The sequence below is a fragment of the Melozone crissalis genome, unplaced genomic scaffold (assembly GCF_028551555.1).
Source record: "Melozone crissalis strain CALT ecotype California unplaced genomic scaffold, PUWL_Pcris_2 ptg000105l_1, whole genome shotgun sequence".
Taxonomy (NCBI): domain Eukaryota; kingdom Metazoa; phylum Chordata; class Aves; order Passeriformes; family Passerellidae; genus Melozone; species Melozone crissalis.
Genome location: NW_026535882.1, coordinates 1,015,244 through 1,159,422, shown reverse-complemented (window position 1 = coordinate 1,159,422; position 144,179 = coordinate 1,015,244).

The following is a 144,179-nucleotide window of genomic DNA, read 5'->3' as shown; positions in this document are numbered from 1 at the left end:
AGCCCTGCCCCTCACACATGGAGCCGCGCCCATCACTGCCTAGAGCCCCGCCCCTAACTGACTGGATCCCAATCTCTACAGCCTGGAACCCCGCCCCTCACGCATGGAACCCCTTCCCCAACTCATGGGGCCCTGCTCCTCAAAATTGGAGCCCCGCCCCTCGAAAATGGAGCCCTGCTCCTATCTGCCGGGAGCCCAAACCCTAACACATGGAGCCCTGCCCATCACTGCCTGGAGCCCTGCCCCTCACACATGGAGCCCCCCCCATCACTGCCTAGAACCCCGCCCCTAACTGACTGGATCCCCACCTCTGACAGCCTGGAACTCCGCCCCTCACGCATGGAACCCCTTCCCTTACTCATGATGCCCTGCCCCTCACAATTGGAGCCACATCCCTCAAACATGGAGCCCTGCCCCTCACTGCATGGAGCCCGGCCCATCCCACAGCCTATCACTGGCTGGAGCCTTGCCCCACACACATGGAGCCACTTACCTCACACATGGAACCCGACCCCTTACACATGGAGCCCCGCCCATCACTTCCTAGAGCCCCGCCCCTCGCTGACTTATCCCCACCCCTGACAACCTGGAACCCCGCCCCTCACGCATGGAACCTCTTCCCTCACGCATGGGTCCCTGCCCCTCAAAAATGGAGCCCTGCCCCTTACTGCCGGGAGCCCGACCCCTAACACATGGAGCCTTGCCCATCACTGGCTAGAACCCTGCCCCTCACTTCCTGGATCCACGCCCCTCACACGTGGAGCCCCTTCCCTCACCCATGGAGCCCCGCCCCTAAATCATAGAGCACCGCCCATCACTGCGTGGAGCCCCGCCTCTCACACATGGAGCTCAGCCCTGTCTGCATTGTGCCCCACACCTCACTCATGGAGCCCCGCCTCTAACTTCCTGAAGCCCTGCCCCTCACACATGGAGCCCTGCCCATCACTGCCCAGAGCCCCATCCCTCACTGATTTGATCTCCACCACTGAAAGCCTGGAACCCCGCCCCTAACGCATGGGACCCCTTCCGGCACTCATTGGGCCCTGCCCCTCACAACTGGAGCCCCGCCTCTCAAGCACTGAGCCCTTCCCCTCACTGCATTAAGCCCTGCCCGTCCCACATGGAGCCCCGCCCATCACTGGCTGAAACCCTTCTCTACACACATGGAGCCCCTTCCCTCACACATGGAGCCCCGCCCCTCACTGCCTTGAGCCCTGCCCCTCACACATGCGGCCTCGCCCCTGACACAATGGAGCCCCTTCTCTCAAACATAGAGCCCCGCCCCTTACTGCCTTGAGCCCCGCCCCTCACTGACTGGGTCCTTACCCCTGAAAGTATGGAGCCCCTTCCCTCACTTATGGGGCCCTGCCTTTGACATATGGAGCCCCGCCCCCCTCAAACATGGAGCCCTTCCCCTTTCTGCATGGGGCCCTGCCCATCCCACATGGAGCCCCGCACATCACTGGCTGGAGCCCTGCCCCACACACATGGAGCCCCTTCCGTCACACCTGCCGCTCACTGCCGGGAGCCCGATCCCTAACACATAGTGCCCTGCCCATCACTTCTGGGAAACCTGCCCCTCACTGCCTGGATCCACGCCCCATAAACGTGGAGCCCCTTCCCTCTCACATGGAGCCCCGCCCCTAAAACAATGAGTCCCGCCCATCACTGCCTGGAGCCCTGCCTCACACACATGGAGCCCTGCCCTATCCACATGGAGCCCCGCCCCTAACACATGGAGCCGCGCCCTTCACTGACTGAAGCCCTGACCCGCACACATGGAGCCCCGCCCATCACTGCCTAGAGCACCGCCCCTCACTGACTGGATCCCCACCCCTGACAGACCGGAACCCCGCCCCTCACACATGGAGCCCCTTCCCTCACTCATGGATCCATGCCCCTCACAATTGGAGCTCTATCCACATGGAGCCCCGCCCTTCACACATGAAGCCCCGCCTCTCACTGCCTTAAGCCCTGCCCCTCATACACGCCACTTCGCCCCTCACATATTGAGCCCCGCCCCCCACACATAGAGCCCCGCCCCTCACTGCCTGGATCCCTTCCCCTAACACATGAAGCCCTGCCCATCACTTCCTAGAGCCTCGCCTCTCACTGACGGGATCCCTACCCCTGACAGCCTGGAACCCCGCCCCTCACGCAGGGAATCCCTTCCCGCACTCATGGGGCACTGCTCCTCACGATTGGAGCCCCGCCCCTAAAACATCGAGCCCCGCCCCATCCACATGGAGCCCTGCCCCTCACACATGGAGCCCCGCCTATCACTGCCTTGAGCCCCGCCCCTCACTGACAGGATCCCCACCCCTGAAAGCCTGGAACCCCACCCCTCACGCATGGAACCCCTTCCCTCACTCATGGGGCCCTGCCTCTCAAAATTGGGGCCACGTCACTTAAACATGGAGCCCTGTCCCTCAATGCCTGGAGCCTTTTCGCGCACACATGCGGCTTTACCCCTAACACATACAGCCCCGCCCCTAAAAGATAGAGCCCCGCCTCTCACTGACTGAAGCCCTGGCCCCAACTCATGGAGCCCTGCCCATCACGGCTTTGAGCCCCGCCCCTCACTGACTGAATCCCCACCCCTGACAGCCTGGAACCCCACCCCTCAGGCATGGAACCCCTTCCCTCACTCATGGGGCCCTGCCCCTCACAATTGGAGCCCCTCCTCTCAAACATGGAGCCCTGCCCCTCACTGGATGGAGCCCTGCCCATCCCACATGGAGCCCCCCCCATCACTGGCTGGAGCCCTGCCCCACACGCATGGAGCCCCTTCCGTAACACTTGGAGCCCTGCCCCTCACTTCCTGGGGCCCTGCCCCTCACACATGGAGCCCCGCCCATCACTGCCTGGAACCCTGCCTCTCACACATGGAGCCCAGCCCTATCCGCATGGTGCCCCACCCCTCACACATGGCGCCCCGCCTCTCACTGCCTGAAGCCCTGCCCCTCACACATGGAGCCCCGCCCCTCAATGACGGGACCCCAACCCCTGACAGCCTGGAACCCCGCCCCTCATGCATGGAACCCCTTCCTGCACTCATGGGGCCCTGCCCTTTACAATTGGAGCCCCACCCCTCAAACATGGAGCCCTCCTCCGCACTGCATGGAGCCCTGCCCATCCCACATGGAGCCTCGCCCATCACTGGCTGGAGCCCTGCCCCACACACATGGAGCCCCTTCCCACACATATGGAGCCCCGCCCCTTACTTCCGGGAGCCCGTCCCATTACGCATTGAGCCCCGCCCATTACTGCCTAGAGCCCCGCCCCTCACTTACTGGATCTCCACATCTGAAAGCCTGGAACCCCGCCCCTCACGCATGGGACCCCTTCCCGCACTCATTGGGCCCTGCCCCGCACAATTGGAGCCCCGCCTCTCAAGCATGGAGCCCTTCCCCTTACTGCACGGAGCCCTGCCCGTCCCACATGGTGCAACGCACATCGCTGCCTAGAACCCTGCCCCTCACTGCCTGGATCCACGTCCCTCACACGAGAAGCCTCTTTCCTCACACAGGGAGCCCCGCCCCTCAAACAGGGAGCCCCGCCCATCACTTCCTGGAGCCCTGTTTTTCAGACATGAAGCCTAGCCCTATCCACATGCAGCCCCGCCCCTCAAATATGAAGCCCCGCCCCTAACTGACTGGATCCCCACGTCTGACAGCCTGCAACCCCGCCCCTCACGCATGGAACCCCTTCCCAAACTAATGGGGCCCTGCTCCTCAAATTGGAGCCCCGCCCCTAAAAAATGGAGCCCTGCTCTTCACTGCCGGGAGCCTGACCCCTAAAACATGGAGCCCTTCCCGTCAATGCCTGGAGCCCTGCCCGTCCTACATGCGGCCTCGCCCCTCACACATGGAGCCCCGCCCATCACTGCCTAGAACCCTGCCCGTCACTGCCTGAGGCCGAGCCCCTCACTCATGCGGCCTCGTCCCTCACACATAGAGCCCCGCCCCTCACACATAGAGCTCCGCCCCTCACAGCCTGGATCCCTAGCCCTAACACATGGAGGCCTGCCCATAACAGCCTAGAGCCCCTCCCCTCACTGACTGGAGCCCTACCCCTGACAGCCTGGAACCCCGCCCCTCACGCATGGAACCCCTTCCCTCACTCATGGGGCCTTGCCCCTCATTATTAGAGCCCCGCCGAGCAAATATGGAGCCCTGCCCCTCACAGCATGGAGCCCTGCCCATTCAACATGGAGCCCCGCCCATCACTGGCTGGAGCCCTACCTCTCACACATGGAGCCCAGCCCTATCCACATGGTGCCCCGCCCCTCAAACATCGACCCCTGCCCATCACTGGCTGGAGCCCTGCCCCACACACCTGGAGCCCTGCCCCTTACTGCTGGGACCACGGCCCCTAACACATGCAGCCCCGCCAATAAACCCTAGAGCCCCGCCCCTCACTGACTGGATCCCCACCCCTGAAAACCTGGAACCCCGCCTCTCACGCATGGCACCCCTTCCCTCACTCATGGGGCCCTGCCCCTTACAATTGGCGCCCCTTCCCTCACACATGGAGCCCTGCCCCTTACTGCCAGGAGCCCCACCCCCAACAGATGGAGCCCTGCCCCTCACTGCCTGAAACCCGGCCTCTAACACATTAAGCCCCGCCTTTCACGGCTTAGAGCCCTGCCCCTCACTGCCTGGAGCCCTGCCCCTCACACAAAGAGCCCCGCCCATAACTGCCTAGAGCCCGGCGCCTCACTGACTGGATCCCCACCCCGGACAGCCTGGAACCCCGCCCCTCACGCATGGGACCCCTTCCCTAACTCATGGGGCCCTGCCTCTCGCAATTGGAGCCCCGCCCCGCAAATATGGAGCCCTGCCCCTCATTGCATGGAGCTCTGCCCATCCAACATGGAACCCTGCCCATCACTGCCTTGAGCCCTGCCCCTCACACATGGAGCGCCGCCCATCACTGCCTAGAGCCCCGCCCCTCACTTACTGGATCCCCACATCTGACAGACTGGAATCCCGCCCCGCACGCATGGAACCCCTTCCCTCACACATGGGGCCCTGCCCCTCAAAATTGGAGCCCCGCCCCTCAAACATGGAGCCCTGCTCCTTACTGCAGGGAGCCCGACCCCTAACACATGGAGCCCCGCCCATCACTGGCTAGAACCCTGCCTCTCACTTCCTGGATCCACGCCCCTTACACGTGCAGCCCCTTCCCTCACACATGGAGCCCCGCCGCTAAAACATTGAGCCCCGCCCATCACTGCCTGGAACCCTGCCTCTCACACATGGAGCCCTGCCCAATCCGCATGGTGCCCCACCCCTCACAAATGGAGCCCTGCCTTTCACTGCCTGAAGCCCTGCCCCTCACACATGGAGCCCCGCCCATGACTGCCTAGAGCCCCGCCCCTCACAGACTGGATCCTAACATCTGACAGCCTGGAACCCCACCCCTCACGCATCGAACCCCTTCCCACCCTCATGGGGCCCTGCCCTTTACAATTGGCGCCCCGCTCCTCAAACATGGAGCCCTCCCCCTCACTGCATGGAGCCCTGCCCATCCCACAAGGAGCCTCGCCCATCACTGGCTTGAGCCCTGGCCCACACACATGGAGCCCCTTCCCTCACACATGGCGCCCTGCCCCTTACTGCCAGGAGCCCGACCCCTAAATCATGGGGCCCCGCCCCTCACTGCCTGAAGCCCTGCCGCTCACACCTGGATCCCTGCCCATCACTGCCTAGAGCCCCGCCCCTCACTGACTGGATCCCCACCCCTGACAGCCTGAAACCACGCCTCTCACGCATGGAACCCCTTCCCTCACTCATGGGTCCCTGCTCCTAAAAATTGGAGCCCCGCCCCTCAAAAATGGAGCCCTGCCCCTATCTGCCGGGAGCCCGAACCCTAACACATGGAGCCCCGCCCATCACTTTCTAGAACCCTGCCCCTCCCTGCCTGGTTCCCCGCCCCATACATGTGGAGCCCCTTCCCTCTCACATGGAGCCCCGTCCCTAAAACATGGAGTCCCGCCCTTCATTAACTGGAGCCCTGCCTCACACACATGGAGCCCAGCCCTATTCACATGGAGCCCTGCCCCTTACTGCCAGGAGCCCGACCCCTAACTCATGGAGCCTTGCTCATCACTGCCTAGAGCCCCGCCCCTCACTGACTGGATCCCCACCCCTGACAGCCTGGAACCACGCCTCTCACGCATGGAACCCCTTCCCACACTCATGGGGCCCTGTCCCTCACAATTGGAACCGCACCCCTCAAACATGGAGCCCTGCCGCTTACTGCATGGAGCCCTTCCCATCCCACATGGAGCCCCGCCCATCACTGGCTGGAGCCCTGCCCCACACACATTGAGCCCGTTCCCACACACATGGAGCCCTGCCCCTTACTGCCGGGAGCCCCTTCCCTCACACATGGAGCCCTGCCCCTTACTGCCAGGAGCCCCACCCCTAACACATGGAGCCCTGCCCCTCGCTGCCTGAAACCCGGCCCCTAACACATTAAGCCCCGCCTTTCACGTCTTAGAGCCCTGCCCCTCACTTCCTGGAGCCCTGCCCCTCACACATGGAGCCCTGCCAATCACTGCCTAGAGCTCCGCCCCTAACTGACTAGATCCCCACCTCTGACAGCCTTGAACCCCGCCCCTCACGGATGGAACCCCTTCCCCGGCTCATGGGGCCCTGCTCCTCAAAATTGGTGCCCCGCCCCTCACACATGGAGCCCTGCCCCTTACTTCCCGGAGCCCGACCCCTAACACATGGAGCCCCGCCCCTCACTGACTGAAGCCCTGCCCCACACACCTGGAGCCCCGCCCATCACTGCCTAAAACCCCCCCCCTTACTGACTGGATCCCCACACCTGACAGCCTGGAACCCCACCTCTCATGCATGGAACCACTTTCCTCACTCATGGGGCCCTGCCCCTCACCATTGGAGCCCCGCCCCGCAAATATGGAGCCCTGCCAATCCCACATGGTGCCCCGCCCATCACTGGCTGGAGCCCTGCCCCACACACATGGAGCCCCTTCCCTCACACATGGAGCCCTGCCCCTTACTGCCGAGAGCCCGACCCCTAACACATGGAGCCCCGCTCATCACTGACGATAGCCCCGCCCCTCACTGACTGGATGCCCACCCCAGAGAGCCTGGAACCCCACCCCTCAAGCATGGAACCCCTTCCCTCACTCATGGGGCCCTGCCCCTAACAATAGGAGCCCCTCCTCTCAAACATGGAGCCCTGCCCCTCACTGGATGGAGCCTTGCCCATCCCACATGGAGCCCCGCTCATCACTGGCTGGAGCCCTGCCCCACACACGTGGAGCCCCTTCCGTCACACATGGAGCTTTGCCCCTTACTGCCAGGAGCCCGACCCCTAACACATGGAGCCCCGCCCATAACTGGCAAGAACCCTGCCCCTCACTTCCTTGATCCACGCCCCTCACACGTGGAGCCCCTTCCCTCCCACATGGAGCCCCGCCCCTAAAACATGGAGTCCCGCCCATCACTGCCTGGAGCCCTGCCTCTCACACGTGGAGCCCCGCCCATCACTGCCTAGAGCCCTGCCCCTAACTGACTGGATCCCAACCCCGTAAAGCCTGGTACCCCGCCCCTCACGCATGGAACCCTTTCCCTCACTCATGGGGCCCTGCCCTTTACAATTGGAGCCCCGTCCCTAAAACATGGAGTCCCGCCCTTCATTAACTGGAGCCCTGCCTCACACACATGGAGCCCAGCCCTATTCACATGGAGCCCTGCCCCTTACTGCCGGGAGCCCGACCCCTAACTCATGGAGCCCCGCTCATCACTGCCTAGAGCCCCGCCCCTCACTGACTGGATCCCCAGCCCTGAAAGCCTGGAACCCCACCCCTCACGCATGGAACCCCTTCCCGCACTCATGGGGCCCTGCAGCTCACAATTGGAGCCCCTCCCCTCAAACATGGAGCCCTGCTCCTTACTGCCGGGAGCCCGACCCCTAACACATGGGGCCCCGCCCATCACTTCTTAGAACCCTGCCCCTCACTGCCTGGATCCACGCCCCTCACACGTGGAGCCCCTTCCCTCACACATGGAGCACCGCCCTTCAAACATTGAGCCCCGCCCATAACTGTCTGGAGCCCTACCTCTCACACATGGAGCCCAGCACAATCCACATGGAGCCCCGCCCCTCAAACATGGAGCCCTGCTCCTTACTGCCGGGAGCCCGACCCCTAACACATGGGGCCCCGCCCATCACTTCCTTGAACCCTGCCCCTCACTGCCTGGATCCACGCCCCTCACACGTGGAGCCCCTTCCCTCACACATGGAGCACCGCCCCTCAAACATTGAGCCCCGCCCATAACTGTCTGGAGCCCTACCTCTCACACATGGAGCCCAGTACAATCCACATGGAGCCCCGCCCCTCAAACATAGAACCCTGCCCATCACTAGCTGGAGCCCTACCCCACACACCTGGAGCCCCTTCCCTCACACATGGAGCCCTGCCCCTTACTGCAGGGAGCCCGACCACTAACACATGGGGCCGCGCCCATCAACCCTAGAGCCCCGCCCCTCACTGAATGGATCCCCACACCTGACAGGCTGGAAGCCCGCCTCTCACGCATGGCACCCCTTCCCAAACTCATGGGGCCCTGCCCCTCACAATTGGAGCCCCGCCCCACAAACATGGAGCCCTGCCCCTCACTGCATGGAGTTTTTCCCATCCCACATGGAGCCCCACCCATCACTGGCTGGAGCCCTGCCCCACACACATGGAGCCCCTTCCCTCACACATGGAGCCCTTCCCCTTACTGCCAGGAGCCCCACCCCTAACACATGGAGCACTGCCCCTCACTGCCTTAAACCCGGCCCCTAACATATAAAGCACCGCCTTTCACGGCTTAGAGTCCTGCCCCTCACTGCCAGGAGCCCTGCCCCTCACACATGGAGCCGCGCCCATCACTGCCTAGAGCCCCGCCCCTAACTGACTGGATCCCAATCTCTGACAGCCTGGAACCCCGCCCCTCACGCATGGAACCCCTTCCCCAACTCATGGGGCCCTGCTCCTCAAAATTGGAGCCCCGCCCCTCAAAAATGGAGCCCTGCTCCTATCTGCCGGGAGCCCAAACCCTAACACATGGAGCCCTGCCCATCACTGCCTGGAGCCCTGCCCCTCACACATGGAGCCCCGCCCATCACTGCCTAGAGCCCCGCCCCTAACTGACTGGATCCCCACCTCTGACAGCCTGGAACCCCGCCCCTCACGCATGGAACCCCTTCCTTTACTCATGATACCCTGCCCCTCACAATTGGAGCCACATCTCTCAAACATGGAGCCCTGCCCCTCACTGCATGGAGCCCTGCCCATCCCACATGGAGCCCCGCCTATCACTGGCTGGAGCCTTGCCCCACACACATGGAGCCACTAACCTCACACATGGAACCCGACCCCTTACACATGGAGCCCCGCCCATCACTTCCTAGAGCCCCGCCCCTCGCTGACTTGATCTCCACCCCTGACAACCTGGAACCCCGCCCCTCACGCATGGAACCCCTTCCCTCACGCATGGGTCCCTGCCCCTCAAAAATGGAGCCCTGCCCCTTACTGCCGGGAGCCCGACCCCTAACACATGGAGCCTTGCCCATCACTTACTAGAACCCTGCCCCTCACTTCCTGGATCCACGCCCCTCACACGTGGAGCCCCTTCCCTCACCCATGGAGCCCCGCCCCTAAATCATAGAGCACTGCCCATCACTGCGTGGAGCCCCGCCTCTCACACATGGAGCTCAGCCCTGTCTGCATTGTGCCCCACAACTCACTCATGGAGCCCCGCCTCTCACTTCCTGAAGCCCTGCCCCTCACACATGGAGCCCTGCCCATCACTGCCCAGAGCCCCATCCCGCACTGATTTGATCTCCACCACTGAAAGCCTGGAACCCCGCCTCTCACGCATGGGACCCCTTCCCGCACTCATTGGGCCCTGCCCCTCACAACTGGAGCCCCGCCTCTCAAGCATGGAGCCCTTCCCCTCACTGCATAGAGCCCTGCCCGTCCCACATGGAGCCCCGCCCATCACTGGCTGAAACCCTTCTCTACACACATGGAGCCCCTTCCCTCACTCATGGGGCCCTGCCTTTCACATTTGGAGCCCCGCCCCCCTCAAACATGGAGCCTAGCCCCTCACTGCATGGGGCCCTGCCCATCCCCCATTGAGCCCCGCTCATCACTGGCTGGAGCCCTGCCCCACACACGTGGAGCCCCTTCCGTCACACATGGAGCTTTGCCCCTTACTGCCAGGAGCCCGACCCCTAACACATGGAGCCCCGCCCATAACTGGCAAGAACCCTGCCCCTCACTTCCTGGATCCACGCCCCTCACACGTGGAGCCCCTTCCCTCCCACATGGAGCCCCGCCCCTAAAACATGGAGTCCCGCCCATCACTGCCTGGAGCCCTGCCTCTCACACGTGGAGCCCCGCCCATCACTGCCTAGAGCCCTGCCCCTAACTGACTGGATCCCAACCCCGTAAAGCCTGGTACCCCGCCCCTCACGCATGGAACCCTTTCCCTCACTCATGGGGCCCTGCCCTTTACAATTGGAGCCCCGTCCCTAAAACATGGAGTCCCGCCCTTCATTAACTGGAGCCCTGCCTCACACACATGGAGCCCAGCCCTATTCACATGGAGCCCTGCCCCTTACTGCCGGGAGCCCGACCCCTAACTCATGGAGCCCCGCTCATCACTGCCTAGAGCCCCGCCCCTCACTGACTGGATCCCCAGCCCTGAAAGCCTGGAACCCCACCCCTCACGCATGGAACCCCTTCCCGCACTCATGGGGCCCTGCAGCTCACAATTGGAGCCCCTCCCCTCAAACATGGAGCCCTCCCCCTCACTGGTTGGAGCCCTGCCCATCCCACATGGCGCCCCGCCCATCACTGGCTGGAGCCCTGCCCCTCACACATGGAGCCCCGCCCATCACTTCCTAGAGCCCCGCCCCTAACTGACTGGATCCCAACATCTGAAAGCCTGGAACCCCGCCCCTCACGCATGGAACCACTTCCCTCACGCATGGGGCCCTGCCCCTCAAATTTGGAGCCTCGCCCCGCAAAAATGGAGCCCTGCCCCTTACTGCCGGGAGCCCGACCCCTAACACATGGAGCCTTGCCCATCACTGGCTAGAACCCTGCCCCTCACTTCCTCGATCCACGCCCCTCACACGTGGAGCCCCTTCCCTCACACATGGAGCCCCGCCATTAAAAAATAGAGCCCCGCCCATAACTGTCTGGAGCCCTGCCTCTCACACCTTTATCCCCGCCCATCACTGCCTTGAGCCCCGCCCCTCACTGACTTGATCCCCACCTCTGACAGCCTGGAACCCTGCCCCTCACGCATGGAACCCCTTCCCTCACTCATGGGGCCCTGCCCCTCACAATTGGAGCCCCGCCCCTCAAACATGGAGCCCTGCTCCTTACTGCCGGGAGCCCGACCCCTAACACATGGAGCCCCGCCCATCACTTCCTAGAACCCTGCCCCTCACTGCCTGGATCCACGCCCCTCACACGTGGAGCCCCTTCCCTCACACATGGAGCACCGCCCCTCAAACATTGAGCCCCGCCCATAACTGTCTGGAGCCCTACCTCTCACACATGGAGCCCAGCACAATCCACATGGAGCCCCGCCCCTCAAACATGGAGCCCTGCTCCTTACTGCCGGGAGCCCGACCCCTAACACATGGGGCCCCGCCCATCACTTCCTAGAACCCTGCCCCTCACTGCCTGGATCCACGCCCCTCACACGTGGAGCCCCTTCCCTCACACATGGAGCACCGCCCCTCAAACATTGAGCCCCGCCCATAACTGTCTGGAGCCCTACCTCTCACACATGGAGCCCAGTACAATCCACATGGAGCCCCGCCCCTCAAACATAGAACCCTGCCCATCACTAGCTGGAGCCCTACCCCACACACCTGGAGCCCCTTCCCTCACACATGGAGCCCTGCCCCTTAGTGCAGGGAGCCCGACCACTAACACATGGGGCCGCGCCCATCAACCCTAGAGCCCCGCCCCTCACTGAATGGATCCCCACACCTGACAGGCTGGAAGCCCGCCTCTCACGCATGGCACCCCTTCCCAAACTCATGGGGCCCTGCCCCTCACAATTGGAGCCCCGCCCCAAAAACATGGAGCCCTGCCCCTCACTGCATGGAGTTTTTCCCATCCCACATGGAGCCCCACCCATCACTGGCTGGAGCCCTGCCCCACACACATGGAGCCCCTTCCCTCACACATGGAGCCCTGCCCCTTACTGCCAGGAGCCCCACCCCTAACACATGGAGCCCTGCCCCTCACTGCCTGAAACCCGGCCCCTAACATATAAAGCACCGCCTTTCACGGCTTAGAGTCCTGCCCCTCACTGCCAGGAGCCCTGCCCCTCACACATGGAGCCGCGCCCATCACTGCCTAGAGCCCCGCCCCTAACTGACTGGATCCCAATCTCTGACAGCCTGGAACCCCGCCCCTCACGCATGGAACCCCTTCCCCAACTAATGGGGCCCTGCTCCTCAAAATTGGAGCCCCGCCCCTCAAAAATGGAGCCCTGCTCCTATCTGCCGGGAGCCCAAACCCTAACACATGGAGCCCTGCCCATCACTGCCTGGAGCCCTGCCCCTCACACATGGAGCCCCGTTCATCACTGCCTAGAGCCCCGCCCCTAACTGACTGGATCCCCACCTCTGACAGCCTGGAACCCCGCCCCTCACGCATGGAACCCCTTCCCTTACTCATGATGCCCTGCCCCTCACAATTGGAGCCACATCTCTCAAACATGGAGCCCTGCCCCTCACTGCATGGAGCCCTGCCCATCCCACATGGAGCCCCGCCTATCACTGGCTGGAGCCTTGCCCCACACACATGGAGCCACTAACCTCACACATGGAACCCGACCCCTTACACATGGAGCCCCGCCCATCACTTCCTAGAGCCCCGCCCCTCGCTGACTTGATCCCCACCCCTGACAACCTGGAACCCCGCCCCTCACGCATGGAACCCCTTCCCTCACGCATGGGTCCCTGCCCCTCAAAAATGGAGCCCTGCCCCTTACTGCCGGGAGCCCGACCCCTAACACATGGAGCCTTGCCCATCACTTGCTAGAACCCTGCCCCTCACTTCCTGGATCCACGCCCCTCACACGTGGAGCCCCTTCCCTCACCCATGGAGCCCCGCCCCTAAATCATAGAGCACTGCCCATCACTGCGTGGAGCCCCGCCTCTCACACATGGAGCTCAGCCCTGTCTGCATTGTGCCCCACACCTCACTCATGGAGCCCCGCCTCTCACTTCCTGAAGCCCTGCCCCTCACACATGGAGCCCTGCCCATCACTGCCCAGAGCCCCATCCCTCACTGATTTGATCTCCACCACTGAAAGCCTGGAACCCCGCCTCTCACGCATGGGACCCCTTCCCGCACTCATTGGGCCCTGCCCCTCACAACTGGAGCCCCGCCTCTCAAGCATGGAGCCCTTCCCCTCACTGCATGGAGCCCTGCCCGTCCCACATGGAGCCCCGCCCATCACTGGCTGAAACCCTTCTCTACACACATGGAGCCCCTTCCCTCACTCATGGGGCCCTGCCTTTAACATTTGGAGCCCCGCCCCCCTCAAACATGGAGCCTAGCCCCTCACTGCATGGGGCCCTGCCCATCCCCCATGGAGCGCTGCACATCACTTGCTGGAGCCCGGCCCCATACACATGGAGCCCCTTCCCTCACACATGGAGCCCTGGCCCTTACTGCCGGCAGCCCGATCCCTAACACATGGAGCCCCGCCCATCACTGCCTAGAGCCCCGCCCCTCACTGACTTTGTCCCCTCCCCTGACCGCCTGGTACTCCGCCCCACACGCATGGAACCCCTTCCCTAACTCAGGGGGCCCTGCCCCATACAATTGGAGCCCTGCCCCTCAACCATGGAGCCCTGCCCGTCAATGCCTGGAGCCCTGCCCGTCACACATGAGGCCTCGCCCATCACACATGGTGCAACGCCCATCGCTGCCTAGAACCCTGCCCCTCACTGCCTGGATCCACGTCCCTCACACGTGAAGCCTCTTTCCTCACACAGGGAGCCCCGCCCCTCAAACAGGGAGCCCCGCCCATCACTTTCTGGAGCCCTGTTTGTCAGACATGAAGCCCAGCCCTGTCCACATGGAGCCCCGCCCCTCACACATGAAGCCCTGCCCCTCACTGCCTGGATCCCTAGATCTAACACATGGAGGCCCGCCCATTACTTTCTTGAGCCCCGCCCCTCACTGACTGGATCCCTACCCCTGACCGCCTGGAACCCCGCCGCTCACGCATGGAACCCCTTTCCTCACTCATAGGGCCCTGCCCCTCATAATTGGGCCCCAGTGCCTCACACATGGAGCCCCGCCCCTCACTGCCTTGAGCCCTGCCCCTCACACATGCGGCCTCGCCCCTGACACAATGGAGCCCCTTCTCTCAAACATAGAGCCCCGCCCCTTACTGCCTTGAGCCCCGCCCCTCACTGACTGGATCCTTACCCCTGAAAGTATGGAGCCCCTTCCCTCACTTATGGGGCCCTGCCTTTGACATATGGAGCCCCGCCCCCCTCAAACATGGAGCCCTTCCCCTTTCTGCATGGGGCCCTGCCCATCCCACATGGAGCCCCGCACATCACGGGCTGGAGCCCTGCCCCACACACATGGAGCCCCTTCCGTCACACCTGCCGCTCACTGCCGGGAGCCCGATCCCTAACACATAGTGCCCTGCCCATCACTTCTGGGAAACCTGCCCCTCACTGCCTGGATCCACGCCCCATAAACGTGGAGCCCCTTCCCTCTCACATGGAGCCCCGCCCCTAAAACAATGAGTCCCACCCATCACTGCCTGGAGCCCTGCCTCACACACATGGAGCCTTGCCCCAAACACATGGAGCCCCGCCCCTAACACATGGAGCCGCGCCCTTCACTGACTGAAGCCCTGACCCGCACACATGGAGCCCCGCCCATCACTGCCTAGAGCACCGCCCCTCACTGACTGGATCCCCACCCCTGACAGACCGGAACCCCGCCCCTCACACATGGAGCCCCTTCCCTCACTCATGGATCCATGCCCCTCACAATTGGAGCCCAGCCCCTCAGACATGGAGCCCTGCCCTCACTACCTGGAGTCTTGCCCTCACTGCATGGAGCCCTGCCAATCCCACATGGTGCCCCGCCCCTTACTGGCGGGAGCTCGACCCCTAACACATGGAGCCCCGTAGATCTCTACCTAGAGCCCCGCCCCTCACTGACTGAGTCCCCACCCCTTAAAGCCTCGAACCCCGCCCCTAATGCATGGAACCCCTTCCCTCACTCATGGGGCCCTGCCCCTCCCAATCGGAGCCCTGCCCCTCAAACATGGAGCCCTGCCCCTAACTGCATGGAGCCCTGCCCATCCCACATGGAGCCCCGCCCATCACTGGCTGGAGCCCTGCCCCATACACATGGAGCCTATTCCCTCACACATGGAGCCCTGCCCCTTACTGCCGGGAGACCAACCCCTAACACATGGAGCGCCGCCCATCACTGCCTGGAGCCCTGCCCCATACACATGGAGCCTATTCCCTCACACATGGAGCCCTGCCCCTTACTGCCGGGAGACCGACCCCTAACACATGGAGCGCTGCCCATCACTGCCTGGAGCCCTGCCCGATACATATGGAGCCCCTTCCCTCACACATGGAGCCCTGCCCCTTACTGCCGGGAGCCCGACCCCTAACACATGGAGCCCCGCCCATCACTGCCTAGAGCCCCGCCCCTCGCTGACTTGGTCCCCTCCCCTGACCGCCTGGTACTCCGCCCCACACGCATGGAACCCCTTCCCTCACTCATGGGGCCCTGCCCCTCACAATTGGAGCCCCGCCCCTCAAACATGGAGCCCTGCCCGTCAATGCCTGGAGCCCTGCCCGTCACACATGCGGCCTCGCCCCTAACACATGGAGCCCCGCCCATCACTGCCTAGAACCCCGCCCCTCACTGCCTGGATCCCTTCCCCTAACACATGAAGCCCTGCCCATCACTTCCTAGAGCCTCGCCTCTCACTGACTGGATCCCTACCCCTGACAGCCTGGAACCCCGCCCCTCACGCAGGGAATCCCTTCCCGCACTCATGGGGCACTGCTCCTCACGATTGGAGCCCCGCCCCTAAAACATCGAGCCCCGCCCCATCCACATGGAGCCCTGCCCCTCACACATGGAGCCCCGCCTATCACTGCCTTGAGCCCCGCCCCTCACTGACAGGATCCCCACCCCTGAAAGCCTGGAACCCCACCCCTCACGCATGGAACCCCTTCCCTCACTCATGGGGCCCTGCCTCTACAAATTGGTGCCACGTCACTTAAACATGGAGCCCTGTCCCTCAATGCCTGGAGCCTTTTCGCGCACACATGCGGCCTCACCCCTAACACATACAGCCCCGCCCCTAAAAGATAGAGTCCCGCCTCTCACTGACTGAAGCCCTGGCCCCAACTCATGGAGCCCTGCCCATCACGGCTTTGAGCCCCGCCCCTCACTGACTGAATCCCCACCCCTGACAGCCTGGAACCCCACCCCTCAGGCATGGAACCCCTTCCCTCACTCATGGGGCCCTGCCCCTCACAATTGGAGCCCCTCCTCTCAAACATGGAGCCCTGCCCCTCACTGGATGGAGCCCTGCCCATCCCACATGGAGCCCCCCCCATCACTGGCTGGAGCCCTGCCCCACACGCATGGAGCCCCTTCCGTAACACTTGGAGCCCTGCCCCTCACTTCCTGGGGCCCTGCCCCTCACACATGGAGCCCCGCCCATCACTGCCTAGAGCCCTGCCCCTAACTGACTGGATCCCAACCTCTGACAGCCTAAAACCCCGCCCCTCATGCATGGAACCCCTTCCCCAACTCATGGGGCCCTGCTCCTCAAAATTGGAGCCCCGCCCCACAAAAATGTAACCCTGCCCCTTACTGTCGGGAGCCCGACCACTAACACATGGAGCCCCGCCCATCACTGGCAAGAACCCTGCCTCTCACTTCCTGGATCCATGCCCCTCACAAGTGGAGCCCCTTCCCTCACACATGGAGCCCCGACTCTAAAATATAGAGCCCCGCCCATCACTGCCTGGAACCCTGCCTCTCACACATGGAGCCCAGCCCTATCCGCATGGTGCCCCACCCCTCACACATGGCGCCCCGCCTCTCACTGCCTGAAGCCCTGCCCCTCACACATGGAGCCCCGCCCCTCAATGACGGGACCCCAACCCCTGACCGCCTGGAACCCCGCCCCTCATGCATGGAACCCCTTCCCGCACTCATGGGGCCCTGCCCTTTACAATTGGAGCCCCACCCCTCAAACATGGAGCCCTCCTCCGCACTGCATGGAGCCCTGCCCATCCCACATGGAGCCTCGCCCATCACTGGCTGGAGCCCTGCCCCACACACATGGAGCCCCTTCCCACACATATGGAGCCCCGCCCCTTACTTCCGGGAGCCCGTCCCATTACGCATTGAGCCCCGCCCATTACTGCCTAGAGCCCCGCCCCTCACTTACTGGATCTCCACCCCTGAAAGCCTGGAACCCCGCCCCTCACGCATGGGACCCCTTCCCGCACTCATTGGTCCCTGCCCCGCACAATTGGAGCCCCGCCTCTCAAGCATGGAGCCCTTCCCCTTACTGCACGGAGCCCTGCCCGTCCCACATGGTGCAACGCACATCGCTGCCTAGAACCCTGCCCCTCACTGCCTGGATCCACGTCCCTCACACGAGAAGCCTCTTTCCTCACACAGGGAGCCCCGCCCCTCAAACAGGGAGCCCCGCCCATCACTTCCTGGAGCCCTGTTTGTCAGATATGAAGCCTAGTCCTATCCACATGGAGCCCCGCCCCTCAAACATGAAGCCCCGCCCCTCACTGCCTGGATCCCTACCCCTGAAAGTCTGCAACCCCGCCCCTCACGCATGGAACCCCTTCCCAAACTAATGGGGCCCTGCTCCTCAAATTGGAGCCCCGCCCCTAAAAAATGGAGCCCTGCTCTTCACTGCCGGGAGCCTGACCCCTAAAACATGGAGCCCTTCCCGTCAATGCCTGGAGCCCTGCCCGTCCTACATGCGGCCTCGCCCCTCACACATGGAGCCCCGCCCATCACTGCCTAGAACCCTGCCCCTCACTGCCTGAGGCCGAGCCCCTCACTCATGCGGCCTCGTCCCTCACACATAGAGCCCCGCCCCTCACACATAGAGCTCCGCCCCTCACAGCCTGGATCCCTAGCCCTAACACATGGAGGCCCGCCCATTACTTTCTTAAGCCCCGCCCCTCACTGACTGGATCCCTACCCCTGACAGCCTGCAACCCCGCCGCTCAAGCATGGAACCCCTTTCCTCACTCATGGGGCCCTGCCCCTCATAATTGGGCCCCAGCGCCTCACATATGGCGCTCCGCCCCTCACTGCCTGGAGCCCTGCCCCTAACACATAGAGCGCCGCCCCTCACTGTCTGGATACCCACCCCAGACAGCTTGGAACATTGCCCCTCACGCATGGAACCCCTTTCCCTCACTCATGAGTCCCTGCCCTGCACAATTGGAGCCCCGCCCCTCAAACATGGAGCCCTGCCCCATACTGCATGGAACCCCTTCCCTCACACATGCAGCCCTGCCCCTTACTGCCGGGAGCCCGACCCCTAACACATGGAGCCCCGCCCACCACTGCCTAAAGCCCCGCCCCTCGCTGACTTGATCCCCTCCCCGGACCGCCTGGAACCCCGCCCCACACGCATGGAACCCCTTCCCTCACACATGGGGCCCTGCCCCTCAAAATTGGAGCCCCGCCCCTCAAACATGGAGCCCTGCACGTCAATGCCTGGAGCCCTGCCCGTCACTCATGCGGCCTCGCCCCTCACACATGGAGCCCCGCCAATCACTGCCTAGAGCCCCGCCCCTCGTTGACTTGATCCCCCCCCCGGACCGCCTGGAACCCCGCCCCACACGCATGGGACCCCTTCCCTCACTCATGGGGCCCTGCCCTTTACAATTGGAGCCCCGCCCCTAAAACATGGAGCACTGCCCGGCAATGCCTGGAGCCCTGCCCGTCACACATGCGGCCTCGCCCCTCACACATGGAGCCCCGCCCATCACGGCCTAGAGCCCCTCCCCTCACTGACTGGATCCCAACCTCTGACAGCCTGGAACCCTGCACCTCAGGCATGGAACCCCTTACCGCACTCATGGGGCCCTGCCCCTCCCAATTGGAGCTCCGCCCCTCAAACATGGAGCCCTGCCCCTCACTGCATGGAGCCCTGTCCATCACACATGGAGCCCGGCTCCATCAATGGCTAAAGCCCTGCCCCAAACACATGGAGCCCCTTCCGTCACACATGGAGCCCTGCCCCTCGCTGCCAGGTGCCCTGCCTCTCACACATGGAGTCCCGCCCATCACTGCCTAGGGCCCCGCCCTTTACTGACTGGATCTCCACCTCTGACAGCCTGGAACCCTGCACCTCAGGCATGGAACCCCTTCCCTCACTCCTGGGGCCCTGCCCCTCACAATTGGAGCCCCGCCCCTCAAACATGCAGCCCTGCCCCTCACTGCATAGAGCCCGGCCCATCCCACATGGAGCCCCGCCCATCACTGGCTGAAGCCCTGCCCCACACACATCGAGCCTCTTCCCTCATACATGGAGCCCTGCCCCTTACTGCCGGGAGACCAACCCCTAAAACATGGAGTCCCGCCTCTCACTGCCTGAAGCCCTGCCCCTCACAAATGGAGCCCCGCCCATCACTGCCTAGAACCCTGCCCCTCACTGCCTGGATCCACGCCCCTCACACGTGCAGCCCCTTCTCTCAAACATGGAGCCCCGCCCCTCAGACATAGAGCCCCGCCCATCACGGGCCGGAGCCCTGCCCCACACACATGGCGCCCCTTGCGTCACACATGGAGCCCTGCCCCACAACGCCTGGAGCCCTGCCCCTCACACATGGAGCCCCGCCCATCACTGCCAACAGCCCCGCCCCTCACTGACTTAATCCCCACCCCTGACAGTCTGGAACCTAGCCCCTCACGCATGGAACCCCTTCCCTCACTCATGGGGCCCTGCCCCTCACAATTGGAGCCTCGCCCCGCAAATTTGGAACCCTGCCCCTCACTGCATGGAGCCCTGCCCATCCCACATGGAGCCCCTCCCTTCACTGGCTTGAGCCCTGCCTCACACACATGGAGCCCCTTCCCTCACACATGGAGCCCTGCCCCTTACTGCCGGGAGCCCGACCCCTAACACATGGAGCCCCGCTCATCACTGCCTAGAGCCCTGCCCCTCGCTTACTGGATCCCCACCCCTGAAAGCCTGGACCTCACCCCTCACGCATGGAACCCCTTCCCTCACTCATGGGGCCCTGCCCCTCACTGGATGGAGCCCAGCCCATCCCACATGCAGCCCCGCCCATCACTGGCTGGAGCCCTGCCCCACACACATGGAGCCCCTTCCGTCACACATGGAGCTTTGCCCCTCACTGCCTGGAGCCCCGCCCCTCACACATGGAGCCCCGCCAATCACTGCCTAGAGCCCCGCCCCTATCTGACTGGATCCCCACGTCTGACAGCCCTTAATCCTGCCCCTCACGCATGGAACCCCTTCCCAAACTAATGGGGCCCTGCTTCTCAAATTGGAGCCCCGCCCCTAAAAAATGGAGCCCTGCTCTTCACTGCCGGGAGCCTGACCCCTAAAATATGGAGCCCTTCCCGCCAATGCCTGGAGCCCTGCCCGTCCTACATGCGGCCTCGCCCCTCACACATGGAGCCCCGCCCATCACTGCCTAGAACCCTGCCTTTCACTGCCTTCATCCACGGCCCTCATACGTGGAGCCTCTTCCCTCACACATGGAGCCCCGCCCCTCAAAAAGGGAGCCCTGCCCATCACTGCCTGGAGCCCTGCCTCTCAGACATGAAGCCCAGCCCAATCCACATGGAGCCCCGCCCCTCACACATGAAGCCCCGCCCCTCACTTCCTTAAGCCCTGCCCCTAACACACGCGGCTTCGCCCCTCACACATTGAGCCCCGCCCCACACACATAGAGCCCTGCCTCTCGCTGCCTGGATCCCTTCCCCTAACACATGGAGCCCTGCCCATCACTGCCTAGAGCCTCGCCTCTCACTGACTGGATCCCTCCCCCTGACAGCCTGGAACCCTGCCCCTCACGCATGGAATCCCTTCTCTCACTCATGGGGCCCTGCCCCTCACGATTGGAGCCCCGTCCCTCAAACATGGAGCCCAGCCCTATACACATGGAGCCCTGGCCCTAACACATGGAGCCCCGACCATCACTGCCTTTAGCCCCGCCCCTCACTGACTGGATCCCCACCCCTGAAAACCTGGAACCCCACCCCTCACGCGTGGAGCCCCTTCCCTCACTCATGGGGCCCTGCAGCTCACAATTGGAGCCCCGCCCCTTAAACATGGAGCCCTGTCCCTCAATGCCTGGAGCCTTTCCCCGCACACATGCGGCCGCACCCCTTACACATACAGCCCCGCCCTTAAAAAATAGAGCCCCGCCTCTCACTGCCTGGAGCCCTGCCCCTAACACTTGGAGCCCTGCCCATCACTGCTTTGAGCCCCGCCCCTCACTGACTGGATCCCCACCCGTGACAGCCTGGAACACCACCCCTCACGCGTGGAACCCCTTCCCTCACTCATGGGGCCCTGGCCCTCAAAATTGGAGCTCCGCCCCTCAAACATGAAACCCTGCCCCTCACTGCATGGAGCCCTTCCCATCCCACATGCAGCCTCGCTCAAAACTGCCTAGAACCCTTCCCCTCACTGCCTTCAGATAAGCCCCTCACACATAGATCCCGTTCCTTCACACATGGAGCCCCTTCCCTCACACATGGAGCCCCGCCCCTCACTGCCTGAAGCCCTGCCTCTCACATATGCGGCCTCGCCCCTAAAACATTGAACCCCGCCCCTTACTCATAGAGCCTCGTCCCGAACTTTCTTGAGCCCCGCCTCTAAACATGGTGCCCCGCCCATCACTGCCTCGAGCCCCGCCAATCACTGACTTGATCCCCACCTCTGAAAGCCTAGAACCCTGCCCCTCACTATTGGAACCCCTTCCCTCACTCATGGGGCCCTGCTCCTCACAATTGGAGCTCCGCCCCTCAAATATGGAGCCTTTATCTCACTGCATGGAGCTCTGCCCATTCCACATGGAGCCCCGCCCATCACTGGCTGGAGCCTTGCCCCACACACATGGAGCCCCTTCCCTCACACATGGAGCCCTGCCCCTTAATGCCGGGAGCCCCACCCCTAATGCATGGACCCCCGCCCATCACTGCCTAGAACCCTGCCCCTTACTTCCTGGATCCACGCTCTTCACACGTGGAGCCCCTTAACACACACATGGAACCCCGCCTCTCAAACATGGAGCCCCTCCCATCACTTCCTGGAGCCCTGCCCCTCAGACATGGAGCCCAGCCCTATCCACATGGAGCCCCTCCCCTCACACATGGAGCCCCGCCCCTGACTGCCTGAAGCCCTGCTCCTAACACATGCGGTTTCGCCCCTCACAAATGGAGCCCCGCCCCTCACACATAGAGCCCCGCCCTTCACTGTTATGAGCCCTGCACCGAAAACATGCGGCCTCACCCCTCAAACATGGGGCCCCGCCCCTCACACATAGAGCCCCGCCCATCAGTGCCTGGAGCCCTGCGTCTCACACAGTGAGCCAAGCCCAATCCACATGGAGCCCCGCCCCTCAAACAGGGAGCCCAGCCTCTCAAGGCCTGGAGCTCTGCCCCTCAAACATGCGGCTTCGCAACTCCGGCTCCCGGAGGCGAAGAAGCGGCTTCTTTTCACAAAGACGATTGCACCAGTCACAGCCCTCTCCGCAGCGCGGCTTCTGCCGAAAGACGGCTAGGAGCGGCTCTTAGCTCCGGAGAGCAACGTACGTTGGTCTTTAGCGTCTCTTGTCGTCTACATCTTAGCCAAAAGCTTTACCACTATGTCCGGCAAGGAGAAACTGTGCCAGCACAGAAAATATCTCCCATTGCTTTCTAGAAGGTGCATGGAAGTCTGCCAAGTGTTTTGCAAGAACACAAACAAAGTTGTCCAAAACAGCTTCCAATCGAATGCTCATGTGTTTGGAATAGTCATGAGAGTGCAAAGGTACTGCTTTCTATCAGTTGGCAAGCTGCGCGCAAAATCCCACTGTTGTTCAGCTTCCTTCTTCACCTTTTCAAAGCTGCCGCTCACTCCGGCTCCCGGAGGCGAAGATGCGGCCTCTTCACGCAAAGACGATTCTGACTGCCAGAGCGCTCTCCGGAGAGCAGCTTCTGCCGAAAGATGCCCGTGGATCAGCTCTTAGCTCGGGAGATCATCGTACCTTCTTCGTTAGCGTCTCTTGTCGTCTACATCTTTGCAAAAAGCTTTTCCACTATGTCTGGCAAGGAGAAACTATGCCAGCAAAGAAAACATCTCCCATCGTGTTCTAGAACTTTCACGGAGGCCTGCCAAATGTTTTGTAAGAAGACGAAGAGAGTTTCCTAAAACAGCTTCCGATCGAATGCTCATGTGTTCGGAAAAGGCAGGAGAGTGGTAAGGTACTGTTTTCTATCAGTTGGCAAGCTGTGCACACAATCCCAGTGTTATACAGCTTCCTTCTTCGCCTTTCTGAAGCTGCCGCTCTCTCCAGCTTATGGAGGCGAAGAAGTGGCTTCTACGCGCAAAGACGATGGTGCCAGTCACAGCGCTCTCCAGAGCGCGGCTTCTGCCAAAAGACGCCCGTGGGGCTGCTCTTCGCTCCAGAGAGCATCGTACCATCGTCTTTTGGGTCTCTTGTCGTCTACAATCTAGCCAAAAGCTTTTCCACCATGTCTGGCAAGGAGAAACTGTGCCAGCACAGAAAACATCTCCCATCGTTTTCTTAAAGTTGCACGGAGGTCTGCCGAGTGTTTTGCAAGAAGAGAAAGAAAGTTGTCCAGAAAAGCTTCCAGTCGAATGCTCATGTGTTTGGAAAAGGCAGGAAAGTGGTAAGATACTGTTTTCTACCGGTTGGCAAGCTGCGCACACAATCCCAGTGTTATGTAGCTTCTTTCTTCACCTTCCCGAAGCTGCCGCTCTCTCCGGCTCCCGGAGGCGAAGAAGCGGCTTCTTCGCGCAACGGCGAATGTGGCGGTCATAGTGCTCTCCTTAGCGCGGCTTCTGCCGAAAGACGCCCAGGAGCGGCTCTTAGCTCCGGAGATCATCGTACCTACATCTTTCGTGTCTCTTGTCGTCTACATCTTAGCCAAAAGCCTTTCCACTATGTCTGGAGACGGGAAACTGTGCCAGAACCGAAAAAATCACCCATCATTTTCTAGAGGTTGCATGGAGGTCGGCCGAGTGTTTTGCAAGAAGACGAAGAGAGTTGCCTTAAACAGCTTCCAATCGAATGCTCATGTGTTTGGAAAAGGCAAAAGAGTGCTAAGGTACAGTTTTTTATCAGTTGGAAAGCTGGGCACACAATCTCAGGGTTGTGCAGCTTCCTTCTTCACCTTTCCGAAGCTGCCGCTCTCTCCAGCTCCCGGAGGCGAAGAAGCGGCTTCTTCGTGCAAAGACCATTGTGGCGGTCACAGTGCTCTCCGCAGCCCGGCTTCTGCCGAAAGACGCCCGGGAGCGGCTCTTAACTCCGGAGAGAATCGTACCTTCGTCTTTGGCGTCTCTTGTCGTGTACATCTTAGCCAAAAGCTTTTCCACTATGTCTGGCAAGGAGAAACTGTGCCAGCACAGAAAACATCTCCCATCGTGCTCGAAAAGTTGCACGGAGGTCTGCCGAGTGTTTTGCAAGAAGACGAAGAGAGTTGCCGAAAACACCTTCCAATCGAATGCTCATGTGATTGGAATAGTCAGGAGAGTGCTAAATACTGTTTTCTATAAATTGGCAAGCTGCGCACACAATACCAGTGTTGCGCAGCTTCCTTCTTCACCTTTCCAAAGCTGCCGCTCCCTCCGGCTCCCGGAGGCGAAGAAGCGGCTCCTTGGCGCAAAGACGATTGTGGCGGTCATAGTGCTCTCCGCAGCGCGGCTTCTGCTGAAAGACACCCGGGAGCGGCTCTTAGCTCCGGAGAGCATTGTACCTTCGTCGTTAGTGTCTCTTGTCGTCTACATCTTAGCCAAAAGCTTTTCCACTATGTCTGGCAAGGTGAAACTGTGCCAGCACAGAAAACATCTCCCATTGTGTTCTAGAAGTTGCACGGAGGTCTGCCGAGTGTTTTGAAAGAAGACGAAGAGAGTTGCCTAAAAAAGCTTCCCATCGAATGCCCATGTGTTTGGAAAAGGTAGGAGAGTGCTAAGGTACTGTTTTCTATCAGTTGGCAAGCTGCGCTCACAATCCCAGTGTTGTGCAGCTTCCTTCTTCACCTTTCCGAAGCTGCCGCTCTCTCCGGTTCCCGGAGGCGAGGAAGCGGCTTCTTTGCGCAAAGACGACTGTGGCGGTCGCAGTGATATCCGCAGCGCGCCTTCTGCCGAAAGACGCCCGGGAGCCGGTCTTAGCTCCGGACAGCATCGTAACTTCGTCTTTAGCGTCTCTTGTCGTCTATATCTTTGCCAAAAGCTTTTCCACTATGTCTGGCAAGGAGAAACTGTGCCAGCACAGAAAACATCTCCCATCGTGTCCTAGAAGTTGCACGGAGGGCAGCCGAGTGTTTTGCAAGAAGACGAAGAGAGTTGCCTTAAACAGCTTCCAATCGAATCCTCATGTGTTTGGAAAAGGCAGGAGGGTGCTAAGGTACTGTTTTCTATTAGTTGGCAAGCTGCGCACACAATCCCAGTGTTGTGCAGCTTCCTTCTTCACCTTTCCGAAGCTGCCGCTCTCTCCGGCTCCCGGAGGTGAAGAAGCGGCTTCTTCGCGCAAAGATGACTGTGGCGGTCTCAGTGCTCTCCGCAGCGCGGCTTCTGCTGAAAGACGCCCGGGAGCGGCTCTTAGCTCCAGAGAGCATCATACCTTCGTCTTTAGACTCTCTTGTTCTCTACATCTCAGCAAAAACCTTTTCCACTATGTCTGGCAAGGAGAAACTGTGCCAGCACAGAAAACATCTCCCATCATGTTCTAGAAGTTTCACGGAGGTCTGCCAGGTGTTTTCCAGAAGACACACAGGGTTGCCTAAAACAGCTTCTGATCGACAGCTCATGTGATTTGAATAGACAGCAGAGTGCTAAGGTACTTTTTTCTATCAGTTGGCAAGCTGCATCCACAATCCCAGTTTTGTGCAGCTTCTTTCTTCACCTTTCCGAAGCTGCCGCTGTCTCCGGCTCCCGGAGGCAAAGAGGCGGCTTCTTCGCGCAAAGGCGATTGTGGCGTTCACAATGCTCGGCTTAGCTCGGCTTCTGCCAAAAAACGCCCGGGAGCGGCTCTTAGCTCCCCAGAGCATCGTACCTTCGTCTTTAGTGTCTCTTGCCGTCTACATTTTAGTCAAACGTTTTTCCACTATGTCTGGCAAGGAGAAACTGTGCCAGCACAGAAAACATCTCCCATCGTGTTCTAGAAGTTGCACGGAGGTCTGCCGAGTTTTTTGGAAGAAGACAAAGCGAGTTACCTGAAGAAGCTTCCAATCGAATGCTCATGTGTTTGGAAAAGGCAGGAGAGTGCTAAGGTACTGTTTTCTATCAATTGGAAAGTTGCGCTCGCAACCCCAGTGTTGTGCAGTTTCCTTCTTCACCTTTCTGAAGCTGCCGCTCACTCCGGCTCCCGGAGGCGAAGAAGCGGCTTCTTAGCCCAAAGACGATTGTGCCGGTCACAGTGGTCTCCGCAGTGCAGTTTCTGCCGAAAGACGCCCGGGAGCGGCTCTCAGCTCCGGAGAGCATCGTACCTTCGTCTTTAGCGTCTCTTGTTGTCGACATCTTAGCCAAAAGGTTTTCCACTATGTCTGGCAAGGAGAAACTGTGCCAGCACAGAAAACATCACCCATCGTGTTCTAAAAGTTGCACGGAGCTCTGCCAACTGTTTTGCAAGAAGACGAAGAGAGTTGCCTAAAACAGCTTCCAATCGAATCCTCATGTGTTTGGAAAAGGCAGGAGGGTGCTAAGGTACATTTTTCTATTAGTTGACAAGCTGCGCACACAATCCCAGTGTTGTGCAGCTTCCTTCTTCACCTTTCCGAAGCTGCCGCTCTCTCCGGCTCCCGGAGGCGAAGAAGCAGCTTCTTCGCGCAAAGATGACTGTGGCGGTCACAGTGCTCTCCGCAGCGAGGCTTCTGCCAAAAGACGCCCGGGAGCAGCTCTTAGGTCCGGAGAGCATCGTACCTTCATTTTTAGCGTCTCTTGTCATCTACATCTTAGCCAAAAGCTTTTCCACTTTGTCTGGAAAGGAGAAACAGTGCCAGCACAGAAGACATCTCCCATCGTTTTCTAGAAGTTGCACAGAGGTCTGCCGAATGTTTTGAAAGAAGACGAACAGGGTTGCCTAAAACAGCTTCTGATCGAATGCTCATGTGATTTGAATAGTCAGGAGAGTGCTAAGGTACTGTTTTCTATCAGTTGGCAAGCTGCGCACACAATCCCAGTGTTGTGCAGCTTCCTTCTTCACCTTTCCGAAGCTGCCGCTCTCTCCGGCTCCCAGAGGCGAAGAAGCGGCTTCTTCGCGCAAAGAAAATTGTGCCTGTCGCAGTGCTCTCCTCAGCGCGGCTTCTGACGAAAGGCGCCCGGGAGCGGCTCTTAGCTCCGGAGAGCATCGTACCTTCGTCTTTAGCGTCTCTTGTTGTCTACATTTCAGCCAATAGCTTTTCCACTTTGTCTGGCAAGGAGAAACTGTGCCAGCACAGAAAACATCTCCCATCGTGTTCGAAAAGTTGCACGGAGGTCTGCCGAGTGTTTTGCAAGAAGATGAAGAGAGTTGCCTAAAACAGCTTCCAATCGAATGCTCGTGTGTTTGGAATAGGCAGGAGAGTGCTAAGGTACTGTTTTTGACCAGTTGGCAAGCTGCGCACACAATCCCAGTGTTGTGCAGCTTCCTTCTTCACCTTTCCGAAGCTGCCGCTCTCTCCGGCTCCCAGAGGCGAAGGAGCGGCTTCTTCGCGCAAAGAAAATTGTGCCTGTCGTAGTGCTCTTCGCAGCGCCGCTTCTGCCGAAAGATGCCCGGGAGCGGCTCTTAGCTCCAGCGAGAATCGTACCTTCGTCTTTAGCGTCTTTTGTCGTTTACATCTTAGCCAAAAGCTTTTCCACTATGTCTGGCAAGGAGAAACTGTGCTAGCACAGAAAACATCTCCCATCGTGTCCTAGAAGTTGCACGGAGGTCTGCCGAGTGTTTTGAAAGAAGATGAAGAGAGTTGCCCAAAACAGCTTCCAATCGAATGCTCATGTGATTTGAATAGTCAGGAGAGTGCTAAGGTGCTCTTTTCTATCTGTAGGCAAGCTGCGCTCACAGTCCCAGTGTTGTGCAGCTTCCTCTTTCACCTTTCCGAAGCTGCCGCTCGCTCCGGCTCCCGGAGGCGAAGAAGCGGCTTCTTCGCGCAAAGACGATTGTGCCGGTCACAGTGCTCTCCGCAGCGCGACTTCTGCCAAAAGACGCCCGGGAGCAGCTCTTAGGTCCGGAGAGCATCGTACCTTCATTTTAGTGTCTCTTGTCATCTACATCTTAGCCGAAAGCTTTTCCACTTTGTCTGGCAAGGAGAAACTGTGCCAGCACAGAAAACATCTCCCATTGTGTTCTAGAAGTTGCACGGAGGTCGGCCGAGTGTTTTTTAAGAAGACGAACCGAGTTGCCAAAAAAAGCTTCCAATTGAATGCTCATGTTTTTGGAAAAGGCAGGAGAGTGCTAAGGTACTCTTTTCGATCAGTTGGCAAGCTGCGCACACAATCCCAGTGTTGTGCAGCTTCCTTTTCAGCTTTCCAAAGCTGCCGCTCTCTCCGGCTCCCGGAGGCGAAGAAGCAGCTTCTTCACACAAAGACGATTGTGCCGGTCACAGTGCTCTCCTTAGCGCGGCTTCTGCCGAAAGACGCCCGGGAGCGGCTCTCAGCTCCGGAGAGCATCGTACATTCGTCTTTAGCGTCTCTTGTTGTCTGCATCTTAGCCAAAAGCTTTTCCACTATGTCTGGCAAGGAGAAACTGTGCCAGCACAGAAAACATCTCCCATCGTGTTCTGGAAGTTGCACGGATGTCTGCCGAGTGTTTTGCAAGAAGGCAAACAGGGTTGCCTAAAACAGCTTGTGATCGAATGCTCATGTGATTTGAATAGTCAGGAGAGTGCTAAGGTGCTCTTTTCTATCTGTAGGCAAGCTGCGCTCACAGTCCCAGTGGTGTGCAGCTTCCTCTTTCACCTTTCCGAAGCTGCCGCTCTCTCCGGCTCCCGAAGGCGAAGAAGCGGCTTCTTCGCGCAAACACGATTGTGCCGGTCACAGTGCTCTCTGCAGCGCGGCTTCTGCCAAAAGACCCCCAGGCGCGGCTCTGAGCTCCGGAGAGCATAGTACCTTCATCTTTAGCGTCTCTTGACGTCTACATCTTAGCCAAAAGCTTTTCCACTATGTCTGGCAAGGAGAAACTGTGCCAGCACAGAAAACATCTCCCATCGTGTTCTAGAAGTTGCACGGAGGTCTGCCGAGTTTTTTGTAAGAAGACAAAGGAAGTTGCCTAAAACAGCTTCTGATCGAATGCTCATGTGATTTGAATAGTCAGGAGAGTTCTAAGGTGCTCTTTTCTATCTGTAGGCAAGCTGCGCTCACAGTCCCAGTGTTGTGCAGCTTCCTCTTTCACCTTTCCGAAGCTGCCGCTCTCTCCTGCTCCCGGAGGCGAAGAAGCGGCTGCTTCGCGCAAAGACGATTGTGGCGGTCACAGTGCTCTCCGCAGTGTGGCTTCTACCGAAAGATGCCCGGGGGCGGCTCTTAGCTCCGGAGAGCATCGTACCTTCATCTTTAGCGTCTCTTGTAATCTACATCTTAGCCAAAAGCTTTTCCACTATGTCTGGCAAGGAGAAATTTTGCCAGCGCAGAAACCATCTCCCATCGTGTTCTAGAAGTTGCACGGAGGTCTGCCAAGTGTTTTGAGAGAAGACGAAGAGAGTTGCCTGAAACAGCTTCCAATCGAATGCTCATGTGTTTGGAAAAGGCAGGAGAGTGCTAAGGTACTGTTGGAAAAGAAATGAAATTTAGCAAAATGTGTAATTATAGTTTAGTTATGAATTGTGTGTGAATTGGTTTGTTAAAAGCAGTTTTGCGGTTTTGCAGCCGTTGATAGTGTGTGTGTTTGGTTTGTGTGTAACTTAGCAGGTAGTCTTAGGAATTTAGTAAATAATTAAACTAGTGCAGGAGAGTAAGAATGCTAACCTGTCTGAAGGCAGCATACAATGCTCTTAGAATAAGATAAGCAGAAGATTTATGATCTTGCCTGTGAACTAAGGAATGTATCACAAGGGAACTGTTTCTTTGAGACTTTGTTGTGAATCGCATGTATAAGAGGGAAGCACCCATATGTGAAATCGGGGGGCTTGGGTTTTTGGGACGTGAGTCCCCCAGCACCCCGGGCCCGTAATAAAGCACCCACAAAACTTATCCGAGTTTTGTGTCATTTATCAATCGGGCAACAGTTTTTCTGGCGACCGCGGCAGGACTCCAAAGGCAGCTGGGGCGGTTCCGTGTCCCGATCCACTCCAAGCCGGCACCGAGCACTTCTCGGGGAGACATCGGTCGTGCCCGACCCCGCGCCTGTTGGACAACTGCCAGGGTAAGCCCGAAGGTGCTTTATATTGGAAAAAGGTGATAATTGGGTTTGGATTTGGTGGTTGGTAAAAAGCCTAGGCTCCGGCCATAAGACGTCTAAGGACGCAGGACCGGAACTCGCCTCCTGTTTTTGTTTGGGAAGGACGGCGAGAAGGTATATTGTTTTAAGGTGTATTGGTTTACTGGAACTAAAGGTGGAATTAAAGGCTGTAATATGATGTCTTTTAAAACTTTTAAAACCTTAGTGCAAGCCAATGGTAAAATACCTGGAAATACGCCATTAGGTTGTATATTGAAACGGTGGAAAAGTGAGGGGTATTATCAAGAATTGGATAAAAGTAAAATGATAGATTATTGTAATCATTGTTGGCCTTAATATGAGATTGGGCAAGCGGGATGGTCGGTGAATGGTACACTGGAATTGGAGATAATGTAATCTTTGATGCAATTTTTAAGGAGAAATGAGAAATGGGATGAAATACCATATTTGGATTTGTTTTTCATTTTGTACCGGAAAGATGAATGGCAAAAGGAGTGTGGTATTTTGGTTTTAGAAGTGAATGATGAAAGGGAGTGTGTGGGATGTAAAGAAAGAAAGGAGCGTAATTTGTATCCTTCAGTTGAGGAAGATTTGTCTTACTGTATAGCACTTCCGAGGGCTCCGGTTGCTCCTAATGTGCCCCCTGCTCCCCCTGCGGATATAGCTATAAAAACGGGATCTAGTGAGAGTGATAGTGATGGTGGTGATGGTGAAAGGAATGAGAGTGTTAAAAGAACTCCGTTAGCAGGGCGGACTCGCAAGGGGAGGAAGGGGCAGAAGGGGCCACAGTTAATTGCGCCGTTAAGGGAAGCTGTGGGACCACAGGGAGAAAGGATACTTATAAAGGTGCCTTTCTCCCCCGGGGATTTGGTAATATGGAAGCAATCAGCGGGGAGTTATCGGGAGGATCCTGAAAGGGTGGCAAGGGTGGTTAAAATGGTAATAAAGACTCAGAATTCGGACTGGAATGATTTACAGGTATTATTAGATACTATAATGGATTCCACAGAAAAGGAAATGGTTATTAAAGCCACTAGAGAAAAGGCTCGTGAGGAGATACGGTTGAGACAACTAAATGAAACAGTTGATGAATTGGTACCTAGTGAGGAACCAAGGTGGGACCCAAACTCTACGGGAGGAATAAGGGCTGTAAAACGATATCAGGAATTGTTGGTGGAAGGAATTAGGACAGGAATACCTAAGACTATGAACTGGTCTAAGCTGTATTCGGTCAAGCAGGACAAGAATGAGTCACCGTCTGCCTTTTTAGAACGATTAAAAGACATGGCTCGGAAGTTTACTAATTTAGATGTAGAGGATCAATCAGGAAAACTTCAATTGGCATTGTTGTTTATGGGGCAATCACAAGAGGATATTAGGAAAAAGTTACAAAAGTTGGAAGGAGAGGACACTCGAAGTTTGGATAAAATGTTGGAGGTAGCGTGGAAGGTATACAACAACAGGGAAAAAGAAACTGCAAAAAGACAACAAGCTGGTATTCTGGCTGTAATGCAACAGACAGGGGTAGGAGGAAGACCCATTAGGGGTCGAGGTGGGGGAGGAGCTAATCACGGACAAAGGGGGCTGGCAAGAGGTCGGGGAGGATTTGGGTTTGCACCTAACACGGGGAGGTTGGATCCAAACCAGTGTGCGTTTTGCCGACAGTTAGGACACTGGAAAAATGAATTCCCGGTTAGAGGAGGTATGGGCATGGGAAACATAGGATTAAGGACAGGTCCAATGGGGAATGCTCCTGTGGGAGGATTCACGGGAGGACCAGCAGAAGTCGCTCAAGCACTAGTTTTGGGAAACTATCAGAATCAAAGCTGACTAGAAAAGGATCTTAGGGTAGTTTTAGAGATAGATGGAAAGGATCAAGAATTTATGGTAGACACTGGAGCAACCTATTCTGTACTTAATAGACTATTGGGACCTTTGAGTGACACAACAGTACAGGTGGTGGGGGCAACAGGGAAGCTAGAGGAACAACCATTTTTACAACCTTTAAATCTTAGGTTTGGGGGGAAGGAATTAGATCACCAATTCTTGTATATGCCAAACTGCCCCACACCCCTTCTTGGCAGAGACCTGTTGTCCCGACTTAATGTGAAAATAATATTTGAAGGGGGAAGGGTGAAATTGGAAATACCTGAGGAACAAATAGCAGGCATTTTTGTGATCAAGGAAGTGGATACCTCTCCTATTCCAGAAGAAATTGAGCAGGCTGTAGTACCCTGGGTATGGGAGTCAGGGGTTCCCGGAAAATCTAAAGCTGCACAGCCAGTAAAGGTGGAACTAAAGGAAGGGGCCCAACCAGTGAGGGTAAAGCAATACCCCTTGAAGCTTGAGGCAAGGGGGGGAGTAGCCCCATTAATTAAACAATTTTTGGCTCAAGGAATATTACAGGAATGTGAATCGGAGTATAATACTCCAATTTTTCCAGTAAAGAAACCTAATGGTAAGTACCGTTTGGTACAGGACTTAAGGGCTATTAATGAAATAGTGAAAGACATACATCCAGTTGTTGCTAATCCTTATACCTTGTTAACATCTGTATCGGAGGAGTTTAAATGGTTCTCAGTGATTGACCTTAAAGATGCCTTCTTCTGCATCCCACTGGCAGTAGAGAGTAGGAAATATTTTGCCTTCGAGTGGGAGAGTCCTGATTCTGGGAGAAAGAAGCAGCTTACATGGACCAGAATCCCACAAGGATTTAAATGGTCCCCCACTATTTTTGGAAATCAACTGGCCAAGGAGCTGGAGGAATGGAAGATAACCCAGGTAACAATATCCCCATCCTTGTATGTAGTCCTGCAGTACGTGGACGACATCTTTCTGGCTACTAAGGAAAGGGAAATGTGTGTGGAATTAACAATTAAATTACTCAACATGCTGGGCCAAGCAGGGTATCGGGTTTCTAAGGAAAAAGCTCAACTGGTCAAAAATAGCGTTATTTATCTCGGTTGTGAGATCACACAAGGGCAGAGACATTTGGGAGTAAACCGAATAGAGGCAATATGTGCTATTCCTTTGCCTCGTAAACATCAGGAATTGAGATATTTTCTAGGAATGGTGGGATGGTGTCGACTGTGAATCATGAATTTCAGTCTCCTAGCCAAGCCACTGTATGAGGCCTTGAAGCAGCATCGGCTGGAGTGGACAACACAGCAAAAGAAGGCCTTCCAGGAATTGAAGCAGGCACTAAAGGAGGCCCCAGCCCTAGGACTCCCTGACCTGACCAAGGAATTCCAGTTGTACGTGAATGAGAGGCAAAAACTGGCATTGGGGGTCCTCACCCAGAAGGTGGGATCCTGGAAGAGGCCAGTGGGATACTTCTATAAACAACTGGATTCGGTAAGTTCCGGGTGGCCCTCGTGTTTACGAGCTGTGGCGGCAACAATAATTCTTATTCAAGAGGCCCGGAAATTGACTTTGGGGGCAAAAATGAAAGTGTTTGTTCCCCATATGGTCATGGCTGTTTTGGAGCAAAAGGGGGGTCACTGGTTATCATCCAGTCGAGTGTTGCAATACCAGGCTACCCTGAGAGAACAGGATGATATTGAAATAAAGACTACTAATCATGTTAATCCAGCAGAATTTTTACGCAGTGACCAGGAGGCTGGGGGACTGGTGCACGACTGCGTAGAGGTAATTGAACAAGTATATGCCAGCAGACCCGACTTAAAGGATGAACCATTGGAAGACCCTGAATGGGAACTATACACTGATGGATCCAGTTTTGTCGAGAATGGGACTCGCTATGCCGGGTATGCAGTGGTAACATTGGATCAGGTAATAGAGGCAAAGGCTTTGTTACCTGGAACTTCGGCCCAGAAGGCAGAGGTGATTGGACTCACCAGAGCCCTGTATTTGAGCAAGGACAAAAGGGTTAATATCTGGACAGATTCTAAATATGCCTTTGGTGTGGTTCATGTACATGGGGCGTTATGGAAGGAAAGGGGGCTATTGAACTCACAGGGAACCAACATCAAGCACCGGGAAGAAGTGCTACAGCTACTGGATGCAGTACATAGTCCCAAAGCAGTTGCAGTAATGCATGTTAGAGGACATCAGACTGCGGAAGGAGACGTTTACAGAGGAAACCGATTTGCTGATGTTACAGCACGGCAAGTGGCACGGGAAATATGGACTCAAATGGCATTGGTACCGGTAAGAACGAATCCGGCTACCCCATACCTGAATCAGGAGCCCAAATATTCAATAGAAGATGGAAAACTAATAAACTTGCTAGGGGCACAGAGGAATCAACTTGGGTGGTATGTTACACCAATGGGACAAATAGTGGTACCTACTCGCATAATGAAATTTATTTTGGAATCAGAACATAACAAATGTCATTGGGGGGCAGAAGTATTGGTAAAATTTTTGAAAAATGAGATAATCTCTAATTAGATGTTAACAATGGCAAAAAGAGTTAATGCAATGTGCCCGGTATGTTTGAAAAATAATCCAGTAGTTAGGAGACAAATACAAATGGGAAAGCTGCAAGTCGGGCCACAACCGGGAGATTACTGGCAAGTTGATTTTTCCGAATTGCCTAGGGCACAGGGATACAGATACTTGTTAGTGTACGTATGTACGTTTTCAGGGTGGCCAGAACTTTTCCATGTAGAACTAATCAGGCTAAGGAGGTGGTAAAAACCTTGTTAAAAGAAATAATACCAAGATTTGGAGTACCTTTAGGATTGTCATCAGATAGGGGTCCGCATTTTATAGCCGGGGTAGTGCAGGAATTAGCACGACTGTTAGATATAACATGGAATTTGCATACCCCCTGGAGACCTCAGTCTAGTGGGCAGGTGGAAAGGATGAATCAAACCCTGAAAGTACAAATCAAAAAGATTTGCCAGGAAGCTAAACTGCACTGGCCTCAAGCTTTGCCTTTGGCCCTACTCAGGATTCGAATTAAGCCAAGGGAAAAGGTAGGCATAAGTCCATATGAGATACTATATGGCAAACCATATCATGCAACTGTATTAAAAGGGGAGGTACATGTGAGTGGGGACCAGGCAATTGCAGAGTATGTTATGTCACTTAATAAGATCTTGAATTCTTTAAGAAATACTTTACAGTGGAATAGACCGCTCACGCTGGAGAATTCGGTCCACGACATTCAGCCTGGGGACCAGGTGTACGTTAAGAAGTGGATCACGGATCCGCTATGGGAATCATGGAGTGGACCCCACCAGGTGATGATGACGACCTACACGGCGGTGAAGGTCCAGGGGATGGATGCTTGGATCCATTACACCAGGGTAAAGAAGGCACCGTTCCAATGGGAAACCCAGATAGTGTCTCCAACCCGGATGATCTTCTGCGCAAAGCCGCCTTCTTAATTATATTACTGCTAGTGATCATGAGACTATTACCCGTTCAAGGGTCTACTCTAGTACAGGTTGAAGAAACAAAGGTTACAGTCATGGAAGGGATGGATGTTCAATTAACTTGTGTTATATTTGACAGCCAGAGAGTTGAGGCCGGTGAAGTTATTGCAATATGGCAACGGGGGGCTGAAAGAAGCCGAGGCAAGATCGGAGTCGGTTGGGATCAGGATAAACAACAAGGAAACACGGTACTGAATCTTACTAAGGTAACCACAAACGATACGGGAGAATATACATGTTTGGTCAAGATACGGGATAGTTTTGATTACAAAAGAGTGAGTATGAGGGTTTTGCCATGGACAGGGGATCGTGCTGAAAACATAAAGGTTGATCCAGTATCAATGGCAGCGGACATGTGGGATGGGTCACTCCTTAGAATAAATTGTTCCTTCCTAGTAAGATCAAGATATCAAAGGAACCTATGGGTCAAAAGGTGGAGGCAAAATAGGGAACTGACCTGGGACAGAATAGAGGACAGGACCAGTTGGTGGGAGAAGGAAGGCAAAGGTTGTGGGTGGTTGAATGTCACTAATCGTAGAATAGGAAATGCATGGTGGAGGCATGACAGAATGATGTTATCCTTACAGAGACACGGTAGAAGGGGTAGACGGGAGGCTAATGATACAATAGAACGGAATACTGAGCAGGAAAACTTAGTGGTAGGATTAATTAGAGATTTTGGGATCATGCAGAACGTGACTAAAATAACAGCTTGCCTACCATTACCACAGGCTGCAGGTGAACCAATTCCCTGGGGAATAATACGGGTAACCAAAATGCCTGAAACATTTAAGAATGTTTCATGGTCCTGCCAGTCAGTTCCCAAACCAGTGGATGTATGGAGGGATTTGTGTATGACCATTCGGGCTATGACTAGAGAGGAATGTGAAAAGAAACCCAATCATTATGGTTGGATTCAAAATACCAGGAGGTGTTTAATTGCAACCCCAATAGATGAGCCATGCAATACAGTACGAATAAGAACGAAATCCCACCGAAATGAGATGAGTTGTCAGAATGTCACACAGAATTTTGACACCTGGAATAGTTGGAAGACATTATGGGGACCTAGTGTTTTGGAACACTATAATTACCTTGGGGAAGTACAATGGTGCATCCAATGGTCAGGAGTAAAGAATCAGTCACATTATAGGGCCCTCATCACATCTACATCTTCCCGAGAGTTCAGACCGCAGAAAGAGGATTGGAATTGTACTGAGGTTTTTACATGTGATACACCGGAAGACCGAATTGGATTGGTACCGGTGAAAATGGCATTAAAGTGGGGATGCGAGTGTAGGGGATATGATCATACGGTTAGCAAAGAGTCCATGGAGGGACCTATAGATTGCAGATATACTACTGTGCATAGCCCTGGAAATCTAGTCTGGGTGTTGGGACACGGACAGTGGACCACACATTTACCTCTAGATGGATCAGTAACACAAATCACCCTAGGGGTTCCCACATTGGGTTCATACTGGAAACAGAATAGATTGATCCAAAGGAAAGGACTCAGAAAGAGGGAAGAATCCCTAGAGGAGCAGTGGCATGAACCTGGCTCAGGAGTACACTTTGGATGGATATTAGAATCATTGTTCCCTCCTGTAGCGACATATCGAAATAGGGAAATGCTCAACAACTTGTTAGGACAGACAGAAAGGTTGGCAGCAGCTACTAAGAAGGGATTTAAAGATCTAAATTTGCAATTGCAAGCTACATCAAGAATGACCCTACAAAACAGAATGGCATTGGATTTGCTACTGTTAAGAGAACATGGAGTTTGTGGTTACCTGAGTAGGAGAATAGATCATTGCTGTGTACACATTCCAAATGTTACACTTGAAGTTGAGAAAGATATTTCTCAACTGGCAGAAGTAGAAACAAAAACCAAGGAAATTGAAAAGGAAGCACAGCATAACTGGAAAGGAGCAGTATTTGATTCTTTGGGGCTTCACCCTTCTGGCTGGATTACACCAGCTATACAGTATGCACTAATGTTTTTAGTATTTTTAGTGATTATATGGATTGTATATAGATGCCTCTTAGGAGTGATCGAAAAGGAAAAGAAGCGATCTCTCCGGTTGCTGAAGGCGATGACCCGCGGGCGGCAGAATGAAGAACACTCCCCACCTCATTATGAAGATGTTATTGTCAAAACTGTTGATTGAGCATCCTTGCAGTAGGACTGAAGGATGCTCAAAAGGGGGGAAATGTTGGAAAAGAAATGAAATTTAGCAAAATGTGTAATTATAGTTTAGTTATGAGTTGTGTGTGAATTGGTTTGTTAAAAGCAGTTTTGCAGTTTTGCAGCCGTTGATAGTGTGTGTGTTTGGTTTGTGTGTAACTTAGCAGGTAGTCTTAGGAATTTAGTAAATAATTAAACTAGTGCAGGAGAGTAAGAATGCTAACCTGTCTGAAGGTAGCATACAATGCTCTTAGAATAAGATAAGCAGAAGATTTATGATCTTGCCTGTGAACTAAGGAATGTATCACAAGGGAACGGTTTCTTGGAGACTTTGTTGTGAATCGCATGTATAAGAGGGAACCACCCATATGCGAAATCGGGGGGCTTGGGTTTTTGGGACGTGAGTCCCCCAGCACCCCGGGCCCATAATAAAGCACCCACAAAACTTATCCGAGTTTTGTGTCATTTATCAATCGGGCAACAGTACTGTTTTCTATCAGTTGGCAAGCTGCGCACACAATCCCAGTGTTGTGCAGCTTCCTTCTTCACCTTTCCGAAGCTGCCGCTCTCTCCGGCTCCCAGAGGCGAAGAAGCGGCTTCTTCTCGCAAAGACGTTTGTGGCGGTCTCAGTGCTCTCCGCAGCGCGGCTTCTGCTGAAAGACGCCCGGGAGAGGCTCTTAGCTCCGGAGAGCATCGTACCTTTGTCTTTAGGTCTAGTGGTGGTTATTGAGAGCACTTGTCCTCCGGGAATCCAGTGGTGTTATCATGGTGTCCCAAGCCCTAGATTATATACAAACAGGAATGTTTGCTAACTCCCCCAGGGCGGGGCATTTCACAATAGGGTGATGTAATTCTATGAGTCATGCTCGGGAGTCCTTGATGGCCCATCAGTGGAGCTGGCCTCCTCAGGGTGGCTGCTGCTTCCTCAGGGGGAGTTGTCACAGTTGAGTCATACAGGAGATAAAAAAGACTGCTCCACCCATTTTAACAGCTCATATAGATGGTATTAGAATACATACTTTTGATTACACCTAACATTGTAATCCAAGACAAAAAATTACCCCCACCCTCTAAATTATTATAATTTTCAAATTATGGGGCTTTCAGGAAAAGATATGGGAAAAGAAATAACAGTTCTTTACTAGAATGTATATATAAAAGACAAACAAGAACAACAGAAACAACAACAAACCCCAGAAAACCCAATAACAGCCTTTTTCCCACCTGTCAAGCACTTTTGTTTTTTCGTGTTATTATGAACATAACAGAAAGAGGGTGCTGTTGGCTTGTGTGGAGGCAGAGAGGCTGCAGTGATTCCCCCACAGCTCTGGGGGTTGCTGCGATGCAAGCCCTCAGCCTCCCCAGAGGTTAATGGTGGCCCCAGGAAGAGAGACAAGGTGGAGGGGAAAGGGGGCTTGCTCAGCTTCCCCATGCTCTCACGTCTGGTGAAAATATCCTGGCAATGGCAGCTCTGGTGAGGTTCCAGTCAAGCAGCAGCAGGGAAAATGCTCTCTCTTTCAAGAGAGAGAAGGTGGGGGTGTCCCTTGGTGTGGGTGGGTGCTGCAGAGAAAGTCCAGTCCATCAGACAAATCACCATAAACAGTGAACTTACCAATAGGCAGTCAGGAGAAACTTCACAGCAATGCCAAACCCCCTGGGCTGGAGAAGTCCAGCAGCAAAAACCACCACCATCTCCCCTCCAAGCCAGGCCAAGACTGACTCACCCCTAGCTTAGAAACTGCTGAAATCACACTGCTTCTCCCCTCCCCTCTAGAAATATTTCAATGGAATTCCAAGATGCCCAGAAAAGTCTTTTGTCTCCTAAATACTGTCCATTCATCAACTCCTGGGCAACAAATGGGAAGAAAATTCTCTGAGAGAAAGAAAACAAAAATAGCCTACCCCCTAACAGATGTATACTGTGAGAAACGACTACTCACTTTTAAAATTTCAAAAGTTTAATAAATCTTAACAAAATATACAACAAAAGGACTAAATAAGGAAAAATTACAGTGCTGGGAGCATAGATTAAACCACCATGTGCTTGTCTACAAAATGGATGCTCCACCTTTTATACCTATAGCCCCTCCTAAAGTCTTGTCAGTTGACTCCTTCCTTGCCATCTAGTGGTGGAGATCACTTTCTGACATCTTGATTGGAGGTCAGGTATTACCATAGTAACAAGCCAACCCTCCCCAAATGCCCCAACTACCAAGGCTATTCCATGACAGCAATGCAAGGAGGAGGACATATTACAGTAACATAACTATACATCTACTAAACTTCTCTTTACATACGGTAGTGGTTTTGGTTCACCAATTTCAGATTTCCCCAATTTTAAAATTTCCAAACCAATGTGTTAATGAGTATGGTGGGCTTCAGTGCTGGCCAATTACCAGTGCACTTATTTCCTGCTGTGAGATAGGATTAGGAGAAAGGCAAAGCAGACTCAAAACCTTTAAACGGGTATAAATAAAATTTATTAATATTGACGAAAAGGGAAAAAAGTAGTGATAATCAAAACAAACCCTTCAGAACACTTCTCCTCCCCCCATACCCTTTTCTTTCCCATGGACAATGTAAAGAAACCAAACCTAAAATTTCCAGTCAGTTTACCACCTCTAAAATAGTATTTCTTCAGTTCACTTAGGGAGAGAAGTCCCTCTTGTTAAAGTTATGGAAACTTCTCCACAGGAGGAAAAAACCAGTTCTCCTGTGGTTCTCAATTTTGTCACAAATAACAGCTGCCTGGGGAACCCTGCCATAGTGAAGTCTTTCCCATTTCCTCAAGCCTTCTCACAGCTTGTCGATGGGCCATGTCTACTTATGGGGTATTGTTTTAAAGATGAGCTGTTCAAAGGCAAAAGTTCTCATTATCTATTTCTAAAATCATCTTCATCCCTGGGAACAGAGATCTCCCGGGGGCACGAGACTAGTCTTCTCTGTTCAAACTTCTCATGGGATCACAGCTACTTTAACATCTGCTTACTTTAACATGGAGGCCTTTACTTGATATCAATTTGAACACTTTACTCTCCCCATAGTTTCATGTGTTATAGGGAAAAAGAGTCTTTTCTTCATAGCTTACAAGAGGATTTCAGCTCCAAAATCAAGGCTTCTCCTTCATCCCTCCCATCTGGGACTTAACTTCTTCCTCACTGACCATGAAGTTTTCATGTTGTTCCTTTACATGTTATGAGTAGAAAAGTTGTCCATTTTTTTTTTAAAGGTTGCAGACTTAACAGGTTAAACCAATTGCTGCTAAGTTGGAGTTTTAACTATTTGTTGTTAATGATTTCATGTTGCAATCACCTGTTGTTAATAGTTTTTCTTTAATTACCTGTTGTTGATGGCTAGAAATCCCTCTTCGTTTAGTATCACCCTGCTGCTTCCTAGAAAGGGGCACCTGGGACTGTGAGGAGGAAGTGACATCAGGGCTGGTATGCAAATGTGGAAACATCTCACCAAAGCTAGCAGGAAAGACCCCTAAAACAATGACCCACCATGGAATTAAGAGATCTAAGTGATGTCTAGTGGTGAGGAACTGAATCCAGTGTCTGCTAAGATCCTTTTTACCTTTTACCCTAACCTAAAAGGATGTCGGCTAAAAAGAAGACCTCGAATGTCAAACTGAAAAACGGGAATCTCCTGGAGCTCTCATAAGGATGGAAGCCCCAGCTCTGCCTGCATACCAGCGGACACAGCTGCACTCTTCTTCCTTCTCCGTGCCACTCCTGGGAGCAGTGGCAGTGTGTGCCCGACCCGTCGGTTCTCCCCACCCAAGCTGATTTTTAATAAAGGCATTAAAAAGGAGAAAGATCTCATGGCCTATTTATTTCATACATGCTTGCATCTTGTTCCTTTCACTTGAGGGAGGATTGAAGCACTGAAAGGGTTAACATCCTGCCTGGAGCCCAGTCGGGCTGGGTGCTACAGACTGCGGGAGCTTATGGTTAGGGAAGCAGCTCAGATCGAATCAGCCAGGCCAGAACTCAGCAGCAGCACGCCGGGGGTGGGGGTGAGGGGAGTGGCTTATCCTTCCCCCTGCCTGATGGTTGCGGGTAGCTTCAACAGAGTAAAATCCTGGCACCGGCCTGGGAATGCTCCTGGGGCCCGGCAGGCTCGGCTGGGCTCCGGGCTGGGGCAGGGGGATTGTAGTAGGCAGTCAGATGCTAGCAAGGCCGACTCCATCTGGCCCCACGGCACGCCCCCCCCCCCCCTCCCTTACCCCTCTTCCTGCCCAGCAGCCATGTTGGAGGCCGACAGGCGGCCCGGGGAAGGGGGCTCAACCCCGCCTGGGCCGCCCGGCCCTGTGGCGGGAGCCGTGCTACCTCGCTCCTGACTGGAAGGGAGAGTTCCCGGCTTTCTCTCATCTTTAACATGTGGCTTTCACAGAGGCGTGTCCAGCTTCTCAGTGGTTCAATAGACTGTCAGTTACACAAAAAGCTTCTGCATCACTTCCCTAAATTTTCCTCCCATTCCAAACCATGACACATACACATAATGTTCACACCTTAATTGTGAGAGACAACCATCTCATTACTCATCTATGACATATACTAAAATTTGTACTTCCTTTTAGTTTTGGACATAAAAAAAAAAAAACAACTTGGTGAAGATATAAATGGTGTATGTCAGGATTAGGTAGGTCTGAGTGAGGGTGTGTCATGGTCCATTTGGATCTCTCAAATTTCTAGGACAATGTACTCTCCAAATTAAACTATATTTTGTTAGCTCATTAAGAAAGATAAACAAATATGGCAAACAAGGGCTCAATCCTCTTTGCACATATTAGTCTATCAAGTGAATTCACTTATTCACCACTTATAAATTGAGGTTTCATAACTTATAACCCACAGCTCCTAATTTATGCATCTAGGAGCAAAATTAGCTACCTAGTAAACAGTGAGAATTCTCATCCTTCCTCCTCTGACATGATGCAGGCATTCCCTGTATAACACCAGGAAGCATGAAAGCCTCAGCAATCCAGTTGCTGTTGGATCTACTTCAAAAGCTTTTTGGGTAAACTGATGTTTGCATACCCTTCACCTTGCAAGTTTGGTCTATATTATTTCCATGAGTTAGCAGATTCTGACTAAACTGTCTCCTGGAGACAGCAATCCACAGGTGATAATGGCTGCATAATGACCCTTTAGCTCTTTGTGGTCTCTGTCCTGCCTATGTGTTGCCCTCTCTCTAACCTAATGTTGCTGCTCCCAGTATACATCAGACCTTAGCATCAGTTTTGTTAGTGAAAATATGAGTATCCCAGTATCTTCTCAAAAGACCTTGGTTGTTACCCATCTGACAAAATTGGGAATTTGAAAAGTGATACAGAGATATCTTAATAAAACATTTGGGGAATTGTGGTAGTTAACCTTGACTGGCTGCCAGAAGTCCACCAAGTTGCACTCTTATTCCCCCTTCTCAACAGGAACGGGGGAAAAATAATATAAAAAAGCTTGTGATTTGAGATAAAGGCAGGGAGATCACTTGCCAATTATCATCACAGGGAAAACAGACTTTTCTTGGGGAAGATTAATATAATTTATTGTCAATAAAAACCAGGGTGGGATAAGTGAGGAACAAAGACAAATCTAAAAACACCTTCCGCCACTTTCTTTACAGGCTCAACTTAATTCGGTTCCTTACTACTCTGCCTCTTGCTTTCCCTACAACCCATTTCTGCCTCCAAGTGGTGCAGGGGCGCTGAAATATGGTGGGTAGCAGTCACTTCATCACACTTTAGACCTGCCGTTCCTTCTTCCTCATGCATTTCTCTGTTCCAGTAGGAGGTCCTTCCCATGGGATACAGTCCTCCATGAACCACTCCAGCATAGGTCCTTTTCACAGGATAGTCCTTCAGGAACAGACCTCTCCAGCATGTGTCCTCAATAAGCCACAGTTCCTGCAGGAAAACTTGCTCCTACATGGGCTCCTCTCCATCGGTCAACATTCCTGCCAGGACCTTGCTTTAGCATGGCCTCTACACAGACTTCAGCCTCCTTCAAGGCATATCCACCTGCTCCATCATGGGGTCTTCCATGGGCTGCAGAGGAACAACCTCCTTTGCCATGGTCTTCTTCACAGGCTGAAAGAGGCTCTCTACTCTGGTTCCTGGAGCATCTCATTCCCCTCCTCCTTCATTAACCTTGGTCTCTGCAGTGTTTTTTTTCTCACAATTTTTTTCTCACTCCTCTCACACCTGCTGCTCAATATCTTCAATATGTTTTCACAGAGGTACCACCACTGATTGTCTTAGCTTTGGCCAGTGGTCAGTCCATCTTGGAGTCATCTGAAAGTGGCTTTGTTGGACATAGGGACTGTCGCCGTTGAGTCAGGAATGTAAAGAAGACTCCAGTCTTAGAAGGTGATCAGAAGGCATTTAATGAAAATTAGCACATCTTTTTATAATGCAGCTCACTAAGGTGAGACTAGATTGGTCTCAAAGTAAAAACCTCTCACACTATTGGTGAACTATGAATACAACACTCTGGAGAATCATATCTATAAACAACAGTTACAGAAAGAGAGATAATAATTGTTTTAATTCTTTTCTCTAAGCTTCCCAGGCTTGGCCTGGGAGAAATTATCTCTGTTCTTTCTTCTACTGAACTGAGAATATCCACAATTCCCCCTTTTTGTTTTAAGGAGGAGGCGATGTTTGTAACCTCCTGCAGGGCCCCTTGCAGGAAAGAGAACAAACACAGCTCAAGAGGTTTATCAGCTGTCAATCAAAACCTCAATCAGACATTGGCTCAGAACAGTCGAAGAAATCTCTAACTTATACTTTAAATTCTCTACCATTACATTCCTTTTATAAACTTAACTATTAATTCTAAGAAATCAGTTACCAACTCTAGTATAGTAACAAAACATTGTTAGTCTGCTCGTAACACTGGCAGCCTAACTTGTCAACAATCTGTTTCTAGAAACAAAGAAAAGATAAAATGTTCATTCCCCACTCGTAGAGGGGCCAGCTGGTTGAAGGTTGGTGTCTTAATCGTCGTTCGAAGACTGTGATTGATGGTCGGCAGTTTGGTCACCATTTGAAGGTTGCCTGCCGGCCACATTCTGTTTCTGATGTTGCAAGTCAGGGCGAACGCACCTCGCAGGTATCCATCGTACCCCAGTACCTGTGGAGACACATGCATACCTGCAGCCCCAAGTGATAAGGTTGCAGGGGCCCTCCCACTTATTGGTGGCAAGGTCCCGTATCCAGACCTTTGCTCGAGGCAGGTGTGTCTCACCTGTCAAATGCAACGAAAGAAAATGATTCGAAATGACAGGAATCTCTAAATGCTGTGGCACTGTAAGATGATTAATTGTATATAAAGCTTTTTTCAATCAACTGTGTGGGGTCTCATCTGGCATTGCCCTTTTTTGTTTTTCCAGAACACGCTTTAAAGTGCCACGAGTGCGTTTAACAATAGCTTGACCGGTTGGCTAATGCAGAATACCAAGTTTGTGCGAGACTCCCCACAAGCGTAAAAACTGACATGTCTTCTATGAGACATAGGCAGGGCCATTGTCAGTTTTCACAGAAGAAGGTGTCCCCAGAACTGCAAAAGCCATGCTCCAATGGGCAATCACATTGCGGCCCTTTCCCCCTGTGTGAGCAGATGCCCACATGGCGGAAGAGAAGGTGTCAATAGACACATGCACATACTTGAGTCGACCAAACTCAGCAATATGAGTAACATCTGTTTGCCAAAGCTGCAAGGCCCTTAGGCCTCTGAGGTTCACCCCTGTCGGTAAAGGTGCAACAAGTCCATGACAGTCAGTGCAGGAATTGACAGTGTCACGAGCTTCAGTTGACGTTAACTGAAATTGCTTTTGCAGAGTATGCAACACTTTGACTTGTGCAATCTTGTCAGGCTGAGGAGATACCCACGCAGGGTTAGCTAACCTGTCAGCCCTGGCATTACCTTCCGTTATGAAACCTGGTAAAGTGGTGTGACTCAGAATGTGCAGGATGTAATATGAATGAACCCTGGTTTGAATTGCACACCACAAGGTTTTCAATAACTGAAAGAAAGCTGCATTATTGACCTCTTTCAGAAGTGAGCAATCCAAATGCTTGGTTATGTCTGTGACATAGGCAGAGTCAGTGACCAAATTCAGAGGCACCGGAGAAAATCTCTGGAATGCCATAGCAACAGCCTTTAGCTCAACCAATTGGGCTGAGCTGGACACGTGGGCTTCCAGCACTTGCCATCCAGACTCATCCTTACAGGTAACAATGGCCTTCCCTGTTTTTCCTGAGCTGTCAGTGAAGACAGTGGGTCCCTGCACTGGCACTTGACTATTTTTCGGCCATAAAGACAGACTGGTCATTTTTGCCAGCTGCAGTAACTTGTGACTGGGCAAATGATAAGCAATTTTCCCTGAAAAGTTTTGCAACATGCTTTGCAAAAGAGCACTGTTAAAAAAGCCCCATTCAAAGTTGTCCCGCTCCCCTGGAAGAATAATTTTCTCAGAATCAGCTGCCATCAATTGCAAGCACTGCTGATGGCATTTGATTATCAAATGGAAAAAGAAGTCAACCAGCAGGGATGCTGTCTTTTTAGGCTGATGGGGCAAGAAGACCCATTCAAAAATGTGCAAGGGATCAGGCCATTTGTCATTCCATTGGCCAATGACACCTGTAGGATGATTGTCTGGATAGGTAATGAAGACAAGGATATCAATGGAAGGATCTACCCAAAAAACCTGATGAGCAGAAAGAGCCTGTTGGACTTCCTCCAGTGCTTGTTGTGCCTCAGGAGTCAATTTCCAAGGTAAATTCAGATCCGGGTCCCCCTTTAAAAGGTTGAACAATGGGGACATCTGTACCACGGTCAGTTCCAGATAAGGACATAACCAACTGACGACCCCTAGCAATTTCTGGGCATCATTTAGGGTCGTAAGAGAATTTGCGAATTGCACCTCCAGATGCTGAATAGTTTGATCAAGAATCTTGACCCCCAAATACTTCCAAGGAGGATGGCATTGAACCTTCTCCAGAGCCATTTGCAGCCTATAAGAATGCAAGGCAGCAAACAGCTAAGGCTGTACCCTCAGCAATTCATCCTGAGTGGACGCTGCCACCAGGATGTCATCCATGTAGTGATAATAATACACATCAGGAAACTGCTCGCGGACTCCAGACAAGGCCTGGGCCACACACCATCGGCAAATAGTCGGGCGGTTTTTGCAGCCCTGCAGCAAAACTTTGCATTGATATCTCTGTACGGGTTCAGCATTGTTGACTGAAGGCACTGTGATAGCAAACTTTGGTTTGTCATCAGGATGCAAAGGAATTGTGAAAAAACAATCCTTCAAATCTATGATCAAGATTTCCCATCCCTCAGGGAGCATGATAAGTGAGTGTGGTATTTGTGAGGTCCCCAGGACAAAGGAGGAATTGATGATTTGAAGAAACTAACAAAACTCCACAACTTTTGTGAAAGTTGTATAGCCGGTATGTTTATTACAGCGCTGGACGCATGTGGGGATCGTTCCCCTTAAAATGACACGCGTACCTCTGGGAACTCCAGGTCCTTTTTTATCTCCCTCTCCAATACATATACATGCAATTTCACAATAGGTTCATACATATTCATTCTACTCTTTGGGCGTGGCATTTGCCGCTAATTTTTTTTAATCAGAAAAAATTCCTCGGTCATTCTGCCCTGTTTCCTGCAGCGGCCTCTCCATCTGTTTCAGAGCTCAAGGAGCCCTCCCATATCTCTGTCCTTCGGCTGAAGCAGTTTCTTCAAGCATAGGCTTTTTGTGAGAACAGGCAGTCAGACTAAACAGCTACGTTTGCAAGCTACAGACTTAACTCAAAGATGTCCATTTCACCTAAATCAAAATGGATTTGTACTCTGGAAAATTTTCACTCTGTCTCATTTCCCCCCTTTCCTAGAAAATAAGTAAATTCTTTTACTTAATGCAAATCCCTACGTCAATAAGTGTCTCTGAATGCTTTACCATGTATGTTTGATAAGGAGGTTAACACAGCTACTCGCTGTAGTATTCTCTAATTCCAAATTAGCAATATAAAGGATAACTCTAAATTACTTCAACTAATATTATTAAAACTAGAATGGGATGACACAACTTACTAAAGATCCCATTTGTAGTTGGTGACCACTCAAAGATCACATCCCACCAGTGATTATCTGCATTTTGTTCATTCTTTGCAGAATTCTGTTTATTTTTTTGTATTATGTTGGACAGTAAGTAGGGTTTTCTCTCCGTTTTCTTGGATTTCCTTCAAGATCTCCAGTAGGTCTTCGTGCTTAATTAATTGTTTTACCAATGTAAGGTCCATCCCAATAAGAGTAGTTGATAGTCTGTGATACACTGTGTAATTGGTTTTAATCAACTGGTGGGATGTCACTGGGGTCAAGTACGAAAAATCCCACCTGATAATCTTAAAAAAATTACAAATACAAAAATTAGAATGATTTCTACTAGACAGAATAACATTGTTGTTATCAATTTTTTCAATAGCACAAGCAGTTCCCAAGCACACACAACCTTTACCAGTATATATGAGCACAGTTTTCTGATCAGTGACTGGATGAATCTAGAAGTGGCAAATACTCTGTTCAGTGTTTAGACACACATCTTGGGCATTAATAGTATTGCTTTCACAAATGAATCTCAGCTGTTCTCTAGTAATGCAGGATTCTAAGTTTACTGTTTGCCACTTTTCATTCACCTTTCGTGCCTACACTCTGTGTTCTGAAGGGTAGAGCACTGTTTTTTCATGATTTAATCTTAGTGCAAAGATGGAGTAGATAACGTAAACAGTGGCATTACGTATGGCAAGCACAAAGGCAGTGGCCACATTAGAAGCAGGATCATAGATGAAACTTACCATAGTCCACCAGGATTGAAACTTCCTTTCAAAATCAATCACATTACCCCAGACAACTTTCCAAATTTCAGCTGGAAAATTACCTTCACCCCCTTCCCGTATGATCAGAGCTGCTGTTGCCTGCATCCATAACTGTGCTTGTATACAACTGAAAGCTAAAGGCACATTATGTTGAACTGCACCAAGCGCTTCTACTATTAACCTGTGGTCTTGGTCCCCGGCCTGTGACGGTGGTCACAGGGGTCTTTGGATGAGGGAAGAGAGGAGGATTTGACTCCATATTTCAGAAGGCTTGATTTATTATTTTATGATATATATTACATTAAAACTATACTAAAATAATAGAAGAAAAAGTTCTCATCAGAACACTAGGCTAAGAATAGAAAATAATGAATAACAAAGGTTTGTGGCTCGGACAGAGAGACAGCTGTGCCGTGATTGGCCATTAATTACAAACAAGCACATGAGACCAATCACAGATGCACCTGTTGCATTCCACAGCAGCAGATAACCATTATTTACATTTTGTCCCTGAGGCCTCACAGCTTCTCAGGAAGAAAAAATCCCAAGAAAAGGATTTTCATAAAAAGATGGCTGCGACACTGGCCTTTTCCCACTTCGGCAGTACTTTTGAAATCTGCCACTGGCTAGCTCCTAATGCCAATAGAGATGACTGTAAAGGCTGCTTCAATTTTGCTAGGCCACCTGCTGCAGTGGCCAGCTTATTCATCAGTATTTCTGAATCAATTCCATTTAAAACTCCCAATCCTATCCCTAATATCCTAGTTAGATCCTTTCTTATTCTGCTCCTGAGGTATACCTGTCTTTGTAACCACATTGTCCAGCCCTCAAAGGATGTTCTTAGGAAAGAGGAACAAGCTGGTTGGATTTTTGAGATGTTAATTTGCATTAGCAATTCAACACGTTTGAAAAACCATTCTGGATTGAACAACAGTTGTTGTTCACCCACATTCCTCACTACGTAGGGGCCTATTTCATTCACTTCAGGCTCAAGTTTGGGTTGGGTCTGAACTGCTTGAGTACTAGTGTGAGTTGTATAAGGTCCTGCTCTTGTAAAAAGTGTAGTATCTATTTTAAATTTAAATGAGAGCCTGATAGCAACATGAGCCCAGAGGCAAATCACTTCTACAGGCTGAATTAAGGTGAAATTAGACCAACAGTCTGATTCACTTGGGCTATCACAAACTTCCTGGTGTCTGTATACAGGAGAGGTTGAGACACTAATTGCATCTGGTCTCTCATAAGCCATCCCATTGACCACTCGGCACCCTACCTTGATTTCTTCTTCTCTGATCCCTTGAAGTGCCCACACTTCCCCTTCCTGCCACTCCTGCTCTTCATATACCCGATCCCTGTGGATTACTACAGTGAATAAGTTTAAATCTTTTATCTCAGAAGGTTCTCCCATGGATCCAGTATACTGATTAAAAGCCTGGGACCAAGCCCATTCAGCATGGCTTTGGATAGAGGTACTCTCTAATTCTAAGACTCCAGTTTGTGGTGATTTGACAGGAAACAGGTTTTCTGGGAGGTTGTAGTCAAACCAATGGGTGCTCAGATTTTTATATTGGCACCTGGTTTGACCACTGGGATTTGGATACGCCTCTGAGAACACACAGGGGTTAAAAGCAGAGCTGCTTCCCTGGGAAGCTCTATTGGGATTTCGGCAAGGGAAGCAGGTCTGACCTCCTCTGCCCAGCTGTCTGCTGCTGGGCGGGGGAGGGGAAAGCCACGCGGCTGGGGAGAGGTAGGCCGGGCCTGGGACAGAGATGGGACGTAGGCCTGGCCTGGCCCAAGGGTGGGAGAGAGAGAGAGAGAGAGAGAGAGAGAGAGAGAGAGAGACTGGGAGCCAGACACCGGGCAGCCCCCCCGCCCCCACCCTGCCCTCAGGAGACGGAGAGAGAGAGAGGGCCGATGCCTGGGACTGGACTGTTACCTTGAAATTTGATATCATGTGCTGCCAGCACAGCTCGGCCTGCGAGGAGTCCGGCTGCTTGTAGGAGCTTTTAACCCTTTGTGGACAATGAAAACTTTGCAGAGCATTGACCTTTCCTGGAGGGGAGATGGAGTGAAGGATGAAGAGGGCACTGAGCGAGTGTTGAAGGTCTGAGCAAGGGAGAGATGTGAAAAGAGCCTTGGGTGGAATAGATGATGGAGTGGACTTTTGGCTGGACTTTTCTTGTGTAGCCATGGACAGAACCATTTTTTCCCCTGTGACACAGAGATTGCATTTAGGGGGAGGCAATTGCTCGGAGCCAAGGGAGTGCAGTGATGTTATGTGTAAGAGTGCATGAACAGCGACAACAGGTGAGGAGGGTGGTTGGTGCCCTCGCTCTTCAGTGGAAGAGAAGATCTCTGTTTTTGAGACCCCCTCGGCCCCAGGGGGTGAAATTTGGGGGGGACAGGTGTCCCAAAAGTGAGAGACTGTGCTCTTTGCTGGAACTGGACAAAGCATCCTTAAAAGGGGAACCCTAGAGGCAGCTCTAGTCCATGCGCAGTGGTGAGAGCACTGGGCATGGAAGGAAGATGTCATGATGGCAAAGGATCTCCGGGCGGTGCCACGTGTTACAGGAAACACAAGAGGTCTCAATGGTGTTTCTGGGGGGAAGCCTATGGCACAGGAAGGACTCCCCTCCTCTTGATGAACTGAAGATTGAGTATTCTAAAGGGTGGTGCCGGACCGAGAGTTGGTGATTTGGGGAATGTATTGTATTGGAGATTTGGTGGGAGGAGGAGGTTATGTATTTGTAAGGTTTTCATTTTCCTTGTGTGTTTCTTTTTTTTTTTTTTCCCTTGTAGTTTAGTTAATAAAGTCTTCTTTATTTCTAAGTGAGAGCCTGCTTTGCTCATTCCTGGTCACATTTCACAGCAGACACCAGAGAGAGAGTATTTTCATGGGGGCACTGGCATTGTGCCAGTGTCAAACCATGACATAATTATACACAAAACAATTCTGTAAATGAAATTACAAACTACCCCTGGCCGCAATATACTACTTTTGCCCTAGCAAGTTTTAGTCTCAGTTCATTGTCTCCTGGTGTCACTCTCCAAGGGGCTTCTGGGGCCTTCTTCACTCGAGAGTGATGGATCCAGGCATTCTGCTCCTTGATCTTGATTGCAGTGAAGTTGGTGAGAAGTACCTGGAATGGTCCTTCCCACTGTGGTTCCAGAATCTTTTCTGTAAGAGACTTAACATATACATAATCCCCAGGCTGTATGTTATGTATTGGTCCATCTAGCTCCCTGCTCCAAGTTCCAACCACATGTTTCTCAATTTCTCTGAGCTGTTTGCTTAAAGCCACCATGTAGGTGGCTAATGTTACCTCCTCAATGTGAGTGGACATTCCCTTTTGTATTCCATATGGTCTTCCATAAAGCATTTCAAAGGGACTCAGCTTTTCTTTAGCCCGAGATTTAGTTCGAATTCACAACAGTGCCAGTGGAAGAGCTTGGGGCCAGGGTAGATTAACTTCCTGCCCCAGTCTTACAATCTGCTGCTTAATCAAATGATTAATTTTCTCTACTTGGCTGCTCGATTGGGGGCAGTATGGAGTGTGAAGTTCCCAATCTATGCCCAGGTGGCTACTAATCTGTTGCACTATTTTGGAAGTGAAATGTGATCCTCTGTCCGAGGATATTGTGGCTGCGTGGAGCCGGGGTGGGGCTGGGTGCCGCCCTGCCCGCCTGCTCCCCGATCCCCAAAATGCCACTGAGCACAGACAGCATCTTCACTTCCTGAAACCCCCAGTTCAGAGTCGCTCCCCCTCGCGGTTCTGCCCAGTAAGGCCTGGGAAACGCGTCTCCAGGTGCTAGCCAGTGCAGATGCGAGTGGGTCCCCCCTGAAAACCTCCTCCAAGAGGCAATCGCCCAATTCTTCCCATGTTCTTGGACTCAGTGCAGAGCCCACTTCCACTGGGAACCCGTGATCTCTGGCCCAGCCCTGCAGATCGCAGAGCACTTCATCCAAGATTGCATTTCCCATGGGAGGTATGACATTCTTCCACACGGTCAGAACTAGTTGTTCATCTGTAGAAAGTTGGTTCCCCATTTTTAAGGAAAACCCATCCCTCAGCAGGTCTCCACTTCAGGAGAAAGACAGTCTGCTGTGTTGGGAAAAGCTGTCCCCCACTCAGTTCTCAGCCTCCCAGGGCCGACGCCCATAGTCCCAACGGGACCAGTCTTCTCAGGAAGACACGGGGTAAAGACAGTGTTACCTCACTCAAGAGGGCAAACAGTATACGATCGCAAAGGGCCGCCGGGCCGATCCTCTCGGGACGCATCCCGGGTGTCCTGCGATTCCACGAGGCGTCACCAGATGTTGCTGTTGAGTGAGGAATGTAAAGAAGACTCCAGTCTTAAAAGGTGATCAGAAGGCATTTAATGAGAAGTAATACGTCTTTTTATAATGCGACTTGCTAAGGTGAGACTAGATTGGTCTCAAAGTAAAAACCTCTCACACTATTGGTGAACTATGAATACAACACTCTGGAGAATCCTATCTATAAACAACAGTTACAGAAAGAGAGATAATAATTGTTTTAATAATTTTCTCTATGTTTCCCAGGCTCAGTCTGGGAGAAATTATCTCTGTTCTTTCTTCTACTGAACTGAGAATATCCACAAGGAACGGCTCCTGATTTTTTCCCATAGAGGTCACCCCTTCAGCCTTTTATTACCAAAACTATGCCATGTAAACCCAATACAAGAATAGAAAGATGTTTGTACTTGAATTCCAAGGTAGCAGCATGACATTCAGGAGAAGATAATGAAAGCAGAATTGGAGAGAAAACACAAGAGATAGGAAGATTGTAAGATGTTTTTCAAAGGCAGTGGTCAAAATCCACTCCTAGGAATTGCAGCAGGAACAGAAGAATGATAATGAGAGTAATAAAGTTCTAGATTAGAGGTGTGACCATGAAAGAAAGGAGAAGGGGCAGACATGAAAATACAAGACTTTGTTATAGATGAGTAATGAGATGGTTGTCTCTCACAATTAAGGGGTGAACATTATATGTGTGTTAAGAGAAGCTTTATAAATGTATAGTTATGTTACTGCAATGTGTTCCCCCCCAGTATTTTTTATCACAGGATGATCTTGGTAATCTGGGCATTTGGGAAGGTTGGTTTGTTACTATGGTAACACCTGGTTTCCAATCAGAATGTAAGAAAGTGACCTCCACCACTGGACGGCAAGGAAGGAGTTGACTGTCAGTTCTAGGAGGGGCTAGAGATATAAAAGGTGAAGCATCCATCTTGAAGATGTGCCATGTGGCTGGTAGCCACGGGGGGGCTCCCAGTGCTGCAATTTTTCCTTATTTAGTCTTTCTGTTGTAATTTTTGTTATGGTTTAATAAAACTTTAAAATTTTAAAGAGTGAGCAGTCATTTCTCAGAACTTATTACAGATAGTGAAGATACAGGAGAAAACCATTCAGCACTAGGTAGGAAAGACATAGGGAAAAATAAGGAGATCATAATGCTGGAGGTTAGAGTAGGAGGAAAATATATTTTGAAATATATTTTGATGGCAACAAATATAACTTGATGGCAGCACAGACCTCTGGCATATCAGCCACTACCATTCATATAGCCTATCAGTGAGCCCATTCTTGTTTCCACTTCCATATGCAAAGGCAGACAGCACTTCAAGGAAATAGGCAGTTGATGAAACTACTTGATCATTATCCATTTCCTAGAAGAGTTGATATAGCATTACTTGCCTTGATAATTATTTGCCAAGTCTTGAGATGGTTCACCCTACCAAAATAAAGATAAAAGCCCCCTTCATTTTCATTTTCTTAAAAGTAAAATTATAAAGTCACCAGAAAAAGCTTAAAAATATGATTCATGTTGTCGCCATTTAGGAATGGTATTCCCCAATTTAGAACTCTCATTAAGAATACCATGAGTCACTCCCCTCCCACCCTGAATGGGAGGCACAAAAATCAGTGATCACAGGTTGAGATAACAATTTACTGGAAACATCAATGAGATAAGAAACAGAACAGTGACAGCAACAATATTAATAACAAAAGGTATAAGAAAAAAACCTATTTCCACATAAAACAATACTGGACCATTCTGCCCACCATGCTTTCCACTGGAAAGAATGCCCTTCTTGGAAGCTAGAGACAGTCCCTCTCCTCAGTCCCTGCCAAAGACATGAGGTGGTATCAAATGACACTAGGATCTTGGCCACACCTCCTCACCCTGATCTGGGCTGAAACCAGGACAAATGCACATCAGAAAAGTAAAAAATCATCATACACCAAAAAAGGAGGCAAAATATATTAAGTTAACATTATCTAAAAATAAGTTCATTACTATGTGGGGTACAACTAAAACTGTGGATGCTTGTTATTGTCATTCTGGCTTTTCAGATCTACAAATTCATTTGAAACAAACTATACTGATGCGTGTTTTGCTGGTCCTAAAATCATGAGCCAGACACAGGGTGATAAAAAAGGGGTTACCTTGATAAGGATACTTAGGTGCTCAGTTCACCAGGTAGAAAACACCAAAGATGCGTGCATAGCATAACACATATACAATATTTATAGGTTTTGCAAATTAGCATATCTGACAAAATTCCCTAATTAGAAGCATAATTGGTGAGGTAATCCTTCCCAGTTAAACTCTTCCAAATTCCCCCTCCTCTAGATAGGGACTGAACTCTGCTTATAAAAAATATGTCTCAAAGTTCTGATCTCAACCTTGGTTGCCAGGAAGAACCAAGACAGGATAGGAGCCTCAAACCCCCAGCTTGGAGCCTTTGGAATATGTTTTGTCTTTCTGCCTGTCAGGTAGGGTAAGGAATAATATTGGAGCTAGGCTACAAATACAATAATAGAGCTACAAATACATGTATAAAGAATACAGAGAATATATAAAAGAAAAAAAGGCAAAAATCAATTTAGCATCAATATGGTTGTAAGAAACGACCCTCACTTTTATAATTTTAAAAGGTTTATTAAACTTTATCAAAAATACAACAAAAGACTGAATAAGGAAAAATTGCAGCCCTGGGAATCTCTGTGACTATCAGCCATGTGCTCATCTACAAAATGGATGCCCTGTCTTTTATACCCTTAGCCCCTCCCAAAGTTTTGTCAGTCAACTCCTTCTCTGGCATCCATTGGTAGAGATTACTTTCTTACATCTTGATTGCAGGTCAGGTGTTGTTATAGGCCTCTAGGTAATAAGCCAGCCCTCTCCAAATGCCCTGACTAATGAGGCAAGTAGGGGAGGGGGAAAGAGAACTATGGGAGGACATATTAGAATAACATCACTATACATTTTAACATCCACATAATATCTATCTTACATTGCTCATCTATAACAAACCCCCCTTTTCCTTTTCTAGAAATCATTTGGCTTGAACAATTAGTTCTTAATTTTTATTCTGATAATCTACTCTTGCTTCTCAAAAAAATAAATAAAATAAAAATTAATTTTTATTAGTATCTGTTGGTGTGGGTGAGGACACCGGGAACAGGAAAAAAATCTTAGTTTGTTTTTTTTTTTTTTGACACACTTATTTGGAATGGACAAAATGGGATCACAAAGCTCTGGTATGGCTTTTTTACTCTCATCTACTGTGCCTATGGGGTTGCTACTCATAGCAGGTGTATCATAGTGGTGAGTACAGAGGCCAACTTGGTCTTGCTCTTAAGTCTCTGTTGTATTAAGAGACAACTGAGGAATGACAGAGGTCCAGTATGGCTTTCTTGTTCCCAACTTACCATGCCTACGGGATTCCTTGCCCGCAGCAGGGCTATAATCTTCTTGGTGGTGAACACAGGGGCCAACCTGGTCTTGACCTCTATTTCTTGTTTTACTTTACTTGTTGATTCTTAGGAAACTGCCTCAAAACCTCTTACACTTCCCTGTGTACCTCCCCTCAACAAATGCTTGTAATTGTTATCTATTAAAATAGGACAATTACATCAATAAATGGTTCAGTCCAAACTCCCCACCCAAAGTGTTAGTTAAAACAATCTTCAAGCTGGCTGGTGGAAGCTTGACTTTACTTTTTGGACGTCTTCAATTTTCTTTGGTTATCTCTTACCCAGTCTGGATGTTACAGTTTATTCTTTGGGTTCTTTTACCAGGCCTTTAATTTTGTTGACATGAGTCCACTCTTGCTCTGTGATTCATACAGACAGTTCAGTGGTTAGTTGTTCCTGAAAGGGACTTCTCTATTGAGGGGTTAAACTGAAGATAATGTACATAACACTGTTTCATATGTTTAATTGAGTTTTAAAGTAGTTACTTGCTACTGCTGACACAAGGGAACTGCACAGTGTAGGAAGCATTACAATTACAGAGAGGTTTAGCACTTGGCCTAGCATCCCATATGACAGCAGCAGTTTTTAGGGAATGTGGGCAAGAACAGCAGTGGATCACAGTGGTTGTAGATATTATTGTTTATAGGGATTTAATGGAAATTTAACACTATTAAATCTGATGCAAATCACTGTATACAGCTTTACAAAAACTTTTGGAAAACTTATACGTAGAAGTAAATTCTTCTCCTTACAAGAACAGAGCGTACACAGAGAGCTAGGTAATCATACACACACACACACACAAATATATATATATATATATATATATATACGTACACATGTCTGCTTTTTCCAGGTGGGACAGCAGTTGGATGGATGGAACTGTGTATCTAGAGCTATGTCTCTGGACGTGCCCAGCCCATGTGTGCACACAGGGACATGTGCAGATCTAGTACACATACATACAGGTACCTGCTCACTTGCACAGAGTTCTTGTGTACTATGGTACATGCTAGCAGCACACACTTATGTACACTCAACCTGCTACACCAGCACACGTGTTACACAGACACTAATGTACAGTCCTTTACTACTGTACACGTGCCTACAAGCACAAGACTTGCTTGCATGTAGAACTTGAGCCCAACCAATGTGTGCAGTGTCATGCACACTAATATACACATCTCATACAGAGCTATGCTCACACTTGTAGAACCTGTGCACACAGTCATGGATGACCTAAGAAATACTGTACTTGGTTAGATCCACCCCTCGATCTCATGCTCACTTACAGGGAGCATCTCTGCCCGGATGCCCTGAGGCATCATGGGCCCAACAAGCTAGGAACAACTGCCCCTTATGTTGCCAGTCTAAGACTATCTTTGACACCTCTATATTTGCAGTCTGATCTACCTGCTCATTGTTTTGATGTTCCTCATTAGCTCGACTGTTGGGGACATGGGCCTCTACGTGACAGACTTTCACATGTAGCTTCTCTGTCTGAGGGGCAATGTCTTTCCACTCATCAGCAGCCCAGATTGGTTTTCCTCTATGCTGTCAGTTGGCCTTTTTCCACATTTCCAGCCAGCCCCACAGAGCATTGGCAACCATCCACAAATCAGTATAAAGGCATAGCTTTGGCCACTTCTCTTTCTCAGCAATGTCCAGGGCCAGCTGAACGGCCTTGAGTTCAGCAAGTTGGCTTGATCCACCTTCTCCTTTGGTAGCTTGTGCAACCTGTCATGTGGGGCTCCATACAGCTGCTTTCCACTTTTGTTTCATCCCTACAATGCGACAGGAACTGTCACTGAAAAGAGTGTATTGTGTTTCCTTTACTGGTAGTTCGTTGTACAGTGGAGCTTCTTCAGCCCATGTCACTGGTTCTTGTTCCTTTTTGTCAGTGAGACCAAAGTTTTAATCTTCCAGCCAGTTTGTAATTATTTCCAAAATCCCAAGGCAATTCAGGTTTCCAATATGGGCATGCTGTGTGATAAGAACAATCCACTTGCTCCATGTGGCATCAGTGGCGTGGTGGGTAGTGGGAACCTTGCCTTTGAACATCCACCCCAACACCGGTAGTCGGGTGCCAGGAGGAGTTGTGCTTCCATGCCAATCACCTCCGAGGTGGCTTGGACTCCTTCATAGGTGGCCAAGATTTCCTTCTCTGTCAGAGTGTAGTTGGCTTCAGATCCTCTGTAATTTTGACTCCAGAATCCCAGTGGTCGGCCTCTAGTCTCACCAGGCACCTTCTGCCAAAGGCTCCAGGACAAGCCATGGTTCTCGGCTGCAGAGTAGAGCACATTCTTCACCTCTGGTCCCATCCTGACTGGGCCAAGGGCAACCACATGCACGATCTCCTGCTTAATCTGGGCAAAAGCTTGTTGCTGTTCAGGGCCCCAGTGGAACTCGTTCTTCTTGGGGGTGACCAGGTAAAGAGGGCTCACGATCTAACTGTAGTTGGGAATGTGCATTCTCCAAAAACCTATGATGCCTAGGAAAGCTTGTGTTTCCTTCTTGCTTGTTGGTGGAGACATGGCAGTGATCTTGTTGATGACCTCAGTGGGAATGTGATGCCATCTGTCTTGCCACTTTACTCCCAGGAACTGGATGTCTTGGGCAGGTCCCTTGACTTTGCTCTTCTTGATGGCGAAGTCAGCTTCTAGCAGAATCTAGATGATCATCTCTCTTTTCTCAAATGCTTCCATTGCCGTGTACCCCCCCACAATGATGTCATTGATTTACTGCAGGTGTTCTGGAGCCTCACCCTTTTCCAGTGCAGCCTGGATCAGTCCATGGCAGATGGTGGGGCTGTGCTTCCACCCCTGGGGCAGTCGGTTCCAGATGTACTGCACACCCTTCCAGATGAAAGCAAACTGAGGCCTGCATTCTGCTGCCAGGGGAATGGAGAAAAATGCAATAGCCATGTCAATAGTAGCATACCACTTTGTTGCCTTGGACTCCAGCTCATACTGGAGTTCCAGCATGTCCAGCACAGCAGCACTCAGTGGTGGAGTCACTTCATTCAAGCCACAATAGTCCACAGTCAATCTCCATTCTCGGTGAGACTTGCTGTCATGATCCGTCCTTACGAACGGGTTTCGTGATGGTTCGTGGATTGATCTCAGGGTGCAAAAGAACCGACACGGTCCAAGGGGTTTTGCAGTGATAATCAAAACAAATGCACCTTTATTGAAATAACCACAGCAAAAAATGTGTTGGAGAGGAACCAGGGAAAATGGGAGAAAATAAGGGAAAAGAGGGAAGAAAAAGAATGGGTATATAGCCACCAAACGTAGTACACCGAAGTCCTTCGGTGTCCAGGCGATGGAGTTCACCAGGCCACGTCTGGAGAGATCTCAGACGCGCAGTTCATCTGGACCCCAATTATACTCTTTTTCGATGGGGGAAGGGGGAATGGATTTTGCAACTGAATCAAAGGTAGTTTATTGTATCTTCGGGGGGAAAGAACAGTGTTTGGAAAAGGGGTACACACAGTCCATGTTTGGCAGTGGGTGAGAGCCATTGTTTTTGTGGTCCACTGCCTGCACCTGCAACATACATCTTGCTTTTGGCAGCTTTCCTTCCCCCCCCCCCCCCGTACACCTCCCCCGGATTGGGGGTTTCAGTCCAAGTCCCTTGAAGAAGGTGAGAGGGGGCCTTCTCACATAGGGATTTCATGTCTCGGTCTCTTGATGAAGAGGCTTCTTACATCTCAGCTTGTTTGTCACAGTGGTTACAAATGAGTGAGAGGGGTCTTCTTTGGGGGACACCACCCTAAAGCCTAGGAGAAGTTCAGCTAGGCTGAGAACTGGGGAGAATTCCAGAGCTATTGTGCAAAAGGGCAAAATCCCCTTTGAGCTCAGTGTAGCATATAGCAAATGCACCTGTGAAAACAATAACTTAGCAATGCTCTCAGGTCTCAGACATATGACTTTCCCCTACAGGATCAGCAGACAGGAGGGGTCTGGTTTCCAGTGGTCCCCCCAATGACGATCGTGAGGCAAATGAGGGATATTTTGGATAGACTCTCACACTTGCGCATAGGCCAGATGGGACTGTTGATGGGTGGGTGGGTTTTGCTGACCACCCCTTGGCTCTCCAGCTCACAGATCATTTTGTGGATGGGGATCACGGCATCTCAATTCATCCAATACTGCCCGCGGTGCACTGTCGAGGTAGCAATTGGCACTTGTTGCTCTTCCACCTTCAGAAGTCCTACTGCAGATGGGTTTTCTGATAGTCCAGGCAAAGTGTTCAACTGCCTCATGTTCTCTGCCTCTACAACAGCTATGACAAAAGCCCATCTGAGTGCCTTTGGGTCTTTGTAATAGCCATTCCGGAGGAAGTCTATGCCTAGAATACACAGGGCCTCTGGACTGGTCACAATAGTATGTTTCTTCCACTCTTTCCCAGTTAGGCTCACCTCGGCTTCCAACAGGGTCAATTGCTGTGATCATCCCAGCGCTCCGGCAATGGAAACAGGTTCCACTCCCATATGTCCCGATGTTATCAGGGTACACTGCACACCAGTGTTACCTAAGGCAACGTATTTTTGTGGTTCTGATGTGCCAAGCCATCGGATCCACACCATCCAGAAGATCCGGTTTTCCCATGCCTCTCCCTGGCTAGAGACAGGGCCCCTCTAGACATGGTTATTATTTCTTTCCTGGACATACATGGTAGAGGTACTTTCAAGGGGATCTGACAGATCATACTCGGCAGCTTGGTTATGGGAGGTTAAGGCTACATTCACTTTACTGGAACTCCCTCAGTTAGTGTTTCCTTCCTTGAGTTGACACACCCATGCTGCCAGGACAGAAGTGAGTTCCCCATCCCACCTTCCCATGTCATTTCCATGGTCACACAGAAACAACCATAGGTCAGCCCGTGGGGTGTGCCCTCTCTCTCTAGCTGGGGAACGTTGGGCTCTGACTTTGGGGCCTGTGACTCGCACTGGTGCGATGTCTCCTCACCTCCTCCCTCACCATCTCCCTCATCTCCTCTTTGAGGTCCTTAATCACAGCAGAGACATGAGCCTGCATTGTGCCATTGATCATACTCTCATAATTTCTAAGCTTGTTAGCAACAGAACCCACTGTCTCTCAGTTGGTATCGGCATTAATTGTTGCAATGAAGGTGGTGTATTGAGATGGCCCTAGATTTGCCAGATTCCACAACATTTGCCCTGTGCACCTGGCCTTGTCAGGGTCATTATCATGTTGTCCAGACCTTCCAAAGAGTACCTCCAATACTGCCACTTCTCTCAGCTGTTGGATCCCTTCCTCAAGGGTCTTCCAGCTCATTCTATGGTGGTGCTCCTGCATTCTCTCCCTGTGGACAAATCTCTTTCTGACACTCATTAAAAGTCGGTCCCAGAGGGAAAGGGACCCTGGCTCTCCTACAAAAATCTGATTCATACTTGAGTCCTGGGTGAAGGGTCCCAAATTCCTTGCCTCATCACCATCCAGCTGGACACCTGTACCCATAAGGTCTCAGACCCAAAGTAGCATGGTTGTAGAAGCCTCATGTCCCCGTCGTACAATGTCTTTGTGCAGATTACGGAAACTTTCATACGTCAGGGACTCGGTGATGATTGCAATCTCTGGCTCCCATGTGGGTTGTGAGGGCCCTCCCCTACATGGGTGCTCTGATTTCATCTTAGATCTCCTTGTTTTTACCGGGGCAACTGCAACTGGCTGTGACTGCCTTTGCAGTTCAGCTGGAACCTGGACAGTTGTAACATCTGTGGGTTCCACTGCTGCACTATTAGACTCTCCCTCTTCGAGGCAGGGGGAGGGCTGCTAACAAGCTGGGGAAATGTACTCCTTCAGCATCTCATGCATCTCCTTCACCAAACACCCCACCTAATCTGGTAGTTCATATCTGAGGAGAGCTGTGGGGCAGGGTCAGGCTCTGGGGCAGCAGCATCCCTAGGCTCTGGTGCCATGTCATGTTCTGGGGTAACATCCCTAGTCTCTGGGGTAGGTGTCAGGGTAATAATCCAGGTTACTCTTCCCTTCTCTCTAAATGCTAAATAGAACAGGCCTATCAGCAATACCAGCCACTGTATGATATCATTAGTATTGAGAGTGGATCTGAACCCTTTGAAAACTGGTGGGGCAGACCCAAAGAGATGGTTAAAGGGTTGGGAGAAAATTTCCCCCAGTGTCATTTCCTTACAGCAGGTGCCATTAATAAACTAACCCCAAAAACATACAGTTAGTGTGCGATAGCTGTGCATCCATGGGCCTGCTTTCTAGAGGAAGTTAAAGATCCATGAATTCTTCACCTTATTCACCCATAAAATAAACTGGATAACAGCCACGGTAGCCTAAGTTATAGGACCCATGTTTAGATAAGGGCCTGCAAATGGGAGAAATATAGCCACAATTACATGCCACCCAAACTAGGGTAAGCTGGACCACATGGTGTCGCCTAATGAGGTTTCTATAGCAGCACACAAAAATTAGATTACTTAAGAACTGTTATTCCCTTTTTGTTTCTATGCCCTTGAGCCCTACATTGGGGGCCAAAATCTGTCTTGGTTTGGAAAGAAAGGTGTCTGCTAAGGAAGGCAGGAGCCTCCCCTGAAATGGAAAAATATGAACCCCCTCCCTCCAAATTGATATAAATTTAGAAATTAAGGGGGGTTCTCAGGCAAAAATATAAGAGCAGGAATAACAGTTCCTTATTAGGGAAGAAAATAAAAAGATAAAATAAACAATGCAGTAAGCTAAAACAACACTGACAGAGTCAGAATACAACCTGACACCCTGTTGGTCAGGGTGTTGGTAGCAGTCCAATTGGAATTGTGCCTGCAGTCCTCCTGGAGTGTCAGGTGTGGTTCTGTTGGAGCAGGGATCCTGTAGAAAGGTGTAGTCTTCCTCTGAAGATCCAGGGGAAGAGGCAGCTGTTCTTCTTGGAAATCCAGTGGAGAAAGCCATGCTGGCGTTCCAGAATCTCAAAATTATATCTGGGTAGGAATGCTTGACTCCTCCCTCTGGGTGGAGCATCTCACTGTGGGATGCTATAGTTCTTATCAGTCATGCAGTGACACTCAATAGCCTATTATCAGCAGATGTCTCTCCAGAGGGAGGGTTGGTTTGTGGAAGAGATAAGGACAACTGCCCACTTAACAGAAGACAACTGCCATGCAGATGTCAAAGAAAATACAATTTGATAGGCAATCCAGGACACAGGTGCAGGCTGACAGGCTGATTCACACAGATACTTGTCAGACTAGCTATTAGCTATGTTTAGCCGAAGTAACAAGGCCTGAACCATGATTTTACAAGGCCTTTCTTTTGTAAGGTTTTACCTATATGTGACAAACATTCAGGAAGAAAATTCTCTGAAGAAACCGAACTCCCTACACAAACACAGCACTTTTTTTTTTTCCTTTTCCTACCCCATATTTTCTGAGAGAATCTAATATTTTAGCTGTGGTGAGACATTCAAATAATTTCTTCTCACTTCTCCATTCCACAAAGGAAGCCACCTGGGACAAACACCTTGTAGCTGTCCACCATGGCTACATGTGAGGCCAGCCAAACACCTGAGCTAACTCTTCCTCACTATCCTTCCTAAGAAGGACAATTATTGTCACATAAAATGGCCCAATAACCAAGTGGTAGAAAGTGTGGAAATACAATGTCTCTATACTTTCAGGGATTATTTTGTGAAGTAATTTGTTGTAGAGGAAATAAAAAAAAAAAAGGTGTTGTTAATTTAATCTGCTAAATACAAGACACTGATATAAAATTGAATTAGTGCTGAGAATTAACCAATGGCAATTGCAGTATAACAGTATGGGGAATAAGACAGAGAGTACAATGGAACTCATAAAGGAGCCCGATATCTTAGGCCTTGTTGCCCGATTGATAAATGACACAAAACTCGGATAAGTTTTGTGGGTGCTTTATTAAGGGCCTGGGTGCCGGTAAACTAACGTCCCAAGTCCGAGCCCCCAATTTCACGTATGGGTGCTTCCCTTTTTATACATGCGATTCATAACAAGGTCTCCAAGAAACAGTTCCCCTTGCCTAGCCACAGACCCCTTGTGATACATTCCTTAGTTCACAAACAAGATCATAAATCTTCTGCTTATCTTATTCTAAGAGCATTGTATGCTACCTCCAGACAGGTTAGCATTCTTACTTTCCTGCACTAGTTTAAATATTTATTAAATTCCTAAGACTACCTGCTAGGTTACACACAAAACCCAACACACACACTATCAACGGCTACAAAACTGCTTTTAACAAACCAATTCACATACAACTCATAACTAAACTGTAATTAAACATTTTGCTAAATTTCATTTCTTTTCCAACAGCCTGATAAGGCAAAAACCTTGGGAGAGACAAACACAGATAAATTCTCCCTGGGGTAGAAGTGACCAAGAGACATGTTGTGAAACTTTGTGATAATCTAATGATTACCAGGTAACTGATGTCATTAAGAATGTGTAACCAATGGGAAATTGTTACCAAAAATAGAACCCTATATAAGTATCATACCCATAAAACCATATAAAAGGCCTTGTATTCTCAATAAAATTGGCTTCTGACCCAAGTTCAGATGTCCACATCTCTCTATCGCCAATATAATGGGATTCTACATTCTGCAGGATGAAAAAATATATTCTTCCTAATTTCAGTACATGATCTATAGTAGGTATGGTCAAAAGACTAGTATTAAAAGAGCTGAAACTTAAAAAGTAGCAAATCACCAAGGACAGAGAGAATACATGTGTCTTCTTAGGAACAAAATAATTCTGAGAGATAAAAAGAGTAATAAGACGTTTATTTTGCTTGAAAACTACTTAAAAAGAATGAAAATATTAATGAAAGAATTAAAAGATCATGGTGCATAACGAGCATGGCTTCTGCAGAATAAGTAGCCGTAAAATAACAAGTTAAAAGTATTATATTTCTAAAAGCATTGGAGTGACTCCTTCATCCTGCCACAAAATAAAGTAAAGCATGGTCTTGAGGGAATAAAGACCTTATAATCTGTTAAATTGCTACCAAAAATGCTTATTAATAATGAATATATTGTGGATACTTCATCACACAAGCCCTGTTCTAGGCCCACTACCACTTCTGGTTGATAATTAATGGGGAAAAGCAGTACTCCTTTCCAGGTGACTATCATTGACTCTTGCTCGGCAAGTTATTGCATGAAGCTGGTTAACTCAAATCAGATAGCATCAAATCATTCTGTTTTGAGCAAGATATTGGAGAATGATCTTCGTGCCAAACTTCAAAATATCTGAATGTCCTAGTACTCCTTGATCTAGGACTATTTTGGTTTGAAGGCTATATAGAAAGATGTCAGTGACCTTTTTCTGGCATATAATGATTGAATGTCCATGGAATTATTGCTATGTCTGTCACATGCATTCAGTCCTTGAGACTCTGTAACCCATTTACAGATACTTTCAAGAAACAGTTGAACTTTATGTAGATTTTTAGGGTGTGAAAATAGTTGTTATTGCTCTTTTTCCTGAAGAGGTCTAAAGTTTGAGGTCCCATTATATGTCATACTCTTATTGTTATTCTTCAATATGTGCATGAAATCTGTTAGGTCATTACTAGTAAGATATTTGATGTTGGTAATGGTCTTTGAAAGACATATGATCATGTGTCATTTGCTTGTCTTTGCTTCTTATAGGTTGATGTTTCAACTAATGTTGACTTGAGATGGAGACTGGATTTTAAAAAAGGGCCTGGCTTCAACCTGAATCATATGTTTATGCATGTTTCTCTGAAATCACATTTGAGGGTTGTGGAAGAAGAGAGATGTTGAACACATTTCAGCTTGTGATATGAGCTATGTGTCAGCAGTATGCCCAGTGTGGCAGGACCTTTCACCCCCTAATGCAGAAAAAGCTTATCTCCCCATTACGTATGGCTAAGTCAGGCTGGAATGGTTTCTCATGTGATGAATTACCTTGGCTGAAAACCTCCTTAGCCAGCAATAAACATCCTGTCTTAAATCATGAGAAAGGATAAACCAAAAATAAGTGACTGACAGACAAGCAGTTTTTACCACTATAAAAGGCCACTATGATTTTCATGAAAACAGAAATCTCTCATACATTCTCTGCGTGTGTGCGGAGTTCTCTATGAACGAGATGTTGGTGTCGAGTTACTTTCCCAGGGATTGAGAGGAATTAGGAGATTCTCTGCACACCACTATCATTTGTTGGTGACATTGACTCCTAATCTATACTATTTCTTCCCTAGCTGTAACGTGTTGCTATAGAGCCCGACTCGGCGCAAAGCACCAAGACTCCATCAGAAGGTTGTATAAGAGAGATTTATTATAGCAACATGTTGCCTGTACAGTTTTTCAAGATATTTACATTTACTTAACAGACACATACACCACCCATTGGTCATAAGAAAGAAACAAAGTTCTCAATAGGTGAACAAGGAGCCACGTCATTCTGTGAGCCAACTAAAGTCCATATCTTTTAACTTTCTCTCCTTCATCACGCTGTCATGGTGATAGCCTTGGTGTCTTCCTCAAGAGAGATACAGGGCTATCCTTATCTTCAGGAAGCCTTCACTGGCTCACAAGAACAGCACAAAATGTCTTTCCTACAGTAACATAGGTACCTTTATTATCGTGCACTGTATTTTATCTACTAGTAATTCTTTTTGTGTTATCCTGTGTAGCAAATAGTCTGTTTAAAGTCTTATGTCCATTTTCCTTGTGTCTATTCATTAAATAATTCATGTTGTAGTAGGCCTGATTGGTGGTTATTAAGAACTTGCAAGCAAGAGTGGATTTTGGGGTGCTGGTTGCCTCAAAAAAGCTGCTGTCTACTGCCAGAAACCTGTCAAAGGCAGGGACTTGTCTAAGCTCTCCCTTCTCATTCCTAAAACCCAGGTGGCCAAGAGATCCAATGGCATCCTGACCTGCATCATAAATACTGTGGCCAGCAGGACCAGGGAACTGATTGTCCCCCTTAACTCGGCATTAGTGAGGCCATACTGAGACAGAGTAAAAATCCATTTTGAATTAGGTAAAATGTCTAGGAGAGGTGAAAAGTCTGTGAGGCCAAAGCTGAAGGGAAAAACTGCAGGGCAGAGATAGTGAGGAGACAGAAAAAAAAAAACAGAAACGACCACAAGGTCGATCTGCCCTGACCTAGGAATTCTTTTGATAGAGAAGTACTGGCGATAAATGTCCCGCGGAATGAATATGTATGAACCTATTGTGAAACTGTATGTATATGTATTTGGAAGGGGAGATAAAAGGAGACCTGAAATCCTCAGAGGTACACATGCCTTTTGAGGAGAGTTTTCTCTGCATGTGTCCGGGCGCCATAATAAACATACTGAGCTTTACAACTTTTATAAAGTTGTGAGGTTTCTTCTTTTCTCCGCAAAACAATACCTTGAGTCCTGTGTTCAGTTTTGGGCCCCTCACTGCAAGAAAGACATTGAGGTGCTGGTGATGCCTTAAGAACCTCGAAATGAAACAACACACTTTTGAGATAATATCAGAATAGGAGGTAATATAAAGGTTGATCGTTATTGGAGGTCTGCAGAGGAAGATATGGAAAATGCCCACAAAAGCCTGCTCCCCAAGGGGTAAATACAGATTTATAAGTCCAGTAAATTAGCATATTTGACATAAAGCACCAGTAGGATACATAGGAGGCAATGCAATTTTGCCCCGGTTCAAGCCCCTTCTGAATCCTCCCCCCTCAGATGGGAACTGAACTTTGTTTATGAAAATGTGTCTTAAAGACCTGTTTTTTGGCCTTGCTTCCCAGAAAAAACCAAGATAGGATAGGGGCTTTGGAATATGTTTTGTCTTTCTGCCTATCAGGGCAGGGAAAAGTACTGGGAAAACTAGCTGCAAATGCAATAATAGGCTACAGACCTCCAAATAAATGTGTAAAGAATACAGAGAATATATAAAAGAAAAAAGGTTAAAATCATTAGGCATCACTGGAACATGTCCAAAGAAGGGCAACAGATCTGGGGAAGGGTCTGGAGCAAGTCTTATGAGAAGCATCTGAGGGTACTGGGGTTGTTTATCCTGGGGAAAAGACTCAGGGGTCACCTCACTGGTCTCTACAACTGCTGAAGAAGGATGTGACAAGGTGAGTGTTGGCCTTTTCTCCCAGGCAACTAGTGATAGGACAAGCGGAAATAGCCTCAAGGCATGCTAGGTGACGTTCAGGTTGGATATTAGGAAAAATTTCTTTACTGAAAGAGTGGTTTAGCATTGGAACAGGGTCCCCAGGGAAGTGGAGGAGTCACCATCCCTGGAACTGTTCAAAAAGTGAGTAGGCATGGGACTTCACAATATGATTTAGTGGGCATGGTGGTGCCACCAAATGGGATGAAAGAAACTTATCTAACAGCAATTTGATGTGAATAAGCAGACACTTCTTTATTCAGGTGCTGGGAACATGGGGGAATATCTCCTCTGAAAACGGTTTCCACTTAACAAACTAAACCCACCCATTTTATATGCTTTTTTTGCTGAATCATAGTTACATAAGTTCTTTTACATACTCTGTATACTATGCTCACTCTTAAATTTAACCTTTACATTGATTGGTTCCAATAGTTAATAACTTCATCAATATTCTTTTCCTAAAACAAGCATTGGTCATCTCTAATGAGGTCTACTGATTGGAATCTTTAATATTAAAATCAAGATAGGAAGGGTAGTGGGTTTCCAAGCAGCCTAGCTGGTGAGCATGATAGTCTCCATAGCTTCTTGACTGAAACATAAAGGTCCAGCAACTTCTTGGTGAGGTTTCTATGGTTACACATTCCAAACACATCACTCCTGATATTTCTATACCTCATACTTCACAATTTTCTACCTATAATCATAGCTAACCTTTTTATATGAATTAATTGATTATTTGATCAAAATATTCATAACAGTGGTGTTTGGATGAAGGTTGGACTTTGATCTTGAAGGTCTTTTCCAACCGTAATGACTCTACAATTATATAACATAAAGCAACTAGAAAAATTACACTTGTAGCAAGCATCCATTCTCCTGATGAATATGCTTGTCAGATTGTCTGTGATTGTCATGAGTGCCCCTTGGTCTATGGATGAGTTTAAGGTGCTGACTATGACCTAATGAAAGTAATAAATAACTTGGATCTGGCCTACTGGTGAACTACCTTTCTGTCTCTGAGTTGTAATTGCCTTAGTATGGCTGGGGAAGGATAAGGCGGATCCTTCTAACAAAAAATGGAAACAGATGATATGATTTTGCCTGTATAGCCTCTAATTATTTCAAGACTCGTTTGTCCCTTTTGTCAATAATAGTGTTCCATAAAGTTTGTCCTGTACAAACTGCAAACAATAGCTCCTAATAAGATATTTTGAACAGGACTGAAAACGTAAATTAAGTTCTCATATGGTACAGCAAAAACAAGTTTTAATAATGTGATGTGTCTGATTTTTTTTTAAAGCAATTGCCTTTCTGATGCATAGATTTTAATGCTTCATTAAAAGGTCTGTCATTTACCAGGTGTCTGAGACCCCACTCATTCCAGTTGATGACACCACAGGCCAAGGGCTCCTATATCCCTGATTTGACTTCAGTAGCGGGCTCCAAATCCAGTCACACCTGTCTTCATAGTAGCTTGCATCTAACCCTTGCAGCCTTTATCCACACCCACCCTGGTCTCCCCCAGTAGCTGGTTTTTGGGGGATACACCATTCCCATCCCAGTAGCTGGTGGCAGAGACCCCCACTCCAGCTGCTGGTACCACAGGCCAGGGGACCTTACACCCCTAGTCTGACTCTAATTTATTTGCCCAGTATTTACTTTCACAGATCTCACCAGTAGCTGACACTAGAGACGTAGATCCCTTACCACTTATCATCACAGGGAAAAAAGACTCCACTGAGGGAAAATTAATTTTATTTATTGCAAATTTTAATAGAGTTGGATGGTGAGAAACAAAGACAAATTAAAACAACTTCATCCTTTTTCTTAGGCTCAACTTTTCTCCTTCATTCTTGACTCTTCTACCTCCTTCACCTCCCCTGAGCAGCACAATGGGGATGGAGAATACAGGGTTACAGTCAGTCCATAATAGTTTGTCTGTCAGCCCTTCTTCCTCACATTTTTCCCCTGCTCCAGCATGGGTCTTCTCTATGGGCTTCGGTCCCTGGGAAAAAAATCTGCTCCAGCATGGGCACCTACCACAGTTCCTGTCAGGATAAACCTGCTCCTGTCTGGGCTCCTCCACAGGTTGCAGTTCCTTTCAAAAAAATCTACTCCAGCATGGTCACTTGCACAGGCTGCAGTGTGAATATCTGTTCTACATGGTCTCTTCCACTTATTGCTGGGGAAATATAGCTGCTTCTGCACTTGAAGCACCTCCTTCCCCTCCTTTCTCCTCTGACTTTGGTGCTTGCAGGTTTGTTTCTCACTGCCCCTCCCCCCTGTACCACTCCATTCCTTTCTGCCTTTGTGGCCTTTTGCCCTTTCTTAATTGTTTTCACAGAGGTGCCACCAACTTATCTGATGGGCACAGCTTTAGCCTGCGGTGGGTTTGCTGTCCACAAAAATTGGATTCGTTACCTAGTGTGAAACAAGCCAATAATTACACACTCCAGAGAGACACTGATTATTTCCAAGTTGTGCAAGCCTGAGTGCCTAGTTGAATTCCACAAATCAAGCACACCAACTATTAAAGCGTTTCACTATTTATACATTTTAGCAAACAAAGGAATCTGTGTTCATTGGATACAAGCTACAGAGTTCTCTTATTAATTAGTATTCTCTCTTCTATTGGTTAATGATTCTTTTGCTTCTCATGATAATTAGTGTGCATGCCCAGTCTTTCTCTTCTTTTGGATCAGTGGATTTCTTGGGTTGGTCATCTGTGGGTCGGTGGTCATGGTCTCCCCCTGCTAGAATTGCCTTTTATCCAGTTAGAGCTGATTTTAGCACAGTTGCTGAGTTGGCTTTATTAATTTCTTCCTTATCTTGTGAATTCTGCCAGATGTCTTATAAACTCTGCATTCCTTGTGTCCATGTACTAGTTTAAAAACAAATCAGTGAGAGATTACAAGTTAGAACTGCAATTTAATAGGATTTTTTTTAAAAAGGCAATAGTACAGAAACACTGGCTTAAACTGACAGAGCCAGAATTCGACATGACAACCTGTTGGTGCAGCAGTTCGATTAAATGGTGGCTGCAGTCCCATTGGAGTGATGGATGGGGTTTTGTCAAAGCGGTGAGCCTGTAGAAAGATCGGGTCTTTCCCTTGAGGTCCAGTAGTGGGTATCGAACTCTTGTCCTCTGGGAATCCAGTGGTAGTGTGTCCTAGGGTGACGTTATGATGCTTGTATCCCCATTCATGTGTTCTGTTTATGTTGGATATTATGTTCTGTGTCTTTAAGACTGGCTCTGAACAGTGAAAGTTTTGTTTGGGTTTTTCTTATCAGCCTGGTGGGACACAGAGGGCTGCTTTTGCTTTTTTTTCCTTTTGCTTTTCGCTTGCTCTTGCTTCTGCTTCTGCTTCGCTTGGCTTCTGCTTGCTTTTTGCTTCTGCTCTTTAGGTAGTTTAGCTAAACAGTCCAAATTTTTCCTGGACTGTTTCTTCTCTCCTTTTCTCAACCATCTCGAACCTGCTCTGGACTGGGACCTGGAAACATCGAGAGTTTGCACCTTATGGTCTGCAGCAGCTGCCCCAGCGCCAGAGAGACTGAGAACAGAGCAACCACCCTCAAGAGAGACTTTCTGAATTTGTCATCTTTTTCCAGAGTGGTGTCATCTGGTATTGTTCATTTTGTGTGCTGGGGGGTGCTGTGCCTGGTAAATAAACAGGTTCTTTCCACTTCTCTCTGAGGAATTCTTCCCAAACCGGTTGGGGAGAGGGGCCCTGTGGGTTTGCTTTCTGGAGGGGCCCTCCTTTGGAAACTCTCTACCAAATTTGCCCTAAACCAGGATATAGTGCTAACGTGGTGTTCCAACCTCCCATTATATACAGGTAGGAATGTTTGGTTCCTCCTCCAGGGCAGGGCATTTCACAATAGGATGATGCAATTTTATGAGTCATGCTGTGAGACCTTGATGGCCCATTAGTGGAGATAGTCCCCACAGGGAGTTATCAGGGCTGACTCATGGAGAAGATAAAGAACACTGCCCCATCTATTTTAACAACCTATGAAGATGGTAATAGAATACATACTTTTAGTTACATCTTACATTGTAATCTAAGACAGTCCATTATCAGTGGGTATACTTCTTCTCAAGTTTTGTTAACTTCCCCTTAGGCATGAGATCATTGAAGCACATTGTCCTGGGGTGACCATATGCTCCAGTATCCCCATCATCTGTTTTTTCCTGCTCAGAAATGGGTCCTGTAGCTTTAAGCTAGGCCCAGAGAGAGACAGAGAGAGGCGGGAAGGGGGGGGGGGGGGGGGGGGGGAGGGAAGAAGAAGAAGACACATGTCCAGTCCTAAACTTGAACAAGGCAATTCTATCAACAAGTAATTTTTTTCTAACACATGGGCATCACTTAGAGCTTATTAGCAGCTCTTTGTTTCATGGATTAAATCTCCCTTCTTGTTGATTAGGCTTGAAAGGTTGATTAGGCTTGAAAGTACACAAAGATCAAACATCAAAGGACATCCTTTCTTAAGAAAATATTTACATATTTGTTGTGGGTTGATGCTGGCTGGATGCCAGGCACCCACCAAAGCCATTCTCTCACTCCCCTCCACAGCTGGACAGGGGACAGAAAATATAATGAATGGTTCATGAGTGAAGTACCAGGAATGATACAGAAATTGGCCAGATTAAAACTTTCTAACAAAATTTGAAGCATTAGAAAGCAGGCATTCTTTATGTGCACAGGATACATGGAGGATCTCATTCTGTGTGTATGATGAAACTTTACAAGAGGGTTTTTATCCATCATAAGCATGCATATTAATGAAAACATGTTTCTTATCTAATACATAAACATCACTTTGCTAGAACCAATTTGCATGCATTAGCCTCCTATCAGAAGTCCATTTATGGTCCTGCAGAGTCATAAAAGAGGTCTCTAGTGATCATATTCACTGAATACTTTGACATTAAAGGTGACCTTTCCTTGAAATTTTTCCTTGGGAATGTACTGTTGCTTCTTTTTACATAACTTGCCAAAAAAACACTATAGGCTTCTTTATCCGTTTCTCCACTGGTTTCAGCTACGTTTATTGTCCTGTGTGCATAGCTTTATATCCTTTTATCTTTTTTGCCCATTGGTTGTTAAACTCTATTCAGCAACTTCAGGGGAGTTGAAAATTTTTATTCTCTATGTTATTTATCAGGAGAGATCACTCATCAAATAACATCACAGGCAAAATGGGCTCAAATTCACAGAATCACAGAATTAACTTGGTTGGAAAGGACCTTTAAAATCATTGAGTCCAACCTGTGACCTAAAACTACCTTGCCAACTAGACCATGGCACTAAGTGCCACATTCAGTCTTTTCTTAAACACCCCCAGGGACAGTGCCTCCACCATTTCCTTTGGCAGCCCATTCCAATGCCCAATCACTCTTTCTGTGAAGAATTTTTTCCTAATTTCCAGCCTAAACTTCCGCCGGCACAGCTTAAGACTGTGTTCTCTTGTCCTGTCACTGGTTGCCTGGGGGAAAAGACTGCCCCCCACCTGGCTAAAACTTCTTTTCAGGGAGTTGAAGAGAGTCATAAGGCCTCCCCAGAGCTTACTCTTCTCCAGGCTAAACACCCCAAGCTCCCTCAGCCTCTCCTCATACAGCTTGTGTTCTAGACCCTTCACCAGCCTTGTTGCCCTTCTCTGGACATCTTCAAGCATCTCAACAACATTCTTATATTGAGGGGCCCAAAACTGAACGCAGTACTCAAGATGAAGCCTATCCAGTGCCGAGTACAGGGGAAGAATAATTTCCCTAATCCTGTTGGCCACACTATTCCTAATCCAAGCCAGGATTCAAATGGCCTTGGTCACATGAGCACACTGCTGGTTCATGTTCAGTTGCCATCAACCAGCACCCCCAGCTCCCTTTCTGCTTGGCTGCTGTCCAGTCACTCTGTACCCAGCTTGTAGTCATACATGGGGTTCTTGTGGCCAAAGTGCAGGACCCGGCACTCGTTAAACCTCATATAATTTGATTTAGTCTATCTATCCAGCCTGTCCCGGTCCCTCTGAAGAGCCCTCCTACCCTCGAGCAGATTGACACTCTCACCCAATTAGAGATATTAATTGAATTTATTGCGAACAAAATCAGAGCAGGATAATGACAAATAATGCAAAACGTTTAAAAACAACTGCCCTCTGTGATAGATGAGTAATGTGATGATTGACTCTCACAATTAACAGACAAATATCATGTATATAGGTTAAGAAAAGTTTTATAGATGTCCTGGGTGAACTGTATGATGCTTTTATCCCCAATCGTCTGTTCTGCTTATGCTGAATAATAAATTTTGCACCTTTAAGATTTGTTCCAGAGAGTGAAGGAAGGAGAGAAGAAGCACACAGTTTATTTTCAGACACTGCACTCACTCCTCCACATTCCTCCTTCTGGACTGTTGTTGTCTGCAGATGAATATATAGCGGAACAGAGCTCTCCTTTGTTTTAGTTAGTTTTAGCTAGCTGAGGCAAAAAAGTTCCTTGGACTGTGGGGGTTTTTTTTACTTTTCTTTGGACCTGTTTAAATCTGTGTGAGAGTCTGTCTGAATTTTCCCTCATCTGCCTCACGATCGTCATTGGGGGACCACTGAAGAGAAGACCCCCCCCCCCCCCCCCCCGTCTAGAATCTCTGGCTCTGAAGGAGAGTCACAGGCCAAAGAGGCCCTGAGACCTGAAAGCACAGTGTAATTTGTTTTCACAGGTGTGTTTGCTGTATGCTAAGAAGGGGGAACTGTGCCCCGTTTGCAACAATAGCAGCTCTGGAAGCTGTCCCAGCTCTCGGCCTGGCTGGACTTCTCCTGAGTTTCAGGTGGTCTCCCACAGAAGACCCTCATCTGTTTTACAACCACCGTGACAGACAGACTGAGATGTAAGAAGATTCTTCATCAAGGACTGAGACATGAAACTCCTACAAGGCCCCTCTGCTCCTTCCAAGGACTGGGACTGAAATCCCCAGCCCGGGGGAGGTGTGTGGGGGAGGCAAGCTGGCCAAAGCGAGATGTTTGCCTGCTGGTTGTGACTACTGGACCAAGAACACAATGGTTCTTGCCTGCTGCCTAGCTTGGACTCTGTGTACCCCCCTTTCTATCCTTTGTTTCAGTTGTGAAGTTTATTCTCCCTTCCCCCAAACAAAAAGAGTATAATTGGGGTGCAAATGAACTGTGCCTTTGAGATCTCCCCAGTGTAACAGGCGGACCCTCGACTGGACTGGACCAAAGGACTTCGTCTCTGCGTTGGTAGCTATATCCCCCCCCCCTCTCTCTCCCTCTCTCTTTCTCTTTTTCTTTCCCTTAATCCCTCTATTGCACTTTTGCTGTGGTTATTTCAATAAAACTGCATTTGTTTTGATTATCACTGCAACCCCCCTTGTACCGTGTTGGTTTTTTGCACTCTGAGATCACTCCTATGAACCATCAGGTCATCCGTTCACTAGGACGGATCCTGACAATCTGCTCTGGACTGAACACCCAGAAGAGCACCGGCAGCTCGCACCTGTGGCCCACCGGGCCAGGCCTGGGCCAGGACATTTCCAGTGCAGGAAGGACTGATAAGAGACTGAGAGAGCCAAGCTGCAACCCAGAGAGGGGACTTTTCTGAGTTTGTCATCTCTTTTGGAGCAGCAAGAGGTTTTATTGCTTAATATTGTTAAGGTTTTAATGTTTAATAAACATTTTTTTCCACTTTTCTCCAAGGAGGTATTTTTTCCCAAACCGGTTGGGGGGAGGGCCCAATTGAATCTGCTTTTCTAGAGGAACCCCTTTGGGGGTTCTCTCCCAGGACAATAGATTTATAGTTATGTTTTACCCCCTACATTGTTATCAAGGGACAGCTGGGGTTGGGACATTTGGGAGGGTCGGCTTGTCACTATGGCAACATGTGACCTCCAATCAGGATTTGAGGAAGTAAATTTCACCACTGGACAGTGAAGAAGGAGTCGATGGACAGAATTTGGGGAGGGCCTAAAGGATTAAAAGGCGAAACCTCCATTGTATGGGTGAGCACATGGTGGGGAAAATCCTTTGTTCCCAGTGCCCTAACATTTTCCCTATTCAGTCTTTTGTTGTATTTTTGTTAAGGTTTAATAAACCTTTCTGAATTTATGAAAAGTAAGTAGCCATTTCTCACACCTCCACCCCTCCTTCCTTCCCAGCTCTACCTCCTTCCCCAGAGGCTGTTATGATCTGGTTTAATCACAGAGCAGTAAAGAGAACTAACTCTCTGTGAATAAAATGGAAAGAACTTGGAAGGTTCAGAATATTCCCAAAAAACAAGATAAAAATCAAATGAGAATAAATGTTGATACAAAAAAAAGTGATATATTTTTATTTAATAGTAAAAGAGGCAAGTAGAAAAAAAGAGAAAAGTAGAGGAAAAAATTGAGAAAAATTAGAAAATCCTACCTGTTATAAACAAAAATCTGCCAATTTTTTGTGAGAAAAAGGTTACCACTGTTGCTGCTGGAGTGCTGCTTGTGTGTTATGGTAATTACGGGTCGTTGTCGTTAATAGTTGTTTTTGTATCAGTAAAAGCCCTAGCTGGGGCCGAGTTAATGGCTCTTCTCTGGGACAGTAAAGGGTGGGGACGTCCCCGAACAGTGAGGAGAAGAGACTTAGGAGGGGGGGGAGACATGCAAAATAACTCCTGGACCAGCATGCCATGAGAAGCTACTTCTTCTAGCTTGCTAAAAAAAAAGACCCCCAAACAATGAGCCAACTAAGAGTTGAGAGATCGGAGTGATGTCTGGACTTGAAGAATGGAGTGCTAAGACTGCAGAGATGCTGAACACCTTCGTAGTCCCTCTCACCCTGAGCACCGGAGTCATCCTGAAACCGGGAGTGGACGGGGCGAAGCGGCATCTGGACAGCAGATCAGCAGATCTGGAACAGCAACATCGGGAGGGGTCACCATGCCCTAAAGGCTCCCATGAGGACTGGACCCCCCCAGCTCTGCCCCTAGTGGACAAAGCTGCGCATATCCTCCTCCTCCTCCTCGTCGCCCTGGGAGAGACGACGGGAGACTGCAGACCTGTCGAGCTGCCCAATCCTGAGCTGATCACTTTTAATAAAGGCATTAAAATGAGAAAAAGTCTTCCTGCCCTGTTTATTTCACTAACGATACTTTAAAAAGCATAGAATATGTTATGAACAAAAATTCAGTTGATTTTTTTCTGTGAGAAAAAAGTTACCACTACTGCTGGGCTGCTGCCTGTGTTGTGGTAATTACGGGTCGTTGTCGTTAATGGTTGTTTTTGTATTAGTAAAAGCCCTGGCTGGGGCGAGGTAATGGCCCTTCTCTGACACAGTGAAGGGTGGGAACCTTCCCGAACAGTAGAAGAGACCTGAGAAGGTGGGGGGGGGTTATGCAAAGTGACTCCAAGACCACAATGCAGCATGGGTCCCCCGCTGTAGGGAGAAACCCCAAAAACAACGAGCCACCTAAGAGTTGAGAGACTGGAATGATGTCTGGACGTGAGGAGCCGAGTGCTGAGCCTGCAGAGACGCGGAACACCTTCGGAGCCTCTCGCCCTGACATGAGAGACGACCCCGGCGGTGAGACCAGGCCGACTGAGTGGGAGGGGCACCATCTGACGGGGATCAGCAGGCCCTAAAGGCTCCCACGAGGATCTGATCCCCAGCTCTGCCCCTTGTGGACAGAGCTGTACATATCCTCCTCCTCTGAGTCCCCCTGGGAGAGACGACAGATGCTGCAGACCCGTCGAGCCGCCCAATCCTGAGCTGATCACTTTTAATAAAGGCATTAAAAAGGAGAAGAAGTCTCCTGGCCCTGTTTATTTCAGCTGGGGGCTCTTGTCCGGAATAGCCACGCCGCAAGAGGACGCAGGACTGGCCATCTTGGATCTTCAGAGGACAGCTGGCTACCAGGACCAAGAGGGATTGGCTCAGGACAGCGACGCAGAGGAGCACCGGAGCACCGGACTGGTGAGAAACCCGGTGGCGGGAGTGGGAAACGTGTGCATGTGTGTGTGAGTGAGACGAGGGCCGGCAGCCGGACCTTCGAAGCGAGAGGGACCCCTCAGTACCACGTTTCCTGACTCCTGCGAAGGGGCAGGCCGGAAACAGGGGAAAGCGAGTGGAATTAGCGTGAGTGAAATCGTCTCCCAAGGGGGAATAAAGGGCCCCCCCACTCCGGGCGTGCGGAGTGAATTACTGTGTATGAGTGGTACGCACTCAAAGTAAGTCCTGACAAAGGGAGGCCAGGCACTTTTGTAAATCTAGAGAAGGATTCGAGTAAGGTTTGTCAGTCCCGAGAAGGATTCGGGTGTTTCACAAGCCCTGCAGGCAAAGTAAGTCCTGACAGAGGGAGTCAGGCACAAACCCCAGCGAAGGAGGCTGTGGTTTGCTTTTAAGTCCTGATACGGTGAAGCCTAAAAATTGGCGAGTTTTGCAAACTAAAAATCAGGCAGTTGTTTCTCCTGACTGAGGGAGTCAGGCACGACCCGGATTCTTGGCCGAGGCTTCGTGTGTTCAAGTCCCGATAGATGTAAGACCTGACGCTGGCAAGTTGGGCAATCAAGAGATTGGGCAGTTGTTTCAGTATAAAGTCCTGAGCATCAGGCAGAAATTTGAAGCTCAGTGGAGGAGGCTGAAGCTCCTCAAACAAGGTTTTTTGAAATTCCCGGTCAGTAGAGGCACCTTTGGGACTTTTTTATTGAAACCTGAAAAATGGGATATTGTAGTAGTAAAAAGACCGGCATGAAACTGAGGTATATACATCCCAATAGTCCCTTAGGAGAACTGTTAGTAAAATGGGATTCTATAGAGGCCACGGAGGGATTAGATAAAGTGAATATGATCCATTATTGTATGGAAGTGTGGCCAGAATTTGAGGTGCAAGGAGGATGGCCTTGGTGTGGGACAAAGGATAAGTGGATGTGCCAACAATTAAATAATTATCTGACAGCTCGAAGAGATACTGATCCTGAGCAATTACTGTATATATCTTGCTGGGTAAAGAGCGCTATTGGGGATGAAGGGGTGCGAATTTGTAAGGTACAGAGACAGAAAGAGGGGAATGAAGGAGGGGATGATAGAACTAGTAAAAGATGGGACCCCCTGGATTATTTGCCTCCTTCTGCCCCTCCACCTTATAATCCTCTTCTTCGGGCACCTCAAATGGCAGGTCCGGTTCTTCCCCCGGCTGCCATCTCATTACCACCGGCTCAAACTCCACCTTCTACCTCTTCAGCTTCTGCTATGATAAACCCAGTATCTCCTCCAGTTCCTTCTGCATCACCACAAGCGCCTATTCCACCTGCTGCATTCTCCACCCCTTCTCCAGCTCCGCTGAATATTCACTCAGGCTCTTCTCCCCCTCCTATTGCTGTCCCTTTAGCCCCTCCTAGTTGGGGCACACATGCCTCCTTGCCCGATGAACAGCTATCAGCAAATACACCTGCTGATGGACAGAAAATTCAGGGTAACCCTGATATACCTCAAAGTAGTTTGGCATCTGAAGATGGGCCGTACTGTAGCACCAGATCCAAGACCTCCAAGGCAGAGAGACTCTTTCCCCTCAGAGAGGTTCCTATGGGAGGAGTAGCGGGAGGTGTTGGCTTTGTGAATGCTCCCCTAACTGCTTCTGAGGTGAGAGGATTCAAGAAAGAGTTGGGGCATTTAGTTGAGGACCCAGTGGGCATAGCCAACCAAGTGGATCAATTTCTAGGTCCAAATATCTACACTTGGGGGGAGATGAATTCCATCCTGAGTATATTATTTTCCCCAGAAGAGGTCCAGATGATAAGGGCGGCTGGCATAAGAATATGGGAGAAAGATAACAGTCCAGGACCCCAGGTGCCAACAGGTGAACAGAAATTGCCACTAACGGATCCCAGCTGGAGCCCTAACCAGGAGGAGGGGAGGAAGGCCATGAGGGAATATAGGTCTTTGATAATACGGGGGATCAAAGAGTCAGTTCCCAAAGGAACTAATACCCAATTGGCATTTGAGGGTGCACAAGAGAAGGATGAAGCTCCTGCTGCCTGGCTTAATCGCCTAAGGCGGAACTTCCAGTTGTACTCTAGAATAGACCCAGACATCCTAGAAGGTCAAATGCTGCTAAAAGTCCAATTTGTTACCAAATCTTGGCCTGATATAAGGAGAAAATTGGAAAAGATGGAAGATTGGCAAGAGAAGGACATTAATGAGTTATTAAAAGAGGCATTGAAGGTGTATTTAAGGAGGGAGGAGGAGAAAGCAAAGGCCAAGGCTAAGGTCATGGTTGCTGTAGCTAGAGAAAGTGCAGGGTGGGCGGGTCCACCACCAGGAGGAGGCAAGGATAGGTCAGTACTGTCAGGTGCAAGAGGGATGGAGACACCTCAAGGCCCTTTAAAAGAGCGGCATTGCTATTACTGTGGAGAGCCAGGACACATGAGGAGGTTTTGTAGAAAGCTTAGTCTCGATGCGGCAATAGCCAGGGAACAAGATAATTTAGGGAAGATCCTTAGAGGTGACGATAAGAGGGTCAGGGGCTTTACACTATAGGGGACCCGATGCGACATCTAGAAGAGCCCTTGGTAAACTTTGAAATGGGACCCCTAAATGAAGAATTTGAATTTTTGAATAGATGCAGGAGCAGATAAGTCCTGTCTCAACAAAGTACTAAGAAGTATAGTATAGTGAAAAAAACATCTGAAGTTAGACAAAAAAGCAGCTAGGTAGAAAGGATATCCAGTAGCACCAAAACTGGCCAGTAATACTTAACTTGTAATAAGTGATGTGAAAGTAAAAGGTACCTTATTGTTGTCTTGTTGTGTGTGTGAGAGTGAGTCACAAGCAAAGTCAGCCTCAACTTCCTGGGCAGGTGGGAAGGGGACAGTGGAAGTGTGTGTGTGACCTGCAAACCAGGCCTGTGTCCCCCGGGCAGGTGGGGGCTGTGGCTGAAGTGTGTGTATGTGTGACCTGCAAACCAGACTAGTGCTCCTCAGGTGTGTGAGGGAGCCGTAGCTGTAAGAGCGTGAGTGACATGCAGACGGCCTCAGAGGTGAATGTGCACCAGAGGCAACCAGAGTCAGGGCCCTTCCAAGAGGCCCAGAGATACTGAGACCTGTGGGCCAACCCCAGGGTGAGGGGGGGGCTACAGGGACCCGTGATTTTCTAGCAATAAGGATCCAGTTTGTGTCTTGAGGGTGTGAAGGAATGTGTGAGAGTGAATATAGACAAATTAGAATAGAGGTAATGTAGATTGTGCATTATAAGTTTTACCACATTTCCTTAGTGGGAAGTGTATTGTGTAGAAGAATGGTGTAAGAAAAAAACCCCAAAAATTTAAGTGTAAGGGGTTGAAAGAAATATTTAGGCTCTAAGTGAAAGTAAGAAACAGAAGCAAGAGATAAATAAGATCTTGAAAATAGAACAGAAAACCAGTGAATTAAATACACAGAGATATAAGAGAATAAAAGCACTCTGGGAGTTAAGTTAGCTAACAGAAATACAACTCCTTGCAAAATACAGAGTATGTAGAAGTTTATGAGAGAAACATGCAAGCTATGGAAAAAGAGAAGTTAACCAATAACTCTAAACAGAGAAACTGAGTTTTGATAAAATCATTAAATAGCAGACCATTAATGCCTGTGTTTGAGAGCCTGTTTCAGGTACTCTTCATTACTAATTCGACTGTGCAGACCAAAAAGGAAAAGGTTGGACTCACATCACTCTCACCCCCTGGCACTGGACCAGGATTCAACACCAGGTTTTTTTTTCCCTCTGGCATTCTGGCATTGGACCGGACTGCACCCCATTCTCCCCCTGGCATTGGACCAGGATTCAAAATCAGTTTTTTTTCCCTCTGGCATTCTGGCATTGGACCGGACTGCACCCCATTCTCCCTCTGGCATTGGGCCAGAGTCCACACCACTCTCACCTCCGGGCACTGGATAAGGATTCATCTGCTTCACAAGCTAAATCACCTGAGTATACTGTGATTTAAAGTTGACTCTCAGAAGGAAGAGTCAAAAAGACTGAACTGTGTGAGAAAAAAAAAATTGGTATCAAGAGTTCTAATATTGTTTAAAATGTTTCAAAACTGTTAAGTGTAAACTATGTTGGGAAAAAGTTTAAGACTGTAAATAAGTAATTCTGGTTAAGTTCCTTAATTTAATTCTAAAGACTCCAGGTTAATCCTCTACAGAGTACTCCTCGCGGAGGGGAAACCAAAATTGGTAGGGAACAGACCAAGAGAGGTTTAACCAGAGAAGCGGATAGAAGGGACTCTAAAGAGCTTGGAAGCTTTTCCTCAGTAAAATTCCCCAAGAGGCAAGGCCGGGTGGGCAGACTGTGCAAGATGACCCATACCGGACTCTTGGGAAGAGTAGTACTGATGGCTCTGATTGCTGGTGGTGCTCAGGGGAGCCCAGCTGAGGGGCACAGTGAATGCTACCAATCCCTCTATGAGGAGGAAGTGAGCTCCTTGTCTAGAGTCCACATCAGTTCTGACCCTGATCATGTTAACCCCTCCCAATTGGTCCTTTATCAGAAAAATAAGAGAGTGTATTGGAGAGCATACAATACTGCCACTTTTAGGCAGCCACTCCTAGAAGAGTGTACTATAGGGGAAGCCTGGTTGTGCTTTGAATGTGATGCTGCTGAAACAAGCTCAGCAGATCTAGTAAAAAGTAAAGAAATGGTGAAAATGGTAAGAAAAATTGTTTGTTACAAGTATTTATATGAGTGTACTGGAAAAGAGATGAACCCCTTTTGGAACACATTTCAGGGGAGCCCAAAACCCCTAGGTTTGATCTCATCTAGCAGCTGCATTGCTAGAGTGATAAAACCAATTTTCTTATTACCCAAAGAAACTGGATCAAGTTTGGGAGTTCCTATATATAATGATTTGGGAGAAAATAAACAGAACCGGGAAAGTGAAATAGAAATTGAGAAAATCCAAAATTGTAAAAGCCAAATTCGAATCCCAATTTCTATGTTAAATAAAGTAATCCGCCTCCAGGCAGTATTAAGAATAAAGAATTAAATTATTAGGAACATTTCAAACGAAATAAAAAGATTAGCATGTGTAAATAATGAAGAACAAACTCCTACACTTGATCCCAGTGGGTGGGAGAACCTGGAGATTTTCAAAAAGGATGTATGGGAAAAGGTAGTTTTTCTCACTGTGTGTGTACTTGGAAGATTGGTTTTTTACTATGCTTATTTATCTGTTTTAGTAGAATAGTACTTGCCGTGCAGACCAACCTGAAGAAACCAAGGAAAGTAACAAGGTTAAGTAACCATGATTACCAAAGTGCACAAGAGATTTATAGTAGATTCAAAACAAAAATTGTGAGCTGATGCGAGCTTAGAATTTAAGCTCGATCAAAGAAAAAGAGGGGGGACTGTTATGAACAAAAATTCAGTTGATTTTTTTCTGTGAGAAAAAAGTTACCACTACTGCTGGGCTGCTGCCTGTGTTGTGGTAATTACGGGTCGTTGTCATTAATGGTTGTTTTTGTATTAGTAAAAGCCCTGGCTGGGGCGAGGTAATGGCCCTTCTCTGACACAGTGAAGGGTGGGAACCTTCCCGAACAGTAGAAGAGACCTGAGAAGGTGAGGGGGGGTTATGCAAAGTGACTCCAAGACCACAATGCAGCATGGGTCCCCCGCTGTAGGGAGAAACCCCAAAAACAACGAGCCACCTAAGAGTTGAGAGACTGGAATGATGTCTGGACGTGAGGAGCCGAGTGCTGAGCCTGCAGAGACGCAGAACACCTTCGGACCCTCTCGCCCTGACCATGAGAGATGACCCCGGCGGTGAGACCAGGCCGACTGAGTGGGAGGGGCACCATCTGACGGGGATCAGCAGGCCCTAAAGGCTCCCACGAGGATCTGATCCCCAGCTCTGCCCCTTGTGGACAGAGCTGTACATATCCTCCTCCTCTGAGTCCCCCTGGGAGAGACGACAGATGCTGCAGACCCGTCGAGCCGCCCAATCCTGAGCTGATCACTTTTAATAAAGGCATTAAAAAGGAGAAGTCTCCTGGCCCTGTTTATTTCAGAATATGTCACCACCACACTGTGCTACCTTTGTTGCTGCTGGAGAGAGGGGAGCGAAGGAGTTTGTGCCTTTTTTTTTCTGTTGTTTGATGTGTCTTATCTTGGGAGCAGTTTGGCTGGAATGCGGCAGCCTGTCCTCTGAAAGCAGGCGTGGTGCCCAATGGCTGCAGCTGAACCTTGGTCCGTTAGTGGTGTTCTCACCAGGGAACTCAGGACAGGGGTAGGGGGTTCCACAATTCACTGGTCACTTCAGTCCAAGGTTGTAGGATCTGGGGGGGGAGGGATTCTCCTCAAGTGGCCATCAATGGCTCCAGGCGGCCTCAGGGTGAAATAAACAGGGCCAGGAGACTTCTTCTCCTTTTTCAATGCCTTTATTAAAAGTGATCAGCTCAGGATTGGGTGGCTCGACGGGTCTGCAGTCTCCGTCGTCTTCTCGGGCGACTCAGAGAAGGAGGATATGCACAGCTCTGTCCGCAAGGGGCAGAGCTGGGGATCAAGTCCTCGTGGGAGCCTTTAGGGCCTGCTGATCCCGTCAGATGGTACCTTTGCCGGCTCAGTCAGCCTGGTCTCACCGCCGGGGTCGTCTCTCTTGGTCAGGGCGAGAGGCTCTGAAGGTGTTTTGCATCTCTGCAGGTTCAGCATTCGGCTCTTCACGTCTAGACATCACTCTAGTCTCTCAACTCTTAGGTGGCTCGTTGTTTTGGGGTTTTCTCCGTACACCGGGGGACCCATGCTGCATTGTGGTCTTGGAGTCACTTTGCATAGCCCCCCCCACCTTCTACTGTTCGGGAAGGTTCCCACCCTTCTGGGAAAGGTACAACTTAGCCTCGGGCGAGGCTCTGCTGATACAAAAGGAGCGATTAGCCACAACGACTCGTGATTACAATAACAAAACACGAAGAACTTCAGCAGCTACCCGTGGTCTGGCTGCTTTTTGTAACTTTTTCTCACAAAAAAAATATTACCCGAATTTTGTTCATAACAGTCCCCCCTCTTTTTCTTTGATCGAGCTTAAATTCCAAGCTCGCATCAACTCACAATTTTTTTGTTTTGAATCTACTATAAATCTCTTGTGCACTTTGGTAATCATGGTTACTAAACCTTGTTACTTTCTTTGGTTTCTTCAGGTTGGTCTGCACGGCAAGTACTATTCTACTAAAACAGATAAATAAGCATAGTAAAAAAAGCAATCTTCCAAGTACACACACAGTGAGAAAAACTACCTTTTCCCATACATCCTTTTTGAAAATCTCCAGGTTCTCCCACCCACTGGGATCAAGTGTAGGAGTTTGATCTTGATTATTTACACATGCTAATCTTTTTATTTCATTTGAAATGTTCCTAATAATTGAATTCTTTATTTTTAATACTGCCTGGAGCCGGATTAATTTGTTTAACATAGATATTGAGATCTCAATTTGGCTTTTACAATTTTGGATTTTCTCAATTTCTATTTCACTTTCCCGGTTCTGTTTATTTTCTCCCAAATCATTATATATAGGAACTCCCAAACTTGATCCAGTTTCTTTGGGTAATAAGAGAATTGGTTTTATCGCTCTAGCAATGCAGTTGCCAGATGAGATCAAACTTAGGGATTTTGGGCTCTCCTGAAATGTGTTCCAAAAGGGGTTGATCTCCTTTCCAGTACACTTATATAAATACTTGTAACAAACAATTTTTCTTACCATTTTCACCATTTCTTTGCTTTTTACTAGATCTGCTGAGCTTGTTTCAGCAGCATCACATTCAAAGCACAACCAGGCTTCTCCTACAGTACACTCTCCTAGGAGTGGCTGCCCAAAAGTGGCAGTATTGTATGCTATCCAATACATTCTCTTATTTTTCTGATAAAGGACCAATTGGGAGGGGTTAACACGATCAGGGTCAGAACTGATGTGGACTCTTGACAAGGAGCTCACTTCCTCCGCACAGAGAAGTTGGTAGCATTCACTGCACCGCTCAGCTGGGCTTCCCAGAGCACCACTAGCAATCAGAGCCATCAGTACTACCCTTCCCAAGAGTCCGGTATGGGTCATCTTGCACAGTCTGCCCACCCGGCCTTGCCTCTTGGGGAATTTTACTGAGGAGAAGCTTCCAAGCTCTTTAGAGTCCCTTCTACCCGCTTCTCTGGTTAAACCCCTCTTGGTCTGTTCCCTACCAATTTTGGTTTCCCCTCCCAGGGGAGTGCTCTGTAGAGGATTAACCTGGAGTCTTTAGAATTAACTTAAGGAGCTTAACCAGAATTTCTTATTTACAGTCTTAAACTTTTTACCAACATAGTTTACACAGAACAGTTTTGAAACATTTTAAGCAATATTAGAACTCTGATACCATTTTTTTTTTTTTTCCCACACAGTTCAGTCTTTTTGACTCTTCCTTCTGACAGTCAACTTTAAATCCTTTGGTCCTTTTACCACAGTATACTCAGGTGATTTAACTTGTGAAGCAGATGAATCCTTATCCAGTGCCCGGGGGTGAGTGGTGGACTCTGGCCCAATGCCAGAGGAAAAAAAAACTCTGATGTTGAATCCTGGTCCAATGCCAGGAGGTGAGAGTGATGTGAGTCCAACCTTTTTCCTTTTGGTCTGCACAGTCGAATTAGTAATGAAGAGTACCTGAAACAGGCTTTCAAACACAGGCATTAATAGTCTGCTATTTAATGATTTTATCAAAACTCAGTTTCTCTGTCTAATGTTATTGGTTAATTTCTTTTTCCATAGCTTGCATGTTTCTCTCATCAACTTCTGCATACTCTGTATTTTGCAAGGAGTTGTATTTCTCAGCTAACTTTACTCCCAAAGTATTTTTATTCTCTTATATCTCTGTGTATTTAATTCACTGGTTTTCTGTTCTATTTTCAAGATCTTATTTATCTCTTGCTTCTGTTTCTTACTTTTACTTAGAGCTTAAATATTTCTTTCAACTCCTTACACTTAAATTTTTGGGGTTTTTTTCTTACACCATTCTTCTACACAATACACTTCTCTCTAAGGAAATGTGGTAAAACTTATAATGCACAATCTACATTACCTCTATTCTAATTTGTCTATATTCACTCTCACACATTCCTTCACACCTTCAAGACACAAACTGGATCATTATTGCTAGAGAATCACGGGTCCCTGTAGCCCCCCTTCACCCTGGGGTTGGCCCACAGGTCTCAGTATCCCTGGGCCTCTTGGAAGGGCCCTGACTCTGGTTGCCTCTGGTGCACATTCACTTGTGAGGCTGTCTGTGTGTCACTCACGCTCTTACAGCTACGGCTCCCTCACACACCTGAGGAGCACTAGTCTGGTTTGCAGGTCACACACACTCTTTGGCCACAGCCCCCACCCGCCCGGGGGACACAAGTCTGGTTTGCAGGTCACACATACACACACTTCCACTGCCCCCTTCCCACCTGCCCGGGAAGTTGAGGCTGACTTCGTGACTCACTCTCACACACACAACAAGACAACAAAAAGGTACCTTTTACTTTCACATAATTTATTACACGTTAAGTATTACTGGCCAGTTTTGGTGCTATTGGATATCCTTTCTACCTAGCTGTTTTTTTGTCTAACTTCAGATGTTTTTCACTATTCTATACTATACTTCTTAGTACTTTGTTGAGACAGGACTTATCTGCTCCTGTATCTACTCAAAAATTCAAATTCTTCATTTAGGGGGCCCACTTCAAAGTTTACCAAGGGCTCTTCTAGATGTTGCATCGGGTCCCCTATAGTGTAAAGCCCCTGACCCTCTAATCGTCACCTCTAAGGATCTTCCCTAAATTATCTTGTTCCCTGGCTATTGCCGCATCGAGACTGAGCTTTCTACAAAACCTCCTGATGTGTCCTGGCTCTCCACAGTAATAGCAATGTCGCTCTCTCAAAGGGCCTTGAGGTGTCTCCATCCCTCTTGCACCTGACAGTACTGACCTATCCTTGCCTCCTCCTGGTGGTGGACCCGCCCACCCTGCACTTTCTCTAGCTACAGCAACTATTACCTTAGCCTTGGCCTTTGCTTTTTCTTCCTCCCTCCTTAAATACACCTTCAATGCCTCTTTTAACAATTCATTTATGTCTTTCTCTTGCCAATCCTCCATCTTTTCCAGTTTTCTCCTTATATCAGGCCAAGATTTGGTAACAAATTGGACTTTTAACAGCATTTGACCTTCTGGGGTGTCTGGGTCTATTCTAGAGTACAACTGGAAGTTCCGCCTTAGGCGATTAAGCCAGGCAGCAGGAGCTTCATCCTTCTCCTGTGTACCCTCAAACGCCAATTGGGTGTTAGTTCCTTTGGGAACTGACTCTTTGATCCCCCGTATTATCAAAGATCTATATTCCCTCATGGCCTTCCTCCCCTCCTCCTGGTTAGGGTTCCAGCTGGGCTCCGTTAGTGGCAATTTCTGTTCACCTGTTGGCACCTGGGGTCCTGGACTGTTATCTTTCTCCCATATTCTTATGCCAGCCGCCCTTATCATCTGGACCTCTTCTGGGGAAAATAATATACTCAGGATGGAATTCATCTCCCCCCAAGTGTAGATATTTGGACTTAGAAATTGATCCACTTGGTTGGCTATGCCCACTGGGTCCTCCACTAAATGCCCTAACTCTTTCTTGAATCTTCTCACCTCAGAAGCAGTTAGGGGAGCATTCACAAAGCCAACACCCCCCGCTATTCCTCCCATAGGAACCTCTCTGAGGGGAAAGAGTCTCTCCGCCTTGGAGGTCTTGGATCTGGTGCTACAGTACGGCCCATCTTCAAATGCCAAACTACTTTGAGGAATATCTGGGTTACCCTGAACTTTCTGCCCATCAGCAAGTGTATTTGCTGATAGCTGTTCATCGGGCAAGGAGGCATTTGTGTCCCAACTAGGAGGAGGTAAAGGGACAGCAATAGGAGGGGGAGAAGAGCCTGGGTGGATATTAAGTGGAGCTGGAGAAGGGGTGGAGAATACAGCAGGTGGAGTAGGCGCTTGTGGTGATGCAGAAGGAACTGGAGGAGCTGAAGGGGGTGGTGAGGGAGTGGTTGGAGGAGATACTGGGTTTATCATAGCAGAAGCTGAAGAGGTAGAAGGAGGAATTTGAGCAGGTGGTAGTGGGATGGCAGCCGGGGGAGGAACCGGACCTGCCATTTGAGGCGCTTGCAGAAGAGGATTATAAGGTGGAGGGGCAGAAGGAGGCAAATAATCCAGGGGGTCCCATCTTTTACTAGTTCTATCATCCCCTCCTTCGTTCCCTTCTTTCTTCCTCTGTACCTTACAAATTCGCACCCCTTCATCCCCAATAGCACTCTTTACCCAGCAAGATATATACAGTAATTGCTCAGGATCAGTATCTCCTCGAGCTGTCAGATAATTATTTAATTGTTGGCACATCCACTTATCCTTTGTCCCACACCAAGGCCATCCTCCTTGCACCTCTAATTCTGGCCAGACTTCTATACAATAATGGATCATTTTCACTTTATCTAATCCCTCCGTGGCCTCTATAGAATCCCATTTTTCTAACAGTTCTCCTAAGGGACTATTGGGATGTACATACCTCAGTCTCTTGCCGGTCTTTTTACTACTACAACATCCCATTTTTCAGGTCTCAATAACAAAGTCTCAAAGGTGCCTCAACTGACCGCTAATTTCAAAAAAAACCTTGTTTGAGGAGCTTCAGCCTCCTCCACTGAACTTCAAATTTCTGCCTGATGCTCAGGACTTTATACTGAAACAACTGCCCAATCTCTTATATCTATCGGGACTTGAACACACGATGCCTCGGCCAAGAATCCGGGTCGTGCCTGACTCCCTCAGTCAGGAAAAACAACTGCCTGATTTTTAGTTTGCCTAACTCGCCAATTTTTAGGCTTCACCGTATCAGGACTTAAAAGCAAACCACAGCCTCTTTCGCTGGGGTTTGTGCCTGACTCCCTTTGTCAGGACTTACTTTGCCTGCAGGGCTTGCGAAAACACCCGAATCTTTCTCGGGACTGACAAATCTTACGCGAATCTTTCTCGAGACTTACAAAAGTGCCTGACCTCCCTTTGTCAGGACTTTGGGGTGCGTGCCACTCATACACAGTAATTCACTCCGCACGCCCGGAGTGGGGGGCCCTTTATTCCCCCTTGGGAGACGACTTCACTCACGCTAATTCTACTCGCTTTCCCCTGTTTCCGGCCTGCCCCTTCGCAGGAGTCAGGAAACGCGGTACTGAGGGGTCCCACTCACTTCGAAGGTCCGGCTGCCGGCCCTCGTCTCACTCACACACTTGCGCACGTCTCCCACTCCCGCCACCGGGTTTCTCACCAGTCCGGTGCTCCGGTGCTCCTCTGCGTCGCTGTCCTGAGCCGATCTCTCTGGTCCTGGTAGCCAGCTGTCCCCAAGATGGCCAGTCCTGAGTCTTCTTGCGGCGTGGCTATCCCGGACGAGCCCCCAGCTGAAATAAACAGGGCCAGGAGACTTCTTCTCCTTTTTCAATGCCTTTATTAAAAGTGATCAGCTCAGGATTGGGTGGCTCGACGGGTCTGCAGTCTCCGTCGTCTTCTCGGGCGACTCAGAGAAGGAGGATATGCACAGCTCTGTCCGCAAGGGGCAGAGCTGGGGATCAAGTCCTCGTGGGAGCCTTTAGGGCCTGCTGATCCCGTCAGATGGTACCTTTGCCGGCTCAGTCAGCCTGGTCTCACCGCCGGGGTCGTCTCTCTTGGTCAGGGCGAGAGGCTCTGAAGGTGTTTTGCATCTCTGCAGGTTCAGCATTCGGCTCTTCACGTCTAGACATCACTCCAGTCTCTCAACTCTTAGGTGGCTCGTTGTTTTGGGGTTTTCTCCGTACACCGGGGGACCCATGCTGCATTGTGGTCTTAGAGTCACTTTGCATAGCCCCCCCCACCTTCTACTGTTCGGGAAGGTTCCCACCCTTCTGGGAAAGGTACAACTTAGCCTCGGGCGAGGCTCTGCTGATACAAAAGGAGCGATTAGCCACAACGACTCGTGATTACAATAACAAAACACGAAGAACTTCAGCAGCTACCCGTGGTCTGGCTGCTTTTTGTAACTTTTTCTCACAAAAAAAATATTACCCGAATTTTGTTCATAACAAGGGTGTCTCACAGCAGGCCATGGAGGTCGGGTGGGACGGGAAGGTCAGGGACTCTGCCCCTCGCTTTTCCCTCCACATTTTGCACCAGTTTCTCTTTCCTTCTTATGGGTCTCAAGGCGGACTACTCACAGTCCAGCCCGCACATAGTTTTAACATGTTCAAGAATGATTATGATAAGCAGACATAATGACAAAGCACTTTTTGAAGCCTTTCTCTTGCCTTTCTCTTATTATCAGGCTTTTACATTGGCACACGGAGACAGGGAATGGGGTTATGGTCAGTTCAGTACCCATTGTTTCTCCTGCTGCTCAGGGAAAGAAGCTTTTTCCCTGCTCTACTGTGGTGTCCTTGCCCATGACAAGACCTTTCACCCTCTGACACAGCAGAAGACTTATCTACTTCCCCTATGGCTATGTCAGGCTGGAATGGTCTGTCTTGTGATGAATTATCTTGGCTGAAAACACCCTTAGCTAGCAATAAACATACTGCCTTGAATGGTGGGAAAGGATAACCCAAAATTAGTGACTGACAGACACAAGCATTTTTACAAGCTTTAAAAGACCACTATGATTTTCATAAAATCTTATACACCGAGTGTGTGAAGAGTTCTTGAAAGTGAAGACATTCACCTTGGGTTACTTCCCTGAGTATTGAGAGAAATTAGGATACTTCTGCACACCACTATAATTTGTTGGTAAATGACACTGGCTCCTAATCTATATTATTTCTTCGCTAGCTGTAACATAACTACCTTTATTATCATGCATTGCTTTATGAACTTACTAGCAGTGTTTCTTTTGTTTATCCTGTATAGTAAGTAAGCCTGTTAAAGTCTCATGTCTGTCTTTTCTATGAGTCTATTCAAAAAATAATTCATGTTGCATTTTGCTTGATTGGTGATTATTAAGAACTTGGAAGCGAGAGTGGGTTTTGGAGTGTTGGCTGCCTCAATAAAGCTGCTGTCTACTGCCAGAAACCTGTCAAAGGCAGGGACTTGTCTAAGCTCTCCCCTCTCATTCGTAACACTCCCACTGCAGACAGTTCTTCATGAACTTCACCACAAGCCCATCTCACAAGCAACAGCTCTCTGTGAACTGCTGCAATGTAAGTCTATCCCATGGGCAACAGTACCCCTCAAACTGCTGCTGCATGGGTCACTCTTCCACAAGGTGCAATCCTTCAAGGACAGGCTGCTCCAGCATGAGCTCCTCTCCCCATGGGCCTCCCACAGGGTCACAGACTCCTCTCAGTCATCCGCCTGCTCTGGCATGGGTCTCTTTCTAGGGCTGTGGGTGGATGTCTGCATTCCCATGTACCTCTGTAGGCTGCAAAGTAATGACTTGCTTCACCATGGTCTCCACCACAGGCTGCAGAGGAATCTCAGTTCGGGTGCCTGGAGCACCTTTTCCCCCTCCTTCTTCACTGACCTTGGGGTCTGCAGAGTTGTTCCTCTCACATATTTTTACTCCACTCTTCTCTGGCTGCAATTACATCTGTACAATAACTTTTTATTCTTTCTTCTTAAATATGTTGTCACAGAGGCGTTACCACCATTTCTAATCGGCCCAGCCTTGACCAGCAGCACATCCGTGCGGCAGGACATCCCCTTACCACAGAACAGCCTGGCCAAGCAGATGTCTGGTACTGAGTTTTCTCTAGTGCCAGGGATGTGTGATCCCCAGCTTACAATAAACATCTTGTCTTGAGAGCAAGATGTAGGGAGATAAGCTGGAAATTCCTGCCTGAGAGACACTGTACTAACTATAAAAGCCACACAGATTTTCACGGAGGCAGAAACCTCCTAAACACACCCTGGAAAAATGCAGGGGACTTCTCCCACAAGTTTGGATGCAAATTCCATGGTTACTTTCCCAGGGAATTGAGAGGAAGGGTCGAATGTGTTATGAATGGATGTGGGGGGTTAGATAAGTCCTTACCTTTTGCCCAGGCTTCTGGCAGCAGGCAATAGCTTTATTGAGGTGATTCTTTAATAATGGGTGATTTGGTCTATTATAAAATTAGTTATTTATTTAATAGACAAAAAACTAACATACATAAGACCTAAAACCAACTAATATTACACAGGAATAAAGACAAAAAGAGACTACTAATAGGTATATATAGTGTGGGGTTAAAGGTACCTATTAATTTTGCAGCAAGTGAAGAAATAATATAACTTAGGATTCAATGTATCTTACCTGTGAAAAATGCATATTATATTATTGGCTCTTTGCAAATATTAAAATGAATACTATATGTGTTGTGTTGGAAAGTTGTGCTGTATTAATCTCTTTTAAGTAGTGTGGTAAATATAGTTTTTAGGCTATAGCATAATATTAAAATAGAAACTATGTGATGTAAGATACTTTTTGTAACTAACTTAAGGAATGTAAAAGATAATAAAGAAATTCTTTGCAGAGATAACAGCAGCAAGACACCCAGATCCCAAAAGAAGAATTATTGTCTCCTTATCAGGATAGCCCAGACTTCAAGGGACCTAGACAAGTGATTTACAAGATGAGGGGGGGAAGCTGACATTAAGCAGAAACACCCTTAGTTTGAAATAAATGTTTGAATCATGTATGAAATATATGAATATGCAATAGGCTATTGCTTTTAAGGGTTAATCCTTTGTTAGCAAAACATGCTTTGTGACAGAGCAAAGCACTCAGACATCCGTCATTCTTTGCTCTTTATTGTCTTTTATTGTCCTAACTGTGATTGTCAAAATTCTTATTGTCCCAATTGTTATTACTATTAAACTTCTAAAATTTTAACACAAGTGAATGGTGTTTTTCACATTACCATTCAATTGTTGGTGGGGCACTGTAGTGCTTTTGGTTCACCAATCTGAGTCATGGCACCAATTAATGTGGTGGGTCGAGCGCTGGACAAAAGCCAGTGCACTCACTAAAATTATTTACTCAATTTCTGCTGTGAGATAAGGATTAGGAGAAGGGTAAAAGCAGGCTCAAAGCTTTAAAAGGTGCAAAGAAAGCCTTATTAACAGAGCTAAAAGAAAATTAAGAAATCAGAAAAAAACTTCAGAACACTTCTCCTCCCCGCAACTTCTCTTTCTTTTCCCACTGACAACGTAAAGAGACAAAATTTGGTATTTTCAGTCAGTTTACCACCTCTAAAATAATCTTTCTTCAGTTCACTTAGGGAGAGGAGTTTCTCCTGCCATGCTGTCCTGGTTTAGGGCAAAATTGGGAGAGACCCTCTGAAGGGGTTCCTCTAGATAGCAGATTCAAGTGGCCCCTCCCCTAACCAGTTCAGGAAAATATTTCCTTTGAGAAAAGTGGAGAAAACCTGCTTATTTAGCAGGCAAAGTAGCACAAAAAAAAAAAAAGAAAAGAACAATATTAATAAAACCTCTTGCCACTCCAAAAGAGATGACAAACTCAGAAAGTACTTCATGGGCTGTAGCTCAGCTCACTCACTCTCTTATCAGTCCCTGTGGTGCTGGAAATGCCGTGGCCCAGGCCTGGCCCGGTGGACAACAGGTGCGAGCTTCCAGTGCTCTTCTGGGTGTTCAGTCCAGAACAGGTTTCAAGAGGTCCAAAGAAAAAGAAAAACCACAGTCCAGTGAACTTCTCTGCCTCAGCTAGCTAAAAACTTACTAAAAGCAAAGGAGAGCTCTGTCCCGCCATCTGTCCATCCACAGACAGCACAGTCCAGGAACTGGAATGTGAAGGAGTGAGTGCAGTTTCTGAAAACAAACTGTGTGCTTCTTCTTCCCCCCCCCCCACACTCTCAGAACCAGTCTTAAAAGTGCAAACATTTCTGGGCTAAACAGACAAATGGGCATACAAGCATCATAAAGTCACCCCAGGATACATGCCATGGAGATTTTTCCACAGGAAACAGTTCTCTCGTAGCTTCAGTGTCACAGCCAAGCAGCCGCCTGGGAGAATGGAGTTCTGATTGCTATGTGAAAGTCCCTCCCCTTGACTTACAGCTTTCCCCTCAACTGTTTTTGAGAGCTCAATCTTTAGCTAATGGGGTGAACTTTAAAGGATGAGCTGTTCAGAAGCAAAGGTTCTCTTCATCTATCTCTGAGATCATCTTCATCTCTGGGAACAAAGGTTCTTTTTCTTCTTTTTTTTCTTCCTCTTCTTCTCTGGGGACAAAAGTCTTCACTCTTATCTCTCTCTCTTCAAACTTCTCATTGGATGACAGCTACTTCAACATCTGCTTGCTTCAGCACGAGTGCATTTGCTCATGTCTACAGTTTGAACACTCCATCCCCCCATGCTTTTCATGAATTACAAGGATATTTTAGTATAACATAGTCCATCACCATGGCCTTACAAAAGAATTTCAGTCCAAGACTAAGGCATCTCCTCATTCTCCTCCTATCTGGGATTTAATTCCTTCTTCACTGACCTCAGTGTCTACATGTTTTGTTCTTTACGTGTCTTCACCCTTTCCTTTTCTCTTACTCAAGAGAGGATTAATGTTTCATCTGTGCACTGAAAGAGTTAACATCTCGCCCAGGCCTGTGACTGGTCATATGATTTCTGCTGGGTTGCTGCAGCTGTGGAGCTGCTCATGGCGTTGATTTCGGCTCCTGCCGCGCTGGGCAGGTCTGTGCTGAGATCTCAGGGGCTGGGCCAGATTGTCAGCGGCCATTTTGGCTGCATGGCTACTTTCTGGCCCCTGCTGGGTTCAATTCCAGCTGTGGGCCTGCAGAGCTGCCTCTGGGTTTAGCCGCATGATTGCCCATGGCAAATGCAGGATGGCTTGGCAGCTCGCGGCTGGAGTGGGGCCTGGAGGGGGCTTGGCCCAGTGCCACTCTGGGGCTGCGCTGGGCTCAGTGGCAGCAGGATTTTCCGGCGGTAGCACCGCAGCCCAGCCTGGGCCAGCTTAGTGGAGCCAGCCTGGCCTGGCCCAGAGTGCAGTGAAGCTGGCCCAGGTTTCTCTTCCCCGCCTCTCCCCATCCCAGCAGCCAGGCTGTGTGAGCCCTGGCCCGACCTCCCACCGGTAGGATGGGGGGGCTCCCTCACCTCAAAAAACAGGAAGTAAAAGAGATTTTTTCTTGGTTTTCTTCTCTCTTATATATGGTTTATAGACTGTGAGTAACGACACTCACTTTTAGATTTTAAAAAGTTTATTAAACCTTAACAAAAAATACAACAAAGTAAAATAAACAGGGCCAGGAGACTTTTTCACCTTTTAATGCGTTTATTAAAAGTGATCAGCTCAGGACTGGGCAGCTCGGACGGGTCTGCAGTCTCCCATTGTGTCTCCCAGTGCAACGAGGAGGAGGAGGAGGATATGCGCAGCTTTGTCCACTAGGGGCAGAGCTGGGGGTCTGGGCCTCGTGGGAGCCTTTAGGGCGTGGTGACCCCTTCCTCTGTTGAATTGGTCCCAATCTCGCCCCCTCCGAGACCCGGCCCGGGGGCTCTCGAACACAGGGTGAGGAACAATGAAGGTTTTCAGCATCTCTGCAGGCCCAGCACTCCGCTCCTCACGTCCAGACATCACTCCAATCTCTCAACTCTTAAGTGGCTTGTTGTTTTTGGGGTTTTCTCAGTACGTTTGGAGCAATAGTCCCCCACAGCATGCTGGTCCTTAGACTTATTTTGCATATCCCTCCCCTCAAGTCTCTTCTCCTCACTGTTCGGGAGGTCTCCACCCTTCACTGTCTCAGAGAAGGGCCATTAACTCGCCCCAGCTAGGGCTTTTAGTGATACAAAAAAAACTATTAACAACAACGACCCGTAATTACCATAACACAAGCAGCACCCCAGCAGCAACAGTGGTAACCTTTTTCTCACAGAAAAAAATTGGCAGAATTTTTGTTCATAACAGGTACTAGATCAATATCCATATTTCTTTCAAAAAATCAAGTGTTCAGATAAGTCCTATAATATAGTATATTCACCCCACTTCTATTTCTATAAACTATGCAGTACATACTTAAACTTATAGATTTTGTTATACTGACAAACAGCTAAATAAAGGTATACATTGTATTATATCTGAATACTTATGATCAATGCAAAACCTAATATATATAAAAGCGTAACCCAATATCATATTGCAGTCCTCTTTTTTAACATCTGCATAACTATAGCAGAGGAGAATGAATAAATGATTTTCATAGGTGCACTGGCATTTGGCCAGTGTCAACATATCACAGAAGAAAGGCTTGCTTTACAAACCCCCAAGGGGCAGCCGATCCTGGTGCCCTAGCAGGACTCTCGGAAGCAGCAAGCTGGAATGGCAGGAATAAGCAGAAATCCCAGGTTGGGAGACGAGATGCATCAAACTCCAGAGCTGTAGCGGAAACTACAGGACATCTCAGCAGGCAGGGTGTTATAGATGGATAATGAGATGATTTGCTCTTGAAATTAAGGGATAACTATTGTGTGAATATTAAGAAAAGCTTTAATGATGTATAGTTATGTTATTGTAGTTTTGATATCCTCTGTTCTCCCCATAGTTCCCTTTCTCCCCCTGTATTGTTGCCATCAGACAGCCAGGGTTGTCTAGAACAGGTAAAAAGAAGGTGTGCACGTGTCCCTTACCTGGGGCAGTTGGGAATGGAAAAGCTTGTTGCTTAGGGGGTGCGGCATGGCAACACGTGACCTCCAGTCAAGTTACAAGAAAGCAGTCTCCACCGATAAATGGCAAAGAAGAGCTGACTGACAGACTTTGGAAGGGGCCAGGGCTGGCTGATGCAACCCCCAGGGGTTTAAAAGACTTAGCATCCATCTTGAAGATGAACCAGCCACATGGTATCCACAAGAGCAGTTCTCAGCGCTGCAAATTTTTCCTTTATACAGTCCTTTTGTTGTATTTTTGTTAAGGTTTAATAAACCTTTTTAAATTTTCAAAGTGAGCAGTTGTTTCGCACAAGGGGATGCAGGCCTACAGTGTAGTGAAGACTCGGAGTAGTGGAAAAGACGCAGCAGGGGGGGAGGCATCAGCAGCCCAACTCCAAGCAGGGCAGGAAAAGGTGGGTTCAGGATTCCGGGGCTTTTACCCTGAGGCACCTGAGCAGATAGTGAAAAGTCTCTTTTTTTTTAGTGAGGTACATGTGAAAAATGTTTTTGCGATTCATGTCAATTGCCAATGGAATCAGCAAATACTTGTATCTGCTGTGTCCAAAGTGGACATCTTCCCTGGGATAACTACAAAGAACAGTTTTGAAACTTTCTGACCGAATAGCCAAATAAAGCATCATAAAGCATCAAAACCAAAGAAGTATAGTAGAGTAAAGAGATGAGGTAGCAAGATGACTGATGCTTAGAATAAAATAGAGGAAGTTGTGGTAAAGCTAAAGGGATATTGCAACAAAGCGACTAAATGCTTATGTATTATAAAAAGCTTGATGCACTTGACAAAAATCATGTAGCAGACACCGGTAAGGCCTCCCTCCAGATGAGCACAAGAAGGACAGGAAGTCAACGACCACCTGGAAAGATTATGAAATTGCTGATCCCAGCTTATTGATATTTGCTGATTTGGACTAACACAAGCATACTAGAAAATGCTTTGTAGGCTTAAAAACAGTATATTTACTCTGATGCACTTGTAGTGGTGTGTGCCATGAGTGGAGCGGTGACTCCCCAGCCACCCAGTGCTGCTTGCTTGCTTTCTTTAAAACAAAAGATATAGAAATAAAATTAAATTGAGCTATAGAAATTTTATATCAGCATGGAGCATACACGCGTGGACGGATGTATGCGTGAAAAAGCACAGGTGTGGTGAGCTGTCTGGACTTTGGTTGTGAGAGGTAAAATATTGGGGACAAATACAGTGCAAATCCCCACTGAGAATTGTAGCAGGCTCCGAGCTTGCTAAGGCCCCATGGAGAGCTGAGAGTTAAAGACAGGAAATGTTATCGGTTGCGGTGGGAAATCAATCACCGACTAGTGAGTCCAAATGAAATGCAATTTATTAATTGATAGAGCAAGCGATAATAGGCAAAGTCAGCGCTGGATGAAACCAACAAAAGGCTTGCACCCACCCGGGAGCGCTGGGTGTGGCCGCGGAGTCACCGCTACACCAACGGCCCACACCCCTTCTGGTGTTTCGCGGGGTTTATATACAGTCCTGTTTTTGGTTGACCTGTCTTCAAGGTAGTACTCTGCGTATGCTCCTCCTGTTGCTAGGTGGTCGTAGTCCGCCTCCCGGTGGTCTGAAGATGAAGGCCAGTATTTTTTCCTTATTTGGTAGGTTTGTCTGATTCCTGGAATTTTAGGCTCAATCTACTGAGTTCCTGGAATCTTAAGTTTACTGAGCGGACAAGCTAATACTGTGCTATCAATCATAGCAAGCCCACCACCCATGTCAACAGTTTACTAAGCAGATAAACAAATGTTGTGAAACCCATTGTCTTTGGTTTCACCTTCCTTATCTTTTTAAGTCTGGAAATTTACTAGGCAAACAAATGGATGTGGTGCAACAGTCTTACTGGAATAACTTTGTCAGCTTTGATGAACAAACTTAAAGTTTTAACCCATTACAGGAAATGCTGAATCATGGTGAAATAGCAAATGTTATAAACAAAAATCTGCCATTTTTTTTTTGTGAGAAAAAGGTTACAAAAACTAATCAGACCACTGTTGCTGCTGGGGTGCTGCTTTTTTGTTACGGTAATTATGGGTCACGTTCTCGGTAATACTTGTTTTTGTATCGGTTAAAGCTCTGTCTGGGGCTGAGTTAATGGCTCTCCTCCCCAGACGTGAAGAGAATGGACTGAGATGTGGGAGGGGGTGCATGCAAACTAACTTTGGGACCAGCATGCCATGAGAAGCTACTATTCCAAACACACTGAAAAGAACCCCAAAACAACGAGCCAGTATAGAGTTTAAAAATTGGAGTGATGTCTAAACGTGAGGAACTGAGTGCTGAGCCTGCAGAAATGCTGAACACCTTCGTGGTCGCTCACCCTGAGCACGGGGGTCCTCCTGAGACCAGGACCCAGAGAAGAAAGAGGCAGTCATCAACATCTGGGTCACGCCCAAAAGGCTTCCACGAGGACTGGACCCCCAGCTCTGCCCCTAGCGGACAAAGCTGTGCCTATCCTCCTCCTCCTCATCACCCTGGGAGAGACGATGGAGACTGCAGACCCATCGAGCTGCCCAATCCTGAGCTGATCACTTTTAATAAACGCATTAAAAGGAGAAAAAGTCTCCTGTCTTGTTTATTTCAGCAAAGAAGCCCCTGTCTTCCGTCTTTCGGACCCCTGCTTATCTCTCTGTAACCCCATAGGTCACTTTCCCTTAACCCCTGCTATTGGACAAGTTTGGATCCCCATATACCCCAGATAATGGGCTGGTTTAGCCCTTTCTGGTCAGAAGAGCCATCGCTGGAACCCTTCACAGACCCCTCAATAAAACCATCACTGTGGAACGCCAGGACGAGTCCTCTCCTCTCTCACATCTGCCTTCTCAGCCTGCATCGGCGCCTTAGCAAGCAAAGAGCTGAAATCATAAGAGAGCTGATAAATAACTAAAGAGCCGATAACCCTTAAGCTTGCTAAGGTTGCCTGCGGCTATGAGCGGCCTGGGTACTCGGACACTCTGTCCTGGAAGGAGGATTGAGCTATCTGGCCCGTGCTGCCTGCCCAGGAGCAAATCAGCCCAGCAGCAAATCAGCCCAGCAGGAAACCAAGATACGTGGCACACCGAACAGAGAGAGAACACCTTAGGAGAGCAGTGTTTTCTTCGGAGAACTGTACCTGCCTTTCGGAACGCCGCGGCCCTTTTGGACAGAGCATCTTCGTTTTAGCAGACCTCCTATGCAGGGGATGTCAGTTTTGTTATGAACAAAATTCGGGTAATATTTTTTTTGTGAGAAAAAGTTGCAAAAAGGCAGCCAGACCACTGTAGCTGCCTTTAGTTCTTCGTGTTTTGTTATTGTAATCACGAGTCGTTGAGGCTAATCGCTCCTTTTGTATTAGCAGAGCCTTGCCCGAGGCTAAGGTGTACTTTTCCCAGAAGGGTGAAGAGACCTGAGAAGGTGGGGGGGTTATGCAAAGTGACTCCAAGACCACAATGCAGCATGGGTCCCCCGCTGTACGGAGAAACCCCTAAAACAACGAGCTAAATAAGAGTTGAGAGACTGGAGTGATGTCTGGACGTGAGGAGCCGAGTGCTGGGCCTGCAGAGATGCGGAACACCTTTGGAGCCTCTTGCCCTGACCACGGGAGTAGCCCCCAGGGATGAGGGCCTGCTAAGACAGCCGGCAGAGGTCGAAACACCTGGCGGGGAATACCACGCCCTAAAGGCTCCCACGAGGACTGGATTCCCCCAGCTCTGCCCCTAGTGGACAGAGCTGTGCATATCCTCCTCCTCTGAGTCGCCTTGGGAGAGACGACGGATGCTGCAGACCCGTCGAGCCGCCCAATCCTGAGCTGATCACTTTTAATAAAGGCATTAAAAAGGAGAAGAAGTCTCCTGGCCCTGTTTATTTCAGCTGGGGGCTCTCGTCTGGAATAGCCACGCCGCAAGAGGACTCAGGATTGGCCATCTTGGATCTTCAGAGGACAGCTGGCTTCTAGGACCAGAGATCGGCTCAGGAGCAGCGACGCAGAGGAGCACCGGAGCACCGGACTGGTGAGAAACCCGGTGGCGGGAGTGGGAGACGTGCGCAAGTGTGTGTGAGTGAGAAGAGGGCCGGCAGCCAGACCTTCGAAGCGAGTGGGACCCCTCAGTACTGGGTTTCCGGTTTTTCGCGAGAAACCCGGCCAGGAACAGGGGGAAGCGAGTGGACTTATTGTGAGTGAAGTCGTCTCCCAAGGGGGAATAAAGGGCCCCCCCACTCCGGGCGTGCGGAGTGAATTACAGTGTATGAGTGGCACGCACCCCAAAGTCCTGACAAAGGGAGGTCAGGCACTTTTGTAAGTCTCGAGAAGGATTCGAGTAAGGTTTGTCAGTCCCGAGAAGGATTCGGGTAAGATTTGTCAGTCCCGAGAAGGATTCGGGTAGTTCACAAGCCCTGCAGGCAAAGTAAGTCCTGATAGAGGGAGTCAGGCACAAACCCCAGCGAAGGAGGCTGTGGTTTGCTTTAAGTCCTGATACGGTGAAGCCTAAAAATTGGCGAGTTAGGCAAACTAAAAATCAGGCAGTTGTTTTTCCTGACTGAGGGAGTCAGGCACGACCCGGATTCTTGGCCAAGGTTTCGTGTGTTCAAGTCCCGATAAATGTAAGACCTGACGTTGGGAAGTTGGGCAATCAAGAGATTGGGCAGTTGTTTCAGTATAAAGTCCTGAGCATCAGGCAGAAATTTGAAGTTCAGTGGAGGAGGCTGAAGCTCCTCAAACAAGGTTTTTTTTTGAAATTACCGGTCAGTTGAGGCACCTTTGAGACTTTTTTATTGAGACCTGAAAAATGGGAGGTTGTAATAGTAAAAAGACCGGCAAAAGACTGAGAGAGATACCTCCCGGTAGTCCCTTAGGAGAACTGTTAGTGAAATGGGATTCTATAGAGGCCACGGAGAGATTAGATAAAGTGAAAATGATCCATTATTGTATGGAAGTGTGGCCAGAATTAGAACTGCAAGGGGGATGGCCTTGGTGTGGGACAAAGGATAAGTGGATGTGCCAACTATTAAATAATTATCTGACAGCTCGAAGAGATACTGATCCTGAGCAATTATTGTATGTGGCTTGCTGGGTAAAGAGCGCTGTTGAGGATGAAGGGGTACGAATTTGTAAGGTACAGAGGAAGAAAGAAGGGAATGAAGGAGGGGATGATAGAACTAGTAAAAGATGGGACCCCCTGGATTATTTGCCTCCTTCTGCCCCTCCACCTTATAATCCTCTTCTTCGGGCACCTCAAATGGCAGGTCCGGTTCCTCCCCCGGCTGCCATCCCACTACCACCTGCTCAAATTCCTCCTTCTACCTCTTCAGCTTCTACTATGATAAACCCAGTATCTCCTCCAACCACTCCCTCACCACCCCCTTCAGCTCCTCCAGATCCTTCTGCATCACCACAAGCGCCTACTCCACCTGCTGCATTCTCCACCCCTTCTCCAGCTCCACTGAATATTCACTCAGGCTCTTCTCCCCCTCCTATTGCTGTCCCTTTGCCTCCTCCTAGTTGGGGCACACATGCCTCCTTGCCCGATGAACAGCTATCAGCAAGTACACCTGCTGATGGGCAGAAAGTTCAGGGTAACCCAGATATCCCTCAAAGTAGTTTGGCATCTGAAGATGGGCCATACTGTAGCACCAGATCCAAGACCTCCAAGGCAGAGAGACTCTTTCCCCTCAGAGAGGTTCCTATGGGAGGAGTAGCGGGAGGTGTTGGCTTTGTGAATGCTCCCCTAACTGCTTCTGAGGTCAGAGGATTCAAGAAAGAGTTGGGGCATTTAGTTGAGGACCCAGTGGGCATAGCCAACCAAGTGGATCAATTTCTAGGTCCAAATATCTACACTTGGGGGGAGATGAATTCCATCCTGAGTATATTATTTTCCCCAGAAGAGGTCCAGATGATAAGGGCGGCTGGCATAAGAATATGGGAGAAAGATAACAGTCCAGGACCCCAGGTGCCAACAGGTGAACAGAAATTGCCACTAACGGATCTCAGCTGGAGACCTAACCAGGAGGAGGGGAGGAAGGCCATGAGGGAATATAGGTCTTTGATGATACGGGGGATCAAAGAGTCAGTTCCCAAAGGAACTAATACCCAATTGGCATTTGAGGGTGCACAAGAGAAGGATGAAGCTCCTGCTGCTTGGCTAAATCGCCTAAGGCGGAACTTCCAGTTGTACTCTAAAATAGACACAGACACCCCAGAAGGTCAAATGCTGCTCAAAGTCCAATTTGTTACCAAATCTTGGCCTGATATAAGGAGAAAGCTGGAAAAGATGGAAGAGTGGGAAGAGAAGGACATAAATGAATTATTAAAAGAGGCATTGAAGGTATATTTAAGGAGGGAGGAGGAGAAAGCAAAGGCCAAGGCTAAGGTCATGGTTGCTGCAGCTAGAGAAAGTGTGGGGTGGGCGGGTCCACCACCAGGAGGAGGCAAGGATAGGCCGGTACTGTCAGGTGCAAGAGGGATGGAGACACCTCAAGTCCCTTTGAGAGGACGACAGTGTTATTACTGTGGGGAGGCAGGACACACCAGGAGGTTTTGTAAAAAGCTCAGTCCCAATGAGGCAATAGCCAAGGAACAGGACAATTTAGGAAGGATTCTTAAGGGGGAGGACTAGGGGTGTCAAGGGCTTTTTACTATAGGGGACCCTATGAAACATCTAGAAGAGCCCTTGGTAAACTTTGAAGTGGGACCCCTAAATGAGGAATTTGAATTTTTGGTTGATACAGGGGCAGATAAGTCCTGTCTCAACAAAATACCACAAGGTATGGAAATTGGGAGAAAATTTTGTGAAGTATTGGGTGCGGAGGGGAGACCATGTAGAGCATCGGTGATTGAAGAAGTGAAAATAATTGGAAACTCAAGGCAATGTGAAGCTAATTTTCTTTATCTGCCTAACTTTGAAAAAAGTTTGTAAGGAAGGGATCTGCAAGTTCATTTGGGGGTTGGGATTGTTCCAAGGGAAGGGAGGATGGTAGTACAAGTGATGAAGCTGTCTCAAGGAGATGTTGCAGAGATAAATCCTGAGGTATGGGCTGAGGGGGGGAAGAGAGGCTTATTAGACATTCCACCGATAACAATAAAAATGCAGGATGATACCTCACCCATACGTGTTAAACAGTATCCGATTTCCCTAGAAGGAAAGAAGGGGCTTGCTATAGTCATTGAACAACTGTTGCAAGAGGGAATTTTAGAACCCTGCATGTCACCACATAATACCCCTATACTGGCAGTTAAAAAGGCTGAAGGGAAATATAGGCTGGTGCAAGATTTGAGGGAAGTCAACAAAAAAACCATTGCCAGACATCCAGTTGTGCCCAACCCATATAGTCTCTTAAGCAGAATTCCAAGAGAACATGCTTGGTTCACTGTCATAGATTTGAAGGATGCTTTCTGGGCGTGTCCTCTGGCAACAGAAAGTAGGGATTGGTTTGCCTTTGAATGGGAGGACCCGGGTACGAAAAGGAGACAACAGCTAAGGTGGACCCGATTACCACAGGGGCTCACTGAATCCCCCAATCTCTTTGGACAAGCTTTAGAGAGTTTGTTGGAACAATTTGTCCCTGAACAAGAAGTGCAGATCCTGCAGTATGTTGATGACCTGATGGTATCAGGAAAGGAAAAAGATCAGGTCAGACAAACTAGTATTAAACTTTTGAATTTTCTGGGGGAGAAAGGACTAAAAGTTTCCCAAGGGAAACTACAATTTGTGCAATCAGAAGTAACATACTTGGGGCACATAATAGGGGGAGGGTATAAGAAATTAAGCCCTGACAGAATTTCAGGTATTTTAGCTCTCCCGGCCCCAAAAATGAAAAGAGATGTGAGAAAACTCCTGGGCTTGTTTGAGTATTGTAAATTATGGTTAGACCAATACACACAGAGTGTGAAATTTCTGTACAATAAACTAGTGGATCCAGAACCCCTAATTTGGACAGCTGAAGATGATCAACAATTGGAAAACTTAAAAAACAAATTGTCTTCTGCCCCGGTCTTAAGCTTACCAGACCTCAGGAAGGGCTTTGACCTGTTTGTGAGTGCAGAAGGAGGTATAGCCTATGGAGTATTAACTCAAGAGTGGGGAGGGTGCAGGAAACCTGTGGCGTACATATCCAAATTGTTAGATCCAGTGGCTAGAGGCTGGCCAGTTTGTATACAGGCAGTAGCAGCAACCGCAGTTCTGATAGAGGAGACTCAAAAATTGACCTTACAAGGAAAAATTAAAGTGCATACTCCTCATGATCTTAGGGCAGTACTGAGACAGAGAGCTCCACAGTGGTTAACCGATGCTAGAATATTAAAATATGAGATAATACTAATGAATACAGAGGACTTAGAATTTATCACATCAAATGTCCTCAATCCAGCACAATTCTTAATGGGAGAGCCTATAGAAAATTTAGAACATGATTGTCTTGAATTGGTTTATCTCCAAACAAAAGTAAGAGAAGATTTGGAAGATCAGCCTCTAGCAACTGGAAGAAGCTTATTCATAGATGGCTCTTCGAGGGTAGTAAATGGAAAAAGAGCTTCAGGTTATGCCATTATAGATGGAGAAACATTACAAATTGCAGAAAAAGGGAAACTATCCCCAAACTAGTCAGCCCAAAGTTGCGAAATATATGCCCTGAAAAGGGGACTGGACTTACTGGAGGGGGACCGGGGAACCATTTATACAGACTCCCAATATGCATATGGGACAGTTCACACATTTGGGAAAATATGGGAGGAACGTGGGTATTTAAGTTCAAAGGGAAAGTGCTTAGCCCATGAGAACCTAGTCCGATCAGTATTAGAAGCCCTACATAAACCTACAGAAATAGCAGTGGTCCATATAAAGGGGCACCAAAGAGGAGACAGTTTAGAAGTTAGAGGAAACCAACTGGCTGATCAGATAGCCAAAGAAGCAGCTTTAGAACCAGGGGATCCAGTAAAAATTTTGAAGACAAAAATGACGCCTGAAAAAGGAGAAGAAGCTGTATTTAGTGAAGAAGAATTAGAAGCAATAAAAGATTTAAAGTTACATCAAGGACAACAGGGAGAGTGGGTAACCTCAGATGGACGGGTGTTTTTGAATAAAGCACTGGCTCGGACAGTGCTAACGGAACTACATAAATTAACTCACTGGGGAGTCCAAGGACTATGTGATCATTTCTTAAGAAATAACCTATGCATCGGTGTATATAGCCTGGCTAAAACTGTTACAGGAGGGTGTGTCATTTGCCAAAAAGTGAACCAGAAAGTTATGAGAAAAGTAGCACCTGGAGGAAGGGAATTAGCCCTGAGACCCTTCCAAAGCATACAGATAGATTTCACTGAGATGCCCCCAGTGCAAGGGTACAGATATTTACTGGTTATAGTTGATCATCTCACACACTGGGTAGAAGCCTTCCCGACCAGGAGGGAAACAGCTCAAGTCGTGGCAAAGGCAATCCTAGAGAACATTATCCCCAGATATGCTATGGTGAACACCATAGATTCAGACCGAGGTCCACATTTTGTGTCCCAAACATTACAAAATATAATTGGGGCTTTAGGAATAAAATGGAGGTTGCATACTCCATGGCACCCCCAGAGTTCTGGGAGGGTGGAGCGAATGAACAAAACTCTCAAAAATGTGTTAACTAAATTGATTGAAGAAACAAAAATGAATTGGCTGAAGTGTTTGCCCCTAGCGCTATTGCGCATCAGAACAAGACCTCGGGCTGACATAAGAATTTCACCTTATGAAATGATGTTTGGGCTGCCATTCTTGTTAACACCTTATAGCACAGGAGACTATCTGGAAGGGGAAGAAGCTACCAGAAAGTATTTAGAAATAACTGGAAGAACTCTGGAGGGACTTAGAAAGAAAGGATACCTTCCTCAAACTTCCCCTCTCGACACAAAAGTTCACAACATTAGCCCAGGAGATTGGGTTTTGATAAAATCATGGAATACGGGAACATTAATGCCTAAATTTGAAGGCCCCTTCGAGGTGCTCCTGATCACTAATTCAGCTGTGCGGACCAAAGAAAAAGGTTGGACTCATATTACAAGAATAAAAGGGCCAGTGTCTCCCCCAGGTACGGGACCGGATCCAACATCAGCTTCCTCTGGCATTGGACCAGAGTCCACACCACTCTCGCCCCCCGGAGCTGGACAAGGTTCATCTGCTTCACAAGCTAAATCACCTGAGTATACTGTGGTAAAAGGACCAAAGGATTTAAAGTTGACTCTCAGAAGGAAGAGTCAAAAAGACTGAACTGTGTGGGGAAAAAATTGGTATCAAGAGTTCTAATATTGCTTAAAATGTTTCAAAACTGTTAAGTGTAAACTATGTTGGGAAAAAGTTTAAGACTGTAAATAAGTAATTCTGGTTAAGTTCCTTAATTTAATTCTAAAGACTCTAGGTTAATCCTCTACAGAACACTCCCCTGGGAGGGGAAACCAGAATTGGTAGGGAACAGACCAAGAGAGGTTTAACCAGAGAAGCGGGTAGAAGGGACTCTAAAGAGCTTGGAAGCTTTTCCTCAGTAAAATTCCCCAAGAGGCAAGGCCGGGTGGGCAGACTGTGCAAGATGACCCATACCGGACTCTTGGGAAGGGTAGTACTGATGGCTCTGATTGCTGGTGGTGCTCAGGGGAGCCCAGCTGAGGGGCACAGTGAATGCTACCAATCCCTCTATGAGGAGGAGGTGAGCTCCTTGTCTAGAGTCCACATCAGTTCTGACCCTGATTGTGTTAACCTCTCTCAATTGGTCCTTTATCAGAAAAATAAGAGAGTGTATTGGAGAGCATACAATACTGCCACTTTTAGGCAGCCACTCCTGGGAGAGTGCCCTATAGGGGAAGCCTGGCTGTGCTTTGAATGTGATGCTGCTGAAACAAGCTCAGCAGATCTAGTAAAAAGCAAAGAAATGGTGAAAATGGTAAGAAAAATTGTTTGTTACAAGTATTTATATGAGTGTACTGGAAAGGAGATAAACCCCTTTTGGAACACATTTCAGGGGAGCCCAAAACCCCTAGGTTTGATCTCGTCTGGCAACTGCATTGCTAGAGTGATAAAACCAATTTTCTTATTACCCAAAGAAACTGGATCAAGTTTGGAAGTTCCTATATATAATGATTTGGGAGAAAATAAACAGAACCGGGAAAGTGAAATAGAAATTGAGAAAATCCAAAATTGTAAAAGCCAAATTCGAATCCCAATTTCTATGTTAAATAAAGTAATCCGCCTCCAGGCAGTATTAAGAATAAAGAATTAAATTATTAGGAACATTTCAAACGAAATAAAAAGATTAGCATGTGTAAATAATGAAGAACAAACTCCTACACTTGATCCCAGTGGGTGGGAGAACCTGGAGATTTTCAAAAAGGATGTATGGGAAAAGGTAGTTTTTCTCACTGTGTGTGTACTTGGAAGATTGGTTTTTTACTATGCTTATTTATCTGTTTTAGTAGAATAGTACTTGCCGTGCAGACCAACCTGAAGAAACCAAGGAAAGTAACAAGGTTAAGTAACCATGATTACCAAAGTGCACAAGAGATTTATAGTAGATTCAAAAAAAAAAATTGTGAGTTGATGCGAGCTTAGAACTTAAGCTCGATCAAAGAAAAAGAGGGGGGACTGTCATGAAAAAAATTCGGGTAATATTTTTTTTGTGAGAAAAAGTTACAAAAAGGCAGCCAGACCACTGTAGCTGCCTTTAGTTCTTCGTGTTTTGTTATTGTAATCACGAGTCGTTGAGGCTAATCGCTCCTTTTGTATTAGCAGAGCCTTGCCCGAGGCTAAGGTGTACTTTTCCCAGAAGGGTGAAGAGACCTGAGAAGGTGGGGGGGTTATGCAAAGTGACTCCAAGACCACAATGCAGCATGGGTCCCCCGCTGTACGGAGAAACCCCTAAAACAACGAGCTAAATAAGAGTTGAGAGACTGGAGTGATGTCTGGACGTGAGGAGCCGAGTGCTGGGCCTGCAGAGATGCGGAACACCTTTGGAGCCTCTTGCCCTGACCACGGGAGTAGCCCCCAGGGATGAGGGCCTGCTAAGACAGCCGGCAGAGGTCGAAACACCTGGCGGGGAATACCACGCCCTAAAGGCTCCCACGAGGACTGGATTCCCCCAGCTCTGCCCCTAGTGGACAGAGCTGTGCATATCCTCCTCCTCTGAGTCGCCTTGGGAGAGACGACGGATGCTGCAGACCCGTCGAGCCGCCCAATCCTGAGCTGATCACTTTTAATAAAGGCATTAAAAAGGAGAAGAAGTCTCCTGGCCCTGTTTACTTCAAGTTTGACCCTCAGACACTGATATCTGAACGAAATTGTTCGAGGAGACTGACAAAGGCAGACTACCTTCTGCAGACGTCGGACCCCACACGGATGAAGAAGTGTACGTTTTAAATCAGTCTCTATTGTGCACTTTTTCTTTGGGTCCTAATTACCTTTTTGGGTTTCTTTTCTTTTTTATCTCATTTTTGTCTGCTGGGAGGGGAACGATAATATGGGATCAAAACATAGTACTTTGAAACGATCCCAGAACGAGAAAGATTTATATTTGCTAATCCTAGAAATCTTATCTTCTAGCAACTTTTCTTTCTCTAAAGGCAAACTCTCTAAGACTAACTCAAAAAAGATTATAAAATGGATTCTTTCTCATTTTCCTGATACTGACAAAGAAATTATCACTAAAGATTTCTTTTGGGACAAAATTGGAACCGTGATATAGAATTTGCAAACTAACCAAGCCTTCTCTGTAACTCAGTATATGCCTTTATTTCATATAATAACTAAAACTGTAGAGAAAACCAACAGAGATAAAACACGTGCCAGGCAGCCTTTCTCAACAGACACAGACACTCTCCCTTCAAGTGCTAATCACACTGATATGGATGCTCAGGAATGCAGCCCCCTGGTCTCGGGTTTCCTGGGTCCAAGTGCGGCCGCAACCCCTATCCCTCTCCATGCAGAAATTGCACCCCCCCCCCCCCCCCAACCCCCGGAACGAGAACGAGGCAAACACGAATTCTGCAGTATTCTCCCCCTTACCTAACACTCCAGCCGCACCCTTTTCCACCGGTGTGAGAGGCTGTCTGAATTTTCCCTCATCTGCCTCACAATCGTCATAGGGAGACCACTGAAGAGAAGACCCCCCCTGTCTAGAATCTCTGGCTCTGGAGGAAAAAAGTCACATGCCAACAAGGCCCTGAGACCTGAAAGCTCAGTGTTAAGCTATTGTTTTCACAGGTGTGTTTGCTGTATGCTAAGAAGGGGGCACCATGCCCCGTTTTCAACAATAGCAGCTCTGGAAGCTGTCCCATCTCTCGGCCTGGCTGGACTTCTCCTGAGTTTCAGGTGGTCTCCCACAGAAGACCCTCACCTGTTTTACAACCACCGTGACAGACAGACTGAGATGTAAGAAGCCTCTCCATCAAGGACTGAGACATGAAACTCCTACAAGGCCCCTCTGCTCCTTCCAAGGACTGGGACTGAAACCCCCAGCCCAGGGGAGGTGTGTGGGGGAGGCAAGCTGGCCAAAGCGAGATGCTTGCCTGCTGGTTGTGACCACTGAACCAAGCAAACAATGGCTCTCGTTCACTGCTGAGAACATGGACTACCTCTTACATCTGTTCCCTATTGTATCTGTTTCCCCTCCCCTCAAAATTTTCAATAATAAAAACCTCTGAGTTAGCTATGAGACAGAGTAAAGATCCATTCTGAATTAGGTGAAGTGTCTAAGAAAGGTGAAAAGTCTGTGAGGCCAAAGCTGAAGGAAAAACTTGCATGCCGAGACAGCAAGGAGACAGAGAAAGAAAAACAGAAAAGACCACAAGGTCAGTTTGCCCCCGACTTAGAAATTCCTTTGATAAAGAAGAACTGGTGCTAAATGTCACGCGGAATGAATATGTATGAACTTACTGTGAAACTGTATGCATATGCATTTGGAAGGGGGATAAAAGAAGACCCGAGGTCTTCAGAGGTACGCATGCCTTTTTGGGGGACTTGCGTCCGGCGCGCGTCGTAATAAAAGCAAACCGGGCTTTACAACTTTTACAAAGTTGTGAGGTTTCTTCTTTTCTCTGCAAAGCATTATGGCGAGCCAGCCAGGAGTTCTCTGTCCCCGCAGGGGCAGGGGGGATAGACGGACCTCCAAGGCGCGCCCTAGGATTTTTTTCCTGGTGGGGCTTCGCTTGTCTCAACTTGCCACCTGCGAGGACAGACACCGACCTGCTGGCCTGCGGAGGAAGATACGGTATGTACTGAGGGGCCCCCGGGGGAGGGTAAGGAGAGCAAGGGAGTAAACCACCCAGAGATGTCTGGGTTCAGCTGATAGAGCAGCTGTATTAGAGACGGGGTTCATCGTTCTTATAGAGCAGACCACAAGCGGTTCTGGGGGTGAGCCGGGTGAACCCGTGTATGTGTGTATTGGGGGTTCATTGTTCTGATAGAGCAGAACTGCTGAGCCCGTGTGTGTTTTGTTTGTGTGTGTGTGTGATGTCCGGACACTGTGTCGCTGTATGGTCAATGCATTGTGTGGTCACTGCACTGTGTTTCTAATCGTGCAAGTGTATAAGTGTATGGTATATAAAAGAGAGTAGATCTACAGGGCCCTACAGTGCGGGGGGGGGTCAGTACTACCCGTGTTTGAAGCAGCCGAGTGAGGCCTGAGGCGCCGGCTGCAGCAGGCTGCGGGGGCAGGGAGAGAAGTGCCCCACGGAGAAGCGAGTGGAGGAACGACAGTGATGGTATTTATTGTGTTTAAATGTAGTGATTTGTGTAGATTTGGTACATTTTAACCGTGAGTATGAGCTCAGAGAGTTCCTTTGCCTTGGATGTTTGGACTTGTTCTCTAGACCGTGTGCTGTTATTCTGATTGTGTCCAGGAAAAATTGATGTGAGTAAATGCCGAATTATGGTATGCTGTGTTGTGTTGAGAAAAGTGAGCACTTTGAGAAATATGCCCTTTCCCAGTGATTTTGTGTGGTGATTTTCTTCCGCTGCATTGTGGTAATTTGATTCTCAGATTGTATAGTAGTGTTTGTGGAGATTTTAAGATTTTGTTGCAACAAGAGTAGCATTTTACATAGGAGAACTATAGTACGGTGATTTATGCTTAACTACGATAAAGTGAGTTAAAGGAATTCCAAGAATTCTCCCCCTCACAGCAATTCAAGCCTTGGCTCTAGTGAATTTGAGATAAAGGGGGGGTGCGGGTGCGTGTGTCTGTGTCTGTGGGCATATCAGAGTTTTGGCTGTGACTAGCACAGCCTTTTTGCAAAGCAGTAAAACAAGTGTAAGTAGACACAGTGCTTAATTAGATTGTGCAAGAAGAGAACTAGAAAAGACTGATATTTTGTAAAACAGAGTTTATATAGAAGAGATGAATGAGATGAATTAGTAAATGAGACTTATGAGATTTATGAGACTTCAGTTGGTACTGCAGTAAGTCTGGACTGGTGCATCAAGAGGCTGGCACGCTGCATGAGGTGACAGTGGCTGTCCCCTGGGCACAGGGACAGCTCTGGCTGCCCTGTCTCCCCAGGGAACACGGGAATGACCTGTGGGCAAAAGCTGGATGTGCAAGTATTATTGCAGAGCAGTGTTTGTGAGAAACGCTGGTATTGCTGTTCTAATAAGCATCTGGGCACACGCCCCGAGTGCAAATTAGAGGTTTCTGATCAGAACCTAAGGTCTTAGAGCTTGTGTGCGGGAATCACATCTGATACCTGCCACCTGGAGCTGTGTGTGTGTAGGAGGAAAACTGAGAAACTACTGTGAAGGTCTGTGAAAAGAGGTTTGAGTGGAAGTGAGATAGAGCAGGGAGAAAGAGGTAATGAGAACTGACCAGAGCAAAGAGGTTCCTAAATTAGCCCCTTTTGGGAGGGGCTCACTGGGAGAAGGCTGCCAGTAGGAGCAGCTCAGAAAATAAAAAGATTTATAATACTTCATTGCTGTTAGTACTGTTTTAAAATAGGAAGATAAATGGGATAGAATTTTTTGTATGCTGAAATGTCTTTTTGTTCTAAGAAATCACCCAGAATGGCAAAAAGACTGTAAGATCAGACCGCCCTCTGGTCTTGGCCCTTGAAAAAGGAAAACAAGGCAAAGAGAAAGCAAATCAAACATGTTGTTCAGCATGCAGCATAAGATAGCAACGTATGAAATCAGGCAAGGACTATCATGCTGAAATTCAAAGCAATCACAGTTCACAAAATGAGTACATATGATTTGCTAAAGGCTCCTCCCAAGGTAAGGGAGGAAGGGTAAAGATGACCTCCCCAAAAGGGAAGAATTTTTGTCGACACAAGGGTCATATATTCAGTTTTAATAAAGCTTTAGTACCTGTGGAGAATGTTTATGTTGTAGTGTGGGGGAATGAACAACTGGCCAGTCTGAGAAGGCATACTTGTGCAAACCTTTAAAGTAACATGTGTACTATGTGTACCTAAAAGCTTTTGTACAATTCGCTCAATTTGCTAAACATTCTCAAATGAGAAAAGTTACTCTGGAGGCAAATGATATAAAGAGGTTAGGCTTAACATTAACAGACACTGAAATTAAAGACATTAGTAAGGAGATATTAGAATAAGTAAATAAGTGTTTTCAAGGGTATGGGCCTCTGCTCTACCAGGGAGAGTGAAAGATGCTCCCCCATGAGCATCAAGCTTAAGGAAAGAACACAACTAGTGAGAACTGAGTAGTACCCTCAAAAGGAAGATAAGGAAGGAATCAGCCCAATAACTGATAGTACTGGATTAAGGGCTGTCAATAAGATAACACAGAATTTATACCCTGTGGTAGCAAATCCATATACCTTACTAACTTGTTTAACACCTGAGCTAACCTGGTTCACTGTTTTAGGCCTAAGAGATGCCTTGTTTTGCCTCCCTATCCACGAAGCCAGCCAGAAAATTTTTGCATTCAAACACAAGCTCATATAGTCCGTGTGCCTGAAGGCTTCAAGATTCCCCACTCCGATTGGAGAACAGCTTGCAAAGACCCAGAGTCCCGGGAAGCTCCACAAGAGGAAAGGAGGCTGTTGCAGTACGTGGACGATCTTCTAGTAGCTACTCGGACGAGGGAAGCAGGAGAAGCCTGGATGGTAAGCCTTTTGAATTTGCTAGGACTCCAAGGACACAGAGTCTCAAAGAAAAAGGCACAGGTAGTGAAACAGAAGGTAATCTACCTGGGGTAAGAAGTGAGTGCTGAGCAGCAGACTTTAAGGCAGGGAAGCCATATGCCAAACCCTGAAACCCCAGACAACGAAGGAACTCTGAACCTTCTTAGGCATGGTAGGGTAGTGCCAGCTGTGGGTTTATAATTATGGACTGTTCGCCAGACCCCTCTATGCTCTTATTGCCAATGGAAACTGAGATCTCCAGTGGACAAAAGACACCACACGGGCCTTTCGCCAGCTAGAGAGTGCCCTCATGTCGGCTCCAGCTTTGAAACTTCCAGATGTAAGTAAAACATTCTTTCTATTTTTCCACGCAAGGAATTGCCCAGGGAATATTGGCTCAGGACTTGGGCCCATACTGAAGGGCAGTTGCTTACTTCTCTAAGCAACTAGATGCAACAGCCAAAGGATGGCCAGGTTGCCTCAGAGCTGTAGCAGCAGTTGTGCTGAATATTCAAGAGGCACGCAAGTTTACCCTGGGACAAAAATGACTGTGCTAGTGTCGCACACAGTGTCCGCAGTACTGGAAGTAAAGGGTGGCCACTGGCTTTCACCACAGAGGTTTCTGAAATGCCAGGCCATCATGGTAGAGCAAGACGATGTAGAGATAGTGGTGACTAATATTGTCAACCCAGCTTCTTTTCTCAGTGGAATCAAGGAGAAGTAGTACACCATAGTTGCCTAGACACCATTGAAGCTACCTACTCCAGCCGCCCAGACTTAAAGGACACTCCTCCGGACGATGCAGAGACCTGGTTCACTGACAGGAAAGCGACATTGCAAAGTTCACAGTGACTACCTGCAGAGAGGTAATAGAGTCTGGACCCTTACCAACAGGTACCTCTGCGCAGAAGGCTGAGATAATTGCCCTGACCCGTGCCCTGGAAAGGGCAAAAGGGAGGAGAATAACCATCTACACAGACTCAAGGTATGCACATGGAGCCATCTGGAAGGAGAGGGGACTGCTGACCTCACAGGGAAAGAAGAGACAATCCAGCTGCTGGAAGCAGTTCAGCTACCTGAGAAAGTATATTAAGGCACACCAGAGAGTGAGCTTAAAAATGGAGGAAAGAAATGAGCTGGCGGATGGAGAGGCAAAGAAAGCAGCAAAGGGTGAGGTACAGATTTTGCTCAAAGGTAAGCCATAATACAATAATACTAATCAAAAGAGACGTACAACTGCAAGGGGTGGGCTACCATTGAAAGAGAGCTAGCAATCCCTTCCCATTTTCGTGGTTACTAGTGAAGGAAGGGCACTAGAAAACACACTAGGGCCTAACTACTTAAAAGCCTTTTATAGAGTGTGGCTCCTTTCTCGAAATGACCAAGGCTGCGAGTGATACAGAGTGCATTGAAATGAAGTGTTGACTTTGAAGTAGTAATTTCCACAGGCTTTCTAGAACACACATCTGATTGAAAGAATCGTTGTATCGTTGCCAGGAATTTATATGCCACTATCACTCAGTGTCGGATTTGGGGGCTGTTTAGATGGTCTGGAAAAAGCCCAAAGATGGCCTTGGGCCGCCCGGGTTCGAAAGGACGAGAAGAAACTTCAGATCTGTTCTCGGTCTCGGTGTTTATTAATTGCTTATCTAAAAGATTTTCTCTTAGCCTGACAGAGTTCTGCTCAGCAGTCAGCCATGGGCACACACTGAGAGCCCCTGGGGCGGTCGTCTATCTTTATACTTGGAGTTACGTATACAATATTTATCATTTTTCTCCAATACCCTCTACCCTTATTAACCAGTGTTCCCCTAGTAAGGTCCAATCCCGGAGTGCCAACATCACCACAGAAGATGGAGGCCTAGAGGAAGAAGAAGAAGGAGAAGGGCACGCCCCAATTCCTCCATCTTACCTCTCTAGACCCCCCTGTACAGAAATCTTAAACCCTTTGTCTCACACTCCAATTAACTTATCCTTTCACCATTCACCCCAGTGAAATCCTCCTATCCTCATACTGATGTCATCTCCCCTGTGGGATCAAAGTCCAGCCACCAGACATTTCTGGCAACATTCCAGGACTCCCGAGCCCCCCAGGGGTGGTCTTGTTCACTCTGCCCCTCAGCCCTGAGAGGCTGAGATCCCACATCTCCCCCTTCTGTTTGCACCAAGAAGATCTTTTTCGCCATTCGATTCATCGCACGTTTTAAACATGCAAATATGCATGGGACAACAAGTATGAGGACTAGGAGGACTATTAAAACATAGAACCCTATCTTTAAGATTCCTCTCCAAATGGGAGAGATGTCAAAGAATTCTGCCAGTTGATCGATCCATGATCCTGTGATCTCGCCAAGTTTATTTATGCTGTCCTTTATATTTTTGATATTTTCATGAATTGACTTTGAATGATCTGAGAGATTCATGCAGCACATCCCTTCGAACTCTTCACACCCATGTCCATGAGCGAGCAATAGATAATCGATTGCCGCTCTGTTTTGAAGAGTCGCCTGTCTCACACTACTGATGTCTTTTAACATGTCATCCAATGTGACAGACACAGACCGCGCATGTTTGCTCAACCAACAACCCATGCGGTCGATCTGAGTCAAGGCCACCCCCGATGCTGTCTGAGGTGAGAAGATTGCTGTAGCAATACTCGTTTTCTTGTCCCAAGAAAACATTTCATCATTGCAATTTGCCGCATATTGCTGTATTGATCTTTTTTCTCTGTGCCTTTCCTCTCTTAACATGTTCAAATCAGGCGATAGCATTGAAATTTCCCCAATGCTGCATGGACCTCCCGTGGCATTAGCAGGAATGCCGTGCCAAATTCTGTCCCCGCAAATTAAGAACAGACCCCGCGGCAGTTGCACCGGGACTTGGATCGATCCTTTGGTGGTTCTCTTTGTATATTTACACCAAGCTGACGCATTCTTCTAGAATTCATGAGTGGGAGTTAAATCGATAGTTTTTGCCTTTGTGACCTTTGGAGCTTCAAACTGCATGCAGAGTCTCATTGTCATGGACCCAAAAATCTCCAATTCCTGAGGTTCTGTAGAAGCCACAGGAAGCAGGTGTGTCCAAGCACACCACTCTTTTATAGGATTTTTAATGACCTGCGAAATGTTAATTGCGGAGTGCCCTGGAACTGGCCATTCGTCCACTGGCAATCCAACCATGCATGCTGAAAACGGTTTACCTGGTCTTGAATGTGTCAGGCAGATACTATCTAAATTCGCTGCCCGAGCTAAAGCCTCCCATACATTTTGCCTTGGTTGACTAACAGGTAAATCTCCCCCACTGCTTACTGCAATGAATGAAAGAACGATGCACATAAGCATCATGAAACCCATTACTTCGCTTTTATGTGAAAACCCCCCAAAGTCCTTAGTTTCTTTTTACTTCTCTTCCGGGTCGTTTTTCGCAGTCTGAGTCTCGACTTCTGTCTGAGTACTCGTCTCTTTGTTTCTCGGATCAGCGTTCTCCTGTTTTCGCGTTCGAAATGGCTTCACGTGCCGCGCCGACACCCACTTCAGACCTCGATCTGTGGAAATACAAGCAAAACCCTTGCCCCAAGTGATTAGTTTGAAAGGACCCTCTATTTGTCCTGTCTCTGGGTTTCTGATCAAAACTAAAGGATTTTCCCTTAGCTTTGCCTGTGTGTTGTTTAGAAAATGTCTCACGATCGGTGGATCAGGTTCCGAGGATGAGCTTTCATCATCTTCATGAAATTCCGAAGTGGATGGATAATCCCTTTGTCGTGTTAACACTGTCTTCTTTGAAGTGCTTTTCTTTTTATATATTGTTGGAAAAAATTGCTGCATTGTTGCAGTCTCGCCACGAGATGGCGCTGTGGCTCCGCCGAGCCGACCCGGCATGTCGTGCACTTCTGCCCTCCTGCCACTAGGTGACGCTGTCACCGGCCTCCCTGGCTCGGATGACGGAGCAAGCTCGACTGCCCCACTTCCTCTTCCGGCTCGGCGTCTCCCGTGAAGGGAAGGGACTGGGACTCCGAGGGTTTGAACCAAAGGCACTGGGTCTGGAGACGGTGTGGAGCCCCGGGACGTAGAATCCCTAACACGGCCCCTCCTCACCCGAGACGTCACAGGGGACCAGGCTCGGCGCCGCCCGCGCCCTACTTTCTGCGCATGCGTGCTCTCCGAACCGCTCCCTGTGTCTCCCAAGCTGACGTCATCCTCTCCCCCCGTCCCACCTCCGAGGTCCCCGCCCCTCGGTCTGCCCCTGAGTCAACCTCCTCCTCCTCTGACGCTGTGTTCACCTCTCCCTCCGGCACCCCAGCTCGCGCCGCTATCCGAGCCGACCTCCACACCGGGTCTGACGTCACAACCGCGCGCCTCCTGCGTCTCACCACGGTTGCCCTCTGAGGCTGCACATTTACCCCTAGTTCGCCGCCCACGTTCGCCGCCCCTGCGCTGGTATGTGGGTCTGCACCCCGGTTTTTGCGAATTTCGCCCTCCGCGCGAGTCTCCTCATCTTCACCCGCGCTGCCCGCGCTTGCCGCCGCCGCCGCTTCGCTGCTTTGCCAGCCGCGAACAAGCGCTCCCCCCGATCCCTTATCTTCCTGCTCCCCCCCCTCCGCTCCTGACTCCTCTACACTCTCTGGAGTTTCCGGACGTTCTTGGGGTTTGTTGTATTTTTTGATTGGGGGGTTTAATATTTTTTCCTGCTCTCTTTTTTCGAGAGCCCTTTCCCCCTGGCTTTTTAAAGCCAGAGATAATTTTTCCCCGGAGCTCTGCCCCGCCCCCACCTCTGAGGGTGCCGCAGCTTCTCGCTGCTTTTCCAGTCTTTTAGACTGCACTGAGATACCTTGTAACATGATTCTTGCTGGTGAGAGTAGCTTTAACGCTGTCTCATCTTTTTTCGTTGCTAGAATATATAAATGCCTATTTATTTCTTGCCAAAACCCCACTTCGAACAACAGACATGTCTCTGCTAGTGGGTAATTGAGCCTTGCCCATAGTAATAGCTGCTTTAGTTCTTTCTTTGGGATCCCTTCTGTATATAATTCAGCCACACTTTGTAAGGTGGATAAGATTTCCCTTTGTTCCTGGGAGAGTGTGGCCCCCATGATCTTATTTTGGCCTTCTTACCGAATCTGTCGTCAGAGTGGTCTGAAGGCTCCCGTTCTCCGTCCAGCAGATCACGAGAGATGGATCCAGAGGCGCCTTTCTGGTCCCAGTCCAGGCCGCTCTGCTACGAACTGTCTTCGGCAGAAGCTGAGAGATGGAATTCTCAGTGACTGCTGATTTTTGCAGCTCCTCCTGGCCGGTTTTTTCTTTTTCTTCTTTCTTTCTTCAGGCTTCTCTCCTCAGGAGTTATCAGTGCTGTCCTCTTGGCTCTTCAGCTCTTCAGGGCTTTTCCCCCCCCGAAAGGTTTGGTGGGAGATAGCCCGCGCAGCGGATGCCAGTTGTGGGATTTTGGGGGCTGTTTAGATGGTCTGGAAAAAGCCCAAAGATGGCCTTGGGCCGCCCGGGTTCGAAAGGACGAGAAGAAACTTCAGATCTGTTCTCGGTCTCGGTGTTTATTAATTGCTTATCTAAAAGATTTTCTCTTGGCCTGACAGAGTTCTGCTCAGCAGTCAGCCATGGGCACACACTGAGAGCCCCTGGGGCGGTCGTCTATCTTTATACTTGGAGTTACGTATACAATATTTATCATTTTTATCCAATACCCTCTACCCTTATTAACCAGTGTTCCCCTAGTAAGGTCCAATCCCGGAGTGCCAACATCACCACAGAAGATGGAGGCCTAGAGGAAGAAGAAGAAGGAGAAGGGCACGCCCCAATTCCTCCATCTTACCTCTGTAGACCCCCCTGTACAGAAATCTTAAACCCTTTGTCTCATACTCCAATTAACTTATCCTTTCACCATTCACCCCAGTGAAATCCTCCTATCCTCATACTGATGTCATCTCCCCTGTGGGATCAAAGTCCAGCCACCAGACATTTCTGGCAACATTCCAGGACTCCCGAGCCCCCCAGGGGTGGTCTTGTTCACTCTGCCCCTCAGCCCTGAGAGGCTGAGATCCCACAACTCAGGTGAGCCGACAGTGTGATCCTTGCCTCCAGACTAACCCCAAAATACCCCCCGGGCCAAAACTCGGTCAGACTGGGAGAGGTCATGGGCCTTTACAGCAGTGGCAAATCAACTTTTCAGAACTCCCAAGGAAAGGGGGGTATCAGTATTTACTGGCATTAATAGATACATTTTCAGGGTGGCCAGAAACATTCCCCACCAGAACTGTCAAAGCTCAAGAGGTGACCACATTATTTTTACAAGAAATAATACCATGCTTCAGAGTTCCAGCCACGATATCCTCAGATAAAGAATCACATTTCATTTCCAAAATAGTGCAACAGATTAGTAGCCATCTGGGCATAGATTAGGAACTTCACACCCCATACCACCCCCAATCAAGCAGCCAGGTGGAGAGAATGAATCATTTGATTAAGCAGCAAATCATAAGACTGGGGCAAGAAGTTAATCTACCCTAGCCCAAGTTCTTCCACTAGTACTATTGCAAATTCAAACTAAACCTTGAGCTAAAGGAATGCTGAGTCCTTTTGGAATGCCTTATAGAAGACCATATAGAATACAAAGGGAATGTCCAGAATGTCCACCTACATGGTGGCGTTAAGCAAACGGCTCAGAGTACATGTGGCTGGAACTCGGAGCAGGGAGTTAGCCTGGGGATGATGTATATGTTAAGTCTCTTACAGAGAAGACTTCGGAACCACAGTGGGAGAGACCACTGCAAGTACTTCTCACCACCTTCACTGCAATCAAAATCAAGGAACAGGACGCCTGGATTCATCACTCTCGGGTGAAGAAGGCCCAGAAATCCCTTGAGGAGTGACAGCAGGAGACAATGAGCTGAGATTAAAACTTACTCGGGCAAAATGAGTACATTGCGGTCGGGAGTAGCTCATATTTTAGTTTGTAGAATTGTTTTGTGTGTAATCATAACTGAAGTTTTAGAACTTGAGAGTACCTCTATCCAAAGCAATGCTGAATGGCCTTGGTCCCTGGCATTTAATCAGTATACTGGATCCATGGGAAAACCTTCTGAGATAAAAGATTTAAACATATCTACTGTAGTAATCCACGAGAATCAGGTATATGAGGAGCAAGAATGGCAGGAACAGGAACTGTGGACACTTCAAGGAATCAGAGGAGAAGAAATCAAAGTAGGGTGCCAGGTCATCAATACGGTAGCTTATGAGAGACCAGATGTAATTAGTGTCTGAACCTCCCCTGGTGCATATGAACACCAGGAAGTCTGTGATAACCTAAGTGAATCAGACTGTTGGTGTAATTTCACCTTGATACAGCCTGTAGAAGTGACATGCCTTTGAGCTCGAATTGCTATCAGACTTTCATTTGAATTCAAAGTGGACACTGCACTTTTTACCACAGCAGGGCCTTATACACCCCATACTAGTTCAGACTCTACCCAAACTCCAAACTTGAACCTAACGTAGTAAAGAATGTGACTGAACAACAGCTATTATTCAATCCAGAATGGTCTCTCAAATGTGTGGAGTTGATAATGCAAATTAACATCTCAAAAATCCAACCAGCCTGCTCCTCCTTCCTAAAAACTTCCTTTGAGGGCTGGACAACATGGTTACAAAAACAGGCATATCTCAGGAGCAGAACAAGAAAGGAAGGAGCCAGCTCTCCTGGTGCCTAAAACCAGGAACACCAAGAAATCAGTTTCCTTAGGTCATTTTCCAAGCTGGTTGGCTGAACACTCAGGCAATGGCTGGTAAAGGGTGCTGAACTGCAGGTGGTAAATTAACCCAAGCAAGGAAGGTGATTTTCTTTATTTATAGCTATCCCTTTTCCTACTGAGATCTGGATCAGTGATTGTCCCAGTCTGAGGCGGTTGGATTCTGCTTAAAAGAGGTAGAGAGAGAGACCCCCCCTCAGAGCTCAGCAGCAGGCTGTAGGATTTTGAGCATCACTTTTGTGCTGAGTGTTTCAAGTAGCAGAAACCTGATCCCAGTTTCTTCTGAGGCACTGCAATGAATTTAGGCTCTTCTCTCAGACTTCCCCTTCATTATTTACTTGAGGCTTGGACCTGAAGCTAGGGGCAAGGTGGGTGAAGTTTTGTAGACCAGGAGAGACATTCCTGCTTGCCACATATCTGGGAAATCAGGTGCTTTGGAGGGGGAAGGAGATTCCCTGAGGTCTCTACATTTCCGAACAAACATCTGCCTCAAGTATGACCTAAACCTCTGTCAGATACACTTGTGAAGTGTGTCTGAATTTGCAGTGTGAGCCCAGCACATCCCTCTGGCAGGGAGGGATGGTCATGGACAGAAAGCAGTTCCTGTTCCCCATAACAAACATCTAACTGGCATATTAGGGACAAGATTAGGAGTTTTAAATGGAATTGATTCAGAAATACTGGTGAATAAACTGGCCACTGCAGCAGGTAGCCTAACAAAATTGAAGCAGCCTTTATAGTAATCTCTATTGGCATTAGAAACTAGCCAGTGACAGATTTCAAAAGTACTGCCAAAGTAAGGAAGTATGAAAAGGCCGGGGACCAAGACCACAAGTTGATAGTAGAAGCACTTAGTATAGTTCAAGATAATGTGTCTTTAGCTTTCAGTTGTATACAAGCACAGTTATGGATACAAGCAACAGCAGCTCTGATCACATGGGAAAGGGGTGAAGGTAATTTTCCAGATGAAATTCAAGAAATTGTGTGGGATAATGCAATTGATATTGAAAGGAGGTTTCAATCCTGGCGGACTATGGTGAATTTCACCTATGATCCTGTTTCTAATGTGGCAACTGCCTTTGTGCTTACCATACGTAATGCCACTGTTTATGTTATCCATTCCATTGTTGCTCTAGGATTAAACCATGAAAAAACAATACTCTATCCTTCAGAACATAGAGTGTGGGCACGAAAGATGAATGGAAAGTGGCAGACAGTGAACTTGGAATCCTGCATTACTAGAGAACAGATGGGATTCATTTGTGAAAGCAATACTATTAATGCTCAGGATGTGTGTTTGGACACTGAACAGAGTATTTGTCACTTTGAAATTCATCCAGTCACTGACCAGAAAACTGTGCTCATATATACTGGAAAAGGGTGTGTGTGTCTGAGGACTGCCTGTGCTGCTGTACAAAATTGATAGCAATGATGTTATTCTGTCTAGTAGAAACCATTCTAATCTCTGTATTTGTAATTTTGTTAAGATTATTTGGTGTGATTTTTTGTATTTGGTACCAGTAACATCCCACCAGCTGATTTAAGCCAATTACACAATTTATCACAGACTGCCACCTACCCCTAGTGGGATGAACCTTACATTGGTAAAACAATTAATTAAGCACCAAGACCAATTGGAAGGATTGAAAGGAATCCAAGGAAGCGGAAAGAAAACCTTAATTACTGTCCAACATGATACAAAGGAGATAACCAGAGTTCTACAAAGAATAAAACAAAATATGGATCATCACTGGTGAGATGTGATCTTTGGGTGGTCACCAACTGCAAATGGAATCTTTAATAAGTTGTGCCACCCCATTGTAGTTTTACTAATATTAGTTGGGATAAGCTTAGGATTATCTATTATATTGTTAATTTGGAACTGGAGAATGCTACAACGAATAGCTGTACAAACATCTTTGTCAAACGTACATGGTGAAGCACTAAAAGACACTGTCGTGAAGGTTTTCATTAAGTAAAAGAATTTACTTATTTCCTAGGAAAGGGGGGAATGAGACAGAGTAAAGATCCATTCTGAATTAGGTGAAGTGTCTAAGAAAGGTGAAAAGTATGTGAGGCCAAAGCTGAAGGAAAAACTTGCATGCCGAGACAGCAAGGAGACAGAGAAAGAAAAACAGAAAAGACCACAAGGTCGATTTGCCCCCGACTTAGAAATTCCTTTGATAAAGAAGAACTGGTGCTAAATGTCACGCGGAATGAATATGTATGAACTTATTGTGAAACTGTATGCATATGCATTTGGAAGGGGGATAAAAGAAGACCCGAGGTCTTCAGAGGTACGCATGCCTTTTTGGGGGACTTGCGTCCGGCGCGTGTCGCATGCCTTTTTGGGGGACTTGCGTCCGGCGCGTGTCGTAATAAAAGCATACCGGGCTTTACAACTTTTACAAAGTTGTGAGGTTTCTTCTTTTCTCTGCAAAACAGCTAGAGCCTTTGAGATCTCCCCAGCGTAGCAGGCGGACCCTCGAGTGGACTGGACCAAAGGACTTCGTCTCTGCGTTGGTAGCTGTATCCCCTCTCTCTCTCTCTCTCCCTCTCTCTTTCTCTTTTTCTTTCCCTTAATCCCTCTATCGCATTTTTGCTGTGGTTATTTCAATAAAACTGCATTTGTTTTGATTATCACTGCAAACTCCCTTGTACCGTGTTGGTTTTTGCACTCTGAGATCACTCCTACGAACCATCAGGTCATCTGTTCACTAGGACGGATCCTTACAACCGGCTCAGGTCCCCCCACCCCTCCCGCCCTCCCCCCCCACCCATATCACCCTTTCCCCCGCCCCTGCTGCAGCCCCCCCTCGCGGTGGCTCTGCCTACCTCCGCCGCGGCTTCCCCCATCCTCCTTCGCGCCCCCCCCAACCCCGCCCCGCTCGTCCCCACCTCTGCTGCCCATCCTATCGTGCCTGCGTGTACCACAACCCCCACCCCTTGTAGCCTGCTCGCCAAATCAGGCTTTCGCCCTGCATGCCGCCACGCCACAGCCCCAGCACACCACGCTGTACCCGCGGCACCCCAGACCGGCCTCACTGCCCCTGCTCCCCCCTTGCCACCACCCCCAGACTTCCCAGCCTCCCACCCACCCTCAATGTCACCTGAACGGAATCCCAGAGACCCCCCAAAGTGCCATCCCTCTCCCCCAGGCCTGTGCATGCTGTGCTGCTATCCCAGTCCCACTGCTGCCTCCCTCTGGCCTAGCTATCCCATGTGTCTCCTCACAGCCCACAAAGCCCCTGAAAAATCCCGCCTCAACACGCCGTAAAAAGCATAAGACACGGACTGCTTGCTCTCACTGCTCCTCCTCGGATGACAGCAGTTCCAGTGACTGATTCTAATACAGTGTACATTGATCCATGGGCTCTAATTAAGATAGAAGCGACTAAGGCCAGTGATTGGCAGATGGCGTAGAAAATAAACGCTTTCCCAGTAGATTATAAAAAGGGAAAAAAAGGCGAGGAATCTACTATAAAGATGTGGGAACCTAGCTCAAATAAGGAACTAGTACAATTAAGAAATATAGCCAAAGTACATGGCACAAGCTCACATATTTTTAGACATTTCTTAGAAGCTATTTTCTCGGCACATGTTTTAGTACCCCACGATGTTAAAAGTATTGCCCACTGCCTCCTATCCCCAGAAGAATATGTGTTATGGGAAAGGCATTGGAATAAACAATTAAAAACATTATCGGACTCATATTCTGCAGATGCTGATAAGACAGATTTTACTGTCGAACAGCTGGCTGGGGAAGGGGATTTACAGAAACTCTCTGACCAAGCCAACACACTGTCCAAGTATGCACTGCAAGATGTGGCAATGGCAGCAAAAATCTCCTTACTTCTCACCCATGACAATTCAATGCATACTATGCATTTTTCTAATATTAAACAAGGAGTAGATGAAACCTTTATCAAATTTGTAGACAGAATTAAAGTTGCTCTGGAAAAACAGATAGAGAGCTCAGAGGCAAGAAAGGAACTGTTGTGCAAGCTTGCCATGAGTAACTGAAACGAACAATGCAAAGCGATTCTGAGGTCTCTACCCTTGGATACAGACCCTACCATAGAGCAAATGCTGGAATGCTGTACATGTCACTCGTCCACTGAAAAGACAGTGGCTCCAGCAGTTGCTAAGGGTATTGCTGAAGGAATTTCTGGTGCATATGGAGTCATGGCTTCTAAAAACCAGGCCTGCTGCTTTCACTGTGGAGATTTTGGACATTTTATAAAGGACTGTCCAGACAGGTCACCTACCCAATACTCTCGTAACATCTATCAAAGACCCCAGAATCAGCAGCGCTACCAGCAGCATTCGGGAAACGCCTTGTGCAGCCCAGTGGAGCCCCGGGCTATGACAACAAATCAAAGGCCACCCAGACCAAACCACACACCATCCCAGGAGGTTCCGGACCACAAGAAGAGGATCCAACACACGGGGCGATACAGATGGGAACCCACTGTCATCTGGTAACTGCTCTGTCCATTGACTTTATTAATGAGAATGTTTATCATGTTCCCACAGGCAAATATGGGCCAAAAGGTGGCCCTTCGGACAGCTTAATTATAGATGACACTCTCCATAGCCCAACGGAAATCTTCGTTGTTTCAGAAGTACAAACAGTGGGCCCGGGACAAGATATTCTTGTTCAGGTGTTCTGCATGGACTTACCATTTTTCCTTTCAAAGGGAACTCCGATTGCACAAGCCATTCTACTCCCAAAGAATCACAGGGAACATATTCCTCTCAACCCTACAGCAATGTGGGCACAAGTTGTGGGACCAAGCAAGCCTACCATCGAGTGCGGTCTTACCTGCAGAGGAGAGAAGATCCACTTACTGGGGATGCTGGACACCGGTGCTGACATGACCATCATCGCTCGCTCAGAATGGCCAGCACGCTGGGATTTACAACCTGTTGCAGGCATGATTTCAGGGATCGGTGGAGCTATGGTATCCATGCGAAGCAAGAACAACATCCTTGGCGAAGGGCCTGAGGGCAAGCTGGCACCATCTGCCCATTTGGGGTAAGGGCCCCCATCACCCTTTGGGGCAGGGACGTTCCAACCCAGTGGGGGGCTTCCCTACGTATTCCCACTCGGGATTTCTAATCGGGGCCACTGAGTAGCGCGCACTGCCAGATACCCCTCGTCTCACCTGGAAATGCCATGACCCGATCTGGTTCGAACAGTGGCACCTCTCTAAAGTCAAGCTGCGTGCACTACAAACCCTCATGGAAGAACAGCTCGCCAAAGGCCACATCATTGAGACCACCAGCCCTTGGAACTCTCCAGTCTTCATACTACCAAAGCCTGGAACAAACAGATGGAGGCTCCTCCACGACCTTCGTAAGATCATCGAGGTCATTGAGGACACAGGCCCCCTCCAGCCTGGCCTGCCCTCCCCATCGATGCTGCCTAGAGACTGGACACTTGCTATCATAGATATTAAGGACTGTTTCTTCAGCATTCCACTGCACCCCCAGGACCCTCCACGGTTTGCTTTCTCCATTCCCTCGCTTAACAGAGAGGCCCCACTCAAAAGATATCATTGGCGTTTTCTTCCCCAACGACTAAAAAACAGTCCCACTATATGCCAGTGGTACGTGGCTCACATCCTGTCTCCCGTTCGGAAATTATTTCCAAATGCTATTATCCACCACTGCATGGATGATGTCCTGGTTTGTGCTTTAGAAAAAGCTTACTTAGACAAAGCTGTTTAAAAGACCATTGAAACCATAGAAAAGGCAGGATTTGAGATTCGTGAGGACAAATTACAGTATACTAACCCATGGACTTACCTTGGAGTCCAGATCCGGGAAAGGACCATCATACCCCAGCAACTCATCATAACAGACGATGCAAAAACCCTGAGAGACACACAGCCCGTGTGGATCTATCAGCTGGGTACGTCCACTGCTAGGAATTACAACAGAGGACCTTGCTCCCCATTCAACTTTCTTCATGTCAACGAAGACCTGGACTCTGCATGCACTCTCACAACAGAAGCCCGAGATGCCATCACCAAGGTCCAAGGAGCCCTGTCTTCACGCAAAGCTCATTGCTTCGAGCCCAGCGTGCCTTTCCAGTTCATCATCCTGGGAAAAGCATCTCGATTCTATGGACTGATTTTCCAACAGGACTTTCAGCTTCGAGACCCTTTGCTATTACTGGAAGGGATTTTTAAAAACAACCAACCTTCAAAGACAATTACCACCTTCCAAGAAATCATGGCACACTTAATAAAAAAGGCTAGAACTCGCCTCCGCTCTCTTGCAGGGTGTGAGTTCACATGCATATACTTGCCACTGACCACTGGGGACTTGGAGAATTTGCTGCAGACCAATGAAAATCTCCAGTTTACCCTAGACAGCTATACAGGCCAAATTTCAGTTCAGTTCCCAAAACACAAACTTTTTAATCCTGATGTAACCTTTCATTTGACCCCAAAATTAGTCCAAAGCAGAACACCTCTCAAAGCTCTGACCATCTTTACAGATGGCTTAGGATCTTCCCACAAGTCTGTAAGGACATGGAAAGAACCTCGGACACAAAAATGGGAATCTGACATACAAATAGTGGAGGGATCCCCACAGATTGCAGAGTTAGCAGCTGTTGTCAGAGCCTTTGAAAAGTTCAAAAACAAACCCTTCAATCTGGTCACTGATTGGCTTATGTTGCTGGTATAGCTATGAGAGCAGAACATGCTCTTCTCAAAGAGGTTTCCAATTCAAAATTGTACCAATTGATTTCTAAATTAATACACCTAATCTCCCACAGAAAGCAACCTTACCATATAATTCATGTGAGGTCACACACTGACCTCCCAGGTTTCATCACAGAAGGGAACAGAAAAGCAGATGCATTAGCCATGGCAGTAGAAACTGCTAATATTCCTAACAAGTTTGCCCAGGCAAAGTTGTCACATGCATTTTTTCATCAAAATGTACCTGCCCTTATAAGAATGTTCAAGCTTTCAAAAGATCAGGCAAAAGCTATTGTCGCCACATGTCGCCACAAGCTCACTGAGAAACCACCTGTGCTCGTGAAGGACCCTGAAACACATGAAATTTCTGGGCCTTTCCAGCTGATTACCTGGGGCAGAGTGTAGTAAACCCCATAGGTTTAGGAAAAGCTCCTTGGAGAATTGAACAATAGGAATGCTGAGGCAGCAAAGAATATCCTGTCTCTCTGACCCCCTGACCTATAACCTATCTCTGTGACCCTATAAGGCAATGTTACTTTAACTCTTACTATTGGTCAATTATGGATATTCCTAAAAAACCTTAACATGTGTTAAGCTTGGACCCGAGCCAAGCCTATAAAAGAAGCATACTGTAAACTTTAAGTCAGAAGAAGAAAAGCTGAGACCCTTCACTTATCATCCCAATAAACCATCTCTGTGGAACCAGACAGCGTCTACTTCTTCTCCTCTCTCTCCGTCTGCTGCAGCCTCAGCCCTGGGCTCCACTACCTAGCAAGCAAAGCTGAAATCCTAAGAGAGCTTGCAATCACTATAGGAGCTGAATATCACCATGCTTACTAGAGGATAGCCCTGCGGCTTTGGCCTGAGCTGAGCTTCGGGCACCCAGTCCTCGAAGGGGACTGAGTTCCTGAGCAGCCTTGCTCTGCATGATGATAAGGCCAAGATAAGAGGCTTTATTAGCAGAGGATATGTGTGCATGCTACTACCATCTGGTCCAAGATGGTACCCAGGAAAAAATATAAAACCATACCTAGGAACAGCAAACACTACAAACAGTGAAAAGAATTCTCCTGAGTCAAACACAAGACCTCCTCAAAACCAGTTCTGCCTGGAGAAGAAGACGTCGCCGAATACCCACAAACAGAAGAACAGACCGCCCCATCATGTGACAGCAGACAAAATAGAAAGCTGAATAACATTCTGCTGCATTAAATCATAAGCCAAAGATAGCCTGAACACAAAAGTGTTCTCTGAATTATATATTGTTACTCCTTTTTTTTACCTCAAAACCCCCTATTATTCCCTTTTCCTAACTCTTTTCAAAACCCCTTAACCATATATCCACTCCCTCTCCCTTAGCTTAGCTTAGAAATAAAAAGAAAAAAAAAAGGGGGAGGAGGGGAGGAGGGGAACAGAGAAAAGAACAAGGGAGAAAACCCTCCCATCATAAAGATAACAAATTTTGCTTATATTCGCTATCAGAAGTCCCATTCCTGTCCAAAGATGAAAATTATCTCCGTTGGTGCTGTCCTCACTGCTGCCTGGATGTTCTTCACCGTACCGCATGCCTTCAGCTGGATTAGCCGACAGCCTAGCTATAATGTTTGGGTAACATTAGCAAAGAAATTCAAACAGGATAACATGTGCTTGTCCATGGGAAGCATTGATAACCCACTTTCCACATGTCTAGTAGGGATTCCCTTTGTAGCAGATGACTGGCCATCTATATTCAGAGCTCCTCTGCACCACAGGTAAGAGACCCAACCTGGGAGATACTTGGGACAAGTGGACAAAAATGCTGCCCAATGCTCTAGAGGAACCCCAAGAATTGGACCTGTTGGGGTCCTCCAAGGCCACATACTGTGTCAAATTTTACTTTAGACGTCTGAAAAACGATTGGCCAGAAATTGACCAGACCAAAAACACCAAAAAGCCATATCACCCATTAACAAAGACTATAACTATGCCAATTGGTGCAATTACACGGCTCGTGTGATCTCTGTGTCCTCTCTCCACCCCAAAGTATTACCCAAGAGAACGTTTCACATCTGTGGTGACAGAGTACGGGCTGGGATCCCCTCCCGACTCCAGGGAGGTCCCCGTACTCTTGGAAAACTTACTACCCTTACTCCAAACATCACCCTGTTACATAATTGGAAAAAAGAAAGTGAATTAAAACGCCACAAAAGGTCCTACATGGAATTTGATTAAAATTGTGATCCCAAATTGTACGATTGGAACAAACCAAAAAAGATTGCTTTCTCCCTATTCTTACTATGGGTAGCTGCGGCTAAAGCCCTTGGTGAAATAAATCACCTTGGGTGCTGGCTCAGTAAGCAAGCTAACGTTATATCTGCTACCCTGAGCGATCTCTTAAAGGAAGAAGAAACCACGAGACATATTTCACTTTAAAATAGAGCAGCAATTGATTTCCTTCTGCTTGCCCACGGACACGGCTGTGAAGACTTCAAAGGGATGTGCTGCTTCAATCTCTCTTCACGCTTGGAATCCATCCATGCAAACATCCAGAAAGTGAAAGAACTCGTGTAGGACTTGAAAGTAGAAAAAAATTCCAGATTGGGTCAATGACCTTTTCGGGCAATGGGGATTAACAGGATGGGTTGCATCTTTGGTTAAGGGAATGTTGTGGATTCTCCCTGTAGTTGTTATTGTATTAGCTATGTTCTCATGCCTTGTTCACTGTTTCAAAAGAACTATAGGGAACACCTTTTTTCTAAAAACAGAAAGTGGAGTTGTAGCAGGCTCCGAGCTTGCTAGGGCCCCATGGAGAGCTGAGGCTTAAAGACAGGAAATGCTAAGTCATGGTGAAATGGCAAAGAAGCCCCTGTCTTCCCTCTTTCGGACCCCTGCTTATCTCTCTGTAACCCCATAGGTCACTTTCCCTTAACCCCTGCTATTGGACAAGTTTGGATCCCCATATACCCCAGATAATGGGCTGGTTTAGCCCTTTCTGGTCAGAAGAGCCATCGCTGGAACCCTTCACAGACCCCTCAATAAAACCATCACTGTGGAACACCAGGACGAGTCCTCTCCTCTCTCACATCTGCCTTCTCAGCCTGCATCGGCGCCTTAGCAAGCAAAGAGCTGAAATCATAAGAGAGCTGATAAATCACTAAAGAGTCGATAACCCTTAAGCTTGCTAAGGCTGCCTGTGGTAAGAGGGGTCTGGGTGCTTGGATACTCTGTCCCCGAAGGAGGATTGAGCTATCTGGCCCGTGCTGCCTGCCCGGGAGCAAATCAGCCCAGCAGGAAACCGAGATAGAGAATGTTATAAATTGAGACGACAATTTGCCAAGTAAAACCAATTGAGAATTTATTGATTACAGCGGGCAAAGCAATAAGCAAATCAGTGCTGGGCAACAGGGGAGTCTCCGCTCCGCCACTGTCACACTCTTCTGATTTTCTGTGGAGTTCTTATACAGTCCTTCTTCCGGGTTGATGTGTAGTACTCTGCGTATTCTTCTTTTGTGTTTAGGTGGTCATAGTCCACCTCCCGGGGTCTGAAGATGAAGGTTGGTAATTTTCCTTTGTCTGATTCCTGGAATTTTTAGGCTCAATCTGCTGAGTTCCTGGAATCCTAGGTTTAGTGAGCGGATAAGCTGATACTGTGTTATCAATCATAGCAAACCCCCCACCCATATTAACAGTTTACTAAACAGATAAACAAATGTTTGTGAAACCTATTGTCTTTTAGTTTCACCTTCCTTATCCTTTAAAGTCTGGAAATTTACTTAAACAAACTAGAGGTGGTGCAACAGTCTTACTGGAATAACTTTGTCAGTTTTGATGAACAAACTTAAAGTTTTAACCCATTACAGAGAATAAGATTATAGTGCCTGCATAAGTCAGTATGCTGGGAAAAGGAGGAAAAAACACGTTAGGTATAACAAAAGTTTGTTTCTCCCCCTCCCCCCCGGGCAACCAGGTTCCTGTCAGGGGTGTTTGTGAGGGTGGCAACTGAACACAAACTATCCAAGCGTAATAGCAGCGGCAGCGGTGCGGGGAAAGTTGCCCCCCTCCCCCCCCCCCCCCCCCCCCCCAGTGCGCAGTTGGTTTTCCTGTGGCGCAGCGGCTCCCCCCCTCCATCTTGCCCCCCTTCCCTGCGAGTGGCAAGCTGTTCCTGTGCACGGTGACACAGCTGTAATGCTATTGGCTTTTACTATAATAGTTAGAAATTTATATATCCAAGATTATTTGCAGCATTTGAAATTTAAGCTCTTACCTATGTCCAAATCTACAATACATAAAATTACAACGGCTTCACCATACCCTCTTTGGAATTCCTTCAGAGAAATCATTCTGTTTCTGTTTTAAACATATACGGTTCAAATTCTCAGTTACTGTTACAGAAGCACTCCAGCAGTTTGCTGTGTTTGAAACATCTCTATCCTGAAAGAAACTTCGGAAGGATTTAGCTGCTGGATGGTTCGATTAGTCTTTCACCCTTAAGCCTTTACTCATAACTACTAATAATTATATAATTTCACATGTACTATTGATTGTGTATATTATCAGATTAACTCCTAATTACTACCAATTTCTTCTTCACTATATGCATTATTTTGGTGCGATGATTCTTCGTACTCATGTCTGTGTCTTGAAAACCTATACAAGTAATTTGCCAACAAAAGCTTTATGTCATCGCCATGCTAAAATGTCCCTAATAACCTTCTTCAGCTATTCCCTGTTCCAGGAAGAAGAAGGACATTCAGTGATGTCAAAGATCAACATTTCCAGCTAATGAACTTTCTACTGAGATTCAACTATTTGGACTTTAAAGCAATGATAATTTATTTTGTTTTCCTAAGAGACATCGGACATTATTATTTTTTCTCATACTGTGAACCCTGTATCAATGACATGATAGAATTTGTTAAGTTTTGTTAATTGTAATCTGTTTTTATGTTTTACCCCATATCTAATAGATAACCAGTGATAACTCTAATGAAATAATATCCTCACGAGAACCAACTGCTTTCACATCAGAATGCATGAGCCTTTTCTTTTTTTAATTAAACTAAAACCGGGAGATGTTGCATGATAGGCTTTCTCCTCGAGCCAGGTCTTATGAGCTCTCAGAGAACCTATCACACCCAAGATAACCCAGCTGCCTCGAATGGCATAAAATTGGCAGGATGGCTTCTGAGGTAGTGTTGGAAACAAAAAAAGTTTAATAAAAGGCAAAATAACAAAGCTCTTACAGATAAAACTGAGCCAGTGGCAAGAGGTTCTTGCTTCTGCTAAAAGCACCCCACAAAAGCCTTTGTTCTCTTCTTTTTCTAGTGAATTACCTAGGTGGGACCTTTTGGCCTCTGTCCAACTGGGTAGCCCTAGGTCTGAGGTGAAGTCCCAAAGGTCCTATGAGGTGTCTTTTTACCAAATTGAGGAGAGAAAATTCTGGGCTTTTTTCCTTTTTAAGGAGACAAAGGATAATTTGGTCACTCCATCAACAGGGGGCAAATTCCTACAGTTGCAGTAAGGTAGAAAAATCATAGAGAAAGTCTTCATAAAATCAGGCCTGCTTTCCTGGAATCAGTGGCTGGCCTTGTCAGAGCTAGCATTTTGCAAGTTCTCATGTGAAAGCAATCCTGTTGTGAGCAATTCATCAACATAATAAGCTATTCCTGGGTAAAAAATAACTTGCTCCTGCATAAACTCTTTTGCACCATTAAGTAGAAAAATGCAAACGATCTTTCACAAACAACTTCCCTGCACATACATACTGAGAGTTTGAGTGACCAATCAATACAGAATACCAACTTCTTCCTAACCAATAAAAGTAATTGGCAAAAACTACCGACCAATTGGAGTCCCACACGAGGTCTGTAACTGTATAAAAAGTGTTATGTGAATAAAGAATGGCCTTTTTCCACCATGAAGAAAATTGAGTCCCGTGTGATTTGCTCTCATATAGGAACAAGCTGAGGTTTAGTGAATTGCTACACTTTTCTAGTGTATAATGCCCAAGACTATGATGGCTACTAATCATTACATAGGGGGTTCACATTTGGGGAGAATAAGCATAGTTTATATCAAAGTCTGCACGGTGCCTATTTTAAAGACTTGCAGGCTGTCAAATTTGCACCCTTAAAAGATCTGAAGCACTGGTGTAACTCTTTTTCAGTTCAGCAGAAATTTGAGTTCATGCAGAAAGTTAAATAATTCACTAATTATAGGCTGCCAGCCATTCCTGTCAGTAAATAAGGTCTTCCATTTAAATTTAAAGATTAGGATAGTCTGAGTTTGTTACTGTCTGTTTATTACACGACATTACTTTGCTGATTTCCAGTTGTCCTTGGCATAGAGAAAAACTTCTTTAAGGGCCTTTTCCTGACCTGGAAGAAATTACTTTGGTTCAGTGGACAGGATAATTTGCTTTCAATTTGCTCAACAGCAAAAAGCATCAAACACCACTAACATTTTAAAAAGAAAACTAGCCATAAAAGCTTATAGAGCAAAATAAAAAATCCTCAACAACACTGATAAAAATTGCCCCTGGCTTTTTGTTTTTGTGATTAAACCAATGGTCTTCTTTTACAAAATTTTAAGTGTGAATAAAGCCTGTATTTAACAGATTTAAGGAGGTGTTTAAACTTTGGAACTTTCAGTGATCTCAAACTAACAGCAACAATCAGTAAGCACAGTTTTACTGCTTTCTCTTTCCCCCATGCACTTTTCCACAAACCCATATTTTTCACCAACTTGACTTGCCTTACTTATTCCTAAAAATATATCAACTTTTTAGTGATGCCTTGGGGACAGAGGCTAGAGAGAGTTAGAGAATAAAGAAGGTATTTAATAAAAGGCTGGTTTCCAGATATTGTTCGGCTAGTCTTGAAACCTTGGGGTAGAACTGTCCACATAAGTTGACTTTTCCTCCCTGTCTCCGGATTCTCCCACTCAAAAGCAAAGAGCTCTTGGTTGTTTTTATATACAGGAATGCAGAAAAAGGCATCTTTCAGGTCTACAACAGTAAATCACCCTAATTCATTTGTCAGTGTGGTCAAATGGTGTAGGGATTGGCTACCACTGGGTATATGTCCTCTGTAATTTTGTTAATGGCTCTTAAATTTTGCACTAATCGATAACACTTACCATCTGCTTTCTAATGGCAAGTATGGGGATCTTGTATCTGGACTCACATGGCACTATTAACCCATGTTGGAGGAATTTTTCAATTACATATACTAATTCCTTACAATTCTAATTTCAAAGGGTATTGTTTTTTTCCTTATCTGTCTGGCTTCTGGTCTGAGTGCAATACTCACTGGTTCTGCCAGTTTGGATCTTCCTGGGTGTGGGATCTCAGTCTCTCAGAACTGGGGTGCAGGGTGAGCAAGACCCCCCCTGGGGGGCTCGGGAGTCCTGGAATGCTGCCAGAAATGTCTGGTGGCTGGACTTTGATCCCACATGGGAGATGACATCAGTATGAGGACGGGAGGATTTCACTGGGGTGAATGGTGAAGGGACAAGTTAATTGGAGTGTGAGATACAGGGTTTAAGATCCCTGTACAGGGGGGTCTAGAGAGGCAAGATGGAGGGATTGGGGCGTGCCCTTCTCCTTCTTCTTCTTCCTCTAAGCCTCCATCTTCTGTGGTGATGTTGGCACTCCGGGATTGGACCTTACTAGGGGAACACTGGTTAATAAGGGTAGAGGGTATTGGAGAAAAATGATAAATATTGTATACGTAACTCCGGGTATAAAGATAGGTGACCGCCCCAGGGGCTTTCAGTGTGTGCCCATGGCTGACTGCTGAGCAGAACTCTGTCAGGCCAAGAGAAAATCTTTTAGATAAGCAATTAATAAACACCGAGACCGAGAACAAATCCGAAGCTTCCTCTCGTCCTTTCGAACCCGGGGGCCCAAGGCCATCTTTGGGCTTTTCCCCAGACCATCTGAACAGCCCAGAAATCCCACAATTGGCGTCCGCTGTGCGGGCTATCTCCCACCAAACCTTTCGGGGGGGGGAAAGCCCTGAAGAGCTGAAGAGCCAAGAGAACAGCACTGATAACTCCAGAGGAGGGAAGCCTGAAGAAAGAAAGAAGAAAAAGAAAAAACCGGCCGGGAGAAGCTGCAAAAATCAGCAGTCACTGAGAAATCCCATCTCTCAGCTTCTGCTGAAGACAGCTCGTAGCAGAGCGGCCTGGACTGGGACCAGAAAGGCGCCTCTGATCCATCCCTCGTGATCTGCTGGACGGAGAACAAGGGCCTCCAGACCACGCTGGCGACAGATTCGGTAAGAAGGCCAAAATAATACTATGGGGGCAACACTCTCCCAAGAACAACGGGAAATCTTATCCACCTTACAAAGTGTAGCAGAATTATATACAGAAGGGATCCCAAAGAAAGAATTAAAACAGCTGTTATTATGGGCAAGGCTCAATTACCCACTTGCAGAAACATATCTTTTGTTCGAAGTCGGGTTTTGGCAAGAAATTAATAGGCATTTATATATTTTAGCAACAAAAAAAGATGAGACAGCGTTAAAGCTACTCTCGCCGGCAAGAATCATGTTACAAGGTATTTCAGTCCAGTCTAAAAGGCTGGAAAAGCAGCGAGAAGCTGCGGCACCCTCAGAGGAGGGGGCGGAGCGGCAGAGCTCCGGGAAAAAAATTGCTCTGGCTTTGAAAGGCCAGGGGGAAAGGGCTCTCGAAAAAAGAGAGCGGGAAAAAATATTAAAACCCCCGATCAAAAAATGCAACAAACCCCAAGGGCGTCCTGAAACTCCAGAGAGTGTGGAGGAGTCAGGAGCAGAAGGGGGGGAGCAGGAAGATAAGGGATCGGGGGGGGGGCCTGCTCGCGGCGAAAGCGGCGACGCGGCGGCGGCGGCGGGCGCGAGCAGCGCGGGTGAAGATGAGGAAACGCGCGCGGAGGGCGAAACTCGCAAAAACCGGGGTGTAGACTCACACGCGAACGCGGAAGGCGGGCTGAGGGAAAATTTGCAGCCTCAGAGGGCAGCCGCGGCGGGACGCAGGAGGCGCGCGGGTGTGACGTCAGAGCCGGTGCGACGGTCAGCTCGAATCGCGGGTAGAGCCGGGGGGCCGGCGGGGGAGGCGAACACAACGTCAGAGGAGGAGGGGTCGGATTCCGGGACAGACCGAGGGGCGGGAACCTCGGAGGTGAAACAGGGGGGAGACGATGATGACGTTACCTTGGGGGACACCGGAAGTAGCTCGGAGAGCACGCACGCGCAGAGAGTAAGACGCGGGCGCGCCCGAGCCCGGTCCCCTGCGACGTCGCGGGTGAGGAGGGGCCGCGCTAGGGATTCTACGTCCCAGGGCTCCACTCCGTCTCCAGATCTGGCGCCTTTGGTCCCGAGCCTCGGAGTTTCAGTTCCTTCCCTTCATGGGGGACGCCGAGCCGGAAGAGGAAGTAGGACAGTCGAGATTGCACCGTCATCCGAGCCAGGGAGGCCGGTGACAGCGCCACCTAGTGGCAGGAGGGCAGAAGTGCACGACATGCCGGATCGGCTCGGCGAAGCCACAGCGCCATCTCGTGGCGAGACTGCAACAATGCAGCAATTTTTTCCAACAATATATAAAAAGAAAAGCACCTCGAAGAAAACAATGTTAACACGACAAAGGGATTATCCATCCACTTCGGGATTTCATGAAGATGATGAAAGCTCAGATGAAGAACAGCTACAAGGGGAAGATGTCATAAGGATTACAGCATCGGAAGGTGTCCCAACATGGATGCTATCAGCAGCAGAAGCAGCGAAAAGCTTCTTGCATTCATTCGATGCAGTAAAGAAGAAATATCAACAGGATCCTCGAGTTTCCTTTTCGGATTTAGGAGCAAGGCCAAAAACCTCAAGGCGAAAAATGAGACACTATGAATCACCGATGACATCTACAACACCATTATTCATGCAAATCCCAATGGAGTCTGATGAAGAGGGGTTTCAAGAGCCGGTGAAGACAATGGATTGGAGGCAAATCAGAGAAGCATTGGAAAAGGAAAAGCATTTATTCCCGGGATCAGGGGATTTGACAATGCCAGTGACATATGATGCCCAGGGACAGAATCCAAGGTGGGAAAGGATGGGTCATGAGACACTCAAAGACTTAGGGAAGGCAGCTCAGACTTTTGGGCTGAACTCACAATACTTCAAACAGCTATTAAGAGGGACATTCTCTATGTATGATCTCACACCATATGACATTCGAAGTATTGTGGCAATGATCCTCACTGACACACAGAGTCTTGTCTGGGAAAAAAGGTGGAGAAAATATCTTGCTGAGTTGCCTGGGCACACGAAAAGGAATTGCCCACGGACACATATACCAACGCCAGTCCAGAGAGCGGAAAGACCAATTTGCGCACGGTGCGGAAGAGGAAGACACTCCGTGAAAGAATGTTATTCCCGGACAGATGTGGAAGGAAATCCGTTGCCGCATCCGGGAAACGGGAAATTGAGCACGGGAAATCCCCGGCGCGCTCCGACACAAATACTGGCGGTGTCACAAGAACAGACAGGGCAGTCATCAGTGAGCAACAAGCAGATACCCTCAGCAAAACCCTCAGTCGATTCCACAGTGACCCAGACCTCCTCCCACCAGGGGCACAGTGTGCATTGGCAGCTTCAAAACTAGTATGCTTTCTAGATGAAAGTCATGCGGAGATACCAACAGGTATCCGCGGGGACTCATACAAGAAACAAGATTTTTTGATAGTTGGACAAGATAAGTGCAGTATTCTTGGGCTCATTGTCTATCCAACAGTTGTCTCAGCAGACAAAAATACAGAGTTAACAGTTTTGGCAAGAGCGCTTCGTCCACCATTGACTGTACCAGAAAATACTGTGGTTGCGAGAGCCTTCGCATTGCCACCACATGCAGTTGGAGAGGTCATGTCAATCTTCGACGAAGAAGGTCTCCCTATGAAAGAGCATGTTGAAGTACATACAACATGGGTGAAGCACATAGGTCGAGACCGACCCACGCTCACGTGCCAATTGACATGTGGGGACAGGACAATATCGATCAGAGGTATGCTCGACACAGGGGCGGATGTAACAGTAATATCGTACATCTTTTGGCCACGCAATTGGAGCTTGGTCGCGCCATTGGGCTCTCTCTCAGGCATCGGGGGAGCATCTCTGTGTCTGCAAAGTGAGAATTCCGTCGTTGTCACGGGACCAGGAGATAAGACGGCGATCATTCGTCCTTTTGTCGTTCAAAAGCCGATCACAGTCTGGGGTCGGGACCTTTTGGCACAATGGGGCGCGAAGATCGAAATGGATTTTTAATAGGGGTCACTGCAGCACTCGCCACACTGAAGCTGACATGGAAAACAGATGATCCAGTTTGGGTGGATCAGTGGCCCCTTGAGCGGAAAAAATTGAGTGCTTTGAAAGACCTGGTCCAAGAACAATTGCAGAAGGGACACATCAAGCCAACAGACAGCCCTTGGAATTCTCCGGTGTTTGTCATCAAGAAAAAGCTGTCGGGCAAAGGGAGGTTGTTACACGACCTCAGGAAGATCAACGAAGTCATAGAAGACATGGGGCCACTTCAGTTGGGACTTCCATCTGTCTCAATGATTCCCAGAGATTGGCAGCTTGTGGTCATTGACCTCAAGGATTGCTTTTTCAGTATCCCACTCCATCCAGATGATGCTCCGAGATTTGCCTTTTCAGTCCCGAGTATCAACAGGGAAACGCCTCTGCAGCGGTACCATTGGGTCTGCCTTCCACAAGGCCTGAAAAATTCTCCGACGATCTGTCAATGGTACGTGGCGCGAGCTTTGGCACCAGCACGAAAGAAATTTCCGAAGGCGAAGATCATTCATTACATGGATGATTTGCTCATCGCAGCATCAACACGACAGGAGCTGCAAGAAGCTCGTGACTGTGTGATCGCAGAGGTGCAAAAGGCAGGTCTGGAAATCAGCATTTCAAAGATTCAAGAGGTTGCACCTTGGAAATATCTAGGGTGGAAAATCTCAGAGAAAACAATAAAGCCTCAAAAGGTGGAGATCAGCACAAAGGTCAACAATTTGCATGATTTGCAACAACTTTTGGGAGAAATCAACTGGATGAGACCAGTTTTGGGAATCACAAATAGTGACATTCCAGCATTGCTTGATCTCTTGAGAGGAGACACAGACATTCGTTCTCCCAGGACACTCACACCAGAAGCAAGAAAAGAGTTGGAGAAAATCTCGGATGCGATACAGAAAAGGCAGGCACATCGATTTGTTCCATCGTTGCCTTTTCAGTTGGCAGTGCTGGGGAAGAAAACGCAGTTCCATGGTTTGATCTTCCAATGGGATGAATCACAAAAGGACTCTTTGATAATCATAGAGTGGATTTTCCTACCGCACAGGCCCGCGAAAACGATTCTCACAGATCTGGAGATGGCAGCACAAATCATCATAAAGGCGAGAACAAGGCTGCTGACAATGGCAGGAAGAGAATTCTCAGTCATCAGGTTACCTCTGAAACGAGACTACTTCGATTGGGCAATGCAACAATCGAAAGACCTGTTAATCGCATTGTTAGCGTTCCCAGGAGCTTGCACAATCCACTTTCCCCAACACAGAATACTGCAATCGCAAATATGCTATAGAGCAAAACCACAGATAAGTGAAGAACCTTTGGACGGGATCACCGTGTTCACGGATGGCTCGGGGAAGACACACAAGTCAGTGATCACGTGGAGAGACTCAACGACAGGGGATTGGGAATCAGACGTGAGGATGGTTCAGGGCTCTCCACAAATTGTGGAGTTGGCAGCCGTTGTCCGAGCATTTCAGTTGTTCAAACAGCCTCTCAATCTGGTGACAGATTCCGCATATGTTGCGGGTGTGGTCAAGAGATTGGAGGGTTCGCTCTTGAAAGAAGTCAGTAATGAGGTTTTATACTCATACCTGACAAGCTTGAAAACACTGCTAGAGAGCAGGGAAAGGGAGTATTTTATCACACACATTAGAGCGCACACAACACTTCCAGGGTTTTTAGCGGAAGGGAATGCTCGGGCGGACAGGTTGACAATGCCCATTTTGCAAACGCTGCCGGACATTTTTGAGCAGGCAAGGTTAAGTCATGCGTTCTTTCATCAGAATGCGCAAGCACTGATGGAGTCCTTTCGTCTCACAAAGAGTCAGGCGAGGGAGATCATTAGTGCTTGTCCAGACTGTCAGCTTGTGCAGCCACCTTCTTCTACCGGGGCCATCAATCCGCGGGGGCTGCAAAGTCTTCAGTTGTGGCAAGCTGATGTCACAAAATACCCATCTTTTGGGAAGCTCAAAAATGTTCACGTTTCTGTAGATACATTCTCAGGTGCAGTCTTTGCTTCAGCACATGCTGGGGAAACAGCAGACCATGCTTGCCGACACTTTCTGCAGGCATTTGCAGCATTAGGTGTGCCTCAGGAGATAAAAACAGATAATGGTCCAACATACACAGGCAGGGTGCTTGACAGATTCCTGAAAAGATGGGGTGTCAGACACACGTTTGGTATTCCGCATTCACCCACAGGTCAGGCAATCATTGAGAGAACACATCACACCCTAAAATCCCTTCTGGACAGACAGAGAAGGGGTGAGCCAGAGGCAACACCTCACATGAAATTAAATAAGGCATTGTATGTGCTGAATTTCCTAAATAGCTCATCCTCGGAACCTGATCCACCGATCGTGAGACATTTTCTAAACAACACACAGGCAAAGCTAAGGGAAAATCCTTTAGTTTTGATCAGGAACCCAGAGACCGGACAAATAGAGGGTCCTTTCAGACTAATCACTTGGGGAAAGGGTTTCGCTTGTATCTCCACAGATCGAGGTCTGAAGTGGGTGTCAGCGCGGCACGTCAAGCC